A 143,836-nucleotide genomic window follows, 5' to 3' on the forward strand; every position below is an offset into this window, starting at 1 on the left:
CATGTAGTCTAAGATAGTGACCTAGATAGAGTTCCCGGGTTGCCACACGACGTATTTCAGGCGGAAATCTCGCAGTTTGGCCGCAGCGAAAAACCGTGATATGTCAGCCGGGAAAGTGCTGCTTGAAAACCTGCTGCACTTAGCCACAGGTTTTAGAGCAGCTTGGCTGCATGCTTTTTCGTTGTGGACCACGCTCCCTTTAGAGGAGAGTGTGGCCGCAACGGAAAAAAAAAATGGACATGCTGCGGCCGGCGAATCTGCGCTGCAACGCCGGCTTCTGACGCGACGGATTTGCCGTCCCGTGTGGACGAGATTTCTGAGAAATCTTGTCTACATGGCTAGCTAATCCTGGGATTAGCGGCCACAGGCGTATTTGCCGCGGCAAAATACTAGACAGAATTTCCCTGGCAAATCCGCCCTGTGAACCCAGCCTAAATTGGTCCACTATCTTAGTGAAGGTACATTTAGTGCCTAGAAAATATCCTAAATCTTTGGCTGCATTCCCACGAGCGTATATCGGCTCGGTTTTCACGTGCAGGGAGGGAGAGGATGGAAGAGCCAGGAGCAGGAACTGAGCTCCCGCCCCCTCTCTGCCTCCTCTCCACCTCCTCTCCGCCCCTCTGCACTATTTGCAATGAAAGGAGCCAGGATGGGGGTGGGGCTAAGTTCTGAGAATTAGCCCCACCCCCGTTCCGCCTCTCCCCATTGCAAATAGTGCAATGGGGAGAGGCGGTTAATATGATCTGCTGGATGTCCAGTTTATACTCGCTCCCCTCTGCTGTGATGAGGGTCAATGGTCTTTTGTCCTCTGTGATCTTGATTTCTAACGGCATGCATCAGAGTTGCCCGCTATCGCCTTTAGTACTTATCCTTATTCTCTGCCGGCTATGATCCAATCCAGATATTTTAATGGGTTTGTTTACATGCACGTTTTTTTTTCTATGCATTTCGGGAGCGCAACAAAACTGCCGCAGTATGCTCTATTTTCTTGCACATTTGCGCACAAAAAGTCACCATAGAAGTCAATGGGGGAGGGGTAGTGCGCAAAATATGCTCGATGTGTGAAACACTGCGTAAAAAAAACATCTGGAACTTATTAGACTAATTAGCCATTTCAATCAGAGTGTATTTAAGGCACATGCTTTGTGGGCGGAAAAAGTGCAGCAAAATACACCGATGTGCGCACAAAAAGTTCATTCTGCAAATATGCTATACTTATGCGCGCTCATGAGAATGTGACCCAACATCCAGGACCTGTAGGACCACAATGTAGCCCGCTGTGTTCTTGCCCTGAACTATGTGCTGCTCCACATGAGGAACCTTCCAGAAGCTTGCACAATAGAGGTTAGTGGATACAAATCTGCTGAGTAATAGGGAGGAAGCAATAAGACAGCAAGAAGAGCAAAGATGATCCCAGAGGCGGCAGAGCAGCCAGGGGGCGTGGCTTCGCGCGGGGGCGTGGCTAGCTCCTACAAAGTCCGCGGCTCTTCCAGGAGTCCCCGCAGCAGTACTGAGCTCCAGCACCATGCCAGAGGTGGCGCTCTACCTTGACCTGGCATCCCCGCCCTGCCGCGCTGTCTACTTCTTCGCCAAGGCCAGCAAGATCCCCTTCAAAAACAATGTAGTACAGCTACTTAAAGGTCAGTTTGGTGGGGAATGGACTCCTGAATAAGAGGAGGGGCAGGGGGGTCCTGTGTCCGGAGTAAGAATACCCCCGCACAGCTGTCGTGTAAGGAGGCAGCTGACAGCTCTAACGAGCAGATTGCAGCATATACTCGCTGCTGCGCTAGTTTTTTTTTGTTAGTGAATGATGGTATTTTGTGTCTGTGCACAATACTGGGTGTATTGGGGCAGCCAGATGGGTGGGGGAATCACCCCTGTCCTGATGGCTATTAACCCTTTCCAATCTGACTTCCCTGCCACCCGCACGATCCCCTGCTCTTATTTATTTTGGGTGAGAAAGTGTGTTGTGGATTCCTTGGAATTACTCAATAGAAACACAAAAATGATGTTATTAGTACTTCTTCTAACCACCTTTTAAAAAAAACAAAATTCCTTAATATGTATATTCCACCATGCAGGAGATATGACATCGGCCCGCCCTCCTGCATCCTGTAATATAAGAAGAGAACTCCGAGGCCGCCCCCTCCTGCATGGTGTTAGAAACGCGTCGGGCCTCGCTTGACATGGAAGCTATGCAGGGAAATCTCAGTGTAAGGCCGCCTGCAGATGGGCGGAAATTCCGCGGCGGGATTTTCCGCAGAATTTCCACCCTTGGAAGCTGCCATAGGATTGCGTTAGCAAGCGCAATCCTAGGCAGACGGCTGCGCGCGGCAGCTCTATTTCTGTGCAGGGCTCGCCGCCGGCTCTGGTCTGTGCATGCGCCGGCTGCCCGGCAAGCCGACACATCAAACAGCCGGAGCCGCGGGCGCAGGTGAGTACGCGCCGCTCTCTGCAGGCGCTCGGGTCGGGTCCCGCGGCGAGAATCCTCGCAGCCTTAGGCCTCCTGCAGACGGGCAAAAATTCTGCGCTGGGAATTTCCGCCCGTGCCCGCTGCCATAGGATTGCATTACATAATGCAATGTTATGCACACAGCTGCGATTTGTCCGTGTGAAAACACATGCGGAAAACAAATCGCGGCATGTTCTATATCTGTGTGAGTCTCGCAGAGGCCCGCACAGAAATGTCACTAGTGACATGCCGAATCCGCGATGCGCATGTGCCAGCTGAGTGGCAGCCAGGACACAAAGCAAAGCGGAGGAGATGCGGGAGCAGGTGAGCCACACTGGTCACTGCAGGGGCACGGGTCGAATCCCGTTGCGAGAATTCTTGCAGCGCAATCTGACCCGGCCGTCAGCGGCTATAGAGGAGGTCTGACACTGGATTCAAAAGGGTTGAGCCAAAAGAGGTGCCAGTGCGCATGGCTTTATGCAGCATATTACCTCCCTTATACCCCATTTACACTGGCAGATGATCGCTGAAACGATAGTTTAAGTGACAGTTTTGAGCGATCATTTTTGCTTACCTGGTAGTAGCTAATTAGCTACTATACAGCTATGCAGGCGGAGCGGGAACATCACCGTTTTCTCTTGCCGAACCATACAGCTGGTCTGCATGGCAAATAGCTGTAGTGTTCTCTGCGCTTACAGCCCGTGCCCTGCTGTGAATTCATAGCAGGACACAAGCACAGGGCATCTTATCAGGGCAGCCGGCTGATAACAGTCTGTTCCACTGATAACAGCTGATTGCTCAATTCTAGCAAGCTAGAATTCAGCGATCAACGACTCGTGCACGAAAACTGTGCGATGTCCGTGGGTTTAGACAGAACGAGAATCGCTCATAAGATTCTTTTGAGCAATTCTCGTGTCTAAATCAGCCTTTAGGCCTCCTGCACATGGGCAGATTTGCATTGCGAAATCCATAGCATGCTATAGGAATACGCAATTTCCTGCCCACAAGTGGAAATTGATTTTGATTTTCTTTTTCCCGCTTGCGGGGATAAATTTGCAGCATGCTGAGATTTTGTGCAGGATACATGTAGCTGGATTCCATTGAAGTCAATGGAAGCCGTCCGTGCCACGGACATCATTGTAGAGTAGTCGCGGCAGCCACTTCATTGCCATAGCAACGGCACGGCGTTCTCTGTACTGTGCACGTGTGGCGGTGCGTCGGCTGGCATATCGCAGCAGAGAAGAAGACGCCGGGACAGGTAACGCTGGGGTTACCGGCCGGGCATTGGGTCAAACTCCTCTGTGGGAGTCCCACATGTGGAGGCAGCCATAGACCTGTAAAATGGGTCTGCTCAAAATAGTGTGTCTGTGTCTGTCTTAGTCCAGGTAAGAACGGTGCATGTAATAAAATAAAAAAGTGAGTGAACCCAGTTGGTTCTATTCTGTGAGAGGGGGATTCTTCCATGTGCAAATGCAGTTATGTGAAGAACAGTTAAGCAGGCAATTGTTCATAAGTGGCTGACTGCCAATGTAGGCCGATCATCATTTGGTTTCTGCACGCAGAATTCTCATTCAGTCGGGGCGTGCCTGTACACTGACCGATAACTGTTCAGAGTCTCGCTGGTATTTGAATGATTGGCCGGTATGAAAGGAACCCGCCACCTGCCCAAAGCATTGTAAACTAAGTTATGGTGCTGTTGGGGGACGTGACCTGGAGCCTGTGGTGTATCTTCTTATACTTTCCCATGGAAGAGCCCACAGGACACTCAGGCCCAATGTCCACAGGCTGGTTTGATTTGCGGTATCAGCGTGGAGATCTGTAAATCAAGCCGCCCAAAGAGATGCATGGTCGTCCGCAAACAAATTAAAACCTGTGGAATTGATTTGCGGACCTCTTTGTCCGAAAAACAAATCGCAGCATGCCCTATTTTTCTGCGGATCCTGCACAGGCAGCTTCCATTGAAGGCAATGGAAGCTGTCCAATCCGCGGACGTGCCGCAAATTAGCGGGAAAGCAGAAGATTAAAATATATATACTGCGCAGTGCAGCAAACCCGCTGCCAGGGAAATCGGTTAAGCAGAGCTGACTGGCCGTGGGCAGTGTTGGATTCCATGCAGGATTCACTGCATGGAATCCGGGCGTGTCGTGTACATGAGGACTTTGTCAGATTTTTGGCTGTCGTGTGGACTTGATAGGTTACCATAAGGTCTGCCAAGAAGCAGGTGAGCATGAAATATATCTCTTCTGGCTTCCTGTCAAGGTTACGGGTTCCTTTTTAGTGTGTTGGCACATCTTGTATGGATATACCCAGTATAACAGCGACTCTCAGTAAGGTCTCTCTCACACAGGCGTTGGCAGAAACGCAGTGTTTATCAATGCTGCATTTACTGTGGTTTCAGCAGCGCGTTCATGCATTTTTTACAACGTTTTGGCTGCGTTTTCAGCACAGCTGAAAACGCAGCCAAGGATGCTGGAAAAAAAAATCAATACTCACCTAGGTGGCGCTGTCCGGGTCCCTGCCGCTGCTCTGCGGAGCTCCCGGCACTTGTCATGTCCAACAAGACATTTACTGCTAGTGATGGGGATTGAAATCCCTGCCTCCAGCAAGAGATTGCTCTGATTGGCTGAGCCCGCTGAGTGTCAGCGGGCTCAGCCAATCGCAGCCTGCTCTGGATGCACCAATCACAGCCATCCATTGAATGGCTGTGATTGGTGCATCGAGCGCCGACTCTGGCGGAGCCGGCGCTCCTGAATCAATCAGTGCAATCTCTCACTGAGAGGCGGGGATTTCAATCCCTGTCACCAACAATAAATGCTTTATCGGCTTGACAAGTGTCCGCAGTCGGCCCAGAACTGCGGAGAATAGCTGGAAAGTATTCCTTTTTTTTTTTGGTAGTACAGTTTGTGTTTAGTGCTGACAAAAACGTGATACCCAGTTGTGCCACGTTTTCGGCAGCGCTGAAACCACTGCCCATTCATTTCAATGGGCGCTGCAGGGCTGAAAACTGCCAAAAATAGAACATGCATCGCTGTCAAAGCGCAGCATTGAAGACTCTGCATTGTGACGCTTGTGTGAACAGCCCCATTGAACTGAATGGGAGCGTTTTGCAGCGTTTCGTGCAGCGCTGGAAAAGCAGCACTAAACGCTATACAAAAACGTCTGTGTGAGGGAGGCCTTACACTGTTTGTGACCCTTAAATAGAACCTATGAGCTCTTCTAGTAAGTAGTGCTTTTTCCTCGTATATAACAATTCTGGTGCATCTGCTATAACTTCCCATCAGTGCCCCCCAACCCATGGCTCAAGAGCCAAATGTGGCTTTCCACTGCTGCAGTGGGCCTCGCCATAGAAGCCCTGAGTTTATGGTTGACTTGCTGTAATATAATGTTACACCAACACATTGTCACATCAAACTGAAATATTTATCTGCAAACAGACTTCAGAACTTTGTGGTTTAATGTTAACGGATTTGACTTGAATGTGGATCCCAGTCATCAAAGGTGAATGTGAGGCGAGACGACAGGCCTTTAAGACTTCCCTGTTCCTTTACTAATGGAAGGTGGCCCCAAGAAGCAACTTGTACACTACAATGTTCTCCTTACATATAGGTCTGTAGTAAAGGATAGCTGGGAACAAGATTTGGGCACAATAAATCTGGAGGGTTTCTAAGTGTATTCAAAGTCTCTCTCCTTGCTACATGGAGTGTATGATATGTATATACAATATATTTCATAGGGTCCACTTCACTACAAGATAGTTTGCTTAGATCTCCTCAAGGTATAGACCGCTTGCTTAAGGCCGCCTGCAGACGAGCGGGTCGGATCCGGCAGCGAGAATTCTCGCCGCGCGATCCGACCCGAGCGCCTGCAAGGACGAGCGCGTACTCACCCGCGCCTGGCGGCCCCGGCTCTTTCATGTGCCGGCTGCCGCGCAGCCGGCGCATGCGCAGACCGGAGCCGGTGGCCAGGTGAGTGCGTGCCCCGCAGAAAATTAAGACATGCCGCGGTTTGTTTGCCGCGCGAGATTTCGCGCGGCCAAACCGCGGTCGTCTGCATAGGAGTGCCTATTTTAATGCACTCCTATGCAAACTTTCAGCGGCGGAAATCCCGCGGCGGGATTTCCGCCCGTGTGCAGGCGGCCTAAGTGTGGAAAAACCTCCTTTGGCGTTCGCCAGGATTCTGAGCCTAGGTCATTCCACTTCTATATGGCCTCATGGAAACTCCCATACCTTTGGACCCCGGATGCTGCCTAATGGGAACGTTTAATGTCGCATTTAAATCGGGAAATGGATTCCCTGGAAACACTCTAAGTGCTACACATTTGCTCCGTGACTGATGCGCTTTTGTGCCGCATTGGTGCACGTTACTGTATCTTTCAGGCTTACAGGGCTAGTTCACATAGATGTGAGACACCCCTGCTGTGCTTTAAAAGGCTTATTTAGCCCAATGAGGTCCAGCTGATTATTTTTGTTTTTCTTCCAGAATCGGTCACATATTCTGTGTGTATTTGTGCATCTTCTATGGGAACATTTGGTGCACCAAAAGAAGCGTGCTGCGTTTTATTTTTTGCGTGTATGAAATGGGTGCGCCAAAAAGAGAAATGGGACAGAAACCACTGAAATCAATGGGTTCTATTCTCTGCGTTTTGCATGCATTTGTGTGAAGGAACTCTAAATGTCTTTAAACTTTATAAGTAACTGATTCACCTGCATGGAGGGATTCCTAACAAACTTCCCAATATGGCCAACATGCTGGATTCTGGCAGAACTATCAGCACTATATAAATGCGTACCATGTGTCACGTCTGTATGAGGGTATTCTTCTCTCATTCTTTAGGCTGCATGTGACCAGCCATAGCAAGTCTTGCCATATTAACTCCATGTGCCCTCTGGCGTCTTTGATTTGTACTACGTTTTATGATTCAATTTGCACTTTCACATACTGGGACTCTGTCTAACTGATACGCTGCATAGCTTCCTACATAACGTCGCTATCTGTATTACCCATTTGGACATTTCCCTTGTTTTGTCACCTTCCACCATTTAGTGTTTGATTCATTTTGTTTATATTACGGTTTTAGTGTCTTTCTATATATTATCAAACATTGTAGTTCTTTAGACTCCCAAATTTTATTTCCTTTTTCTTGCACACGGTGACCCTTCAGGGTGGTATTTCTGGTAACATTCATGATTGCAGATACTATTTTTCTCCTTTCTTTAGGAGAACACTTAACTGAAGAGTTTGGCAAGGTAAATCCATCTCGTAAGGTACCAGCTCTCAAGGATGGAGACTTCACAATGGGGGAGAGGTAAAGGATCTAATACTCTGAAGGCAATAGGGCCCACTACTTCAGATAGGATTTTTCAACGGAATGACTATTCAAAAAATTGTATGAACAAAGATGAACGCTTTTAGTTCAGTTTAGGCCAGTTTCACACTGGTGACAAAATTGTTTTGTTCTGGGTTTTTTTCTTGCGATGCTACAGCACCCCCCTCCAGCTGTCTGGATAACCCTGTCGGCTGAGTGATTCCCAGCGTGGGTGCTGCAGCACACTGACTGGGAATCACTGCTGTAGACTGTAATGATGCCCTTGAAAGTGATGTTTTATGTGTGCCCTTTTAACCCATTTAGGACCAGGCACTATAAATTATGGCTCCTGGGCTTAAAGCTCAGCCATATGTAAAATTACAGCGGGGCTTTAAACCTCGGGCATGCGTTCCCGTGCCGCATTGCCCGAGCTGTCAAACTCTTGCTCAGATACACTATAGCCATGGGAATGATCGGGAATAGAGATGAGCGAACGTGTCCGTAACGGACACATCCGCACCCGGACACCGGCTTTAGCGAACACTGGAGTGTTCGCGCGTAAGTGTCCGGGTGCCGCCGGGGGGCGGGGAGATGCGCGGCGGCGCGGGCGGCAGTAGCGGGGAACAGGGGGGAGCCCTCTCTCTCTCCCTCTCCCCCCCGCTCCCCGCCGCACCCCCCCGCGCTGCCACGGCGGCCCCCGAACTTTTTCGCCCGAACACCGAGGTGTTCGCAAAGTTCGGTGTTCGGGCGAAAAAGGGGCGGGGCCGAACGTGTTCGCTCATCTCTAATCGGGAACAATCTTGTTTACAGCTTTAGGGATTATTAAGACAACCGTATATCGGCCGGGTATTCACGACGGCCGATATACGATGCCCCTCTCTGCCTCCTCTCCGCCCCTAGGCACTATTTGCAATGGGAGGGGTGGGTCAGGGGTGGAGCTAAGTCACAGAACTTGGCTCCACCCCTGCCCTGCCTCCTCTCATTGCAAATGGGGCGGAGAGGGGGCAGGAGCTCACTGCACTGCTCCCGGCTCTTCCAGCCCTCTCTCCCCTGCAGAGAGGGACGCCGTATATCGGCCAGCGTGGATACCTAACCGATATACGGTCGTCTGAATAAGCCCTTGGAGTTATGTTATATAATTTTATATACATATATTAGTTTAGTGTGCTGCAGTAGATTTACAAGTTAGGGCATCACATTATTTTCTATCTAGGGTCGGTGTACATTTTCGTACGTTGTGGTGTTATACGTTATATATAGTTTAGTGTGCTACACCTTATTTACAGGTTGCATTATACGTTCGGGCATCACGTTATTTTCTATCTAGGGTTAGTGTTATAGATAGTCAATTTGCCACAGCACTCACAACACCTTAACTTGAAAGGAAGGATGATCTCAAATGTAAGGTGCACGCTCTCCACACTGACCCACCCAATGGTTTGTGATCTTTTTTAATTGTTTAATGACACATTGTTTGTGATTGGTGAAGGTGGAACTATGGGTACTATTTATGTCAGTAGTTTGTATACGGCACTTAGGACTTGACAAAGACCCTTGTGCTTAGGGTTGAAACGTTGTATGGGCACAATAAAGACATCGCTTTAGCTTAATTCCCTGGAGTGCTGCTCTTCTCTATTTCGTTTAGGGTTAGTGTTATACAGTTAGGGCCAGAAATATTTGGACAGTGACACAAGTTTTGTTATTTTAGCTGTTTACAAAAACATGTTCAGAAATACAATTTTATATATAATATGGGCTGAAAGTGCACACTCCCAGCTGCAATATGAGAGTTTCCACATCCAAATCGGAGAAGGGGTTTAGGAATCATACCTCTGTAATGCATAGCCTCCTCTTTTTCAAGGGACCAAAAGTAATTGGACAATGGAATCTAAGGGCTGCAATTAACTCAGAAGGCGTCTCCCTCGTTAACCTGTAATCAATTAAGTAGTTAAAAGGTCTGGGGTTGATTCCAGGTGTGTGGGTTTGCATTTGGAAGCTGTTGCTGTGACCAGACAACATGCGGTCAAAAGAACTCTCAATTGAGGTGAAGCAGAACATCCTGAGGCTGAAAAAAAAGAAAAAATCCATCAGAGAGATAGCAGACATGCTTGGAGTAGCAAAATCAACAGTCGGGTACATTCTGAGAAAAAAGGAATTCACTGGTGAGCTTGGGAACTCAAAAAGGCCTGGGCGTCCACGGAAGACAACGGTGGTGGATGATCGCCGCATACTTTCTTTGGTGAAGAAGAACCCGTTCACAACATCAACTGAAGTCCAGAACACTCTCAGGGAAGTAGGTGTATCTGTCTCTAAGTCAACAGTAAAGAGAAGACTCCATGAAAGTAAATACAAAGGGTTCACATCTAGATGCAAACCATTCATCAATTCCAAAAATAGACAGGCCAGAGTTAAATTTGCCAAACACCTCGAAGCCAGCCCAGTTCTGGAAAAGTATTCTATGGACAGATGAGACAAAGATCAACCTGTACCAGAATGATGGGAAGAAAAAAGTTTGGAGAAGAAAGGGAACGGCACATGATCCAAGGCACACCACATCCTCTGTAAAACATGGTGGAGGCAACGTGATGGCATGGGCATGCATGGCTTTCAATGGCACTGGGTCACTTGTATATTCAAAATAGGAAAAAACTCACTTCATGCGCTCTGTCAAACTGTGTCAGAATATAGAAATCTTACTTGTTGAGGGGTGCCTGGACTCCTGGCACCCCCAATATCCAAGGAAGCAGAAAGAAAGATTCCAGTGGAGCAGGAGTATTCTTCATATATCGGTTTATTACATAAAAAAACAAGTGGATTGGCGCTGCAACGCGTTTCGGCTTCTGTCAAGCCTTGCTTGAAACCCAGCATGTCCATGGGTTCCAGACTTAAGGCAGTGATTGCCTCCAAAGGATTCGCAACAAAATATTGAACCAAAAAATATTTTGTTTGGGTTATGTTTATTTGTCCAATTACTTTTGAGCTCCTAAAATGTGGAGTGTTTGTAAAGAAATGTGTCCAATTCCTACATTTTCTAGCAAATATTTTTGCTCAACCCTTTAAATTAAACGTTACAATCTGCACTTGAATTCTGTTGTAGAGGCTTCATTTCAAATCCAATGCGGTGGCATGCAGAGCCCAACTCGCGAAAATTGTGTTACTGTCCAAATATTTTTGGCCCTAACTGTATATATTGAATATATCTACGTTATGGCACCACATTATTATCTATCTATTTCATAAGTTCTGTGGGACATTATTAGTTTGGGTTTTTTTTTCTCGGCCCTCTTTTATAAAATGGCCAGAAGGCTATACAGTTTGGAGGAGGCAATTGAAATGCTCTGCTTTGACTCAGATTGAAAAACTGAGACATGCTTTTTCAGACATGGCTTTCCTTGTGAGTGACAGCGACGGTGCTTCTGACTCTTGTAGGGCTGCCAGCACAGACGTACAAGGAGAATTAGCAGGGCCCTGTAGCACTGCAGCACAAGAAATACCGGTTCCTCCCATTGAAGTCGCCAGTCTTCTGTGGACACCCACCACATTATTTACCCCCCCCCCCCCCCCCCCAATAGCTGACTTCACCGCCACCCCAGGAATAAACATGGATGTCACAAATTTCTCCTTCAATAATAATTTTTCAGTTTTTATAAGTGAACTGATGGACATAGTCTACAAAACCAATCTGTATGCTAGACCGCATATTGCTCAGCATCCCTCTTCTATGCACGCCAAAAGTTGAAAACCCACAACCCTGTACGAGTTTAAAAAATTCTTGGGGCTCACTTTAATATAGGGATTGTCAAAAAGCCCACAATTAAATCTTACTGAGCATCTAGTACCACGCATGCCAACCGTCTTTGCTGCGGTGATGCCCAGACACCACTATGAAGAAATAAGATTTCTTCAATTCAATGATAATCTGCAAGCCCTTCGTAGAACAGATCCAGACTTTAATCATTTATTTTAAATTCGGCCATTTATCACATATTTAAGTGAGATAAATGAGTCCCTGATGAGTTTTAAGGGGAGACTTCGTTTCAAGCAATATTTACCAAATAAAAGGGCACGTGAACGTGAGACAGGGTATACTACGGTTTTACAAATTTAGGAGGGTAGGAACAGTAAAATGAGCCCTCAACGGTGTCGCTATTAGTGTATCTTGATGCCACCGGAAGCTAGGGGTTTGACAGGAGTAACGCCCCTGTCACACCCCTAATTTCTGATTGGGTCTAGAACCTAAGGTCCTGAAAGGATCTACCAGCCGGGGACGCTAGGAGATTTGCAGGGGAGCCTAAGCAGGACCAATGGTGCAGGAGGAGTGGGACCCATGTGCCGCAATGACAGCGCTCCTGCCTGCTTTGGCCGCAGGTGGGGCCTGAAGAGGAAGCCTACAGTCCTGGACTTCAGCAGGGACACCTGTCACAGCGCTGATGTGTGCTTGGCCTGCTGGGGGAGCGGAAGTGCCTTGCTTCTTTCAAGTGCTGCCGGAGTGGGACCCGGGGACAGCAGCGCCAATGACACGACAAGCTCTTCCACATACTGTGGGCGCAGGGGAAGCGGCAGCTCAAGAGTACTGTTGGCGGTGCTGGGTGCGCGGGAGCAGGGCACAGCAGCTGGGACGCCAGTCACACCGCTCTTGGATGGGTCGGACACGGGGAGCGGACGCGGGACTACACAGTGCCGAGGAGGGGTTGTCAGCTGTGAGCCATAGGCAAACCAGCCACCGCCAATTTGTGGCAGGGATGAAGGGTTAGGGTGAGGGCTACATATAACAGCCTTATATTATAACAGTAAGGCTAACTGTTACACTTGCCCTTAGACTAACCCTCCATTCCCTGTCAGAAATCACTGCAGCTGCGGCATGAGTTTAGTGGGCTGCCAGGACCTGCAGCCCATGGAGTTCTGCAGCCAATCAGCTACAGGGGGCGTCACTCCCTGTCAATCTTGACTCCACCAGTTCTTCCTGGTGGCGTCAAGATACACTAATACCTATGATGTCCCCCTAATCTGGTTGTAAGTGGGAGCTAATCCAGCCCTTCCTTCACAAAGGACATCACCTCTACACGGACAATTGTTATACAAGTGTGCCTTTGTTCAAACTCCTGCACACATCAAACACCGGATCACGTGGGACAATCCGGAAAAATAAAAAGGGCTTTCCACAGAGGCTGGTGGGAAAACAAATTCCGAAGGGAACATCCGGCTCTTTTGAAAGTGCCGAACTGCTGGCAGTCAAATCTAGGGACCGAAAAGATGTTTGTCCTCAGTACAGTCCATACACATGCCACAGAGGCCGTCAGCGAGAGAGGTTCTGCATCCGACACGCAAAAGCCGGTGTGCATACGAAATTACAATAAATTCCTAGGGGGCGTTGATTTAGCAGACCAGGTATTGCAGCTATACTTGGTTAAACGGAAAGCTAGATCCTGGTATAAAAAAAGTGGCCGTATACCTCATTCAAGTGGCGGTCCATAATAGTTTTGTCCTGTACCAAAAAAGAGGAGGCAGAGATTCATATCTTGATTATCAGTGGAATGTAATTGCACACTTCCTGTTTCAAACTGAAGACCCCCGACTTTGTCATGAATCTGAAGATGTCCGAAGACTAACAGAAAGACATTTTATTTGCTGAGTGCCCATCATAGCCAATAAGACAAACCCACAGAAAAGATGCAGAGTATGTAGCAAACACGGGAGACGCAGTGATTCTCGCTACTATTGCCCTAAGTGTCCCACAAAACCTGGCCTATGCATCTACCCATGTTTTGAGACATACCACACTCTCCCACATTATTAAAAAAAAATCATTTTTATACAATTCACATGAATCCCATATTTTCTTTAATTCACATAGTATTATAAAATCACCCCAGTAACAGTGTGAAATTGATGCACTTTCTTCTAGGCCCTGATACTTTATTAGTTTTTGTTCCAGGCCCTGATACTTTTTGATAAACAAGATCACAAGGCATGAACAAAAATGATTGTGTGGCATATCTTAAATGTTACAAATTTAATTTTTTTCCCATAATCTAAACTTTCTAAATTTTCAGTATTACCCATAGATGAATGCATTAAGGGGTCTACTTCTCCTGCTACTCCTTTCATATTGTGCCCTGCCATATGTCCACACATTGGATTATGGCCGCAATGGGCGTATTTGTAAATACAGGAGAAACAGGGGTATCAGTTTTGGGGTGACTGTCTCTATTTTCATGTGTGCTGTCTGAAAAAAAATTTCTTTAAAATGACATATTTGTCAAAAAAAAAATTCAAAATTGTAATTTTTTTCCAACTGCTTTGCATAAAATGACTCAAACAGTGGAATCAAAATGCTCACTATTCCCCTGGATTAATGCATTAGGTTGTCTAGTTTTCAAAATGGGGTCATTAGCTGGGGTTTCTCTTGTTTTAGTAGCGCAGTGCCTCTACGAGTGCAATGGAGCCTAAAGCATTCACCAAAAAAATTTGTGTTCTGAATGCTCCCAAGGGCTCCTCTCATTTTGGGCCCTGCCATGTGTCCCCACATAGGATTATGACTAGAGATGAGCGAGCATACTCGCTAAGGGCAATTACTGGAGCGAGCATTGTCCTTAGCGAGTAACTGCCCACTCGGAGGAAAAGGTTCGGGTGCCGGCGTGGGTGAGCGCTGAGTTGTGGGAGTGAGCGGGGGGGGGGGGAGAGAGAGATCTCCCCTCCGTTCCTCCCCGCTCTCGCCCGCCGCCCTCCCGCCGACACCCGAATCTTTTCTTCCGAACGGGCAGGTACTCTCTAAGGACAATGGTTGCTCGAGCAATTGTCCATAGCGAGTATGCTCGCTCATCTCTAATTATGACCACAATGGGCATATTTCTGAGCACTGGAGAAACGGGGGTATCAGTTTTGTGGTGTATTTCTCATGTTTTCATGTGCTCTGCGCACAGTTCTAGTTTGTCCTTCAGATGCTGGCTTACGTTTAAAATGAGCGGTTATCATTCATTTACATTTGTTTCAACTCTAATTGTTCTGTTTAAACGCAGCATAATGGTGCCCTCAATTGGTATAGATGCCCCCTTGGTAGTAGTGACCACACTCAGTATAGATGCACACTTAACAATGGTGCCCCTTTAAGGCCACCTGCACACGGGCGGATTTTTGCTGTGAAATTGCGGTGGGCATCCACACTGTGGATCTGCAGCAAATACTATTCATAGCACGCTATTGAAAAACACTGTTTTTCCTGCACATCTGCAGAAACCAATTGCGGCCCATTGTCAATGGACACTGCGGACAGGTCGCAGATTCCACATCACCTAGTGACTGCAGGAACAAAAATTGAAGAGAGGGTGGAAAAACCAACCTGTACTGTGCATGTCCGACAGCAAACTGCCGGGTCCATCTGCAGTACAAATGGAGAAGTACAGATGGTCCCCGACTTGCGAACAGGTTCCGTTCCAGGAGCCTGTTCACAAGTCCATTTTGTTCGCAAGTCGAACAAATGGTTGTATGGAGCAGGATCGCGGGTGGAACCCGCTCCATACAACGTCGGGTGCCGGCTGTTCTTACAGCGGGCACCCGGCGGCAGCAGTTCCGACGAGCCGCGTCGCTCGTCTGAACTGTTAACACTTTAAATACCGCTCTGACAGCCTGCACCCAACGTTCAGGGGGCCCGTACAGCGTCCCATGATGAGATCGCGGGACGCTGTGTGCTTGCTAGGCAGCCGGGGACCTCCTGAAAGGCCCCAGGGCTGCCTATGCAGAGTGCCCATCAAGCACACAGCTTGATATGCGCTCTGCATAGACAGCCCTAGGGCCTCTCAGGAGGTCCCCGGCTGCCTAGCAACCGCGATCTGACCGGACAGGCTTCTATCAGGCTTGATAGAAGCTTGTCCGGTCCCTGCACAGTATGATGTAATGCCATAGCATTACATCATACTGTGCAGGACAGATAGTTCGTATCTTGCGAAATTCGTAACTCGAATGTTCGCAAGTCAGGGACTATCTGTATGTGGCACAGAGTGTTAAGACAGCAGGCATGCAGTCTTAAGCTCTTGCTCATGACCTGAAGGTTGTGGGTTCATTCACCGTGTGGTTCGGGTAGCTGACTCAAGGTCGATTTAAGCCTTCCATCCTTTTAAGGTCTGTAAAATGAGTACCCAGCTTGCTGTTGGGGATGGGGTAATAAATAAAATTACTTGAAAATGCTGCAGAATAATATGGCACTATACAAAAAACATCAAAATTAATTTTATTTATATCTAATTATAATATTGCTTAGCCCCTTCCCATGTCAAGTGGAGATCAGCCTCCGCCTCTTTAGTATATGTAGCGAAGGAGATCCCTGCAGCGGCCCACGTGATGCATTGACATCATAGTGCTGGAGACCCATTCCAGTGTTCTCATTGGCACTTGACCCCAGACGATCCAATGCACTGGGCTAAAGAGTCAAGGCTTAAGCTCCGAATGTCTGTTGCTGGGATCACCCCTGACATAAACATGTTGAAATTCCACAATGAATCTTACTTGGGGGCAGGAAAAAAACATAGAAATACATACAAGTGGGTGAGATTAGTTTTCTAGTCTCATCCTTCCGGCTTGCTTCTTATTCTATGTGTAAATATATAATTTAACTACTTTTTTTTCCCCAGCAATGCAATCATCCTTTATCTTGTTAGAAAGTTTAAGACCCCTGATCATTGGTACCCATCAGACCTCCAGAAACGGGCGTGTGTAGATGAGTACCTTGCTTGGCACCTCACTAATACTCGTCCAGGTACTTACAAGCTGTTTTGGATCAAGGTAAACCTGTCTATTAAAATTTGATGTGCCTGTCACATGTGTTTGTGTTTTCCTGTCCCTTAACTACTCTAATATCTTTCTTTTTCTCTAGGCCATGACTCCATATGTCACTGGACATGAGGTAACCCCTGAGAGGCTAAATGCTGCTCTGTGTGAGTTTAAGACCATTTCGACAGCCATACAAGATGTATTTCTGCAGGACAAACCATTCCTTGTTGGCGATGAGGTCTCTATTGCTGACGTGGTAGCTATGGCCGATATCGGACAGGTGAGCAAATACTGATCAACCATGATATTAAAGCCACTAATGGGTGACATGAATGACATTATCTTGTGACCACTGCATCCGTCAAGGGGTTGGATTTATTGGGCAGGAACTGACCATCACTACTTGGAGTTGGGTTGAAAGAAAAACTAAAGGTCTAAGTAACATTGACAAGGACTAGATAACTGGGTGTCAGCACATCTCCAAAACGGCTGGTCATTTTTGTATCCGGTGCTTAGTTCCTACCAAAACTAATCTTTGGAAGGACAACTGGCAAGGGTCATGGCCCCTCAGGCATTCGTGATGTGCTTGTGGTGCAAAGGCTAGCTGGTCTGCTCTCAGAAGAGCTACTGTAGCACAGACCTTTGAAAGGAAAGCTATTGCTGGCAATAATGGACATCAGAATATATTGCATAGCTTGCTGTTGATTGGGCTATGTAGCCACAGACTGACACCTGGCCACCAGCCAAAATGGACAGTGGAAGGTGGCCTAATCTGATTCTTGTTTTCCTCATGTCGATGGCTGGGTGAACGCCTGTCACTTTCCTGTAGATGAAATAATACCAAGATACACTATGGGAAGTAGGCAAGCTGGCCAGTCATGTGACTCGCTGGGCAATGTTCTGCTGGCATTCATTTGGATCTTACTTTGACTCATTCCACCTACCTAAACACTGTTGCAGACCAAGTACACCTCTTCAGGCAGTGTTGCTGCCAACTGACGGGGCCCTCTTTCAGCAGTGTGATGCAGAAAATTGATCGAGAATAGTTTGTGGATCATAGAAAGTGCTACAAAGTGTTGACTTGGGCCTGATGTCGACAAACGGATTTTGGCTGCGGAATCCGGAGCTGGCGTTCTGCTCTGGATTCCACAGCAATAAGCATCCATAGCTTGCTATGATAAAACAACCCTCCATGCCCACAAACTGCTTCCATTGAAGTCAATGGAAGCCGTCTGATCCGTCAATTGCGAACAGGCCGTGGGAATTTAGGAGTATGAAGAGAGAAAAAAGCCCTACTGCTTTGGCCGGCGCTTCCACACACATCCGTAGTACAGAAAAAAAACCTGAACAGGTAAGCCGGGTCCTTGGCTGCGAGCAGGGTCAGATTCCGCTGCATAGAGGAGGAGGAGGGATGATGTAATTCATTCATCATGGCAGCCTGAATGGCTGCCTGTGGCATGTCTTGATGGGTTGCCTGTGGGAACGCAGGACTGTGGTATTATGAGTTATCAAATAATCGCACTTTCAAGTTCCCAATAAAGACTAAAAACGTAGCTTTAATAAAGGTTAATTTTTCCCAGTTGTCTCATCAAAAAAAAAAAAATTGGTATCTCTGCATCTGCAAAAATCCAGATTGAAATATCACATTATTAATCCCATCAGAAAAAATATACATGCAATGCCAGGACTGCATTTTTTGGTCACCACATATCAAAAGTAAAAAGCATATGTACCCCAAAATGGTATTTTCAAAAGTACATGTCACAAAATACGTCTTCACACAACCTGACAGTTTTGGGGGTAATGTTGAAAAAGGAAATCTTTGCTTTAAAAAAAGTAATCAATAAACTGCGTCATATTACATAAGCTATAGATTTGGTATTGCAATCTTACTAACCCACAGAATAAGGAACACATCAGTTTTACTGCCTCGTGAGCGTTATAAAAGCAAACGCTCACCAAAAAAAGTGCACTTAAATTTTTCACTTTATTCATCTCTTTCCACTTTATAAATTTCCCCCATCCCTTCATTAAAAAAAGACTAAGGGCTGCAGTGGGAGGGTTTTAGCTGATCAGAGTTAAGCCTCTTGATATACAGTAAGTGATGATTACTTAGTGCAGAGCTGGGCACCAAAACACATACTGCTCTTTAATGTTCTGCCATAATCTCACAACTTGGTTTTTCAGACATGTATATCTGGCCTTGATGTCTTTGAGGACTATCCTAAGTTGGCAGCTTGGAGGCAAAGAGTGAAGGAGGCAGTTGGAGTAGAGCTATTCAAAGAAGCACAGGAGGCATTAACGAATTTAAAGGAGACGCAGAAAGAACTTCCTCCAGAGATGAAGGAGAAGTTTAAGGCCAAACTGGATGATTTCAATCGCTGATAAGTCGTTACAAGCTACTTTCCAATCTGATGAGAGAAATGCTTTGTGTAATAAATGTGCCATAAATATCAGTGTGATCTCAGTACATGCTGATATTGCAGAAGTGACCAGCATGTATTAATAAAAAGTTTTTAAACAATGTGTAGGCTTTCTTGTTGGGGGTTTTCCTTCTTTCTTATCTGTCATGTTGTGATCCCTGTGAGTTGGACCTGTTCTCTACCACAACTGCCCATGACTATCTTATTGCAGTTTTGACTGCAACATTTGTATTAGGCAGGATAGACATGAGCGTATATCCGCTGCTGTTTTCACGGCCGGCCGATATACCCTACCATCTGATGCATGGATTTCAATGCATCAGATCACACAGGCGTATTTCTGCGACGTAAAAGCTCCTGGGCGTCCAATATAGCGCTGGGCGCTATGGGAGCCAATGACAGCGTCCAGAGAAGGGAGGTGGGAGGGAGTTTAGCAGGATGACTGCTAAACTTCCTCTCTCCTCCCTTCTCGCTGTTTGCAATGGGAGGAGTTAGAGCTAATCTCCACCCCTCCCATTGCTGGCTGTGGACAAGGGGAGGGGTGGGAGCTTTGCAGAGAGCCAGCGAGGGGAAGGGGAAGACACCTTAGCAGCAGCATCGGCCCCATCGAAAGCAATGGGAGAAGATCGCAATCCTCTGCCGCTACTGTGACAGCAGGGGAGTCCTCTCATCACTGCCGCTACTGTCAGTGTTCAGTGATGAGGGGCCTCCCAGGTGGAGCACGTACCAAGATCTATCAGTAGTGCGCAAGAAAACCACATTGGGGTGACCAGTCTAGGTGGATGTCCATGTAACAGTCTGTGGGTGCCTCTGCCTGTTTAATAAGACTTGGGGCTCCTTCACACAGAGTATTTACTTGTGCAATATGTAGAGCATAGAACATGTCAGTTTTAATGGGTTTATTCACATTTCCCTTCGTGCTCGCATATTTTTGTGTGCAGTTGCACCCCAAATGTGCCCATAGAGGTCTATGGAGATGTGCAAGTAAATTCACATGCATGAAAACAGCACGATTTCACAAGAAAAACACATGGCACTCATCAGGCTACATACATTTAAATCAGGGAGCGCCTGCCACGCGCAAATGAACATGCCCTGTGAGTGCAAAAAAAACTAACATCACATGCGTGAAAACCTCACAAATGGGAATGGAACCACTGAACATCATTGGTTTCATAATTCTGCATCTTCACTCACACTGTGTGAAAATTGTACCTTTTTTTTCTTTTCTTATTATAATATCTATATCTCGCAAGTGTGAAGGCACCCTTAGGGTTCACGCAGATGGGTTTACATCAACTGCAGTTGTCATGAGCTAACACATCTCCCTGCCAGATTCCCATCTCCGCTCTTATACGCCCCCTCACCCGCCGCGCTCACACATTTCCCCGACTGACGGCCGTGTCAGCTTCTGTCCCCTCACCGCTGCAGCAGTTGGCCCCACTGTCCCTTTCCTCGCTGGGCCCCACTCCGTCCACCGCAGGCACTGCTGCTGCCACCAACCCTGCTTTCACAGTCCATGGTACCGCTGGCAAAGCCCCCTCTCATGGTTCACGTCCCCCCTCTGCCACAGCAGCCGGCTCTGCTTTCACTGGCATCGCCTGGCTCCCTTCTGCTGTGTGCAGGAGCATGGAGCCGTTACGGAAACACTGACTGGGGCGGACGGAGCATGGAGCCGCTGCCGAGAGACTAAGACACTGACAGGGAAGGATGGCCATACCTGACGTGCTCTCTCTGGGAAGCAAGGACACCCACAGCCTGTTTGTGTCATAGTGTGTACGGGTAGTGTTCCGGCAGCGGCAGGCAATCCACATCTAGGGGCGTGACCTGTCACTAACCCCAGCCAATCCATGTCTCCACCCATAGTTCTGGTGGATACATATTGCACCAGTACCCACATGTAATATGCAAGACACCCTAAGGACTCTCTCCCACAGACCTATGTTCCCACGTGGCAGATTTGTCATCTCTTCGATTGAAGGAGTGAAATCTGCTCTGAATCCATGCCAAACTGTGCAGGTCTTGATTTCCTGCAGGCAGACTTTCCACCAAGTGGGAACATACCTCTTTGTAGTATTATACATATGCTGTTTTAATGGGTAGAGAAGAAAAAGACACTGAGTGGCGCGACCTCTTTTAGAAAATTGTGCACATGCTTGGGTATTTAGAAGAAAGTGTTGGCTTTATTTTGAAAAAAACAGCTGGAACGCACAGCGTTTCGAGGCAAAATACGCCTCACTTTCAGTCACTCTGGATATACACTATATTAAATGTACATGAATGAAAGAAATGTGTATAATTGTTTGAAAAGAAATGGAAGTACAAGATTTGCTATAAAAAAAAAAGGAAAAACAAAATACAAAATTTTATGTAAAAAAACAAAATTGTAGTGAACATATATTTACAGTATAAACAATCCAAGGAGGAAACGATTATATCTCATAGTATCAAAAAATAAGATATATGGATCTACTACCTACTGTCTGTCGCACAAATTTCACCTGTGTAAGTACAAATATTGGAAATCCAGAAAATGTGACCTGTTTGGACGTACTTGAGGATTGAAGTTGAGAAAAATTGGTTCACATCTCATTAATTACTGTCTTCATACTTTGAACAAGCTGTATTAAAGGCCTTAATCCTGGGTATGTCTAGGGGTAATAAAAATGACTTTACTTTTAGTTGTTTTTCGGCAGCCAGGCTGGTCATATCTTGGAGTTGGAAAGCCTCTCCGGTGCCTTTTAGCTAAAAGCAAATTAGGATGAATATTGGTGAATGACAGATTAGCCATTATCGTAAATGACTCTAAAAGTAAGGGTGAAGTCACACGAACGTATATCGGCTCGGCGTAAAAACCGAGCTGATATACGTTGTCCTCGTGTGCAGGGGGGGGGGGGGGGGGGGATGGAAGAGCCAGGAGCAGGAACTGAGCTCCCGGTCCCTCTCTGCCTCCTCTCCGCCCCTCTGCACTATTTGTATGGAAACCCTGGATATCTTATCTGGAAGGTTCATCCTAAATCAGCATGTCCTCCCTCCCAGTGTATGGTTTCAAGCTCATACCCCTATCCCTTTTTCTTGTCTATCATGAAATATCTTAAAAGGGTTGTTAGGGTGACTAACTCGTTTTGTTTCTCTAAAATCAAGAAACGGTAAGTTTTTTTTTTTAAACTCGTTTTATTGAACAGCATGTATTTTACATTACATGAATAAGCAGTTTCTCAAACAGTGTGTATTTACATACACTAACAAGTGATTAAACTTTACATACAACAGAGAATTCTTTGGTAACAGTGTTCAGTACTCAAGTGTGTTACATTTCTTCTACAATTACTCAGCCTTTCTCAGTATATACATCTGCAATATTCATATCTTTATTGCTCATTTTACCTGCCAAGTCTGGGTGTATTCTGTCTTAATAAATTTTGGAACATTTCTTGCGTGAAGTTTGTGTTTGTTGTCCCGCACCAAATCCCCCACACCTTGTCGAACTTTTCAGGGTGTTTCCTGTTTTTGTATACTATTTTCTCGTATGGTAGGATGGTATTGATAATACTCTGCCATTTTGTAGCTGTCGGAGGGCGCCTGTCCATCCATCTCAGCGCTATGACTTTGCGGGCATAAAATAATGCTTTAGTGAGGAATATTTTATCATAATGTTGCCATTGCTCCTCATCTATGATCCCTAGCAGACACATTGCTGGATCCAGCGGTACTGGTATTCCCATCAGTTGGGTCAGGAACTCTGTGACCTCTTCCCAATACGTGTATACCCTTGGACATCCCCATATTAGGTGGTTGAAGTTTGCGCTTGTAGCGCTGCATCGGTGGCACTGACTGGACACTAATCTGTTCATTTTATGGAGTCTAGTTGGTGTTAGATAACATTGATGTAAGATATATAACTGGGTCAGTTTATTGTTCGCGGCTGGCGAGACCCTGGTGTAGGTGGCCATTGCGGTCTCCCAGTCCTCATCAGTCAGTGTTGGGATAAGTTCCCTCCATTTCTCCATTACCACCATTTGTGTACCAGGAATCTTAGAGTGTAACAAGTGTGTATATAGCTTTGAGATTAAGCCCCTAGGGCCCTGTGTGCGCAGTATGCCTATTAATGGATATGTGGAGAAGGGTCTTCTGGGTTCTGGGAATTGCGCAGTCAATGCATGTCTGAGTTGCAGATATCTAAAAAATCCTGTTCTAGGTACCTGGTATATCTGCTGCAATTGCTCAAAGGAGACTAGTGTTCCGTCAATGTATAGGTGTTCCAATGTGGTGATTCCCAGATTTAGCCAAAATTGTCTGTCTGGGAGGTTCAACAAATGCGGCAGCGCTCTATTGTTCCATAAGGGGGTTTCCAGGGGGGTGTCTTCCTGCCCCGTCAGTTTCCTACATGTCCTCCACACACTTACCGCGAGCCTGTGAATGGGTAGCATTGGTTTCGTCAACAGCCCTGGTTTTTCCAAAATGATCCAAAGGGATGCCTCCGAGAGGAAGTACATCAAGTGGTGCTCGGAGTTCGGGAGAGGGGCACCCGACAACCAGTGACGTATATATCGGATCTGTCCTGCCAGGTAGTATATTTTGAAGTCCGGCAGCGCCATCCCCGCTAGCTCTTTAGGCCTCTGTAGAGTTTCCATACGGAGCTTGGCTCTAGCCTTTCCCCACACGAACGATGTTATTAATGAGTTGGTGGTTTTAAAGAATTTTTGTGGTACAGTTATTTCTGCATGTTCTAGCCGGTATAGGTATTTGGGGAGAATTATCATTTTAATAAGATTTATTCTCCCTGCCACAGATAGTGGCAGGGAGCTCCAAGCTTTTAATTTTAGTTGCAGGGTTGTTATTAGGGGTGCAATGTTTAGATTAAAACTTTGAGTGTGGTCCCTGGTAATGTAGACTCCCAGGTATTTGAATTGGGGGACAATTTGCAGGTTATGGTATACCTCTCCCACCCCCCAGTCCTCCTCTCTCAGCGGCATAAGGGTAGACTTCTGCCAGTTGATACGCAGGCCCGAGAAATTCCCGAATTCGTCTATCTGGGAGACGGCCAGGGGCAGGGTGTTTTGGGGTTCCGACATATAGAGTATTATATCGTCCGCATACAATCCTATTTTGTCTTCTCTGGGGCCGATCTGAATCCCCCTGTATAGTGCGTGTTGCCGAATTTTTAGTGCTAGGGGTTCTATAACGATCGCGAATAGAAGGGGGGAGAGTGGGCAACCCTGCCGGGTTCCCCTGTGAAGTGGGAAGGAGGTGGAGACCAAGCCGTTTGCCACTACTCTCGCTGTCGGTGCAGTATATAAGATGGAGACCCACCTGATGAACGGCTCCCCGAACCCAAATTTCCGCAGAACTTCCATCAAATATGGCCACTCCACTGAGTCAAATGCCTTGGCGGCATCCAATGAGGCCAGGGCCCATCCTTTTCTCCACCTCCGTCCCACCTGCGTAATTACCTGCGTTCTTCTGATATTATCGGACGTAGACATTCCCGGAATAAATCCGGATTGGTCCGGGTGTACAATATCCTTGATTGCTTGGTTCAGCCTGAGAGCCAATACCTTGGCGAGGATTTTATAATCTGTATTTAAGAGGGAGATAGGTCTGTACGACCCACACTCCTCCGGGTTCTTTTCAGGTTTTAGTATGAGGACTATGTTAGCCTCTAACATCGACTCTGGAAGGCGTCCTTTCTCAAATATATCCTCATATAATGAGAGTAGTTGTGGTGTTACTTCCTCTCTGTACTGGAGATAAACTTCCACTGGTATGCCATCTGTGTCCGGAGTCTTATTTTTTGCCATGCCCTCCATTGCCTCCTGTATATCTTCCATTGTAATAGGGCCATCTAGTAGGGATCTATGTGCTTCTTGTATTATTGGAAATGCTATGCTGGTTAGGTAGTTCTCTAGCTCTGCTGGGGTATAGTTAATCTGGGACTGGTATAGATCTTGGTAGAATTGTTGAAACCTTCCTAGTATATCTTGGGGGTCTGTGAGTACTGTGTCCTCAGTTGATTTGACCCTTAGTATAGCCGGGGAAGTAGTCTCTTGTCGAGCCATATATGCTAGCAGTTTACTAGACTGGTTACCTAGCTCGAAAAAGGACTGGCGGGTGAAAAACAGCCTCCTCTGAGCCTTCTCTTTTAGATGCATCAAATACTCTCTACCTACCTGTAGCCATTTATCTCTTTTATCGTTTGAGGGATGGGCTATAAATTCTTCTAGTTGTTGGCATTGTTGCGCTAACTGTTCCTCCTCTTTAGCTGCGGTTCTTTTAATGAAAGTGATTGAGGACTTAAAGCATCCTCTAAGGTATGGCTTAAAGGCTTCCCATACCAGCATCCTATCCCGGCTCTCCTCGTGCGCCTCGTAGTATATCTGAATTTGGTCTATTATTCGGTCATTTGGGCCAAGCAGTGAGAGCCAGAACGGGTGTATCCGCTGATTCCTAATTGCAGGGGGGCCTGGTTTTTTGAGGACCATGCAGAGCGGTGAGTGGTCTGAGACCGCTCTTGGGAGAAATTCTATGGACTCTATTTTTGTAAATAACAGGGGGGATCCAAATATATAATCTATGCGGCTCAGTGCATGATTATGGGCTGCATGGCAAGAAAACTCCTGTTGGTGGGGGTGAAATATTTGCCACAAATCCAGCCATCCCGCCACTGAGATCACAGAGGCCAGTCGGGTCGGGCCCCCGTCTCCCGCCCCCCGAGCACTCCCCCCGAATCTGTCCAGGTGTGGGTCCATGACCATATTCATATCCCCCATACATATAGTCGTTACATCCGGTGTGAATGAGGCAAATTGTATGCCTTCTGCCAGCAGGGCTGTTGACGTTGTTGGTGGGTTATAGTAACATAGGAGTACATATGGTTCATTGTTTATTTTGGCTCTTACAAAGATGTACCTACCCTCTGAGTCTCTTTTTAACTGTTCTACCTCCCATCTGATGGATCTCTCTATCAATAGAGACACCCCCCTGGAATACGATGTATGATGTGAGTGTGCTGACCACTGAACCCATGGCTTTAGCAGGCATTTAGAGGTTTCGGGCGTGAGGTGGGTCTCCTGCAGGCACAACACATGCGGTCGCCAGGAGCGTATTAAGGAGTTTATTATGACTCGCTTCCTGGGGGATCCCATGCCTCTGACGTTCCAGGACACAAAAGTTATCTCAGCCATTGGCGAAGATGGTTTAATTGGGTCCGGATGAGATTGTTTATGTCGTTCTGACCGCTGGGAGACCCCCCACCACGCCCCGCCACATCTCTCCCATCCGCCATGCAATCACACTTCAGTACATTTATAGGAAAAACATTGAACATCTGATGCATATACTCTGTAAACATTATGGTAGCGTACTACCGACTTACAACTCTTACAACAACTTATAACTGAACAGGTTTTGAATACTGATTATATCTTCGTTGCTTTAGTATTCGTGGCTAACTTTAACTCGGGGTAACCAACTTAGCATAGCTCTATCGTCGCTATACTTGTGGTTCTGTTTGGTTATTGGTACAGTGATGTGAACCGACCATGCCTTATTATGTTTTAGTTAGGTGGACTCCCTTCCGGAGAGGCGGGAGGGAACAAGAGAGTCTGGGGGGAGGGGGGAGGGGGAGGGGAGAATGGGGGGGAGGGGGGGGAAGAGAGAAGAAAAAAAAAAAGGGGGGGGGGGAGGAGGGGAGGGGGGGAGGCGAGCATGGGGCAGCTATTGCCAGGGGCACTCCGGGGGGGAGGGGGTGCCTCCCCCCCCCAGGCCAACAGCCCGCAGCACAATTAGGCGGCCCTGTTGGGCCCTTTGTATGTGGTATGAAAGTCCCGTCATCTAGAGGAGGGTAAAAATAATGGTTAGGGTTTGATATACATTACAGTCTCTCTGGCCGTCGTCTGGCGATCAACCATTCTTCTGCCTCGGATGGTGAAGAGAAGAATCGGGTGCGGTCTCCGTCAATCACTCGCAGCCGCGCTGGATACATCATAGAATACGGAAGCTGCAGATCTCTGAGTTGCCTTTTAATATTGAAGAACGAGGCCCTTTGCTTCTGGAGGTCCGCCGAGAAGTCCGGAAAGATGGAGATTGTGGCATTATCATGGCGTAGGGGTCCTCCCTTTCTGGCAGCTTGCAGGATGTTATCCCTGTCACGGGAGTTGAGTAGCTTTGCCAGTAGCGGTCTGGGCGGGGCACCGGGTATGGGTGGCTTCATTGGCACGCGGTGCGCCCGTTCGATGACAAAGACCTGCGATAGTTCTGCATTAGGGAGAAGTTCACGGAGCCATTTCTCTAAGAATTCTTCCGGTCTCTGTCCCTCGGTTCTTTCTGGCAGGCCGACTATGCGCAAATTATTGCGTCGTGAACGGTTTTCGAGGTCGTCCGCTTTCTGTCTCCAGTAGTCGGCCTTCTGCGTAAGATCTCTTATTGCGGCTGACATTGGGGGGACAGTGTCGTCCAGCGTAGATATTCTATCTTCCGTAGCTGTGACTCTTTCTCTTAAGTTTTGAAGGTCTTGCCTGAGGAGACTGACATCCATCTTAACTTCATCAATTTTACTGGTGAGAGTAGTCGTGGATGTCTGGATTGCTGTCAGCAGCTGGTCGGACAGTTGTTGTAAGGTTTGGACTGTCCCTTCTGTTGGGTTTGGATTAGCGTTCTTTGTCGGAGGGGTTGAGCCCCCCGGGGCCGGCTGCGCGGAGTCGGAGCTTGCATCTCTGCGATTTTCGTTTCTGGCAAATGCCTTTAATTTATCAGCTGTAGCGTTCTGCCTGGTAGGCCCCATGCTGCTTTGTCAGAGGTATTTAGCGGTGTATTCAGTTGCTGCCTGTATTTTATAGTGCTGGATTTACCCGTATACTCGGTGCAGAGCTTACGCACGTGACGTCTGCTTTGTTCTCTGTTATCAGCAATAGTGATCTCTTGCAGGCCTTACGCCCTTGGTTTGGGGGTGCTCTGGGGTTGTTTCTTTGGTCTTTTCTCTGGGTATTATGGGGGGGGGGGTCCCACTCTCTAGGGGCTTGTTTATATAAGGTATAATAACTGCTGCTCCTTTTCTCCCCCTTCCCCCCTGGCACACTTAACTGGTTATTGCTGCTGGCGTTGCTTGTCTCCTTCAGGTAGGGGACCTCTGTGTGGTCTTTTCTCCTGGCCCCTCGCTGCCAGGCTCGCCTGCCCAGTCCACCAGGTACTGGCTTTGTCAGCCGCGGTAGTGTAGAGCTGTTCCTAATGTTGTATTTGCCGGCACTCTGGCTGTTTCGCCCGGCGCCCGCTCCCCTCTTTGTATCAGTAGAGGCTCGCCGGGCCTGGGTTATTGCTGGCTGAGTCTGCCCCGCAAGATGGTGGTGGTAGCTGCGGCACCTCGTGGTCTCCTTCCGGATCCCTGCTGCCGGGGGACACTTTATAAATGCCTCAATGCCCCGCGGCGCCTCCGGTCACCCCCGCCCCTCGCCCTCCGCTATGCGGCCTCCCTATGCGGCCTTCCGCTGTTAGGCCCGTCTGCCCCGTCCTCAGGATGGCGGCCGTGTCAGCCGCGGCGCTGCGAGTCCGCCGCCCGCGTCGCTATGGCTGCCGGCGCCACAGACACCTCACCCAGCGCTCGACTTTTCTCCTCTCTGTATCGGCAGGGGGGGCGACAGGCTCGAGGAGTCGCTCACCGATCAAGGATCCTCCCCGCAAGATGGCGGCCGCAGCTTCCCGCGCTCACCCTCAGGATCTTCAGACTGCGGTGTCGGGTAGGTGTCACAGCGCTTCGCAGTCCCGCCGGTGGTTCAGGCACTCCGCTCCTCACCCTCCGCTGTGTGCAGCTCCTGGTCCAGAGCCCGCCGGTCGGCTGGTGACACACGCTCCGCACCGGCGGCGCTCCCCGCTCCACAGGCTCGCCGCTAGCTCCGGTTTTGCTGCCCCCCGCTCGCCAGGGGTAAGTGCCTCGGGGTCCAGTCTCTTCCCCCTCTCCTCCGGTGATGTTCTGTCAGGGTTGGGAGTCCTCAGGATTATTCAAGGATTAATGGTGGTCAGTTTAGGCAGGAGCCCCTCTTACATGCGGCCGGTCAGGTCGGCTGCTTGGCCACGCCCCCCAGAAACGGTAAGTTTTAATTGGATTTTGTCACCAAGATTTTTTTTCCGAATTGAAACCAGATACAATCACATTCTATCTGTCTTATTTTCTGATTGTAGATTTTTTTTTAATTGTACGTATATTCATGACTATGGGGGCTGCCATCTTGCCTTTACAGCTGCCTCATAGTAGGAGACAATGGACAGAAGATGTTCATTGAATTCTATGGAGGAGTATTTTAGGCCTTTTCTGTGACCTTTGCAGATGTAATTGTGCAGGCAGGGATAGGAGGTCAGTTGTGGCCACATAATGACAGTCGTGGATCCTTTGTTTTCTGTTTAGAGTCATTACCTTTCGTTGTAATCTTGCCTGTAATGATGTGATGTCTTCTGAGAAGTGATTTCAGAACAGGATGTCTCAAGACCGGTGAACAGAATCAAACTTGCAAGCCCTCAGGATTTTCTAAAAGGAAAGAGTGACATGAAATTGGAAAACAAACCCCAAATATTTAAAACTTAAAGTTTTAATGGATTGTGCCATTCTATAATGGAAATGATATTTAAACATACAGTAGAAGTAAAGATTTGTATACGTAATACCTCCATATACTTAATATGGCATTTTTTATACTCGTGAATGCCAAAATGTAGTGCAGAATTAAATAGTGACGTTTGAATGTGTGCTGAAATCTGAAAGTTGTCAGCTTACTAAGAAAGTTACATTGTTAGTAGAGATGAGCGAGCGTACTCGGCCACGCCCCTTTTTCGCCCGAGTACCGCGATTTTCGAGTACTTCCGTACTCGGGCGAAAAGATTCGGGGGGCGCCGTGGGTGAGTGGGGGGTTGCAGCGGGGAGTGGGGGGGGAGAGGGAGAGAGAGGGCTCCCCCCTGTTCCCCGCTGCTACCCCCCGCGCCGCCACGCCTCCCCCCGGCGCCCCCCTAATCTTTTCACCCAAGCACTGAAGTACTCGAAAATCGCGGTGCTCGATCGAGTAATTACTCAAAACGAGTACATTCGCTCATCTCTAATTGTTAGTAGAATTTTTTCTGTTTTGGAAATTTTTCTGAATCTAGTAAGATTCAGGAATCAGGATTTAAGATTCTCTCACGCTAGGATAGGGTGCCCCCCCTCTCCCGTTTACATAAGATGTTCCTGTCGGTCTCTCCTCTGTGTTGGAGATGTTGATCCGAACAAGGGACTCTTTTGCAATATTTTTTGGGACTATCCTGCGCTGGCGAGATTTTAAAAGGAGGTTTGGCGAATTACCTCTAAATTTGCACAATATTCCCTACCTAAAACACCGACTTTCTTTCTCCTACATCACAGCAAGATTCCTTTATCAGTGTACAAAAAATCAGTGGTGCGCCACCTAGTTGGCGCAGTGGGATCCTGCATTCCGAGACTCTAGCGGCTGCCCCGCCCATGGTAGCGATATGGCTCAACACTATACAGTGGATAATGGAGATGGAGGACCTTACGGCGTCACTCAGACTATCAAGAAAAGTTCAGGAAGACAAGGTTCCACTGGATTGAGTTCCAGAACTCGGTGGAATACCGGGCACTATTAAATCCCAATCAGCTGAAGTCATAAAGCTACCCACCCCCACCCCCCTCCTTTTTTCTTTCTTCAGTTTTTTTCTTCCTAATTTTCCCCATTGTGTCTTGTCCTAAGTCTTAGATTTAGCCCGTTACAGGGCAAGGCTGTTTTGTTCACAGGTTAATTCTGGTTTTCCAAGGATTTGAAGATGGTGTTGAATGACTAACCCAGTTCTCAAAAGTATCATATGTATTAAGTTAGCTATCATTATATGATTTCAGAGTTTTTGGGCGTAGCCAAACATTAAGCTAGGGATTTAATTATGTCGGGAGCTGAGTAGGAGATTAGTTTTTTCTATGGTTGTTTCAAATTGATCCTCAGGAATTGGACTTTGATTTTACTGTAAAGCTGTATGCAAATATTTCTGGATCACAAATGTTGTTAATGTCTAGAGATGAGCGAGCACCAAAATGCTCGGGTGCTCGTTACTCGGGACGAAATTATCGCGATGCTCGAGGGTTCGTTTCGAATAACGAACCCCATTGAAGTCAATGGGCGACCCGAGCATTTTTGTATTTCGCCGATGCTCGCTAAGGTTTTCATGTGTGAAAATCTGGGCAATTCAAGAAAGTGATGGGAACGACACAGCAACGGATAGGGCAGGCGAGGGGCTACATGTTGGGCTGCATCTCAAGTTCACAGGTCCCACTATTAAGCCACAATAGCGGCAAGAGTGGGCCCCCCCCCTCCCAAAAACTTTTACTTCTGAAAAGCCCTCATTAGCAATGCATACCTTAGCTAAGCACCACACTACCTCCAACAAAGCACAATCACTGCCTGGATGACACTCCACTGCCACTTCTCCTGGCTTACATGCTGCCCAACCGCCCCCCCTCCCCCCCACAGCGCACACCAAAGTGTCCCTGCGCAGCCTTCAGCTGCCCTCATGCCACGCCACACTCATGTCTATTTAGAAGTGCGTCTGCCATGAGGAGGAACCGCAGGCACACACTGCAGAGGGTTGGCACGGCTAGGCAGCGACCCTCTTTAAAAGGGGCGGGGCGATAGCCCACAATGCTGTACAGAAGCAATGAGAAATAGAATCCTGTGCCACCGCCATCAGGAGCTGCACACGTGGGCATAGCAATGGGGAACCTATGTGCCACACACTATTCATTCTGTCAAGGTGTCTGCATGCCCCAGTCAGACCGGGCTTTTTAATTCATAGACACAGGCAGGTACAACTCCCTATTGTGAAGTCCCTGTGGACCGACAGCATGGGTGGCACCCTGGAACCCACCGGCGGTACATAAAAATATCCCATTGCAGTGCCCATCACAGCTGAGGTAGTAATGTCATGTTTAATGCAGGTGGGCTTCGGCCCACACTGCATGCCCCAGTCAGACTGGGGTTCTTTACAAGTGGACAGATGTAGTAACAACTCGCTGTGGACCCATAGCATGGGTGGGTGCCAGGAAGCCACCGGCGGTACATAAATATATCCCATTGCATTGCCCAACACAGCTGAGGTAGTAATATCGTGCTTAATGCAGGTGGGCTTCGGCCCACACTGCATGCCCCAGTCTGACTGGGGTTCTTTACAAGTGGAAACAGATGCATTTATAATTCCCTGTGGACCCACAGCATGGGTGGGTGCCAGGAAGCCACCGGCGGTACATAGAAATATCCTATTGCATTGCCCAACACAGCGGATGTAACGTCAGCTGTAATGCAGGTGGGCTAAAAATTCATTTGATTACACTGTAGGCGAGGGCCCACAAAAATTGCTGTATCAACAGTACTAATGTACATCCAAAAAATTGGCCATGGCCAACCAAGAGGGCAGGTGAAACCCATTAATCGCTTTGGTTAATGTGGCTTAAGTGGTAACTAGGCCTGGAGGCAGCCCAGTTTTACGAAAAATTGGTTCAAGTTAAAGTTTCAACGCTTTTAAGAGCATTGAAACATATAAAAATTGTTTAGAAAAATTATGAGTGAGCCTTGTGGCCCTAAGAAAAATTGCCCGTTCAGCGTGATTACGTGAGGTTTCAGGAGGAGGAGCAGGAGGAGGAGGAGGAATATTAGACACAGATTGATGAAGCAGAAATGTCCCCGTTTTGGATGGTGAGAGAGAACGTAGCTTCCATCCGCGGGTGCAGCCTACGTATTGCTTACGTATCGCTGCTGTCTGCTGGTGGAGAAGAGAAGTCTGGGGAAATCCAGGCTTTGTTCATCTTGATGAGTGTAAGCCTGTCGGCACTGTCGGTTGACAGGTGGGTACGCTTATCCGTGATGATTCCCCCAGCCACACTAAACACACTCTCTGACAAGACGCTAGCCGCAGGACAAGCAAGCACCTCCAGGGCATACAGCGCGAGTTCAGGCCACGTGTCCAGCTTCGACACCCAGTAGTTGTAGGGGGCAGAGGCGTCACGGAGGACGGTCGTGCGATCGGCTACGTACTCCCTCACCATCCTTTTACAGTGCTCCCGCCGACTCAGCCGTGACTGGGGAGCGGTGACACAGTCTTGCTGGGGAGCCATAAAGCTGGCAAAGGCCTTGGAGAATGTTCCCCTGCCTGCGCTGTACATGCTGCCTGATCTCTGCGCCTCCCCTGCTACCTGGCCCTCGGAACTGCGCCTTCTGCCACTAGCGCTGTCGGATGGGAAGTTTACCATCAGTTTGTCCACCAGCGCCCTGTGGTATAGCATCATTCTCGAACCCCTTTCCTCTTCGGGAATGAGAGTGCAAAGGCTCTCCTTATACCGTGGATCGAGCAGTGTGTACACCCAGTAATCCGTAGTGGCCAGAATGCGTGTAACGCGAGGGCCACGAGAAAGGCATCCTAACATGAAGTCAGCCATGTGTGCAAGGGTACCTGTACGCAACACATGGCTGTCTTCACTAGGAAGATCACTTTCAGGATCCTCCTCCTCCTCCTCTTCCTCCTCCTCAGGCCATACACGCTGAAAGGATGACAGCCCAGCAGCATGTGTACCCTCACCAGTGGGCCAAGCTGTCTCTTCCCCCTCCTCCTCATCCTCCTCATGCTCCTCCTCCTCCTCCTCAACGCGCTGAGATATAGACAGGCGGGTGCTCTGACTATCCAGCGACATACTGTCTTCCCCCGACTCTGTTTCCGAGCGCAAAGCGTCTGCCTTTATGCTTTGCAGGGAACTTCTCAAGATGCATAGCAGAGGAATGGTGACGCTAATGATTGCAGCATCGCCGCTCACCACCTGGGTAGACTCCTCAAATTTTCCAAGGACCTGGCAGATGGCTGCCAACCAGGGCCACTCTTCTGTAAATAATTGAGGAGGCTGACTCCCACTGCGCCGCGCAAGTTGGAGTTGGTATTCCACTATAGCTCTACGCTGCTCATAGAGTCTGGCCAACATGTGGAGCGTAGAGTTCCACTGTGTGGGCACGTCGCACAGCAGTCGGTGCACTGGCAGATTAAACCTATGTTGCAGTGTCCGCAGGGTGGCAGCGTGCGTGTGGGATTTGCGGAAATGTGCACAGAACTGGCGCACCTTTCCGAGCAGGTATGACAAGTGGGGGTAGCTTTTCAGAAAGCGCTGAACCACCAAATTAAAGACATGGGCCAGGCATGGCACGTGCGTGAGGCTGCCGAGCTGCAGAGCCGCCACCAGCTTACGGCCGTTGTCACACACGACCATGCCCGGTTGGAGGCTCAGCGGCGCAAGCCAGTGGTCGGTCTGCTCTGTCAGACCCTGCAGCAGTTCGTGGGCCGTGTACCTCTTCTCTCCTAAGCTGAGTAGTTTCAGCACGGCCTGCTGACGCTTGCCCACCGCTGTGCTGCCACGCCGCGTGACACCGACTGCTGGCGACGTGCTGCTGACACATCTTGATTGCGAGACAGAGGTTGCGTTGGAGGAGGAGGAGGAAGGTGCTTTAGTGGAGGAAGCATACACCGCCGCAGATACCACCACCGAGCTGTGGCCCGCAATTCTGGGGGTGGGTAGGACGTGAGCGGTCCCAGGCTCTGACTCTGTCCCAGCCTCCACTAAATTCACCCAATGTGCCGTCAGGGAGATATAGTGGCCCTGCCCGCCTGTGCTTGTCCACGTGTCCGTTGTTAAGTGGACCTTGGCAGTAACCGCGTTGGTGAGGGCGCGTACAATGTTGCGGGAGACGTGGTCGTGCAGGGCTGGGACGGCACATCGGGAAAAGTAGTGGCGACTGGGAACCGAGTAGCGCGGGGCAGCCGCCGCCATCATGCTTTTGAAAGCCTCCGTTTCCACAAGCCTATACGGCAGCATCTCTAGGCTGATCAATTTTGCAATGTGCACGTTTAACGCTTGAGCGTGCGGGTGCGTGGCGTCGTACTTGCGCTTGCGCTCAAACTGTGGCACTAGCGACGTCTGGACGCTGCGCTGAGAGACATTGCTGGATGGGGCCGAGGACAGCGGAGGTGAGGGTGTGGGTCTAGGCCAGGAGACGGTAGTGCCTGTGTCCTCAGAGGGGGGTTGGATCTCAGTGGCAGGTTGGGGCACAGGGGGAGAAGCAGTGGTGCAAACCGGAGGCGGTGAACGGGCATCGTCCCACCTTGTGGGGTGCTTGGCCATCATATGCCTGCGCATGCTGTTGGTGGTGCCTCCCCAGCTGATCTTGGCGCGACAAAGGTTGCACACCACTGTTCGTCGGTCGTTAGGCGTCTCTGTGAAAAACTGCCACACCGTAGAGCACCTTGAGCTGTGCAGGGTGGCATGGCACGAGGGGGCGCTTTGGGAAACAGTTGGTGGATTATTCGGTCTGGCCCTGCCTCTACCCCTGGCCACCGCACTGGCTCGGCCTGTGCCCACACCCTCACTTGGCCCTCCGCGTCCTCGGCCGCCTCCACATCCTCTAGGCCTACCCCTACCCCTCAGCATGCTGTATTACCAGTGATTTGATTTCCCAGGCAGGAAAGAAATTGGCGCAAGGCTGCACTCAACCGTAGCTGGTTGCGTCTGATTTTTTTACGTTCTCCACGCAGCACACACGTACCCAGAGCCCTTAGGACTGACACAGGCAGGGCAAATATACTTTCTTCCCTTTTGTTTAAAAGGATAGGCCCACTGCGTCTATTCACTGAATAATAAGTTTAATAACTGTGTTGCGGCCCTGCAAAACTGTCACAGAACTTTACTGTTGCAGATTTACTAACTGTGGCAGAGCAGGTATTTCCCAGGCAGGAAAGAAATTGGCGCAAGGCTGCACTCAACCGTAGCTGGTTGCGTCTGATTTTTTTACGTTCTCCACGCAGCACACACGTACCCAGAGCCCTTAGGACTGACACAGGCAGGGCAAATATACTTTCTTCCCTTTTGTTTAAAAGGATAGGCCCACTGCGTCTATTCACTGAATAATAAGTTTAATAACTGTGTTGCGGCCCTGCAAAACTGTCACAGAACTTTACTGTTGCAGAGTTACTAACTGTGGCAGAGCAGGTATTTCCCAGGCAGGAAAGAAATTGGCGCAAGGCTGCACTCAACCGTAGCTGGTTGCGTCTGATTTTTTTACGTTCTCCACGCAGCACACACGTACCCAGAGCCCTTAGGACTGACACAGGCAGGGCAAATATACTTTCTTCCCTTTTGTTTAAAAGGATAGGCCCACTGCGTCTATTCACTGAATAATAAGTTTAATAACTGTGTTGCGGCCCTGCAAAACTGTCACAGAACTTTACTGTTGCAGAGTTACTAACTGTGGCAGAGCAGGTATTTCCCAGGCAGGAAAGATATTGGCGCAAGGCTGCACTCAACCGTAGCTGGTTGCGTCTGATTTTTTTACGTTCTCCACGCAGCACACACGTACCCAGAGCCCTTAGGACTGACACAGGCAGGGCAAATAGAATTTTTTCCCTGCTTTTTACAAGGAACACCCACACTGCGTGTATTCAATGAATAATGTATGTCTTCTGGCCCTGCCTACACAATTCTATCCCTGTAGTATTAATGCCGGGTGCAATGGTCTGCACAGCCGGTTTTGAGAAGAAAAAAAAAATATGCAACACTGCTAACAGCAGCCTGGACAGTACTGCACACGGATAGATGTGGCCCTAGAAAGGACCGTTGGGGTTCTTGAAGCCTACACTAACTCCTAACACTCTCCCTGCCTAACCCCCACTTCTGTCCCTATTGCAGGGCGCAATGCTCTGCAGATCCAATTTTGGAAAAAAAAATAAAAAATACTGTGCTAACACAGTACTGCACACTAGTAGATGTGGCCCTAAGAAGGACCGTTGGGGTTCTTGAAGCCTACACTAACTACTAACGCTCTCCCTACAGCAGCTCCAGCACGATAGTACTTTCCCTCAGCTAACTCACAAGGCATGTGTGGCGAGCCGCGGGAGGGGCCGATTTTTATACTCGGGTGACATCTGATCTTTCCAGCCACTCACAGCAGGGGGGTGGTATAGGGCTTGAACGTCGCAGGGGGAAGTTGTAATGCCTTCCCTGTCTTTCAATTGGCCAGAAAAGCGCGCTAACGTCTCAGAGAGGAAACTGAAAGTAACCGGAACACCGCGTGGTACTCGTTACCAGTAACGAGCATCCCGAACACCCTAATATTCGCACGAATATCAAGCTCGGACGAGTACGTTCGCTCATCTCTATTAATGTCTTAAAACTTGAAAATGACAAATAAAGAATTGAAAAAAAAATTGAAAATCTAGACCATAAGCGGAGAGCACCTGAGCGCATGTACACCCAATATGGAACATAGTACCCTAATTGGCGCAACCCGTGAAACAGGAGGCCAAGTAATCATATGGGAGTAATTGTTTTTCAGGATGCAGTGGAATTTCCTGTCGTCCACAAAAAACTCAGCTCCAAAATCCGCTTGTCTATTGTGAATTGAAAATGAGAGAATTCTGCTGGCATTTCCATATCAAAATTCACATTCAGATAGATATGTGGATCGTCTTGTGGAACAATTTGCATGTGAAAGATCCCTTACTAAGTGCACAAGGCCCATACAATGACATATGGACTCCATAGAACTCTTTGTTATGACTAGAGATGAGCGAACGTACTCGTCCGAGCTTGATACTCGTTCGAGTATTAGCGTGTTCGAGATGCTCGTTACTCGTAACGAGTACCACGCGATGTTCGGGTTACTTTCACTTTCCTCTCTGAGACGTTAGCGCGCTTTTCTGGCCAATTGAAAGACAGGGAAGGCATTACAACTTCCCCCTGCGACGTTCAAGGCCTATACCACCCCCCTGCAGTGAGTGGCTGGGGAGATCAGGTGTCACCCGAGTATATAAATCGGCCCCTCCCGCGGCTCGCCTCAGATGCGTTGTGAGATAGCTGAGGGACAGTGGTATCGTGTTGGAGCTGCTGTAGGGAGAGTGTTAGGAGTTAGTGTAGGCTAAAAGAACCCCAACGGTCCTTCTTAGGGCCACATCTAACCGTGTGCAGTAGTGTGGAGGCTGCTTTTAGCAGTGTTGCACGTTTTTTTTTTTTCTTGGTATATCGGCCGTGCAGAGCATTGCGCCCTGCAGTAATAGTCCAGGGACAGAAGTGTGGAGGCAGGGAGAGTGTTAGGAGTTAGTGTAGGCTTCAAGAACCCCAACGGTCCTTCTTAGGGCCACATCTAACCGTGTGCAGTACTGTGGAGGCTGCTTTTAGCAGTGTTGCACTTTTTTTTTTTTTTGGTATATCGGCCGTGCAGAGCATTGCGCCCTGCAGTAATACTCCAGGGATAGAATTGTGCAGGCAGGGCCAGAAGACATATATTATAGATTGAATATACGCAGTGGTCCTTTTGAAAAAAATATTTGAAAAAAATCTATTTGGCCTGCCTGTCACTCTGCTCAGTGTTCTGGGTCCGTGTCTGCTGGGGGTAGTAGTTCTCCAAATAAATACGCAGCCAGCTAAGTGTTACAGCAGGCTTGCGCCAAATTATTTCCTGGCTCTGAAATCACCGGTCTGTTGCAGTTAATAACAGTGCAACACTGCAGTTCCGTCACACAGTCCAGGGACAGAATTGTGTAGGCAGGGACAGAAGACATATATTATAGATTGAATATACGCAGTGGTCCTTTTGAAAAAAATATTTGGAAAAAATCTATTTGGCTTGCCTGTCACTCTGCTCAGTGTTCTGGGTCCGTGTCTGCTGGGGGTAGTATTTCTCCAAATAAATACGCAGCCAGCTAAGTGTTACAGCAGGCTTGCGCCAAATTATTTCCTGGCATTCCGTAAGCGAACTCAGCCTCCAACCACAAGCCAATAAGCGGCACATTTAATTACAGTGTTGTGTTTCTGCATTCCTGGTAATACAGCATGCTGAGGGGTAGGGGTAGGCCTAGAGGACGTGGGCGCGGCCGAGGACGCGGAGGCCCTAGTCCGGGTGTGGGCACAGGCCGAGCTCCTGATCCAGGTGTATCGCAGCCGACTGCTGCGGGATTAGGAGAGAGGCACGTTTCTGGCGTCCCCACATTCATAGCACATTTAATGGGTCCACGCGGTAGACCTTTATTAGAAAATGAGCAGTGTGAGCAGGTCCTGTCGTGGATGGCAGAAAGTGCTTCCAGCAACCTATCGTCCACCCAGAGTTCTGCGCCGTCCACTGCTGCAACTCAGAATCCTCTGGCTGCTGCTCCTCCTTCCTCCCAGCCTCCTCACTCCATGAAAATGAGACATTCTGAGGAGCGGGCAGACTCCCAGGAACTGTTCTCGGGCCCCTGCTCAGATTGGGCAGCAGTGGTTCCTCTCCCACCAGAGGAGTTTATCGTGACTGATGCCCAACCATTGGAAAGTTCCCGGGGTCCGGGGGATGAGGCTGGGGACTTCCGGCAACTGTCTCAAGACCTTTCAGTGGGTGAGGAGGCCGATGACGATGAGACACAGTTGTCTATCAGTGAGGTAGTAGTAAGGGCATTAAGTCCGAGGGAGGAGCGCACCGAGGATTCTGAGGAAGAGCAGCAGGACAATGAGGTGACTGACCCCACCTGGTTTGCTACGCCTACTGAGGACAGGTCTTCAGAGGGGGAGGCAAGGGCAGCAGCAGGGCAGGTTGCAAGAGGCAGTGCGGTGGCCAGGGGTAGAGGCAGGGCCAGACCGAATAATCCACCAACTGTTTCCCAAAGCGCCCCCTCGCGCCATGCCACCCTGCAGAGGCCGAGGTGCTCAAAGGTCTGGCAGTTTTTCACTGAGAGTGCAGACGACCAACGAACAGTGGTGTGCAACCTTTGTCGTGCCAAGATCAGCCGGGGAGCCACCACCACCAGCCTCACCACCACCAGCATGCGCAGACATATGATGGCCAAGCACCCCACAAGGTGGGACGAAGGCCGTTCACCGCCTCCGGTTTGCACCGCTGCCTCTCCCCCTGTGCCCCAACCTGCCACTGAGATCCAACGCCGCTCTGAGGACACAGGCACTACCGTCTCCTGGCCTGCACCCACACCCTCACCTCCGCTGTCCTCGGCCCCATCCAGCAATGTCTGTCAGCGCAGCGTCCAGCCGTCGCTAGCGCAAGTGTTTGAGCGCAAGCGCAAGTACGCCGCCACGCACCCGCACGCTCAAGCGTTAAACGTGCACATAGCCAAATTTATCAGCCTGGAGATGCTGCCGTATAGGGTTGTGGAAACGGAGTCCTTCAAAAGTATGATGGTGGCGGCGGCCCCGCGCTACTCAGTTCCCAGTCGCCACTACTTTTCCCGATGTGCCGTCCCAGCCCTGCACGACCACGTCTCCCGCAACATTGTACGCGCCCTCACCAACGCGGTTACTGCCAAGGTCCACTTAACAACGGACACGTGGACAAGCACAGGCGGGCAGGGCCACTATATCTCCCTGACGGCACATTGGGTGAATTTAGTGGAGGCTGGGACAGAGTCAGAGCCTGGGACCGCTCACGTCCTACCCACCCCCAGAATTGCGGGCCACAGCTCGGTGGTGGTATCTGCGGCGGTGTATGCTTCCTCCACTAAACCACCCTCCTCCTCCTCCTCCAACGCAACCTCTGTCTCGCAATCAAGATGTGTCAGCAGCAGCACGTCGGCAGCAGTCGGTGTCGCGCGTCGTGGCAGCACAGCGGTGGGCAAGCGTCAGCAGGCCGTGCTGAAACTACTCAGCTTAGGAGATAGGAGGCACACGGCCCACGAACTGCTGCAGGGTCTGACAGAGCAGACCGACCGCTGGCTTGCGCCGCTGAGCCTCCAACCGGGCATGGTCGTGTGTGACAACGGCCGTAACCTGGTGGCGGCTCTGCAGCTCGGCAGCCTCACGCACGTGCCATGCCTGGCCCACGTCTTTAATTTGGTGGTTCAGCGCTTTCTGAAAAGCTACCCACGCTTGTCAGACCTGCTCGTAAAGGTGCGCCGGCTCTGCGCACATTTCCGCAAGTCCCACACGGACGCTGCCACCCTGCGCACCCTGCAACATCGGTTTAATCTGCCAGTGCACCGACTGCTGTGCGACGTGCCCACACGGTGGAACTCTACGCTCCACATGTTGGCCAGGCTCTATGAGCAGCGTAGAGCTATAGTGGAATACCAACTCCAACATGGGCGGCGCAGTGGGAGTCAGCCTCCTCAATTATTTTCAGAAGAGTGGGCCTGGTTGGCAGACATCTGCCAGGTCCTTCGAAACTTTGAGGAGTCTACCCAGGTGGTGAGCGGCGATGCTGCAATCATTAGCGTCACCATTCCTCTTTTATGCCTCTTGAGAAGTTCCCTGCAAAGCATAAAGGCAGACGCTTTGCACTCGGAAACAGAGTCGGGGGAAGACAGTATGTCGCTGGATAGTCAGAGCACCCTCCTGTCTATATCTCAGCGCGGTGAGGAGGAGGAGGAGGAGGAGGAAGATGAGGAGGAGGGGGAAGACACAGCTTGGCGCACTGGTGAGAGTACACATGCTGCTGGCCTGTCATCCTTTCAGCGTGTATGGCCGGAGGAGGAGGATCCTGAAAGTGATCTTCCTAGTGAGGACAGCCATGTGTTGCGTACAGGTACCCTGGCACACATGGCTGACTTCATGTTAGGATGCCTTTCTCGTGACCCTCGCGTTGCACGCATTCTGGCCTCTACGGATTACTGGGTGTACACACTGCTTGACCCACGGTATAAGGAGAACCTTTCCACTCTCATACCCGAAGAGGAAAGGGGTTCGAGAGTGTTGCTATACCACAGGACCCTGGCGGACAAACTGATGGTAAAATTCCCATACGACAGCGCTAGTGGCCGAAGGCGCAGTTCCGAGGGCCAGGTAGCAGGGGAGGTGCGGAGATCAGGCAGCATGTACAGCACAGGCAGGCCAACACTCTTTAAGGCCCTTGACAGCTTTATGGCTCCCCAGCAAGACTGTGTCACCGCTCCCCAGTCTCGGCTGAGTCGGCGGGAGCACTGTTAAAGGATGGTGAGGGAGTATGTAGCCGATCGCACGACCGTCCTCCGTCACGCCTCTGCCACCTACAACTACTGGGTGTCGAAGCTGGACACGTGGCCTGAACTTGCGCTGTATGCCCTGGAGGTGCTTGCTTGTCCTGCGGCTAGCGTCTTGTCAGAGAGGGTGTTTAGTGCGGCTGGGGGAATCATCACAGATAAGCGTACCCGCCTGTCAACCGACAGTGCCGACAGGCTAACACTCATCAAGATGAACAAAGCCTGGATTTCCCCAGACTTCTCTTCTCCACCAGCGGACAGCAGCGATACCTAAGCAATAGGTAGGCTGCACCCGCGGATGGAAGCATCGTTCTCTATCACCATCAAAAACGGGGACCTTTTCGCTTCATCAATCTGTGTATAATATTCCTCCTCCTCCTCCTGCTCCTCCTCCTGAAACCTCACATAATCACGCCGAACGGGCAATTTTTCTTAGGCCCACAAGGCTCAGTCATATAATTTTTCTAAACAATTTTTATACGTTTCAATGCTCATTAAAGCGTTGAAACTTTCACCTCCACCAATTTTTATTTTAACTGGGCTGCCTCCTGGCCTAGTTACCAACTAAGCCACATTAACCAAAGCGATTAATGGGTTTCACCTGCCCTCTTGGTTGGCCATGGCCAATTTTTCTGATGTTCATTAGTACTGTTGATACAGCAATTTTTGTGGGCCCTCGTCTACAGTGTAATCAAATTAATTTTTAGCCCACCTGCATTACAGCTGATGTTACATCAGCTGTGTTGGGCAATGCAATGGGATATTTCTATGTACCGCCGGTGGCTTCCTGGCACCCACCCATGCTGTGGGTCCACAGGGAGTTGTAAATGCATCTGTTTCCACTTCTAAAGAACCCCAGTCTGACTGGGGCATGCAGTGTGGGCCGAAGCCCACCTGCATTAAACATGACATTACTACCTCAGCTGTGATGGGCAATGCAATGGGATATTTTTATGTACTGCCGGTGGGTTCCAGGGAGCCACCCATGCTGTGGGTCCACAGGGAGTTGTAAATGCATCTGTTTCCACTTCTAAAGAACCCCAGTCTGACTGGGGCATGCAGTGTGGGCCGAAGCCCACCTGCATTAAACATGACATTACTACCTCAGCTGTGTTGGGCAATGCAATGGGATATATTTATGTACTGCCGGTGGCTTCCTGGCACCCACCCATGCTGTGGGTCAACAGGGAGTTGTAAATGCATCTGTTTCCACTTCTAAAGAACCCCAGTCTGACTGGGGCATGCAGTGTGGGCCGAAGCCCACCTGCATTAAACATGACATTACTACCTCAGCTGTGATGGGCAATGCAATGGGATATTTTTATGTACCGCCGGTGGGTTCCAGGGAGCCACCCATGCTGTGGGTGCACACGGAATTCCCATTGCGGAGTTGTACCTGCCTGTGACTATTTATAAAAAACCGCGGTCTGACTGGGGCATGCAGACACCTTGACAGAATGAATAGTGTGTGGCACATAGGTTCCCCATTGCTATGCCCACGTGTGCAGCTCCAGATGGAGGTGGCACAGGATTGGATTTCTCATTGCTTCTGTACAGCATTGTGGGCTATCGCCCCGCCCCTTTTAAAGAGGGTCGCTGCCTAGCCGTGCCAACCCTTTGCAGTGTGTGCCTGCTTTTCCTCTGGCAGACGCACTTATAAATAGACATGAGGGTGGCGTGGCATGAGGGCAGCTGAAGGCTGGGCAGGGACAGTTTGGTGTGCGCTGTGGACACTGGGTCGTGGGGGGGGATTTGGCAGCATGTAACCCAGGAGAAGTGGCAGCGGAGTGTCATGCAGGCAGTGATTGTGCTTTGTTAGAGGTAGTGTGGTGCTTAGCTAAGGTATGCATTGCTAATGAGGGCTTTTCAGATGTTAAAGTTGTTGGGGGGGGGGCCCACTCTTGCTGCTATTGTGGCTTAATAGTGGGACCTGGGAACTTGAGATGCAGCCCAACATGTAGCCCCTCGCCTGCCCTATCCGTTTCTGTGTCGTTCCCATCACTTTCTTGAATTGCCCCGATTTTCACAAATGAAAACCTTAGCGAGCATCGGCGATATACAAAAATGCTCGAGTCGCCCATTGACTTCAATGGGGTTCGTTACTCGAAACGAACCCTCGAGCATCGCGAAAAATTCGTCTCGAGTAACGAGCACCCGAGCATTTTGGTGCTCGCTCATCTCTAGTTATGACCCTTTTGGCACACCATGACCCACCTTATATTGCATCCATAAGACGCACCATATTCCCCCGTAAAAGCCATGCAGGGAATGAACAACATGGAGTGTACTATGCCACGTTTTTTCTAACAGATTCCATATGAAATGATGAGAAAAAAACTGCCCATGTATAAAACCAAAGTGACACAGAAGTAGGCTATAATAGTAGATCTGCACAATACTGATCTGTAATACACCGGCTCAGGTACTGATGCAAGCCAGATACCTAATATTTTACCAGAAGTTTGTACTATGCAATCCAGCCAACAGTATCTGCTGCATTGAGCATACTAAGGTATCTTACAGAAGGGAGGAGGTAACTATGACCAAACATGGAAGAAATAACCTGTGGAAGCACAATGACTGTAAATATAATCATCATGTTAAGACAAAGCCAACCTGTAAACTGTTGATGAGATGTTTCATCTATGGTGTCGTACTGTCTGCTCAGCCAGTGTATTTACACCTATCATTTGTGATCCTCAGCCGCTGTATCTAAGTATATAATCTGTAATACTTTGTTGCTAATCCCATGATAATTCAGATAGGCTTGGATATACTTTCATATTTGATGTTTTGGTGGTGAGTAAGTGTTGCCAAGCCTATCATGTGTGATAGAGCCTGTCAAGCCGGGGTATCTAAACTGTAATGTGGGTTAATATGCTGCGGATTTATTTATCTAAGTATATAATGTGTGAAACTGACTAGGTGTATCTGAGCGTATCGTGTTTTATTCCGTGGTGGTCAACCAGTGTATCTAAGGCTAGTTTAATTGCTCTCAGTAAAGCCCCATTTACACGAAACGATTATCGCTGAAACGCTGGCTTTTGAGCGATAATCATTGCATGTAAACACTTACATATGTTACTTTTTGGCTGAACGATGATATTTAGGTGAGCTTAAAATCCATTGTTCTGCCAGAGAGAAGATAACACAGACCGCATGCTGTGTTCCGCACCAAGCAGCTGATTACATTGTATTCAGCTGATAGCCCGGGCAAAGACAATGCAGCTGAGTGCAAAGTCCAAACCACATGCTGCAAACAGCTGCTGGAGGCTCATCTACACTCAAATGAAGGTATTAAACTGCTAATGGATATCAGTGTCCATTACCAGTTTATGCAAAACGATTGCTAAAACTGTCAATCTTTCAATTGTTTGAAAGATTGTCTTTGCGTGTAAATGAGGCTTAAGAGAAACTAAGTAATCTTGTAGATATGATAACTTTTAATGACTAACAAAAATACATGATGTTATAGCGAGCTTTTGAACTTATGCAGGGTCCTTCCACAGGCATAATGAAACAGATCTAAAGACGTAAAAACATATGCACATGATCTTATTGTCACATTTCAGTCAGCACATAGTTAATTATTTGCCAGCACACCTTGTTTCTGTAGGCTCTGTCCAGACAAGCCAGGGTTAATAGCTCCTGTGCTTTCTAGTCTTGGTTAATTACCCTGCTAGGGTCTGAGAGGTGTGCTGGTGATTGACATGTCTGTCTGCCAATCAGCTTCTCCCGCCTCCCTATAAGCGCCAGCTCTTGCTGCCTAGGAGTTGTTGGTTATTCTCCAGTTATCCCTCAGCAGTCCTGCTGAGTGTCTGGCTCTGGTACTTTGTTCCATTCCGTGTATGTTTTACTTCTGTCCAGCTCCTGTGGAGGTTACCTTGGCTCAATCCAGCTCTGCCTTGGTGCTGTGGCTTTCCTGTCGTTTTGGTTATTCCATCTGCTTAGCCTGTCAGTACTAGAAAGTTGTCCTCTGCATTGGTATGGCAGTTCCTTCCTGATCTGCCACTAGGCAGCATAGGGTCAGTGTTGGCGGCCTGGACCTGTCCACCTTTTGGGCTACCTCCAGGAAGGGACATTTGCGTGGGTGGGAGTCAGGGAGTCCTGCGCTGTGCATACCTGTGCACACTACTAGTACTGTAACACTTATAGGAGAGCACAACCACGGTGTGATTAATTTGCACTTGAAACAAATTCCAGAACAGGATAAGGCTGAATGCCCACGGACAGATTATCGCTGCGGAATTCACGGTTTTCCGCTTGCCAAGAGAATTGTGGCATGTGGCATTTTGTGCTGAAAATTGCACACACGGCTTCCATTACAGTTAATGGAAGCCGTCCGTCCCACGATACTTCCATAGTGAGCACTGCAGAAGTATTACAGGAATCCGCGTCACAGCCCAGCACCGGCGCGTAATGCACTGCATTGCGCATGTGTGCCGGTTTGCCGATCTGGATAAGTGAGTATAGGATCTCTGGGGGCTGCCGGGTCTGAATCCGCTGCGATATTTCGCAGTTGGAATCTAGCCATGGGCATGAGGCCTAAAAGGGCACCGGTTTTGATTTACATTTAGAGTCAATGCTGGGAACACTCCAGATATACACATTGACCGTGTCTATAGAATTATATTACCCTGACGAAGGCCAAAAGAGTGCCCCTTTAGCCTCCCTCTGACTGGTGTATGGCAGAATATAACAAAAACAAGTTATTCCATTCAATGGTGTCCAGTGTTGTATTGTGGAACATTTTGCAAACCTACTACAGTATATAGCCAAGAAACCAGTTCTATAGATTACTTGGATATCGGTACTATTGTGATTAGAAATGACAGAATTATAATATATGCCTCTCTTGAATTGTTCTCCCTGTTCTTGGCAACTAGACGGTCTCCTTTACTAAAGGATGTCATTCACAAGGACCAGATGGGCTTCATGCAGTCCAGGGAGGCATGGGATGAGATCATCAGAGATTCATTTAATTTATCCAGCACTTACAACCAACACGCCCATGTTCTTGTTAATGACTGATGCCGACAAGGAGTTTCATCGTGTTAATTGCCATTTCATGTTTGAAACTCTAGAACATGTGGGTTTAGAGGTTAATATGATCTGCTGGATGTCCAGTTCATACTCACACCCCTCTGCTGTCATGAGGGTCAATGGTCTTTTGTCCTCTCTGATCTTGATTTCTAACGACACGTCAGAGTTGCCCGCTATCGCCTTCAATACTTATCCTTTGCTTTCTCTGCTGGCTATGATCCAATCCAGATATTAAGGGCATATCAACAGGAGCTGTTACATATAATGTGGCTGCTTATGCAGACAACCTGCTTTTTTAATTTGTATCTCCTTGTGTCTCTCTCTCGAATGCATTCGTATGCTGATCCCTCCAATTTTAAAGTCATATGAAAAAGTAAAAAAGATATAAAAAATATATATAAACATTAGAGATGAGCGAACGTACTCGTTTCGAGTAATTACTCGATCGAGCACCGCAATTTTTGAGTACTTCACTACTCCGGGTGAAAAGATTCGGGGGTCGCTGGGGGGCGGCGTGGTGGAAAGGGGGTAGCAGCGGGAAACAGGGGGGAGCTCTCTCTCTTTCCCTCCCCCCCCCCCCACTCCCTTCTGCAACCCCCCGCTCACCCACAGCGCCCTCCGAATCTTTTCACACGAGTAGTAAAGTACTCGAAAATCGCGGTGCTCGGTTGCGAAATCGGCCTTACCGAGTACGTTCGCTCATCTCTAATAAACATGTCACGGAAAAAAACGCAGTAAAAATAATTTCGGTAGCGGAAAAAAAAGGCAGTTAAGCCCCATATGGGTAAAATCCCTAAAAATCCAATCACAGCGGCGCTCAGCCAATGAGACCAGCGCTTTCTGGGGACAGGGATTTTTCAATCCCCTGCCTCCAGAACACAGAATAAGTCTGCCGTGCTGGAGAGAAGAGCTGGCAGGCTCTTCTAGGGGAGTATAATTTTTATTTTTTATTTTTTGCAGCTAGGGCTGATTTTCAGGGAAGGGCTTGTATTTCAACCATTCCCCAACAATCATCGCTGCAGGGGTTGCCTGCAATCCACTGCTTTCAATGGAGATGCAGCAGTGGTTGCCCCGATTGAAAGCAATGGGATAGCATCACGGACTTCTGCCACAGCTGTGATAGCTGTGACAGTTGTGGCAGAGGATACCTTCATTCCCTGTCACAGCTGTGACAGAAGACCGCGATGTACTCCCTATGTTTTCACTGGAGCCAGCACTGCTGCCGCCGACCCCATTGAAAACACTGAGCGATATTGCAGATTTTTTTCTCTGCGCTGCGAGACTTAAGAATAAAAATCGCAAATGAGTATGAAACAATTGAAAATCATTGGTTTCATAATCATCGCTCTTGCAAGAAAAAATATTGCTAGTGGGTAGGCACCCTTAGATGGTCAAAAACAGCGTCCAGAACTGGGAAACTGGAAGGGCGGCAGAGAACAACAACTGCAGGTAATACGTCCCCCTCCTCCGCCTGTCCCAGGACAGAATTTTTTCCCGAAATTGGAGGGTCACTTTATACCAGCAGAACTCTCCTGGTTTTGGTTAAAAAAGAGTGCAAAAACCACACCAAGATAGCACCGTGTAAAGGAGGTCTAGTGGCTCGTTCACATGTGTGGTTTTTGTTTTCTGTTCAGTTTCATCTGAGGAGCAGCCAAATGGGAAAACAATGAAAGGCTAAAATAAAGAGGTTTGCCAAGCGGAGGGTGTGCGGTGTGCTGTAAGGTGCTGCTGGGCTTATAGGGGTCATTCCAGGACAAAGCAGGTATAATTATATAGCAACTAAACAGGAGGTAAGCTGCATGTACCCAATAAAAGATTTCTCTGATTTAGGCCGCCTTCACACGGCCGACAAGGTCACGTTGCTACAAATCGCATGTATGTGAAGCCCGTGCTTTCCTATGGGGTACTTCACACATGTGATGTTTTGTAGCATGCGGAATCCCAACACAAAAACCTTGTGGGTCCGGCGACATGCATGCGATCCGTGAGGTTTTGTAGCCTATGTTTCCCTATGGAGCCTTTCTTTCTGTTGCATCGCATGAAAATGCAATTTTCATGCGGTGCGGTGCGGTGCAACTTTGACAGTAGGAAATCCTACTATCTAAGCCCTAGCTGCAGGGAAAAATAAAAACAGTATACATGACCTTTAGAAGCGCTGTCAGCCCAGCCGCATCTTCCCCCCGGGTTCCCAGCCCTATTTTCCTTCATCTCTTCTGGCTGGTGATTGAAAAATCCCAGCCTCCTGTAAGCGCTGCCTCTGATTGGCTAACGCTTAGCAAATCACAGCCAGTGCTCAAGCGCAGGCTCTGATTGGTCAAGTGTCAGCCAATCACAGCCAGCGCTTCCAAGAGGCAGAGATTTTTCAATCCCCAACCAGAAGAGATGAAGTCCAGGAAGAAGCTGGAGCAGAGAACCGGACAGCGTTTCTAAATTTTTCTTCTGCTGTTAGGGCTTATTTTCAGGGTAGGGCTTATATTTCAAGCTCCTACTCCTCCCCCGAAAATCCTCACATGTGGTTCTACAAAGTCGGGGTATTGCTGTGAGAATACACAGCTATATTGCATGGACCAGCCATGCAATATCGCTGTGACTTTCTCGCAGCGATGCCGTGGCACCCGTGTGAAGGAGGCCATCGGGCCCCTGCCCATGGACAGATATTTGCTGTGGATATTTGAAAGCAATGGGAGAACTCTGTAATCCTCTGCCAGGGCTGTGACAGCCACGACGGGGGATTCCTTCATCCCTGCAGTGAGGTGAGTCTGTTTTCACATGAAAACGCCTCACATCCACGGGTTTCACATGGTGGGGAGCTCAATATCAGACTGTGAATCATGGCCCGATTTCACCCTCGCCAGTGTGAAGGAGCTCTTACGCCAAGAAACATGATCCAATATCGCACTCACCAGCGTGTGTTTTTACGCAGTATGCGAGGTGTTTTTCTGGCAAACCGCCCCATCCCTTCTGTGAAGTAGCGGTCCTCCGGCACGTTAGAGGATTGGCAAGTGTTCCCCATTGTTTTCAATAGGAACCTCACATCGCGCTCCCCTGCAGCTCGCACGGTGTGCGATGTCTTTTACTGTCCCCTTGAAAACAATGGGTGCTGCGTTTTGAGGAACGTGGATACAGCATGTCGCTCGCTCATGTATATTCACGTATGTTTTGTGCGTCACACCAAACTTGCGTGAGATTCTGGGCCGTGTGAAACCAGCCTAAGGCCACATTCATGTGACTGTATTTGGAGGCGTAACATTTGCGTGCACGATACAAAGTGAATAGAATCCATTGATTTCATTGTGTTTATTCACGTGCGCACATTTTCCTACTTATTTCCAGAGCGCAAAAAATACACCACAGTGTGCGCTATTTTCCTGCACATTTGCACACCAAAAATCCCCATAGAAGTCAATGGGGAGGGGGGGGGGATGCGCAAATGTGTGCAAAATATGCTAGGAGATGCGTGAGACACTGCGTAATTGCACAGGAAAAATAACACATCTGGAACTCATTACCCTGGGTTCACACAGGGCGGATTTGCTGCGGTTTGCCGTTGCATATCCGCACTGCGGCAAAACTGCTGTTCTTGCAGTGCAATGCAGCACAAATGAGTTTTGGAAAAAGGATGTTCTCACAGGACGGATTTTTTCCGCAGAGCCGCAGTGCGGAAATGCAACTGCGGCGCGATTTTAAAAGAAGCAGCATGTCCATTCTTCTGTCTTTTCCGCAGCGCTTTTTTGTCCATAGACCTCTAAGGACGGAGCAAAATCCGCTGCAAAATGTAAAAAAGCGCTGCGGAAAAAACGCTTGCGGATTTTTCCGCAGGAAAATCCGCAAGCCAAAATTAACCTTTAAAGCGGTTTTGCCGCAGTAGTTCTTCTGCTGCAAAACCGCAGCAAATCCGCCCTGTGTGAACCCAGCCTTAGGCCTCCTTCCCACGAGCGTGACGGGCTCCGCAGCGTAATATTCCGCTGTGAAGCCCGTCACGGCGCCCCCCAGAGCCCCTATACTTACCTGCGGGAGATAGCGTGAAATCGCTTCCCCGCCCACCGCCGCGCGTCACCGCCCGTCACCGCCCACCGCCCTCGCGTCACCAGCCGTGTCACGTGCACGGCCGGCCGTGTCACGTGACGCGGCCGGACCGCGTCATTTGGCGTCATATGACGCTCGGCGGTGGGCGGGAAAGCGTTTTTTCACGCTATCTCCCGCTGGTTACAGCGGGAGATAGCGTGAATGGACGGCTTCCATTGACTGCAATGGAAGCCGTCAGTGCGTACAGCCCGTCCTCACCCGCAGAAAATAGAGCATGCTGCGGGTGAGGACGGGAGAAATCGCGGTGCGTAATTCCGCGGTGGAATTACGCATCGTGAGCATTGTGCTATTAGGTTCAATAGAACCTAATAGCTGCGGGCAACGCAGCGGATTTTCGCCGCGAATTACGCGGCGGAAATCCGTTCGTGGGAAGGAGGCCTTAGAGTAATAAGCCGTTTCATGTATCTTTTTTTTTTTTGCTGCACATAAATGCCTCACACGCTGAAAAAGTTCATGCTACTCGTGCGCGCAAATACATGTACGCTCGTGTGAATCCGGCCCAACATGCAGGACTTGTAGGACCACAATGTAGCCTGCTGTGTTCTTGCCCTGAACTATGTGCTGCTCCACATGAGGAACCTTCCAGAAGCTTGCACAATAGAGGTTAGTGGATACAAATCTGCTGAGTAATAAGGAGGCAGCAATAAAAGACGGCAAGCGAAGCAAAGGTGACCCGGAGGTGCTGACCAGCCAGAGGGCGTGGCTTCGCTTGGGGGCGGGGCTAGCTCTTACAAAGTTCGCAGGCTCTTCCCGGAGTTCTTGCAGTAATACTGAGCTCCAGCACCATGCCAGAGGTGGCGCTCTACCTGGACCTGCTCTCCCCGCCCTGCCGCGCTGTCTACTTCTTCGCCAAGGCCAGCAAGATCCCCTTCAAAAACAATGTGGTGCAGCTAGGCAAAGGTTAGTCCGGCGGGGGATGGGCTCCAGTATAAGGGGAGGAGGCAGGGGGGTCCTGTGGTCGGAGTATGTCAGCTGGCAGCTCTAACGAGTAGATTGTGACATATACCTGCTCCTGTGCAACTTTTTTTGCTAGTGAATAAGGGTGTTTTGTATCTGTATTTGTGCAGGCAGATGGATGGGGAATCACCCCTGTCCTGATTGGCTATTAACCCTTTCCAATCTGACTTCCCTGCCACCCACACCTCCCCAGCTTTTATTTATTGGGTGGGAAAGCGTACCGTAGATTCCTTGGATTAAGGCTGCCTGTCCATGGGCGAGTTTTCATTGCAAGATCCATGGTGATAAACCGCCCGCAGACCTTGCATGATATGCTAACCATGGAAAGTGTAGCCCAACATCCACAAGCGGAGAATGACTGCAGCTCTCCACTTGTGGGATTGAAATCGTGGCATGCTGCGATTATCTGCGATGAGCGTATATATTCGGCTCATCGCGGAGAGCTGTCAGTGTTTACGTCGACCTAATTGTGCGAGGGCTCGGTACATCCTGTGGTTTCCATTGGTACCATTTTTTGAATACATATGACTTTGATCACTTTTTATTAGATTTTTTTTTTTCCTTTGTCTTGGTAACATGGTGACCCAAAAAAGTGCATTTCTGCTGTTCTTTATTAATTGTTGGATGACTTTCACAGTGTGCAATAAATAATGCATTACTTTGTTATGCGGGACTTTCACGTGTGTGAGCCATGACCCCCAACTGGCTCCCCCCAATCTCACTGGGCTGGTGGGGGATCATACGGGACCCTTGAACATCATTCAAGGTATTTAAATGCCGCTGTCAAATTTGACAGCGGCATTTAAAGGGTTAACAGCTCCAGAAGAGAAGAGAACTTCGAGGACGGCCCCCTCCTGCATGGTGTTAGAAACACGTCGGACCTCGCCTGAAATAGGAGCTATAAACGGAAATCTCAGTGTAAGGCCGGCAGAGCTGGATACCGCATGCAGAATTCGGCTGTGGAATCCGGCTCTGCCAGCAGCGGCGCCCGCCATACCTGCTGTGTTCTCTTTTCATCTGTACTGCGGATGGTCTGTACAGCGAGCCATCGGATGTGCGAAGTACAAATTTATTTATTTAACTCCTGCTTTTCCTGCAGAAACCACGGCCTTTCCGCAATTACACTGCAGAAGGGCCGTGGAGGAAGAATCCATTTCCCATAGCATGCTATGGGTGCTATTTGCTGCAGATCCGCGGTGCGGACGCCCGGAGTGCATTCCACAGCAAATATCCGTTTGTGGGCAGGAGCCTTTAGATGAGGTCTGACACTGGATTGGAAGGGGTTAAGCCAAAAGAGGTGCCAGTGTGCACGGGTTTATGCAGCGTATTGTGCACATTTGCGTACCTCCCATAGACTGCTAAAATAGGTCTGCAAAAAAAAGTAGTGAGTGAAATCAACGTGAGCCGTGCCTGCAGTAACGAGCGCCGGCCACTACACAGATTCAGTGAGAATCCAGGAGTTTAAAAAAAAAAAAAACAACCCTCTACTGCACATATAGTGTCGGTGCGCCGACCGGTACTTCTGCACACATCTGCAGTACAGAAAAAGAAGACCCGGACAGGTGGGCAGGGTTGGATTCTACTGCTGGCTCCCACATGCAGAATCCGACCCGCCCATGGACATGAGGCCTTAGGGCTCATCACCGTAGGTGTATGTGATCTCCCTATCACCTGCCAATGTCAAAACGCTGTGAATATGCATGAAGCTATTTGTTGTTCTGACTCCATAGACTGCAGTGGACAGCTTCAGACATGGGACCTGGTGTGATAAAAACGATGTCTGAACAATCCAATGTGGCCTAGGCCTCACGCACACAAGATGATCTTTTGCTGCGGAATCTGGAGAGGGCGTTCCGCTCAGGATTCCGCAGCAATAACTCACCATAGCATGCTATGGAAACCAATCGCAGCATGTTCATTTTACTGCGGTTCCCGCACGGATTGCGTCTATTGAAGTCAATGGAAGCTGTCCGCAATTAACAGAGCGGACGGGCTGCAGATTCTGCAGGAAAAGGCAGGAATTTAAATAAAAAAAAATAAAAAAAATTTAAAACTAAAATCTGTACTGCACCTGTCCGACGGCGAGCCTCGTGGACCATCCACAGTACAGAGAAGCCGGAAGAAGACTAGTCGATGCGTACGCCAACGGACAAGACCGGTACACAGGGTCACCCACCGCGGTCAGGGCCGGATTCTGCAGGAAGAATCCAGACCTGCTGTGTGCATTCAGCCTTATTCTGTCTTCACTATAAACATGTAATTATTACTTTTTAGTCGTTCGCAGCCCTAAAGGCTCCCTCCCTCCATGCTTTGCACTGCTTCCTTCAGTTGTGTGATATCCATGCCAGTATCCGCTCTGACAGTATCAGCCATCGTGTTCTTTGGCAGCCGGGTCTTTTCCTACTGATCTTGTCCAAGCATTACAGATTTTTCTAGCGACTCTGCTCTCATTACATGGTCAAAATCCATGAGTCTTGAGTCTGGTCATCTTGCCCTCCAGTGATATATCTGCTCTTGTATGATTTAGGACTTTCGCTGTCCAGGGCATACACAGCAGCTCTCGCCAGCACCACAGCCCAAGCACATCAATCCTCTTATCAGCTGTTCTCGTAGTCCAGCTTTCACATCCATACATGGCTATGGGGAATACGGTGGTTTGCACTATCCTATGTTTAGTTGCTATGCCGAGATCCATACTTTTCCAGATTTTGTCCATGTTCAGCATTGCCCTTCGCCTCAATGCTATCCTATGTTTTATCTGGCATAGATTAAAATGTTTTTTTTGTTTTTTTTAAATGAAGTCTCTAACGCATTCCATTGCCTCGTTGGCACTTTTTGAACTTTTTTTTTATTTTTTCCTCCTTCAGTTGTCATAATTGTAGTCTTTAAATTCAAATAGACAGTATATTTATTAACTTATTTATTTTCAGTTTTGGGCTTCCTGCACACGAGCTGGATTTTGCAGCAAATCCAGCCCATAGCATGCTATGGCAAAACGTGATTCCCCCCCCCCCCACAAGCGAAAATCTATTGTGTGGGTTACGCATGTCCAGCTTCCATGGAAGTTGTCTATCCCGTGGCACATGCGCAATGAGCACTGCGGAAGTATCGTGGGATATTCGTCATTGCTGAGTGCCGGTGGGCACATCCGAAGCGCTCCCAGAAGACACCGGGCAGTAAGCAGGGGTCACTGGCCGGGCTCCGGGGTCAAACTCTAAATTGGGGATCTGAGCCACCATTATGCAGGAGGTTTTAATCTTGCATATTAGTTGCTTCAGACCTGCTTCTGTTTCTGCAAGCAGAGTTGTGTCATCCGCGTAACTGAGATTGTTGATGTGTCTGCCACCTATCTTCACCCCGCTATCCAATCGTCTAGGTGCATTTCTCACATGGTCCCTTCTGCATATAGGTTGAACAAGAAGAGTGAGAGGAAGCAACCCTGTCGGATGCCTTTGCCGATCCCAAACCCATCTGTGTCCTCATACTGTGTTCTCACAGTGGCTTCTTGATTGATGTAAAGTGATTTTATTAGCTTGACTAGATGTGCCAATACACCCAGCTCTTGTAGGGCCTGCCATAGCTTGTTAGCTTGATTCATTTTGTTTATATTGCGTTTTTAGCGCTGTCGAATAAGTTGGCGTTATACAAATAAAGATTTATTATTGTCTTTCTATATATAGTCAAACATTGTAATTCTTTAAACTTCAAAATAAAGTGCGTGCGTGTGTGTGTGTGGTGTGTTGTTGTTTTTTTTTTTTTTTTTGCACACGGTGACCCTTCAGGGCTTATTCAGACGACCGAATATCGGCTGCGTTTCACTGAGCTCCCGCCCCCTCTCAGTCCCTTGCCACTATTTGCAATAGGAGGGGCGGGGCTGGGCTAAGTCTTGAAGCTTAGCTCTGCTCCCGTCCCGCCCCTTGTATTGCAAATGGTGACAAGAGGTGGGAGCTCAGGTCCTGCTCCTGGCTCTTCCATCCTTCCTTCAAACCCACCCCACCCCCCTGCAGACAAGGACACCGTATATCGGCTCGGCGTGAAAACCCAGCTGATATACGGTCGTCTGAATAAGCCCTCAGGGTGGTATTTCTGGTAACGTTCATGATTGCAGATAATATTTGTCCTCTCTCTTTAGGAGAACACTTAAGTGAAGAGTTTGGCAAGGTGAATCCACTTCGTAAGGTACCAGCTCTCAAGGATGGAGACTTCACAATGGGGGAAAGGTAAAGGATCTAATGCTCTGATAGGAATGTGTGATCTGAATATGGCCCACTCTACTTCAGGTGGGATTTACCAAACTGACCACTAATGGTGCATTTAGGTGGAATGATTATTCACAAAATCGTCTGAATGAAGGTCAACACTAATAGTTCAGTTTAAACTCAAGCCAACGACTGAACAAGAATCGTGAGGATCCTGTTTGTTTAGTTTAGCCGCCATACAAACCCTGCCAGTTCATGCAGCTTATACACTGATCATTCAGTATTTCACCCATGAATGGTGAACGAGAAGTGAACGATTCTCAACAAGAACGTCACCAGCTTGTTTGCTCCAGCAGTTGATGATCGGGTCCTTCTTGTTATGTCTAATAGGCGCTTAAGCCTAAGGCTGGGATCACACAGGACTATTTTCCTGCAAAATTCTCGCGGATTGGCTGCACTGAAAATCCGTGAGTTTTCCGCTGGAAAACCGCAGCTGCGGGTTTTGGAGCCACTTCGCCGCCTGCATTTCTGCAGCGGGTGTCTCTCCCCATTGAGGAGAGAGGCTACTGCGGGGGTGGGGGGCGCATATGCTGCATCTTTAATTTCTGCACTGATTTTCTGCAACAGATTGGCTGCAGTGCGTGGACAAGATTTTTGCAAGTCTCGTTGACTTTGCTGGCTAATCCCGGGATAAGGAGCCGCATGCAGAATTTCCGTGCGGACAATCCGCATGGAAATGCCACAGCAAATCTGCCCCATGTGAATGCAGCCTAATCGTTGACTCTCCCTGTTCTCTAGAGATCGCTTCTCATTAGTGCATGTGGGATTATGCTGAAGGGCAACACAGAATCCAACACTCACAACAGCAAATGCGCAGCCTGGCCTCCTTCTCTGTAGGTGCCTTTTTAGAAAAAAAAAAAAAAAAAAAATTTCTCTAGTCATTCCTAGACCGCCATAAAGACTGCACTCAGCCATGACTCCTCTCTCCACACTATCCTCAGCCTACTACAACCCAATGAGCCTGTCACTAACTCTCCCATAGTGCTAGTGTCCAAAAGTTATAATGGCGCCACATGCCTCCTGCTGTAGCCTCCAAACTTTGGAACTGCTCTTCTGAATTTGGAACATTGGGATGCATAAATAGTGCAACAATGATTGTAGGCGTACTTAATAAATGCCTTCTCCAATCAGGATAGTGTGGACACAATGTCACATGCTTTATACAGTTACTAAAACAAACTCAAACATGACTAGAAGAAAACAGATTATTGGAGTCTCTTGCCTTAAAGGGCAATATTGCCACCATGTGTATAAAACTGGTATATACCACTGTAAGTGGCTGCAGTACTACTCTATCAAGTAATCAGGTGACATGCCTTAGCCTGAAGTCCTTCACGTTCCCCTCTCTGCTTTCTGGCACAGACCTCCATGATAAGTTGCTTCCAGCCATGACTTGTCTCTGTAATGTTCACAACACGAGATCTCTTTGACTTCTTGCTTTTTCAGTACCCCATCAACATTTTCCCAACTTGTACAAACTCTCCATCCTGCTGCTACCCCCAATTCTGCCCCTGTTAATGTGGCATGATGTCTTCAAATACTATAGCTCAGAAGTGTCATAACTATGATTAACTCAAAAAAAAAAAAAAAAGAAGTTCCCCCCACAGGTGGCATTCTTGAAAACAATGCCAAGCAGATGGGGGCATAATATAAGGCACCAAGGTTCAGGGTGCTATCTTTTGTACCCCACAAGCAATACTGGTCACCCTGATGCCAAATAGGAAGTGTTTTTCTCTTAGAGCTCCCATATAGTAACACCCACCATTGTGGCCCTTATTCTGCCCTGTAGACGAGTTTCCCAGCTTTAAGGCACACCTGGTAAAAAGGATGTTTGACTTGCATAGCAGCCTCTAATGAGCGCAGTATCAGCTGTTTATTACTGTGTTCAGGGGTCCTGCGAGAACACCAAATTCAGCCATAATCTTACATCCTTCACATCCCATTTGATATTGGGGTAAATCACCTATTTTTGATGGAATCTCTCGTCTTATGAAAACCAGGAGATCCCAACAATTTGTCTATATGCTGAAACAAAACCTGACTTCAGTTCCCAATAGAGTCCATAATAGAGCAAGGAAGTGGCAGCAGCAATGGTGGAGTACAAATAAAAGAATCCCCTTACTCTCCATGATATACAGGAGCTGACAGGGAGCCTTCACTTGGATTTAGTAACTGCTCACAATCTTGTGGTGCTGTATTTAAAAAAAAACAACAAAAAAACAAACAAAACCCGTCCTGTCAGCACCTCCTTTATATCAGCTCTCGCTTTTTCTCACCATCATGCCCAAAAGACCTTTTCAAACCATTTCCGCTCAGATTCTCTGAGGCCCCAGTCCCTAATTGGCCTTCGGCCGTACACTTATTTGAACGATAATCGTTTTGTGTAACGCAGCATAATGGTGCCCTCCTTTGGTTGATGCCCTCTTGGTGGTAGTGAGCACACCTAACAATAGTGCCCCCTTCAAGGCCGCCTGCACACAGATTTTTTGCAGAAAAAAAAAATCTTTAAAAAATACATATCAGTGGGTGAGATGAGTCTTCAGGTCTTATACTTCTAACTGCTACAGAAAGTCTTGCATCTTATTCTACGTGTAAATATATACCTTTTTCTTTCCCCAGCAATGCAATCCTCCTTTATCTCATTAGAAAGTTTAAGACCCCTGATCATTGGTACCCATCAGACATCCAGAAACGGGCGCGTGTGGATGAGTACCTTGCTTGGCACGTCACAACTGCTCGTCCGGGTACTTCCAAGCTGTTTTGGCTCAAGGTAAACCTGACTATTAAAGTGGGATGTGCTTTTCTCCCCCTCCCCCATCAATATCCAGAGAAAGCATTCATACTTGGTTTGTAGGGGTGAGGTGTTTTTGTCTAGTGTCCTGGAACTACTAAGAAGCATAAGGAGGGGTGGGAGGGTCAAGACTAATGTATGCTGCATTTGACCAGGATAAAGCCACTAAAAACCAAAACTCTAATGGAGGAGACTTATTGTCTTAAAGGGGATGTTCTAAGTTAAGGGAAACCCTGTCACCTGGTCCCCATGGTATGAAACAAATCAGCAGTTCTCCCTTGTTCATCCGCCACTTGCTCTAGCCTCCGCTGTCTGTTTACAGACATCTGTGACAGCAGCCAAAGACAGTGCTCAGCCATAATCGCTGATCGCTGTCATTGGCTGCTCCAGCTTGTTGGTAGGCGGGCTCTGCATAAAGAGTGACATCACAGGGAGACCGGAGCTGGTTGCGGACGACTGATGGGGGAGCAGGTAGAGGTGAGTAACTGTTCATTTATTTTATACCCTAGGAATCTGATGATGGGAGGGTGTCAAACTGTGACAACCCCTTTGGCACATGTTCTGTATGGTCTAGTGTTCAACTTACCACGGTGGCAGAAACTTTTTTTTTTTTTCCACATCCAGTCAGACCCTCCTCTACATACCACCTCTTGTTTGCTTTAGTTCACACAAGTATCACTCAACAAAATAATGCTTACCTTTTTAACCTGTATTAGGGCTCCTAGCCACTTTTTTTTTTTTTTAAATACAAATGTCAATGAAACTTTCTAATGTTAAAATCGCAAGTTTGTGCGCTGCGATTTTTAACACTAGAAAGTCCCATTGACATTTGCATTAAAAAAACGCTAGTGGGTAGGAGGAGCCTTTAGTCCTACTGGCAATCTACACCCTCAAGCCACATTTTCATACTTGTGCATTTTAGACATTGTGTCCCATTACACAACCTGTGCACAACATGTACGTCCTCCTTGTCTTTTGGTACAATTTACGATTACACCCTTGCGAAATATGAAAACTGCTATATACTCTGAGCAGACTTGCTAAAGACTTCTGACCAACACTGTTTTAGCCCAAGATTAGGAAAATGCCAATATGGGGGGAGGGGTGTTGATCAGGAAAATATGAATGGTTACATATTGTGATTTTCGTCAAAATATCAGGTTGCTTGTGCAAAAAGTTGCAGTAACACCATGAGGGTTCTAAATCTTTATTTATAGTCTATATTACATAGTTAGATTTGATGAACACATCACTTACAGGGCTCTTGTCAATTAAAAAAAAAATCAATACTTGCTATTCCTCCCCTGTCAGTCTCCTTACTGAATTTTCTCCTCACTAATCTTCTCTAGTCCCCCGGGTCACCTCACCTCCAGTCAGCCGGATCCTTTTCTTGTTATGACACGTCCATTGTCAGCATTCTTCTTCCGGCAGGTCAGTATTAGTTATATTCACTAGTGATGTAACGTTCACTACCTAGCAGGGAGTGCCAAGCTATTGCTGAACTACGCATGCGCGCTGTCTCACCACAAGTGTTCATATTTTATTGCAGAGGGACAGCGTGCATGCACAGGCTTGGCAATAGCTCAGCACTTCCTGCTAGGTTATGAACGCTATATTACTAGTGATGAATCGTTCACTGACCTGCAGGAAGGAGACTGCAGAGAATGGATGCTTCTTCCAGTGACGAAGAAGAATTGGCCAGCTGGAGGTGAGGTGACCCGGGGGAACTACAGGAGACGGGAGAAGATGTGGTGAGGTGACTGCAGGGGAGAAATGGGTAAGTAGTGATTATTCCCCACCCTTCCTAATGACAGAACCCCTCCTAATGTCAGACTCTCAATGTCAAATCTGCAATTTAGTACAAGCAAATGGAGTTTAATAAAACCTTCACTACTGTACAGCATTAAAATATATGGTGTATTTAGACAGGCTGCAGATAGTAGGGCGCTTGTGTTAGAGAAATCCATGCATATGGCAAATCATGACTTAACTATTCTAAAGCATCTCTTCCTTTTTTGCTCTAGGCCATGACTCCATATGTCACTGGGCACGAGGTAACCCCTGAGAAGCTAAATGCTGCTCTGTGTGAGTTTAAGACCATTTCGACAACGATACAAGATGTATTTCTGCAGGACAAACCATTCCTTGTTGGCGATGAGGTCTCTATTGCTGACGTGGTAGCTCTGGCCGATATCGGACAGGTGAGCAAATGCTGATCAACCATGATATTAAAGCCACTAATGGGTGACATGAATAACATTATCTTGTGACAACTGCATCCATCAAGGGGTTGGATTTATTGGGCAGCAAGTGACAATCACTACTTGGAAGTTGGGTTGAAAAAAGAGGTCTAAGTAACCTTGACAAGGACTAGATAACTGGGTGTCAGCACATCTCCAAAATGGCTGGTCATTTTTGTATCCAGTGCTTGCCAGTTTTCCTTCCAAAACTAGTCTTTGGATGGACAACTAGCAAGAGTTATGGGCACCCAAGGCATCCATGATGTGCTTCTGGCGCAAAGGCTAGCTGGTCTGCTCTCAGAAGAGCTACTGTAGTACAGACTTTTGAAAGATGATCTATTGCTGGCAACGATAGACATCAGAACATATTCCATTGCTTGCTGTTGATTTGGGCTATGTAGCAACAGACTGACACCTGGCCACCAGCCAAAATGGCTATAGTGTGCGCATCAGAACTTGGACAGTGGAAAGTAGCCTAATCTGATCTGTTTTCCTCATGTTGATGGCTGGGTGTCACTTTCCTGTGGATGAAATGGTACCAAGATAGCCTACGTCCTATAGTGTATCTGGCCGGTCATGTGACTTGCTAGGCAATGTTTTGTTGGGAATCTTGGGTCCTTGCATTTATTTGGATGTTACTTTGACTCATTCCACCTACTGCAGCGCTCAAGCGGAAGCTGGCCATTGTGAGTGAAACAATGGGGTTTTCAAGGTGGATGTCATAGGTGGCCCTGTGATCTCTCCCCCAACAATGGCAGAACGTGACCCAGCTCTGTCACACGCAGTGCAAAAAGAATAGGACGTTGTAAACTGTAGTGAACAGTCCTATCAGTGTCACGTAACGCCAGTACCTCTTTTCGAGTAAACTGTTTCTATGAGAGCTGCCGGAAAAAGGAGGTGGGAGGGAGTTTAGCAGTAGCTCTGTTAATTCCCTCGTGCCCCCCCCCCCCCCTTGCTGGCAAAGAGGGGGTGAGTGCTAGTGTGCTAGAGTCCCACCCTCTCACCTTGTCAGCAGTTGGAGAGGGGCTGAAGGGCCAAATAAAGACCAACTAAAGGGCTGCAGTGGCAGCGTTTGGGCTGATTAGAGAATCCTTTGGTACAGTAGCTTCTTGAAGATCTCTTGATATACAGTAAGTGACAATTAGTTGGATTATGGCAGAATATTAAAGAGCAGTATGTACATTCCTAAACAGTTTTCTACTCTGACTTTTTGTTTGTTTTTCAGACATTTGTATCTGGACTTGATGTCTTTGAGGACTATCCTAAGTTGGCAGCTTGGAAGCAAAGGGTGAAGGAGGCAGTTGGAGTAGAGCTATGCAAAGAAGCACACGAGGGAATAGCTAATTTTAGGGAGACTCATAAACAAATTCCTCCAGAGATGAAGGAGAAGTTTCAGGCCAGATTAGAATATTTCAGTCGCTGATAAGTCATTCCAAAAGTTACAAGCTACTTTCCAATCTCAAAAAAATGCTTTGTGTAATAAATGTGCCATAACATCAGTGTGATATTGCAGAAGTGACTAGCATTTATTAATAAAATTTTAAAAAGTAAAAAGTGTGTAGGCTCTCGTGTTTGGGGTTTTCCTCCCTTATCAGTCATGTTGTGAGCACCTGTGAATTGGACTTGTTCTATGCCACAACTGTCCAAGACTATCTTATTGCTGCTTTGACTGCAGCATCTCTAGTGCAGAGACCAGGTGGAGCATGTGCCAAGATCTGCCAGTAGTGTCAAGAAAACCACATTGTGGTGACCAGTCTAGATGGATGTCCATGTGACAGTCTGTGCGTGCCTCTGCCTGTTTAATAAACATTTGGCGCTCCTTCACACAGTATCTGCATGTGCAATATGCAAAGAATAGAAGCCATTGACTTCAATAGGTTCATTCACATGTACAGGGAAATACAGCAAGCTCTACTTTTGTGCATAGTTGCACCCACATGTCTCCATAGAAGTCTATGGGGGGGAGGGGGGGTGCAAGTAAAGCACAAGGCATAAGCATGATGCACAATTTCACGAGAAAAGCATGTGGAACTCATTCAGCTAAATACATTTAACTCAGGGAGTGCCTGCCACGTGCAAATGAACATGCCCTGTGAGTGCAAGAAATACGCTGATATGCACGCAAATGAATTGCGCAGAGATGCGCATATGCTCATGTGAAGGAGCCCATAGGATGCATAAGACTTAAACTGCAAGGGGTGTAAACTAAAGCAATTGACTGCAAGTGAATGTAGCCCCTATGCCTCATGTCCATGGGTGGTCGGATGCAGGAGCCAAACCTGACCATGGCCGAGGACCCTGCGTACCTGTCCAGGTGTGGAGTTCTTCAAACTGCTGCCTTGCCGTGGAATCCGCGGCCCATATGCAGTGTCAATTGGGGATGGGGTGCGGATTGTCTGGCTTCCATTGACTTCAATGGAAGCCGTCCACACTAAAATGGAGCATGCTGCCTTTTTTTTTTTTTTTTTTTTAACTCCTGTATTTGGAATCTGGAAAACAAATCTGCTTGTGTGAATCAGAGTGTGAACGCCCATTGGTCCCTATGGGCAGCTTGAACTGCGGATCTTCCGCAGTTTAAATCTGCCTTTCAACATGAAGCCTTGAGCTATGCTTGAATTCTAAATTTCTGAAAAAACATGTCTTTATTGGCAGATTAAATTCTGCTGTGAATTTCTAACATACTAGAGATGGAATTCTGCAATTAGTCTGCTGAAAAGATGCAAGAAACTCTACAAAATGTTCTGCTGAAACAATCTGCTACTAGACAAAATCCACAACTACACGGCATCCTGTGGAATCATACTTGTGTGACAGCACCTTTTTGGGGAGTATAATGGAAATATTTTCATGTCTTCTGTATTTTGGACCCACACCTGGTTTTGGCTCACAAAAAACAGAACATAAACACTGTTGTGTGAAAGCACCCTTAGGCCTCCCTCACATGGGCGAATGTTGCCTATATTTGTCACAATCCCAATGTGTTGCTAAAAGCCCATTGATTTCTATTGGACCATTCATACTTGCCTTTTTCAGATCTGTGAAAAAGACTAAGCATGCATGAAAAGTACACATGTAATATGCAAGACACATGCCCGTGAGCGAGCGTTTAGATTATGTTCCCACACAGTAGGTATCCATCAGGGTCAAAAGAGCTTTGATAGAACAAGAATGTAATTGGTGGTATAAAGATTTGAGTAACGCCAAGATAAAATATGGACGAGTCTGTCCAATGAAAGGTGTAATTGGGTTTTAAGATTCCAGAGGGGGAAGGGCTACGTTAAGAGCAACTGATTTGTTGGTGTTTATGGTGAGTCCAGAGATTCATGCAAAGCTAGATAAAAATTGTGGGAGGTTGGGAAGAGAGATGTGGGGCTGGATAATGAAGAGAAGTATGTTGTCAGCAAATAAGTTTATTTTTGTGGTAGATACCACCAACTTTTATGCCTTTATGTGAGTTATGTACTAACATAGTCAGAGGTTCAAAGGCCAGTACGAATAGGCTGATGGAGGACACCCCTGTATCGTACCTCACTCAGTGGGGAAGGATGACGAGGAATAGCCAGCATACTGAACCATGGTATTGGCTTATAGTTGAGATGGCCAGTGCAAAAAGTGGTGACCACAGCCCCATTTTTGAATAACTAAACAGTCTTGGGCTATGGAATGAAAAGCTTTAATATGAAGTGATAAGGGGCCATGCAGTCCACTGTCAGCCATCATATGAGCCAAATGTGTAGCCCTACATAAGCTATTCCCCACCTGGCAGCCCAGTACAAAGCCATACTGATCTATGTGAATCGGATGAGGCAAGAAGATGCATGCACACTTCTAAAAGATAAAGCCCTGGAGCCGGACGGGGTTTTAAATGAGTATTCTCAAACCTTTCAGTCTCTCTTGGGGCCTTTGTTTTAAGGCTCATTTAGATGGGACAAATGATGTCCGACTCTCGTCTTCCGCAAGTACCCACTCACGTGCTTTTGCACAGGAGTGCGTAGCATTGCTTAACAGGGGGGCGGCTGGAGGAGATTTCTCTCCTTGTGCTTCCCTGCCCCTCTCCATTCACTTAACATAGCGGCCATTCAGTACTGAATGATCATTGTTCAGGATTTTATGCTGCTTACCATGAACCTTCGGACGCTTGCTCTGTTTGTGACATTGGATGTGGAGAAGGCGTTTAATGGGATCCATTGAGGATATGCATTTGCAGTACTGCAGAAATTTTGGTTTTGGAGGTAATATACCAAGAGCAAGTCAAGCTCTTTACTCCACAGCTTCTGCCAAGGGACTAGTAAATAGGACCCTATCTAGCTCTTTCACCTGTCCAATGGCACCACCAAGGAAACCCCCTTTCGTCCATATTGTTTATATTAATGGAACCTGTTACGTCTTACACAACCACGAACAGGCGAATTCGGACAGAACCACAGAACTGCGAAACAAACTTCATCCACGCCAACAGGCGAATTCAAACACAGAACTGAGAAACAGACGACATACTTGCGGACAGACATAAACCAATGAGTGACAAGCACTCAAGACACACACCTGCATTAACAGTCAGATGGAATAACTATAGGATGTACAAGGTTTTCGCATTTTGGCCAAGATACTTAAGCCCGCGAGCCCACTTCACGGGTCCTCGTCTCGCGGGTCCCTACTCTAACGAGACAACTTCCACATGAAACCTGTCTGCATGTGGGGCAATCGTTCTGACAAGGATGGCCCTGCACTGGAACCAAGGCACCTACCTAGACCTAGATGACAAACAAAACACAGCAGGACTGAACACAGCTCACACCAGTGCATACAACACTGTATACCATGCACCCTGAACAGGACTGTTCACTCCACACGTCTAGCACATGCACCGAAACATAGGAACATCACACTGTTCAGACTGAACACACAGAGGAAAGCCTAGCAGCCTCTAGCAGAGGAGCTGGTACATATGAGCAGCAGACTGGTGGTGATTGGCTGGCTGCAGAAATTCACACCCAGCCAGCTCAATCAACCCCCACCTATGTCGCTATGCTGCGTGAAACCCATGTAGAACAACAGATCCCAGCAGCACACTCTAACAGTACCTCGACCTTAAAAAGTGGCCTCTGGAGACACAGGTACCCCACACACAGGGGTCTGAGACCCGGGAGACTGGCTGACTGAAGAAATCCACACCTAGCTAGCTCAATTAACCCCCACCTGTGGGTGACTTTGCTGGAACCTAACATAACCTTTTGCAGAAAGCATACGCACAGATACCTATCAACATGTCAGTAATCCCACTCCCTCTTAGACAACAGGAGGTTTTGTTGTATGTTATCAAAATTCAATAAAAACATTTTTTAAAAGTCCTCCGATTGCAGGTATGCTTGGCACAGGCAAGTAACTTTTGAAAGGCACACATCAGTGTATAGAAGGTGTAGGTGGATTAATGTGTGTAAAAGTGCTGGCAGGTTCCTTGTAAACAGCCATGCTGCTAGGGAAGTATCCTTTTAAAGCTACAATATAGTAGTTACATATATTATTGGCAGCCTGTCTCCCCCGGGTGCCAAGTCCTGCCATAGTGCTCTCGTTCATCCACACAACACAACTAAGTAATAAACTTGGTATTAACGCTGTAAAACACTCAGCAGTGTTACAGAAGTTACCCACTGCATTGGAATGGGGAAAATCCTTAGGCTATTACATGCTGCTTTAACCCCTTAAGGACATGGCATATTTCGGGCTTAAGGGCGCAACGATTTTTGGCAGATTTTCATCTCCATTTTTCAAAAGCCATAACGTTTTTATTATTTTTCTGTTATGTGGCCATATAAGGGCTTTGTTTTTTGTGTGGCGAACTAGTTTTTATTGGTGCCAATTTTGGGTACATAGACTATACTGAAAAACTCTTATTAATTATTTTTGCATCAATTGCATCAAAATGCATCAATTCTACCATTTGTATCCCTGTGGGGGACTTACAGCATACCACCGATGGTCGCTATGATAAGTTTTTGCAGGACTTCTCTCCTGCAATGCCTTATCGCTTATTACAGCAATCATAGGCAGTGGTATACAGGACGCCTGTAGGTAATGTCTTGTTACCAGGGCAACCAGCCAGACTCTCTGCAATTACATTGTGAGAGCCCCATAACATCACAGAGGGAACACGCTCCCTCTGTGAACCCTTCCCATTATTATTTATTTAAGCATATAATGTGTGAAACTGACTTGGTGTATCTGAGCATATCCTGTTTTATTCTGTGGTGGTCAACCAGTGTATTTAAGGCTAGTTTAATTGCGCTCAGTAAAGCCCCATTTACACGAAACGATTATCGCTCAAAATTCGTTCAAACGATGGCTTTTGAGCGATAGTCGTTCGTGTGAACGCTTCCATATTGTACTTTTGGGCTGAACGATGATTTTTAGGTGAGCTTAAAATCCATTGTTCTGCTGAAGAGAAGATAACACAGATGACATGCTGTGTTCTGCACTGAGCAGCTGATTACATTGTATTCAGCTGATTGCACTCAGCTGCATTGTCTTTGCCTGGGCTAAGTCCAAACCACATGCTGTGATTTGCCAACAGCGCTGGAGGCTCATTTACACGCAAATAAACGTAGTAAACTGCTACTGGATATTAGTGTCCATTACCAGTTTATGCAAAACGATTGCTAAAACTGTCAATATTTCAATTGTTTGAAAGATTGTCTTTGCGTGTAAATGGGCCTTAAGAGAAACCAAGTGATCTTGTAGATATGACGACTTTTAATGGCTAACAAAAATATGTGATGTTATAGGTAGCTTTTTAACTTATGCAGGGTCCTTCCACAGGCATAATGGAACAGATCTAAAAGCGTTAAAACAAATGCACATGATCTTATAGGAGGACACAAGCAGGGTGTGATTAATTTGCACTTGAAACAAATTCCAGAACAGGATAAGGCTGAATGCCCACGGGCAGATTATCACTGGGGAGAATCGTGGCAAGTTCTATTTTGTGCCGAAAATTGCACGCATGGCTTCCATTACAGTCAATGGAAGCCGTCCGTCCCGCGACGCTTTCACAGTGAGCACTGCAGAAGTGTTACAGAAATCCGCGGCAAAGCCCAACGCTGGCGTCATGCACTCCACTGCTTGCCGACCTAAATACTCGCGATGGATCTGGATAGGCGAATATAGGATCTCTGGGGGTGCTGGGTCTAATTTCGTTTTGATATTTCGCAGTCAGAATCCAACCCAGACATGAGGCCTAAGAGGACACAGTTTCTGATGCACATTTAGAGTCAATGCTGCGAACACTCCAGATATACACATTGAACGTGTCTATAGAATTACATTACCCTGATGGAGGCCAAAAGAGTGCCCCTTTATCCTCCCTCTGGCTGGTGTATGGCAGAATATAGCAAAAGTTATTCCATTCAGTGGTGTCCAGTGTTGTATTGTGGAACATTTTGCAAGCCTACTACAGTATATAGACAAGAAACCAGCCCCATACATTACCTGGATATCGGTACTATTGTGATTGGAAATGACCGAATTATAATACATGCCTCTCTTGAATGTTCACTAAGATCTTGGCAACGAGGCGGTCTCCTTTACTAATAGATGTCATTCACAAGGACCAGATGGGATTGCAGTCCAGGCAGGCATGGGATGAGCTCATCAGAGAGATTCATTTAATTTATGCAGCACTTACAACCAACACGCCCATGTTCTTGTTATCGACTGATGCTATCAAGGAGTTTCATCGTGTTAATTGCCATTTCATGTTTGAAACACTGAAACATGTGGGTTTAGGGGTTAATATGATCTGCTGGATGTCCAGTTTATACTCGCACCCCTCTGCTGTGATGAGGGTCAATGGTCTTTTGTCCTCTCTAATCTTGATTTCTAACGATGTGTCAGAGTTGCCCGCTATCGCCTTCAATACTTATCCTTTGCTTTCTCTGCTGGCTATGATCCAATCCAGATATAAAGCGCATATCAACAGAAGCTGTTACATATAAGGTGGCTGCTTATGTAGACAACTAGAGATGAGCGAGCACCAAAATGCTCGGGTGCTCGTTACTTGGGACAAAATTATCGCGATGCTCGAGGGTTCGTTTCGAGTAACGAACCCCATTGAAGTCAATGGGCGGCCGGAGCATTTTTGTATTTCGCCGATGCTCGCTAAGGTTTTCATGTGTGAAAATCTGGGCAATTCAAGAAAGTGATGGGAACGACACAGAAACGGATAGGGCAGGCGAGGGGCTACATGTTGGGCTGCATCTCAAGTTCACAGGTCCCACTATTAAGCCACAATACCGGCAATAGTGGGCCCCCCCCCCCCAACAACTTTTACTTCTGAAAAGCCCTCATTAGCAATGCACACCTTAGCTAAGCACCACACTACCTCCAACAAAGCACAATCACTGCCTGCATGACACTCCGCTGCCACTTCTCCTGGGTTACATGCTGCCCAACCCCCCCCCCCCCCCCGCACAACCCAGTGTCCACAGCGCACACCAAACTGTCCCTGCCCAGCCTTCAGCTGCCCTCATGCCACACCACCCTCATGTCTATGTATAAGTGCGTCTGCCACAGGAAAAGCAGGCACACACTGCAGAGGGTTGGCATGGCTAGGCAGCGACCCTCTTTAAAAGGGGCGGGGCGATAGCCCACAATGCTGTACAGAAGCAATGAGAAAACCAATCCTGTGCCACCTCCATCTGGAGCTGCACACGTGGGCATAGCAATGGGGAACCTATGTGCCACCCACTATTCATTCTGTCAAGGTGTCTGCACGCCCCAGTCAGACGGCGGTTTTTTATAAATAGTCACAGGCAGGTACAACTACGCAATAGGAATTCCGTGTGCACCCACAGCATGGGTGGCTCCCTGGAACCCACCGGCGGTACATAGAAATATCCCATTGCATTGCCCAACACAGCTGAGGTAGTAATGTCGTGCTTAATGCAGGTGGACTTCGGCCCACACTGCATGCCCCAGTCAGACTGGGGTTCTTTTCAAGTGTACAGATGTAGTAAAAACTCCGTGTGCACCTACAGCATGGGTGGGTGCCAGGAAGCCACCGGCGGTACATAGAAATATCCCATTGCATTGCCCAACACAGCTGAGGTAGTAATGTCGTGCTTAATGCAGGTGGGCTTCGGCCCACACTGCATGCCCCAGTCTGACTGGGGTTCTTTTCAAGTGTACAGATGTAGTAAAAACTCCGTGTGCACCTACAGCATGGGTGGCTCCCTGGAACCCACCGGTGGTACATAGAATTATCCCATTGCATTGCCCAACACAGCTGAGGTAGTAATGTCGTGCTTAATGCAGCTGGGCTAAAAATTTATTTGATTACACTGTAGGCGAGGGCCCACAAAAATTGCTGTATCAACAGTACTAATGTACCTGAAAAAAATTGGCCATGGCCAACCAAGATGGCAGGTGAAACCCATTAATCGCTTTGGTTAATGTGGCTTAAGTGGTAACTAGGCCTGGAGGCAGCCCAGTTTAACGAAAAATTGGTTCAAGTTAAAGTTTCAACGCTTTTAAGAGCATTGAAACATATAAAAATTGTTTAGAAAAATTATATGAGTGAGCCTTGTGGCCCTAAGAAAAATTGCCCGTTCAGCGTGATTACGTGAGGTTTCAGGAGGAGGAGCAGGAGGAGGAGGAGGAATATTAGACACAGATTGATAAAGCAGAAATGTCCCCGTTTTGGATGGTGAGAGAGAACGTAGCTTCCATCCGCGGGTGCAGCCTACGTATTGCTTACGTATCGCTGCTGTCCGCTGGTGGAGAAGAGAAGTCTGGGGAAATCCAGGCTTTGTTCATCTTGATGAGTGTTAGCCTCTCGGCACTGTCGGTTGACAGGCGGGTACGCTTATCTGTGATGATTCCCCCAGCCGCACTAAACACCCTCTCCGACAAGACGCTAGCTGCAGGACAAGCAAGCACCTCCAGGGCATACAGCGCTAGTTCAGGCCACGTGTCCAGCTTCGACACCCAGTAGTTGTAGGGGGCAGAGGCGTCACCGAGGATGGTCGTGCGATCGGCTACGTACTCCCTCACCATCCTTTTACAGTGCTCCCGCCGACTCAGCCTTGACTGGGGAGCGGTGACACAGTCTTGCTGGGGAGCCATAAAGCTGGCCAGGCCCTTAAAGACTGTTGCACTGTCTGGGCTGTACATGCTGCTCGATCTACGCACCTCCCCTGCTACATGGCCCTCGGAACTGCGCCTTCTGCCACTAGCGCTGTCGGATGGGAATTTTACCATCAGCTTGTCCGCCAGGGTCCTGTGGTATAGCAACACTCTCGAACCCCTTTCCTCTTCGGGAATGAGACTGGGAAGGTTCTCCTTATAGCGTGGGTCGAGCAGTGTGTACACCCAGTAATCCGTAGTGGCCAGAATGCGTTGAATGCGAAGGTCACGAGAAAGGCATCCTAACATGAAGTCAGCCATGTGTGCCAGGGTACCTGTACGCAACACATGGCTGTCCGCACTAGGAAGATCACTTTCAGGATCCTCCTCCTCCTCCTCAGGCCATACACGCTGAAATGATGACAGGCAAGCAGCATGGGTACCGTCAGCAGTGGGCCAAGCTGTCTCTTCCCCCTCCTCCTCATCCTCCTCCTCCTCCTCCTGAACGCGCTGAGATATAGACAGGAGGGTGCTCTGACTATCCAGCGACATACTGTCTTCCCCCGGCTCTGTTTCCGAGCGCAAAGCGGCTGCCTTTATGGTTTGCAGGGAACTTCTCAAGATGCATAGCAGAGGAATGGTGACGCTAATGATTGCAGCATCGCCGCTCACCACCTGGGTAGACTGATCAAAGTTTCGAAGGACCTGGCAGATGTCTGCCAACCAGGCCCACTCTTCTGAAAAGAATTGAGGAGGCTGACTCCCACTGCGCCGCCCATGTTGGAGTTGGTATTCCACTATAGCTCTACGCTGCTCATAGAGCCTAGCCAACATGTGGAGCGTAGAGTTCCACCGTGTGGGCACGTCGCACAGCAGTCGGTGCACTGGCAGATTAAAGCGATGTTGCAGGGTGCGCAGGGTGGCAGCGTCCGTGTTGGACTTGCGGAAATGTGCGCAGAGCCGGCGCACCTTTACGAGCAGGTCTGACAAGCGTGGGTAGCTTTTCAGAAAGCGCTGAACCACCAAATTAAAGACGTGGGCCAGGCATGGCACGTGCGTGAGGCTGCCGAGCTGCAGAGCCGCCACCAGGTTACGGCCGTTGTCACACACGACCATGCCCGGTTGGAGGCTCAGCGGCGCAAGCCAACGGTCCGTCTGCTCTGTCAGACCCTGCAGCAATTTGTGGGCCGTGTGCCTCCTATCTCCTAAGCTGAGTAGTTTCAGCACGGCCTGCTGACGCTTGTCCACCGCTGTGCTGCCACGACGCGCGACACCGACTGCTGGCGACGTCCTGCTGCTGCTGACACATCTAGATTGCGAGACAGAGGTTGAGGAGGAGGAGGGTGCTTTAGTGGAAGAAGCATACACCGCCGCAGATACCACCACCGAGCTGGGGCCCGCAATTCTGGGGGTGGGTAGGACGTGAGCGGTCCCAGGCTCTGACTCTGTCCCAGCCTCCACTAAATTCACCCAATGTGCCGTCAGGGAGATGTAGTGGCCCTGGCCGCCTGTGCTTGTCCACGTGTCCGTAGTTAAGTGGACCTTGCCACTAACCGCATTGGTGAGGGCGCGTACAATGTTGCGGGAGACGTGGTCGTGCAGGGCTGGGACGGCACATCGGGAAAAGTAGTGGCAACTGGGAACTGAGTAGTGCGGGGCCGCCGCCGCCGCCATCATAGCTTTGAAGGACTCCGTTTCCACAACCCTATACGGCAGCATCTCAAGGCTGATAAATTTGGCTATGTGGACGGTTAACGATTGAGCGTGCGGGTGCGTGGTGGCGTACTTGCGCTCCAACACTTGCGCTAGCGATGACTGGACTGTGCGGTGCGAGACATTGGTGGATGGGGCCGAGGACAGTGGAGGTGAGGGTGTGGGTGCAGGCCATGAGACGGTTGTGCCTGTGTCCTGAGAGGGAGGTTGGATCTCAGTGGCAGGTTGGGGCACAGGGGGAGAGGCAGCGGTGCAAACCGGAGGTGGTGAACGGCCTTCGTCCCACCTTGTGGGGTGCTTGGCCATCATATGTCTGCGCATGCTGGTGGTGGTGAGGCTGTTGGTGGTGGCTCCCCGGCTGATCTTGGCGCGACAAAGGTTGCACACCACTGTTCGTAGGTCGTCAGGCGTCTCTGTGAAAAACTGCCAGACTTTAGAGCACCTCGGCCTCTGCAGGGTGGCATGGCGCGAGGGTGTGCTTTGGGAAACACTTGGTGGATTATTCGGTCTGGCCCTGCCTCTACCCCTGGCCACCGCACTGCCTCTTGCAACCTGCCCTGCTGATGCCCTTGCCTCCCCCTCTGAAGACCTGTCCTGAGTAGGCGTTGCACACCAGGTGGGGTCAGTCACCTCATCGTCCTGCTGCTCTTCCTCCGAATCCTCTGTGCGCTGCTCCCTTGGACTTACTGCCCTTACTACTACCTCACTGCAAGACAACTGTGTCTCATCGTCATCGTCCTCCTCACCCACAGAAAGTTGTTGAGACAGTTGGCGGAAGTCCCCAGCCTCTTCCCCCGGACCCCAGGAACTTTCGAATGGTTGGGCATCAGTGACGATAAACTCCTCTGGTGGGAGAGGAACCACTGCTGCCCAATCTAAGCAGGGGCCCGAGAACAGTTCCTGGGAGTGTTCCCGCTCCTGAGCAGGTGTCATTGTAGTGGAGTGAGGAGGCTGGGAGGAAGGAGGAGCAGCAGACAGAGGATTCGGATTTGCAGCACTGGACGGCGCAGAACTGTGGGTGGATGATAGCTTGCTCGAAGCACTTTCTGCCATCCAGGACAGGACCTGCTCACACTGCTCATTTTCTAATAAAGGTCTCCCGCGTGGACCCATTAATTGGGCGATGAATGTGGGGACGCCAGAAACGTGCCTCTCTCCTAATCGCGCAGCAGTCGGCTGCGACACACCTGGATCAGGAGCTCGGCCTGTGCCCACACCCTCACTTGGCCCTCCGCGTCCTCGGCCACGTCCACGTCCTCTAGGCTTACCCCTACCCCTCAGCATGCTGTATTACCAGTGATTTGATTTCCCAGGCAGGAAATAAATTGGCGCAAGCCTGCAGGTCAAATATAATGTTTTCGCTTTTTTGCAAAGGGAAGACCCCACTGCGTATATTCAATGAACAAGAAGTTTAATATCTGTGGTGTGGCCCTCAAAAAGTGTCACACAAGTATAGTGTAGCAGAGTTATTAACTCTAGCAGAGCAGGTATTTGCCAGTCAGGAAAGACAATGGCGCTAGGCTGCAGTAAAGCGTAGCTGGTTGCGTCTGATTTTTGTACGTTGTACACGCAGCACACACGTACACGGAGACCTTAGGACTGACACAGGCAGGCCAAATATAATTTCTTTTCCTTTTTAGCTTAGGGAAGACCCCACTGCGTGTATTCAATGAAAAACAAGAAGTTTAATATATCTGTGGTGTGGCCCTCAAAAAGTGTCACACAAGTATAGTGTAGCAGAGTTATTAACTCTAGCAGAGCAGGTATTTGCCAGTCAGGAAAGACAATGGCGCTAGGCTGCAGTAAAGCGTAGCTGGTTGCGTCTGATTTTTGTACGTTCTCCACGCAGCACACACGTACACGGAGACCTTAGGACTGACACAGGCAGGCCAAATATAATTTCCTTTCCTTTTTGGCAAAGGGAAGGACCCACTGCGTATATTCAATGAACAATAACTTTTAGAACTGTAGTGTGGCCCTGAAAAAGTGACACACAACTTTAGTTTAGCAGAGTTATTAACTCTAGCAGAGCAGGTATTTGCCAGTCAGGAAAGACAATGGCGCTAGGCTGCAGTAAAGCGTAGCTGGTTGCGTCTGATTTTTGTACGTTGTACACGCAGCACACACGTACACGGAGACCTTAGGACTGACACAGGCAGGCCAAATATAATTTTTTTCCTTTTTAGCAAAGGGAAGACCCCACTGCGTGTATTCAATGAATAATAAATGTCTTCTGGCCCTGCCTACACAATTCTATCCCTGTAGTATTAATGCCCGGTGCAATGCTTTGCACAGCCGGTTTTGAGAAAAAAAAAAAAATATGCAACACTGCTAACAGCAGCCTGGACAGTACTGCACACGGATAGAGGTGGCCCTAGAAAGGACCGTTGGGGTTCTTGAAGCCTACACTAACTCCTAACACTCTCCCTGCCTAACCCCCACTTCTGTCCCTATTGCAGGGCGCAATGCTCTGCAGATCCAATTTTGGACAAAAAAAAAAAAATACTGTGCTAACACAGTACTGCACACTAGTAGATGTGGCCCTGAGAAGGGCCGTTGGGGTTCTTGAAGCCTACACTGACTCCTAACGCTCTCCCTACAGCAGCACCAGCAGCAGCACTTTCCCTCAGCTAAGTCACAAGGCATGTGTGGCGAGCCGCGGGAGGGGCCGATTTTTATACTCGGGTGACATCTGATCGCCCCAGCCACTCACAGCAGGGGGGTGGTATAGGGCTTGAACGTCACAGGGGGAAGTTGTAATGCCTTCCCTGTCTTTCAATTGGCCAGAAAAGCGCGCTAACGTCTCAGAGAGGAAACTGAAAGTAACCAGAACACCGCGTGGTGCTCGTTGCGAGTAACGAGCATCCCGAACACCCTAATATTCGCACGAATATCAAGCTCGGACGAGTACGTTCGCTCATCTCTATAGACAACCTGTTTTTTTAACATATCTCCTTGTGTCTCTCTCCCGAATGCATTCGTATGCTGATCCCTCCAATTTTAAAGTCATATGAAAAAGATATAAAAAATAGCCCTACATGTCACGGAAAAAAACGCAGTAAAAATAATTTCGGTAGCTGAAAAAAAAACAGTTAAGCCACCACATGGGTAAAATCCCTAAAAATCCAATCCCAGCGGCGCTCAGCTGTCATTCAATTGGCTGAGCGTTCAGCCAATGAGACCAGCGGTTTCTGGGGACAGGGATTTTTCAATCCCCTACCTCCAGAACACAGAATAAGGCTGCCGTGCTGGAGAGAACAGCTGGCCGGCTCTTCTAGGTGAGTATAATTTAAAAAAATTTTTATTTTTGCAGCTAGGGCTGATTTTCACGTAAGGGCTTATATTTCAAGCCCTTCCCCAAAAATCATCGCTGCGGGGATTGCTTGCAATCCACTGCTTTCAATGGGGACGCAGCAGTGCTGGCCCCATTGAAAGCAATGGGAAAGCATCACGGACTTCTGCCACAGCTGTGATAGCTGTCACAGTTGTGGCAGAGGATACCTTCATTCCCTGTCACAGCTGTGGCAGAAGACCGCGATGTACTCCCTATGTTTTCAATGGGGCCAGCACTGCTGCCGCCGACCCCATTGAAAACACTGAGCGATATTGCAGATTTTTTTCTCTGCGCTGCGAGACTTAAGAATAAAAATCACGAATGAGTATGAAACCATTGAAAATCATTGGTTTCATAATCATCGCTCTCGCATCTCAAGAAAAAATATCGCTAGTGGGTAGGCACCCTTAGATGGTCAAAAACGGCGTCCAGAACTGGGAAACTGGAGGTAATAGGTCCCTCTCCTCAGCCTGTCCCAGTACTGGATTTTTTCCCGAAATTGGAGGGTCACTTTATACCAGCAGAACTCTCCTGGTTTTGGTTAAAAAAGAGTGCAAAAACCGCACCAAGATAGCCCCGTGCAAAGGAGGTCTAGTGGCTCGTTCACATGTGTGGTTTTTGTTTTCTGTTCAGTTTCATCTGAGGAACAGCCAAATGGAAAACAATGAAAGGCTAAAATAAAGAGGTTTGCCAAGCGGAGGGTGTGCGGTGTGCTGTAAGGTGCTGCTGGGCTTATAGGGGTCATTCCAGGACAAAGCAGGTATAATTATATAGCAACTAAACAGGAGGTAAGCTGCATGTACCCAATAAAAGATTTATCTCTGATTTAGGCCTCCCTCACACGGCCGACAAGGTCACGATGCTACAAATCGCATGTATGTGAAGCCCATGCTTTCCTATGGATTCCTTTACACATGTGATGTTTTGTAGCATGCGGAATCCCAACCCAAAAACCTTGTGGGTCCGGCGCTATCCCCTCGACCCGTGAGGTTTTGTAGCCCATGTTTCCCTATGGAGCCTTTCTTTCTGTTGCATCGCATCGCACAAAAATGCGATTTTCCTGCGGTGCAATGCAACTTTGACAGTAGGAAATCCTACTATCTAACCCATAGCTGCAGGGAAAAAACAAAAAAAAACAAAACAGTATGCATCACCTTTAGAAGTGCTGTCAGCCCGGCCACATCTTCTCCCCAGCTCCCTGGCACTATTCTCCTTCATCTCTTCTGGCTAGGGATTGAAAAATCCCTGCCTCCTGTAAGCGCTGCCTCTGATTGGCTGACCCTTAGCAAATCACGACCACAGGCTCTGATTGATCAAGTGTCAGCCTATCACAGCCAGCACTTCCAGGAGGCAGAGATTTTTCAATTCCCGGCCAGAAGAGATGAAGAAGGCCAGTGTCGGGGACCCGTGGAGAAGCTGCAGCGGAGCCCCGGACAGCGCTTCTAAATTTTTTTTTCTGCAGTTAGGGCTTATTTTCAGGGTAGAGCTTATATTTCAAGCCTCCATCCCCCTGAAAATCCTCGCATATGGTTCTACAAAGTCGCACGACTTTGTAGCTCTATGAAATCGCGGTATTGCATCAAGAAGGCGCAGCAATATTGCACAGACCAGCAATGCAATATTGCTGTGATTTTCTCGCAGCGATGCCGTGTCGCCCGTGTGAAGGAGGCCATAGAGCCCCTGCCCATTGACGAATATTTGCTGTGGTTATTTAAAAGCAATGGGAGAACTCCGTGATCCTCTGCCGCGGCTGTGACAGCCACGTCTGGAGATTCCTTCATCCCCGCAGTGAGGCAAGGCTGTTTTCACGTGAAAATGCCTCACATCCACGGGTTTCACATCGTGGGTAGCTCAATATCGGGCCGTGAATCATGGCCCGATATTGCCCTCGCCAGTGTGAAGGAGCTCTTAGACCCGTGATGGCGAACCTGTGACACGCGTGTCAGCACTGACACGCAGCCGCTCACCCCGTTAATGAATACCGGCAGGGGCCGTGGCTCCCCTGCTGGTATTCACTAACCAGCACTACTAGCAGCGCTGATCCTGGCGCACACTGTGATGTCAGTGTTCAGCCAGGATCCTCCTCACCCCGTCCCCCGACGTCTCCTACCTGTTGGTTCCACGAGAGCGTCTGGGGGAGGAGGCGTTCTGCAACACACTGACGTCACAGTGTGCGCCGGAGATCATCGCTGCTGGCGGCGCGCCAAGCACAGGAGAAGCGGAGCTTCCACAAGGTAAGTACATGGGTCTCATGGGGGGGCAGTCACCGCTGGGGGGCCGCTGTGGGGGGCAGGTAATGCTGGGGGGCCTCTGTGGGTGGCAGATACTCCTGGGGGGCAGATAATGCGGGGGCCTCTGTGGTGGGCAGATACTGCTGGGGGCCTCTGTGGTGGGCAGATACTGCTGGGGGGCCTCTGTGCGGGGCAGATACTGCTGGGGGGCCTCTGTGGGGGGCAGATAATGCTGGGGGCCTCTGTGGGGGGGCAGATACTGCTGGGGGGGCCTCTGTGCGGGGCAGATAATGCTGGGGGCCTCTGTGGTGGGGCAGATACTGCTGGGGGCCTCTGTGGGGGGGCAGATACTGCTGGGGGGCCTCTGTGCGGGGCAGATACTGCTGGGGGGGCCTCTGTGCGGGGCAGATAATGCTGGGGGCCTCTGTGGGGGGGCAGATACTGCTGGGGGCCTCTGTGGGGGGGCAGATACTGCTGGGGGGCCTCTGTGCGGGGCAGATACTGCTGGGGGCCTCTGTGCAGGGCAGATACTGCTGGGGGCCTCTGTGGGGGGCGGTGTCGCTGCTGGGGGCCGCTGTGGGGGGTGCTGTCGCTGCTGGCGGCCACTGTGGGGGGCGCTGTCGCCGCTGGGGGCTCATCATTACTGAGATAAGTGAGGGGGAGGCTGAGAGAGGCGAGGGCCTGTGCTATGGGTTTTTTCAGGTTTATTAAATACAGTTATGCATTACAATTATACATATTTATTATTTAAACTATAAATATCGCAAATTTATGGATTTTTTCTCGAAGTGACACACCACCCGAGTTATGCTCGGTTTTTTGGCGAATTTTGATGCACCGAGCTCAAAAGGTTGGCTATCACTGTCTTAGACCAAGAAACATGATCCAATATCGCACTCACCTGCGTGTTTTTACGCAGTATGCGAGGTGTTTTTCTGGCAAACCGCCCCATCCCTTCTGTAAAGTAGCGGTCCTCCGGCACATTAGAGGATTGGCAAGTGTTTCCCATTGTTTTCAATAGGAACCTCACATCGCGCTCGCCTGCAGCTCGCACGGTGTGCGATGTCTTTTACTGTCCCCTTGAAAACAATGGGCGCTGCGTTTTGAGGAACGTGGATACAGCATGTCGCTCGCTCATGTATATTCACGTATGTTTTATGCGACACGCTAAGCTTGCGTGAGATTCTGGGCCGTGTGAAACCAGCCTAAGGCCACATTCATGTGAGTGTATTTGGAGGCGTAACATTTGCGTGCAGGATACAAAGTGAATAGAATCCATTGATTTTAATGTGTTTATTCACGTGCGCACATTTTTCTACTTATTTCCAGAGCGCAAAAAAAAAAAACACCGCAGTATGCGCTATTTTCCTGCACATTTGCACACCAAAAATCCCCATAGAAGTCAATGGGGAGGGGGGATGCGCAAATGTGTGCAAAATATGCTAGGAGATGCGTGAAACACTGCGTAATTGTGCAGGAAAAATAACACATCTGGAACTCATTAGACTAATTAGCCGTTTCATGTATCTTTTTTTTTTGCTGCACGTAAATGCCTCACGCACTGAAAAAGTTCATGCTACTCTCATGTGTGCACAAATACATGTACGCTCATATGAATCCGGCCCAACATCCAGGACTTGTAGGACCACAATGTAGCCCGCTGTGTTCTTGCCCTGAACTATGTGCTGCTCCACATGAACCTTCCAGAAGCTTGCACAATAGAGGTTAGTGGACACTGGGCGGCTCACTAATCTGCTGAATAATAAGGAGACAGCAATAACAGCAAGCGGAGCAAAGGTGACCCGGAGTAAGTGCCGACCAGCAGAGGGCGTGGCTTTGAGTGGGGGGTGTGGCCAGCTCCTTCAAAGTTCGCAGCTCTTCTCGGAGTCCCCACAGCAGTACTTAGCTCCAGCACCATGACGGAGGTAGCGCTCTACCTGGACTTGGTCTCCCCGCCGTGCCGCGCTGTCTACTTTTTCGCCAAGGCCAGCAAGATCCCCTTCAAAAACAATGTGGTGCAGCTAGGCAAAGGTCAGTCTGAGGGGGGAGCTGGAGGGGCAGTGGGGGTCCTGTGGTCGGAGTATGTCAGCTGGCAGCTCTAACAACCAGATTGTAAAATATACCTGCTCCTGTGCAACTTTTTTTGCTAGTGAATGATGGTACTTTGTATCTCTATTTGCGCAAGCAGATGGGTGGGTGAATCACCCTTGTCCTGATTTAAATGGCTATTAACCCTTTCCAATCCAATTTCCCTGCCACCCACACGCTCCCCAGCTCTTATTTATTTGGGGTGTGAATACGTACCGTAGATTCTTTGGAATAATGCTGCCTGTCCATGGGCGAGTTTTCATTGCCAGATCCATGGTGATAAACTGCCCGCAGACCTTGCATGACATGCTAACCATGGAAAGTGTAGCCCAACATCCACAAGCGGAGAATGACTGCAGCTCTCCACTTGTGGGATTGAAATCGTGGCATGCTGCGATTATCTGCGATGAGCGTATATATTCGGCTCATCGCGGAGAGCTGTCAGTGTTTACGTCGACCTAATTGTGCGAGGGCTCATTTTGTGCGGTACATCCTGTGGATTCCATTGGTACAATTTTTGAATACATATGACATTTTGATCACTTTTTTATTAGGTCTTTTTAATTTTATTTTCTAGGCAACATGGTGACCCCCCCCCAAAAAAGCGCATTTCTGGCGTTCTTTATTTATTTTTGGACGACCTACACAGTGTGCAATAAATAATGCATTACTTTGATTGGACTTTTACAGACGCAGTTTGTTATTTAGTAATTAGTAGTATTAGTATTATTATTCCCCAGGAGGGACCATAACTAGCGATGCTTTGATCGCTCCTGCAGTATGATGTAATGCTATAGCATTTAGACATTCTGACAGGAAGTCTGTAAAGCCACCCCACAGGGATGGCTTGATGGGCATTCTGCCATGACAGCCCTAGAGCCTTTCAGAAGGACCATAGCTGCCATGACACCCGCCTGGCTCTCCCTATCTCACCGCGGGGGGGGGCTGTACGGGACCCCTGAACATCATTTGGGGGATTTAAATGCCGCTGTCAGGTTTGACATTTAAAGGGTTAACAGCCACAATCGGCCACGTGGCTTGTCGGGGCTGTTGCCCGCGGGTGTCAGCTGTAAGAAATAGCTGATACCCATGATGTATGGAGGGAGATTGCTCCACGATTTCCCTACAGCGGCAGGATGTAAAAACACGATAGGGTGGTCACTAAGGGGTTAAATGAGTTGATATGTATATTCCACCGTGCAGGAGATATCTGACATCGGACCGCTCTTCTGCATCCTGTAATATACAGAAGAGAATTCCGAGGACGGCCCCCTCCTGCATGGTGCTCGAAACGCGTCAGACCTCGTCTGACATGGGATATATGCAGGGAAATCTCAGTGTATGGCCGGCTGCACACGGCAGAGCAGGATTCTGCATGCAGAATTCGGCTGTGGAATCCGGCTCTGCTAGCATCGGCGCCCGCCATACCTGCTGTGTTCTCTTTTCATCTGTACTGCGGCTGGTCTGTACGGCGAGCCCTCGGATGTGTGAAGTATAAATTTATTTATTTTAAAACTCCTGCTTTTCCTGCAGAAACCACGGCCTTTCCACAATTACACTGCAGAAGGGCTGTGGATCGGACGGCTTCATTGGTTTCTGCAAGTGCGGAGGAAGAATCCATTTCCCATAGCTTGCTATGGGCGCTATTTGCTGCAGATCCACGGTGTGGACGCCCGCAGTGCATTCCACAGCAAATATCCGCTTGTGGGCAGGAGCCCTTAGATGAGGTCTGACACTGGATTGGAAGGAGTTAAGCCAAAAGAGGTGCCAGTGTGCACGGATTTATGCAGGGTATTGTGCACATTTGCGTACCTCCCATAGACTGCTAAAATAGGTCTGCAAAAAAAAGTAGTGAGTGAAATCGTGAGCCGTGCCTGCAGTAACGAGCGCCGGCCACTACACAGATTCTGCGGGAAAGCAGGAGTTAAAAAAAAACTCTACTGCGCATATGGTGCCGGTGCGCCGACCGATTGTCCGCAATACAGAAAAAGACCCGGACGGGTGGGCAGGGTTCCTGGCCACAGGCAGGGTCTGATTCCACTGCCGTCTCCCACATGCAGAATCTGACCCGCCCCTTGGACATGAGGCCTTAGGGCTCATCACCGTAGATGTATGGGAATCACCTGCCAACGTCTAAACGCTGTGAATATGCAGGTAGCTATTTGATAAAAACGATGTCTGAATAATCCAATGCAAATCAATGTGGCCTAGGCCTCACGCACACCAGCTGATCTTTTGCTGCTGAATCCGGAGAGGGCGTTCCGCTCAGGATTCCGCAGCAATAACCCACCATAGCATGCTATGGAAAAATGATTGTTCATGCACACGAGCGGAAACCAATCGCAGCATGCTCCATTTTTACTGCGGTTCCCGCACGGATTGCTTCTGTTGAACTCAATGGAAGCCATCCACAATTAACATAGCGGACGGGCTGCAGATTCTGCAGGAAAAAAAATAATTAAAAAATAAACTAAAATCTGTACTGCCCCTGTCCAACTGCGAGGGATGCGGACCATCCACAGTACAGAGAATCGTGTTTTTTGGCGGCCGGGTCTTTTCCCATGGATCTGTCCAAGCATTATAGATTTTTCTAGCGACTCTGCTCGCATTACATGGTTAAAATCCATGAGTCTGAGTCGGTCATCTTACCCTCCAGTGATATATCTGATCTTGTACAATTCAGGACTTTTGCGGTCCAGGGTATACGCAGCAGCTCTCGCCAGCACAACACCTCAAACGTATCAATCCGCCCCAGACACACACCCAGCATGTCCCCTCATCACTGGACACTGTGACAATGATGTGACAGCACTGTCCCAGTGTCCAGTGATGATGGGACATGCCGGGGAGATGAAGAGAACTCCTGCTACAGCTGTCAGAGCAGTAGCAGGAGATTGCACTGCTCTCTCATTGCTTTGAATGGGGTCGGGCGGCTGCTGGCTCCATTCAAAGCAGTGAAGGGACCCGCAGAGGGAGAGGGCTATATTGGGCTGTCGCTTACAGCCCGATATCGCTCTCACCATGTCAGAGTGTGTCTCTCATAATGACGCTGGTCTTCCAGTCATGTGACCAGCATCATAGGGAGCGCGCACGCTGAGGAGAGAGAAAGCAGTGCATCATGGGAACTACCCAGCGGTGCCATGTTTGAAAAATTTTTCAGGCCAGCTTTATAAGGAGAATAAAAAGGTTAGCAGAATATCGTGTTTTATGTGTAATGCTTTAGTGTGTGATGCTTCTACTCTACAAGGCAATAATGGGGGGGGGGGGGGGGGGGATTCAGTTTGGGCTGCGGGACAACCCCTTTAACTGATCTATCTGTATTACCCATTTGGACATTTCCCTTCTTTTGTCACCTTCCACCATTTAGTGCTTGCTTCATTTTGCTTATATTGCGGTTTTAGCGCTGCGGAATAAGTTGGCGCTATACAAATAAAGATTTATTATTAGTGTCTTTCTATATATTGTCAAACATTGTAATTCTTTAGACTTCCAAAAAAAGTTTGTGGGGTTTTTGCTTTTCTTCTCCTTTTTCTTGCACTCGGCGACCCTTCAGGGTGGTATTTCTGGTAACATTCATGATTGCAGATAATATTTGTCCTCTCTCTTTAGGAGAACACTTAAGTGAAGAGTTTGGCAAGGTGAATCCACTTCGTAAGGTACCAGCTCTCAAGGATGGAGACTTCACAATGGGGGAGAGGTAAAGGATCTAATACTCTGAAGGGAATGTGTGATCTGAATATGGCCCACTCTACTTCAGGTGGGATTTACCAAACTGACCACTAATGGTGCATTTAGGTGGAATGATTATTCACAAAATCGTCTGAATGAAGGTGAATGCTAATAGTTCAGTTAAAACTCAAGCCAACGACTGAACAAGAATCGTGAGGTTCTTGTTTGTTTAGTTTAGCCGCCATACAAACCCTGCCAGTTCATGCAGCTTATACACTGATCATTCAGTATTTCACCTAGGAATGCTGAGCGAGAAGTGAACGATTCTCAACAAGAACTGCACAGTCTAAACAGGCTGCAGGAGCTGGTGGGGGCGTCACCTGCTTGTTTGCTCAAGCAGTTGATGATCGGGTACTTCTTGTTATGCCTAATAGGCACTTAACCCTAAGGCTGCCTGCACACAGGCGGAAATCCTGCGGTGGGATTTCCCGCGGGATTTCCGCCGCTCAAAGCCTGCAGACGGCCGCGGTTTGGCCGCGGGAAATATCGTGCGGCAAACAAACCGCGGCATGTCCTATTTCTGTACGGGGCACGCCGAGCCCCGCACAGAAACGTCACTCACCCGGTCGCCGGCTCCTGTCTGCGCATGCGCCGGCAGCCGGCACATAAAAGACCCGGGGCCGCCGGGCGCGGGTGAGTACGTGCTCGTCCCTGCAGGCGCTCGGGTCGCATCCCGCGGCGAGAATCCTCGCCGCCGGATCCGACCCGCTCGTCTGCAGGCGGCCTAAGGCTGGGATCACACAGGACGGATATCCAGTGGAATTCTCGCAGATTGGCCGCACAGAAAATCTGTGAGAATTCCGCTGGAAAAACACAGCTGCGGGTCTTGGAGCGGCTTCACTGCCTGTATTTCCGCTGTACCTATCCCTGCCCCCTATAGAGGAGAGAGGCTACAGCAGGGAAAAAAAGGACATGCTGCATCTAATTTCTGCAACGCATGGCCATTTCCGCATTTTTTTTCCACAACAGATTGGCCGCAGTGCGTGGACGAGATTTTTGCAAAGACTCGTCCACTTTGCTGGCTAATCCCGGGATTAGGAGCCGCATGTGGAATTCCTGTGCGGACAATCTGCACGGAAATTCTGCATCAAAACCGTTCCATGTGAACACAGCCTAATAGTTGACTCTCCCTGTTTGTTAGTACATGTGGGATTATGCTGAAGGGCAACACAGAATCAAATACTTACAATAGCAAATGCGCAGCCTGGCCTCCTTTGTACTCTCTCAGCAGTGGTGCCTCTTGGGGAACCCCTAACAGAACTAGTATACTACCTTTTTTTTTTTTTTTTTTTTCTCTCTAGTCCATCCCAGACCGCCATAAAGACTGCTCTCAGCCATGACTCCTCTCTCCACACTATCCTTAGCCTGCTACAACCCAATGAACCTGTCACTAACTCTCCCATAGTGCTAGTGCCCCAAAGTTATAATGGTGCCACATGCTTCCTGCGGTTGCTCCCAAAACTACAAGATAGTGTAACAATGATTGTAGGTGTACATAATAAATGCCTTCTCCAATCAGGACAGTGTGGACACAATGTCACATGCTTCATACAGTTACTAAAACAAACTCAAACATGACTAGAATGCCAATATTGCCACCATATGTATACAATTGGTATATGCCACTGTAAGTGGCTGCAGTACTACTCTATCAAGTAATCAGGTGACCTGCCTTAGCCTGAAGTCCTTCATGTTCCCCTCTCTGCTTTCTGGCCCAAACCTCCATGATGACTTTCTTCCAGCCGTGACTTGTCTCTATAATGTTCGCGAGATCTCTTGGGGTACAGAAAAAGCGAGGAGCCAATCAACATTTTCCTAATTTATACAAACTCTCCATCCTGCTGCTACCCCCAATTCTGTGCCTGCTTCTGTCCCTGTTAATGTGGCATGATGTCAAATACTATAGCTCAGAAATGTCATAACTATGATTAACACAAAAAAGTTCCCCCACAGGTGGCATCCTTGAAAACAATGCCAAGCAGTAGGGGGCGCAGTAGTAGGCACCAAGGTTCATGGTGCCATCTTTTGTACCCCACAGAGTAATACTGGTTATCTTGATGCCAAATAAAAAGCGTTCCTCTTGGAGCTCCCATATAGTAACACCCACCATTGGGGCCCTTATTTTGCCTTATAGACGAGTTTCCCATCTTTAACCCCTTCCCGCTCCAGGATGTGTATTTACGTCCTGGAGCATCGGATTATGTATGAAGTCAGGTCGTGGGGCTGCCTGAGGTGACTGCCTATCAAGCCATCCCCTATAGCATTACGTCATACTGCAGGAGCGATCAAAGCATCGCATGTTGTAGTCCCCCCAGGGGACTTAAAAGAAAAGTAAAAAAAGATCAATAAAGTTTTATTGATTGTAAAAAAAAAAAAAAAAAAAGGAAGTAATAAAAGTTTAAATCACCCCCCTTTTGCCATATCCATAATTTAAAAATCTAAACCATAAAATAAAAATACATATTTGAAATCGCCGCGTCCGTTAAAGTCCGATCTATCAAAGCAACACATTATTTACCCTGCACAGTGAACTTCGTCCGAAAAAAGGAGAAAAAAAAAAAAGCCACTTTTTCAGTCACCCTGCCTCACAGAAAAAAACACAATAAAAAGCAATCAACAAGTCGTATGTATTCCGAATTGGTACTAATGGAAACTACAGGACATCCCTCAAAAAATGAGCCCTCGCTCAACTACGTTGATGGAAAAATAAAGAAGTTATTGCGCGCAGAAGATGGCGGCAGAAAATACCTGAAAAAAATTAAATGTCTTTGAAAAACAATAGTAGTATAGTAAATAAAACTATACAAGTTTGGTATCGTAGTAATCGTACTGACCCATAGAATAAAGTTATCATGTCATTTTTGTTGCAGTTTGTGCATCGTAGAAACAAGACTTACTTAAAGATGGCAATGTCGTTTTTTTTCACTTTACTTAGAATTTTTTAAAAAGTTTTTCAGTACATTATATGGTACTTTAAATAGCACCACTGAAAACAACTCGTCCCGCAAAAAAACAAGCCCTCATGTAGCGACGTCGATGAATAAATAAAGGAGTTATGATTTTTTTTTAAAGGGGAGAGAAAAAAATTAAAATGGCGGGGGGGGGGGGGGGGAGGGTCCGCGTCATTAAGGGGTTAAGGAACGCCTGGTAAAAAGGGGATGAGGCTGGGGCATGACCTATCTCGATGTATGACTTGTATAGCAGCCTCTAGTGAGCGCAGCACCGCTGACCATTTCTGTTTCAACTGACCAGCGGTGTTACCCTCACTAGAGGGTGCCTGGTGAAGGAGGTGCCAAGAGCACAAACACTTCAGAGGTGAGAGTGTCGTATCTTCTGAAATTCACTGCTAATTTTGAGTCAAAATGAACCCCAATGGTGCATATTTAGATTCTTTGTCTCTTGCAGAAATGCTGTGAATTATGTTGCAGAATTTTCTCCTACTCAGAATCTGCAGCGCTTCCGCTACGCGTGAACCTACCCTGAAGCTGGGTCCACATGGGGCTGTCTTGCTGTGAAATGTCTGCAGCGGATATTCTGCCTCCAAAACCCATTTGGTGCAGAATTTGAAGAGGGTTTTTGTGCAGAATTGAGAAGAGGTGAATTTTGCCGTAGAAATGGCAATAAAATTGACAATGCACAGAATTAAATTCCACATGTCAATTTCCACACTGGTTTTGTGTGGATTTTCTTCTGCAGTTGTAGATGAGCTATTTGAAATCTCATCCCCTTTACTGCTACAGTAAATGCCGTGGAATATCTGTATGGAGGGTCCGCACATAAATTCCATGGCAAATCCACCCTGTGTGTACCAAGTCCAAAGGGGTTTTCCAGGCAGCGCCTGCTGGCATACACCAAGATCTGAGTGGAAGCATTGCTCCGGCCCCTGTGTAGAGGCCGGTACTTGCAAGTGCAGCTCTTGCTGAAATCAATGGGAGCTGTGCTTGTAATTGCAGGTGCAATTTTTGCGCAGGTAATATGCAGTGAATAGAGCCCATTGTTCTATGTGGGTTTGTTCATATGAGCATAGTTTTTGCATGACTGAAATGCGCTTATGCTTATGTGAGCAAGCCCCAGTAGTAATAATGGCCCCCATAATAGTCCCAAGAATGCTGCCCGGCCAGAGGCCAATAGCAGCCCCCCTATTGGCGTCTGGCTGGGCAGCATCACTACAGACTACACTCACCCCACCTGCAGCTCTGGTCCAGTGGCAACCGCTGCGGAGTCTGACCTCTCCCTTCAGTGCAGATGTCAGCAGACACAGACTGCTCTGCGCCATTGGAGCTTCAGGCGGGGTCAGTAGAGGCAGTGCCAGCCGGGATACACCAGGGTTGAAGCAGCAGCGCTGTGTAGTGGCTGGCACTCGTAACCACAAGTGCAGGTCTCGTTGAAATTGATGGGACCACAGGCTGCAATTACAAGCGCAGCTCCCACTGATTTCAATGAGGTGTGTCGGCCCCTACAGAGGTCGGAGCAGTGCTTCCACTCCCGACCCCCTGGTGTATCTGAACAGGAGTTGTCTGGATAACCCTGTCGGCTTAGTGATTCCCAGCACGTTGATTTGAGAATCGCTGCTGTAGACCGTAATGCTGCCCCTTGAAAGTAGTATTTTCCCAGTTGTCTCCACGACAGCACCACTTGAGATAGCCTCCTCCTGGTTGGACAGGAACACACCAAGAGGTTAAAAGCTCCCCCCCCTCTCCCACCTTCCTCAGTGTCTTCCTGTCCTGGAAGGAGGCAGGATCCCTGAGAGGTGCTGGTGGAGGCGCCAGCATGAAGAACTCACCGTGCGGATCGGAGGGCAGTGGGTCAGCCTATCCTCCCTTCCCGACGAGCGGCTCCTGGGACGCCACATGGGGTGGTTCCCCCGGGCCAGGTTCCTTCCACGGTGGCCCATAGGGGGTACAAAGTGGGGGCCTTAGCTCTCCTCCTCCGTCTGCACAGACCTCTTCTCTGGCTGCAAAGGGCCGGGCATGGCGCTCTCTAGTCCCTTTGCCAGAGGGGGGCGGGGCACCGCGTCACATTGCCAGATGTGCGGAGCCGGCAGGGCTTGGCGTGGAGGTGCCAAATTTAAAGATTAAAGGAGCCTGAGAGAAGATCTACAGGACAGGTAAGCCATTGCTATAAGGCAGGCTTGTATTGCTCCAAAGTGACTGCAGCACTGGTTGTTAGAGATGTCCAGTGCTGGAGCACTCATCTGAGTCGTCAGCTACAGCGGGGGCCGTAAGTAGCCCGTGGGGCAAAAAGTTCATGCAAGGTCCATTTGTAGTATGCTGCAATATTGCATCCTTACCCGCATAAAATTTGTTTGTCTGCCAGGGGAATAAAAAAGAGGCCGCCCCCCCACCCCCCACCCCAGAACAAAACTCAAAAAATGCGCAGAGTGCGGAATAAGGCTTACGGCCACGTATGAGAGGCCTCTATGCAAGGCACGCGTAGCCAGGCTGGTTAAAAGAGGAATCAGGGGTTCCTAGAAGATGTCAGAAAGCTGGTCAAGGAGGAAGTGCGGTCAGCTCTGACATCGCCGCAGGAAGGGGCATCCAGGGCTAACGCCAGAAAAGGTCGTATAGCCCAGAAACCTGCAAAAAAGGAGTCCACTGGATTCAGAACCCAGCCACATACATCATGACAGACGCAAGTGCCTGGGGGGGGCGCACGTGGGAGACCAACTTCTACATGGTCCCTGGCCACAGGAGATAAGAGGTCAGTCATCAAACTACAGAGAACTCCAGGCGATTTGGAAGGCCCTCCAACAGCTGGGGGACTCGGTAAACAACACGTAAAAATCCTGTCGCACAATACCACGGCGGTTGCTTACATCTGGCGCCAAGGGGGAACAAGGTCACCAGCCCTACAGGGCATCTCGCAAAAAATCTTCCGCTGGGCAGAGGGCCGAGTCCTCTTAATCTCGGCAACACATCTAAAAGGGTTGCTGAACCAGAGGGCAATTTCCTCAGCAAAAGGCGTATAGACCCAGGAGAGTGGTCTCTATCTGAGGAGGCGTTCAGAGTCCTGACGGACAGGTGGGGACCCCCACAACTAGATCTGTTTGCAACCAAAGAGCACGCCAAGGTGAAGAACTTCTTCTCCCTCAGACCAGGGGACCAGCCAACAGCGGTAGACACCCTGAGTCAGAATTGGGGCAGAAAGCTTGTTTATGCCTTTCCTCCAATACCGTTGATTCCAAGAGTATTGCAATACTTCAGATCCCAAAGATGCACGCTGATTCTAGTGGCCCCCTTCTGGCTGAGGAGGAGCTGGTTCGGTCTTCTAAGAGCATTAAGCATCCAGGACCAAGTCATCTTCCCTGCTCAGGCAGATCTACTGACGCTGGGATCTCTGAGCTACCCGAATATAGACAAACTTCACCTAACAGCATGGATCTTGAAGAATCCACACCGAGAGGAAGAGGGTTCTCTGAGAAAGTAATCCGGACCCTAATGTCGAGTAGGAAGAGAACAACCAACCTTATTTACCAACAAGTCTGGAGGAAGTTTATCTTGTGGAGGCAGGGAAGAGAATCCCGGGGTTCCTTTCCGGACATCCCCCTTAATTCTGGAGTTCTTGCAGGAGGGCCTGGATATGGGCCTCTCCCCAAGCACCTTAAGAGTTCAGGTCGCAGCCCTTAGTACTCTATTCGACACCAAGTTATCAGAGAGCAGGTGGATTAGCAGATTCCTGACAGCAGCAGATAGGTTACGACCCAGGCCCACAAGTATATTTCCGGACTGGAATCTAAATTGAGTCCTGAAAGCTATGTCAGCAGAACCCTTCGACCCGATCGAATCGCTTTCAATAAGAATGCTCACAATCAAGACAGTCTTCCTGGTGGCCATTACCTCAGCAAGACGGGCTAGTGAACTACAGGCCCTCTCTATCTGCCACCCGTTCCTTAAAATCACTGACACAAATTTAGTCTTCAAATCAGACCCAGCCTTTATGCCAAAGGTGGCGTCACCCTTCTACAGAGCTCAGAATGTAGTGATCCCCTTGTTCTTCGATAAACCGAAGGGCGAGAGGGAAAAAGCCCTAAATTGTCTGGATGTCAGGAGAGTGGTCCTGAGTTATATTAACACCACAAGTCACTGGAGACAAGATGACAATTTGTTCGTCCAGTTCTTTGGCCCAAATAAAGTGAACTAAGCGGCAAAAAGCTCCATAGCCAGGTTGATTCGCCTGGCCATTGCAGAACTATATAGGGCCCTAGGAAAAGAAGTCCCCTTTGTTCTTAAAGCCCACTCCACAAGGGCAGTAGCGTCTTCATGGGCTGAGCATAGTTCAGCCTCTGAACAAATATGCAAGGCTGCAGTTAGGAAGAAGCCGCACAATTTTGTTAAACATTATAGGGTAAAGGTGCAGCTGGACGAGGACATGGTGTTTGGACATAAGGTCCTCTCGGCAGCAATCCCACCCTAAAAATTTTTAGTTGGTACGTCCCAAGTGGTGCTGTCGTGGAGACAACTGGGGAAAAAGGTGATTTATACCTACCCGATAATCGGGTTTTCAGGAGTCTCCACGACAGCACCCGTAACCCCACCCCCCCACCCCCCAAAAAAAGAGAATATGTATTTAAAGAAGTACTTGGAAATATGAAATATAATTTCCATGAGGAAAAGTATAGGTTAAAATACCAGTTAGGTAAAGATTTAAAGGGGTTGTCCCGCGCCTAAAGAGAGAATTTTTTTTTTTTTTTTTTGCCCAGTCACCCAGTACCTGTAAAGGAATACTGCTGCCAGGTGTTATTAAAAAAAAAAAAAAATTCCCTTACCTGAATCCCCGTTCAGCAACTTTAAAAAAATCTTCTTTCCAAGATGGCTGCCGCTGGTCTTCTCCCACGATGCACTGCGAGTCTTCTCCCATGGTGCACCGTGGATGTTCTTCTGCTGTCTGTGCTCCACTGCCGATTCCAGCCACCTCATTGGTTGATCGGCACCATGTGACGGGGCAGAGCTACATGATGATGCTGAGAAGGGGGAGGAGCCAGGACGCAGCTCGTGAGCCCGGACCCTCCAGAAGAGGATTCCTCTCTGCGCAAGCGCGACTGTTGCGGCGACCAGAGGAGAAGTTTAGTCGTCGCCATGGAGACGGGGACGCCAGCACCAGGAGGGGGTAAGTATATAACTTCTGTATGGCCAATATTTAATGCACGATGTATATTACAAAGTGCATTAATATGGCCATACAGAAGTGCATAACTGCACTTGCTTCTGCGGGACAACCCCTTTAAGTTAAGCTCCTACCCCCAGCAATTTGTTAAAAACCACTGAGGAAGGTGGTAGAGGGGGGAGCTTTTAACCTCTCTGTGTTCCTGTCCAACCAGGAGGAGGCTATCAAGTGGTGCTGTCGTGGAGATAACCCGATAATCGGGTTGGTATAATCACCTTTTTGTGTGCCCTCTTAAGGTACTAATGTCACCTGTGTGCCTGACTTGGTCTTGGCTCCCTCAAATCAGTAATGGTGCCCCCACAGTTCAGAAGAATACCCCCATCTTGGTATCTGTGCCCTTATTCAGCAGTGTCTCCACTCAGTATTGCGGCCTCTTTAGTGTCTTTACTTAGTAATCCAATGATTCTTGTTTGCCAGAGTGAGCCGGACATCATCACCAGCTTGTTCGCGCTCAGGTGGCGAGACTGAAGATCAGCGCTTAAACTGCCCGATGAAGGCACAAGCTGATGTTTATGCTGGTTGAAACTGAAGAACGAACGAGAATCGTGCGCTTGTTGTTCAGACGTTGGCTTACATTTAAGCTGAACAGTTATCCTTCATTTTCACTCGTTTGTACGATAATCGTTTTGTGTAACACAGCATAATGGTGCCCTCAATTGGTATAGATGCCCCCTTGGTGGTAGTGAGCAAACGTAACAATAGTGCCCCCTTTAAGGGCACCTGCACACAGATGGATTTTTGTGGCGGGCGTCTGCACCACGGATCAGCAGCATGCTATAGAAAAACACCTTTTCCTGCACACTTGTGGAAACTAATTGCGATTTCAAGAAAAATTGCTTTTTTTTTTTTTTTGTGCGGATGCCTTCCATTGAAGTTCCATTTAAACTGAGCGCTTATCATTCACTTTCATGGAATCTTATGCTCTATATTAATATCTAAACATATACCTGAAATGAAAACACAGATGCCAGTATTGATTTGAAAGGCTGTGGCATTTATTTTAAATGGGGTCACTTTTATAAATATTAACTCAAAACCCCAACATGTATAACATGTAGCCTGAGTCTTACCTACTCAAGTCTACACTAATAACCAATCTTTAATCCATCTTTATACCCGCCCACAGGAGGCAGGCAGCATTCCTTCATTTAAACATGCCGTGACAAGCGGGAAGCTAAACAAGAGGGCGGGTGAGAGGAACAATCTTGTGATACTGTATTAAAAAAAACAAAAACCTGAAGCGTCCTGCCAGCACCTCCTTATATCAGCTCTCACTTCCTCTCACCAAACAGCTCCTGTTGTAAGGGCCAGAGCTTCACAGAAGGATCCCTCAGGCTTCTTCCTGCCATTTTCTTCAGACCAATCACCATCCATCCTAGGGCTCCAACGTTCTCCTGGCAACCCCCCCAGCACTTTCCCGCCTGTTCACAGCTGACCCTGTAGTGAACTCAAAGAACATCTGTTAAATACCTACCTAATAAGCCAATACTTTAATAATTAACGCCCAAAAGACCTTTTAAAACCACTTCCGCTCAGATTCCATGAGGCCTCAGTCCTTCATTGGCCTGCGGCCATACATGGAATCTTATGCTCTATATTATCAAACCTATACCTGAAATAAAAACCAGACTCCTGTATGGATTTCAAAAGCCGGATTTATTTTAAACTGGGTTACCATATAAATATTAACTCAAAAACCCAACCTATCTAACACGTAGAACACGAGTCCTTCATACTCAAGTCTACACAAATAATCAATCTTTTAAACCATGTTTATACCTACCCGCAGGAGGCGGGCAGCATTCCCACCAGGCCATGACATAGCAATGAAACACAAGGCTGCTTGGCTCAGGAAGGACTGCCCTTTCTAACATCAGCAAAAGCATCAGCAAGAACCATTTCATCCCTCTGACTCTGTACCAAAAGCCTCAAAAACTGATACATCTAACCCCAAATCATCCGAGTATTAATGATCCGCTGCTCTTGGCTGAGCCCCATGAATAAACGAGTGTCCAAAGATCCACAAAACCGTTCATTAACCACTTAAGGACTTGGCCTATTTTGGGCTTAAGGACACAACAATTTTTGGCGGGTTTTCATCTCCATTTTTCAAAAGCCATAACTTTTTACTTTTGTGTCGACGTGGCCGTATAAGGGCTTGTTTTTTGCGTGGCGAACTGTAGATTTTAGTTTCAAATGGTTTTATTAATTTTTCTCTGAAAAAGCCAAAAATACAATACCTGAAGGTCTGCAAAGCAGACACGGTCGCCATAGGCACGATCGCCATAAGGCAGGCACAATCGCCACCGGCACAATCGCCGTAGGGCAGGCGCAATGGCCTTAAGCCCTGAAGATATGTAGTCAGCCAGACAATCTATGGCTGACATCTTTGGTATCGTTCACATGTGCAGGCTATTAGTATATGCAGTCACTCCTGCCCAATTTGGGCTGGGTTGAGTGGGTGACTGCATATTAGCCTGCCAGGAACAAGCTGCTCCTCCACACATTGTCTGGCTGACTACATATCTTCAGGGCTTAAGGCCATTGCGCCTGCCCTACGGCGATTGTGCCGGTGGCGATTGTGCCTGCCTTATGGCGATCGTGCCTATGGCGACCGTGTCTGCTTTGCAGACCTTCAGGTATTGTATTTTTGGCTTTTTCAGTGAATATGTGTTTTTTTGTTTTTTTTTTCTTTTTCCTCACCTCTGTGATTTTATTAATTTTTCTCAAACTATTACAGTATAGTAACTATAGATATACCCCTCGCAGGAGGATTTCAAGATGAAAAGATTTATAAAACGTAACATAAGAAAGCTTAGTCAAGTATCCAGTCAACAACTTCTGCAAACCATGTAGTGTATTATTGGGTGTAGTTCTGCTGCTATCCATACCTACCATAGGGCTACTTTATATCTCTCTTCTCCCCAACTAATCGCTAAAGGGCCTCTGAGACCTGGAGCTCCTAAGTAGTCAGACCCCGGCTGCCATGTTTTCAAGAACAGCTCCATCCTGTCTTCTCTGATAGCTGAAAGCTTCTTGAACGCCATCATCAGCGAGATTCTAGCTTTGACCGGGCCTATCTGCAATACGGGCGATAACCATTGTGAGGCTATATATACTCTGGTTGCCATACAGATGTTTTGAGCCAGTTTATGCTGTTGGTTGTTGACGCCTAGTTGTTTATCCGCCAGCAAACCTGTCGCTGGGGATCGGTCAAAGAGCTTACCAATCACTGATGAGACTAGGCCAGCAACCTGTCTCCAGAGGGATGTCACCCTCGGACAGGTCCACCAGGTGTGCACAGTAGAGCCTAATTCCGCACAGCTTCGAAAGCAAGACGATGAGCGGGTCTGATTGTATTTGCTAATTATTTCGGGGACCAAGTAGGATCTGTGAAGGATCTTAATTGAGGTCTCCACCATTGTGCAACAATGATGCCAACGAGGGGGAGGGGGAGGGAGAAGGAGAGATTAAGGTCTCTTTCTCATCTAATCATATACGGAAGTTTTCTGTCTAGACGGGGTTGGTTCATAGATGCATATAGACATGAGATGGTCCCCAGTTGAAGGGGGGGGTCCATAGGCATATCCTTTCGAATGTGGTTTTGTTGTGTATAGATGTTGACCTAGGCAGAGATGCTCTAACAAAACTGTAGATCTGGTGAGCCATCGATTGTTGGGGATGTCATATTTCTTAATAATCTGGGGAATGCTAAGGAGCATTTGGAACTGTAGGAATCGGTGTAAATGTGTTATACCCTTGTTCCTTCACCACCGGAAAGCCCCCTGTTGGGTACTAAAAGAGAAATCCTGGTTAGGGATAACGGGTTAAAGGGGCGGGAAATCTGTCATCAAGGAATATTTGAATCTGTTTTTTCTCCAGATATCAAAAAGATGAGCTGTCAATAGGGACAGTAGTCGCAAGGTCGAGACCCTGAAGCCCCTATCCCAAAAGACTGTATGGAGGTCCACTGGGGCTATCATAGAGGCCTCTAGTTCTGCCCAAATTGGTGCTCCCAACCCTGCGAATATTGGGGGAATCTGAGACAATTGGGTCACCGTAAAATATCTTTGAAAGTTAGGTACAGCTAGTCTGCCCACCCGTCTGTGGTAGTACATAACATTTTGCCTGGTTCTTGGTCTCTTTCCCCTCCAGATAAATTGGGAGACTGCCTTTTGGATCTCTTTCAAATCTGCCACCAGAATGTTAATGGGGAGGCATCTGAAAAGAGAGTAGTTGTGGTAGTATTGTCATTTTGATAGCATTTATGCGTCCAATCCAGGACAAGGTGGGCTGGTCCAATTTTCTCAGATCTGCCTTAACAGATTTAAATAATGGGGGATAGCTCCACCTGTATAACGAGGCTAGATCGGGGCTTAGTTCTATACCTAAGTAAGAAAGTGTGAGGGAGTGTGGAACCCAAAATTGAGGTCTATCAGCTTTTTCATCTGGTTGGAGATATTAATATAAAGAGCTTCAGTCTTGTCCATATTGACCATTAAGCCTGACACCTCTGCAAAGGAGTCAAGAGATCTAATCAGGTTGACTAAGGAGGTTAGGGGTCTAGTAAGAGATAGTGGAATATCATCTGCTAAGAAGCTCAGTTTAGATTCCCTTTCCCCACATCTAAGACCCAATATATTTGGATTTTGTCTTATTAGGCAGGCCAGAGGTTCCATCGCAAGTGCGAATAGGGCTGGGGACAGTGGGCAGCCTTGTCTTGTCCCTCTCTGGATAGGAATCGAGTCCTTCTCTGAACTGGGGAGCTTCGGTCTCGCAGACGGACAAGAGTACAGGGATCTCAAGGCTGCCACACCCATCCTATCTAAGACTGCAAATAGATAGTCCCATGACAAGCTATCAAATGTTTTTTCTATGGCAAGTGCTAGGAGGAGCAGTGGGGACTTTTGAGTTTGTGAGATGTGGACTAGGTTCAAAATTTTTCTAACGTTATTTGGGGCTTAACACGTGGGTATAAAACCAACTTGGTCCTTGTGGATCAGGGTGCCGAGGAATTTATTTAGCCGGGTGGCAAGGATGCTAGTGAATATTTTATAGTCAAGGTTTAGGAGAGAGATGGGGCGGTAGTTCTTCGGGGTGGTGTGATCTTTATTGGGTTTAGGAATTACCACTATGAGAGTCAAAGAATTCTTTGGGTATGTGTTTTCCCTATAGGATGTCGTTGTACAGATGGACTAGGGGGTCGGAAAAGGATTCTGCAAATTTTTTATAGTAGAGGGCAGTCAACCCGTCCGGCCCTGGGGCCTTGCCCAGTTTTAGTTTTTTTCATGGTTTCTTCCACCTCCTCTGTCACAACGGGCTGATTTAGATCAAATTGTTGATTAGAGTCTAGCTGAGGTAGGGAAATTCCATCTAAAGGTGCATTCCCATTAACGTATATCGGCTCTGTTTTCACGCCGAGTCGATATACGTTGTCCTCGTATGCAGGGGGGGGGGGGGATGATGGAAGAGCCAGGAGCAGGAACTGAGCTCCCGCCCCCTCTGCCTCCTCTGCGCCCCTCTGCACTATTTTCAATGGGGAGGGGTGGGGTGGGGGCGGGGCTAATTCTAGGAACTTAGCCCTGCCCCGCTCCACCTCCTTTCATTGCAAATACTACAGAGGGGGCGGGAGCTCAGTTCCTGCTCCCCCCCCCCCCCCCACACACACACGAAGGCAACGTATATCGGCTTGGCGTGAAAACCAAGCCGATATACGTTCGTGGGAATGCACCCTAAGAAGGATTGTGGTGCTGATGGGTGTCTTTGTGGCTTATGTTTATAAAGGGAGCTGTAGGACTCCCGGAATGTCTGGGCTATGGTGCGGAGGTTTGATGTGCATGTCCCATTATTGGATTGGATAGAGTAGAGTGTGTTGAGCCTCTCTCTTTGCCTGAGCTAGGCGGCTAGTAGTTTATCAGGTTTATTAGCCAGCCGGTAATAGTGGGCCTTCGTCCACTGGAGGGCTCTCTCAGCTTGGGATGTGTAGAGTAGGTTTAATTGGAGCTTTATGTCTCTTATTTCTTTAATTAAGGCTAGGCTTGGAAGCTGTTGATTAGCTTGCGTCAAGGTGCCTAGCCGTCTCACTAGGTCATTTATTTTTCCAGCTTTCTCTCGCTTAATATGTGACGCAATTTTAATGATCTGTCTCCTCATGAACGCTTTGTGTGCTAGCCAAACCCAGATCGGGTTGTGAATCAGGGGTGACATTAGTAGTTAAATAGGTTTTCAGTTGGTCATTAATTTTAGAGTGAGACACTGGATTTTTAAGGAGAGCTTCGTTAAGTCTCCATCTTCCCGAGTGTGTGCGTGGGAGGTGATCTAGGAGATGGGTCATGACTATATCGTGGTCTGACCAGGCGCATGGGATGTGTCGGGCTTGGACCAACGCCGGTAGGATCGAGGTGGATACTAGGGTCCAGTCTATGCAAGAGTAGGACTTATGGGATGGGGAAAAGAAGGGTGTAACCTCTTCGTGCTCCATGTTTCTCCCTCCACACATCTGCTATTGCGAGATCTGCTAATGCCGTTTTTAATGAGGCTCGCTGCGCTGGGCTTAGTCTATCCGAGCCTGAATGAGAGCGATCTAAGGAGGGGGACTGCACCATGTTAAAATCTCCCATCCAGTAGAAGTGGGAGTCTGGGATATTTCGGAGTTTGTTAGCCACTATAGTAAAAATTTTATGTGGGTTTGTGACAGGGCGTAGGAATAACTATTGTTGTTTTATTGTCATAGAGAGTACCCTGCAGGATAAGAAATCTGCCCTGTGGGTCAGCTTCTATATGGGTGACATTTAGTGGGAGGGCATTATGCACAAGAATGGTGATTCCCTGATGTTTCTTGAAGGCTGTTGAGGAGTATACTTGAGAGTATTGGGGGATGAAAGTTAGCTGGCGCGGAGGTGGAGGAGAAGTGGGTCTCCTGTAGGCATATAATATCTGGTTTGAGTTTCAGGTAATGTGCCAGTGCTTTATGTCGTTTTATAGGTGAATTGAAACCTTTGACGTTATAGGAGAGGATAACTACTATCTTGTTGGTGTTTTTTTTTTTTTTTTTTTTTTAGGTGCTATTGAGAGCTCAAATATATGGTAAACGTCCCCGTAGCTTCTGCCTATTTGGGGCCACGGGGCTCCCGATTTGAGGATTGCTGGTCTCCAGCAGGCTGTTTTCCTAGATAATACTACATAATATGATAGGTATGCACGGTGGTGATTTTCGGGTGTTGCCTTAGATAAAGATATATATGTTTGAAAGAGCTTGTAATTAACAGTAACATAACACTGTATTAGGCTTGTAGGCCCAAGGTGGTCCTGACACCGGGTGCGTCCCCCATATTATGTGGGGTACTCACTAGGTCCGGAGCGGAGTGGACAACAAATACCTCCATTCCATCCTGGAGCTAAATATAAAGGGTTAGAAATTTGATCACATCCACAGGCCTCAAAGATTAACTATATTTAACATTGGCCAAACTATGTATCACGTAAATTCTGAGGGTGGCTAAACAGAACAGTCACGGTACATAGGGCCCTATATGCAAACCTTTGGGCGACTGCCTAGTTTAGTCCCTTGTGAAAAGGAACAGAACATCACAGCTTTTTTGTTTGGAGGGTCAGGGAGACGAGTCTTAAAACCTCTTTAATTGTTTAGAGTCTGCTAACATAACACCCCCCCCCCCATCCCTGATGGTTCAGCGAGGTGCATGTAGGTGTACCGTACAATCTCGTTGAGTGAGGTGCTGTTCTATTGGGAAGGCTGGGCTTGACGCAGGGTTCCAGTTGTTGACCAGGTCCTTGTCGGCCTTTGGGCTCTGGGAGTCGCGACATTCGGTTTGACGAAAGGGATTCTTTCTTCCTCCAGGACAACTGAGGAAGGTCTTCCTTCTTCTAGTGTTCGGAGATTATACGTTCGTTGGTTGATTCTGACGTTCAGTGCAAAGGGGAAATTCCATCTATAGCGGATATTCGCTCTTTGTAGCACCTGGGTAAGAGAATTTGTTAGCGCAATTTTCGCTATTCGATATACTGTGGGTGCCATATTAGATAGGAATAAAGTATAGGCCTGGAGAGCCTTTCAAAGACCACACGTCTTACATCATGTGTGCCAAAAAGCTTCTAACCTTTATTTAGGCGGGTAAAAGTTTAAATAAGGTTTCAACACAGGAAGTTAGGTAATTTAGGATACAGTTACATTATTTTGTGTGCTGATAGGTTATTCTCATAGGGAGGTATTTGTGAGGTAGGTGTGAGATCATTCACCCAGGAGGAGCTTTCCTTGAGCATGCTCTATTCATTCTTGACTTATGGTCCGAAGGAAATACTTCCTGTTTCTCTTTGTGTGCCAGCCATTTCCTGTCCTTTTACACACATTCCTAGATAAGTTCTCTGCTGGTTAGAACCAGTTTGACCAGTTTATGGACACAAAGCACTGCTCCTTCAATTCTTGTGGAGGTGGAGGGGCGATGTTCCCTTCCCCCAGAGGATTAGATTAGAGACACAATATAGCATCTTCACAGCTGATAAAAATATAGACAAAATGGCAAACCTCTCAGCCATCTACCACAGTCTCAGGCTCCTTCTTTTAGCCTGATTGGGGCGATATCCGCATAGATCTGGACAGTTGGCGATACCCCTGGGAGTACTGTTAGATTTCTTGCGGCTGCTAGTATCTGGTCGCGCATCTCGTCATAGTGGAGTTTGAGGACGATGTCCCTTGGTAGATCTGGGTTGTTCCGTCTACTCAAGGCCCGATGGATACGGATGATGCGTAGACTTTCTTGAGATACTTGTGGTAGCAGGGCAGAAAATAAGTTAGTTGCTGCTTCACAGAGGTTGCTGATTGCCTCTGGCATACCTCTGATTTGGATATTTGCTCGTCTACTTCTGTTTTTCCAGGTCTTCACTTTTCCAGAGCTTTTACACGCTCAGAGACCTCATCGCCCTTGGCTCGTTTCTGTTCTAGGGCTTCCACTATGTCATCTGTCTTATGTTTCAGATCAGCGGTGCGCTGCCCCAGGACATAATTCTGGCTGTTAATGTCGCGAAGCATGGACTGTAGTTCTGCTTTTAAAAGGTGTTGTATACGTACGAAGAGTGCCATATCAGAGGCAGTGAGTGAAGAATCTTCTGGTGTTGGTCTCCCAGTGGTGGTGATGTTGCTTCATCCATATTCGGAGCCTGTGTCTGTGGTCTTTCTAGTTCGGAGTTGGTGGGTTGAGCATTTGAAAAAAGTTCTGGAAGCGTGCTCTGGGAAGTAAAAGCTCGTGACTTGTTCTGCTTTTTAATTCTCTTTGGCATAGTGGTGTGGTATCGACTCGGATCCCATCAAAATGACCAGGACGGGATGGAGCATAGGTCACAGATGAGAAAAAAACATTGTGACCGTGTATGTGCCCCTCTGGCTTGGCGGGGGTTCTTAGTGGATCTGCAGCATAGGTTTAGATGTTAAACGTTGCAGTGGACGGGTAATTCATGGAATTCCGCCACTTGCGTTTTTTTTCACTTATTTGTATAAGTTGGGACAGAGTACGTTATCAGCACTGGCCACTAGGTGGCATCAAAAGCTTAAACACAAAAGTGGGTTGTGGATACAGTGCTAGTGTTTGCCACTAGGTGTCAGCAGCACTCTCGGGGAAACGTGGAGAGACTTGCAGTTCTCAGTTTCACCATTAGGTGGCGACCGTGGCCTCAGGGAAGAGCAGAGCGTGGCTCCTGACAGTCCTTTCAACCTGCAGTGGGGAGCAGCTCAGCTACTGATCAGGTCTGTTTAAGTTCTTTCTCCCCCCCCCCCCCCCCCCTTTCCTCCTGCTTCACTTCTATGGGCCTGGGTAGGGGGACATGAAGGGGCTTCTGTTCACACCTTTTCTAGTAGGGTGGCAAGTCACTGCCGCTGTACCCACCGCTGTCGCCCCGTCCTCCGCTGCGTTGTCAGAGCCCGCTGTATGTCCTGAGGGTCCTTCAGTCCTCAGCCACTGGTCTGGTTGCGAACTGTAGTTTTTGATGGTGCCATTTTTGGGTGCATAGACTATATTGTAAAAGTTTTATAATTATTTTTTTTTATGATAAGAGGGGGAGAAAACATCAATTTTGCCATAGGTTTTTTTTTTTTTTTTTTTGTACAGTGTTAATCATGCAGCATAAATGATACAATACGTGTTATCTGCGGGCCAGTACAGTTACAACGATACCAAAATTCTTAGATATATTAATTTTTTTTTTAGGTTTTTCCACTTTTCTGCAATAAACCTTTTTTTTTTTTTTCTAAATCCCTGCATTCAAAGTCCTGTAACTTTTTTTAATTTTTTTCTATGTGCGGAGCTCTGTGAGGGCTTATTTTTTGCGAGACAAGCTGTAGGTTTTATTGGTACCATTTTGGGGAAGGTACGGCTTTCTTGATCACTTTTATAGCATCTTTTTGGGAGGCAAAATGCTAAAAATTAGCATTTTGGCTCTGTTTTTTAGAGTTTGTTTTTTTTTTTTTTTACGCTTTTTGCTGTACAAATCAAAAAGCATGTTCAACTTTTTGTACACGTCGTTACAGACGCGTCAATACCAAATATGTGCCATTGTAACTTATTTTTTTACTTTTTTTTTTTTATGCTAATATGAGAAGCACAAAGTTTTTTTTTTTTTTTTTGTTTGTTTTTACCTTTTTGGTTTTTGTACCTTTTTTTTATTTTTTTTTATTTTTTTATTTGCACCAGTTGTGTCCCTCTGAGGGACCTAAAGCACAGCACTGATTATCGTTGTGATAAGGCATGGCAGGACTTCTGCTAAACTCCCTCCCTCTGTAATTACCCCCCCCCCCCACCTGTGCAGGCTTACCAGTCTTCCTCCCCTTTCATTCTGTGCAATGGGAGGGCGTGGGATGGGGGTGGAGCTAAGCACCAGTCCACCCCGCCTCTTATTGATGCCATGGACAAGGGGCGGGATGGAGGTGGAGCTAAATGCCTGCCCGGAGGAGGCGGGGTGGAGCAGCACTTGACTCCGCCTCGCCCATTGCACAGAACGAAGGGGGAAGAAGACAGGTAAGTCTGCAATGAGGAGGAAGGGGAAATGGGAGATGGCCTGGTGAAGTTGGCACATTTGCGCCGGCCTCACCAAGTCATATGAACAGGCGCACAAACGTTTGAGTTGTGTGCCCGTTCACCCAATCTTTCACTTACAACGTAGCGTATATCGGACGGCTGTAAAAACGGCCAGACGATATGCGCTCGTGAAAGAAGCGTCAGTGTGCCTCAGGAAAACTTTATGCCATTCTCATGCTCAGACGCATCGGTGAATAAGAGGCGAGCAAATCACTTTGAACTGCGCCAAAAACACTCAGCATCTCAACGCTCCAAAATACGCTGATAAAAATGCACACTGAAGCAACATCACTTCATAACCTGAGCTACAAATCAAACACTGACACTAGCTTGTTTAATAAGCTAAACGTAATAGCAGACCCTAGAGCCTTGGAAAAAGCAACCGCTTTGTATTCTCGGAACCATAGTCTAATTTGCTGAAAAGAATTAATTGGTGACACCCCCTAGCCATTTCTGAAAAATGATATCCATGCCATTCATTTCATGATAGACTTATTAGGCAAACCTGCTTTAAATCTAGGAAGTAAACAGAAACCTTCCCATCCTGCGAATGCTTATCCTTATCCTTTTCGAGCTTACACCATGGTGCAGACGGCCAGTGACAATTCCTGAATACCCCGTAATCTTGCTTACAAGAAAAAGAACAAATAAACCGTAAATAACTTTAATTTGGATGCTAAAAACCTAAATCCACTTGTGAAGCGGAACTACCATTAAACTCTAGCAAAACTGCATCCATCTGAGCAGATCATGCTTCTGAATTGACAGTCAACATACTCACTGCGAAGGTAAAGACCTCTTGTGACTCAAAACCTTCTGAAAAGAAATTTAAAAAATACCAATCAATGGTGCAACTAGCAATTATAATGCCCAAGAATTCTAATCTGATGCTTGGGAAAAATGTTTCTCATGACCCAGTAGGATACCCCAGAAATTCCATCATTTAACAAACCTTTTAAGTTCCTTACAATTGGCTTTATCAGGAGGACCAACAAATAAAAAAATCATCCAAATAATGTTCCCCCCAGGATAAAACCAGCACAATATGAACACTCGTCGGTACCTACAATTCCCCATTTGCAATGATTCCCATTAACTGCAAAGCGCATCCCTTTTCGCATCCCAGAAAATGAGGTGCCCCGAGGATGCACCCTAAGAGCCACTTAATTATACTGAGCTAAAACCAAATTCAGCCATAATCTTACATCCTTCACATCCCATTTTATATTGGGGTAAATCACCTATTTTTGATGGAATCTCTCGTCTTATGAAAACCAGGAGATCACAACAATTTGTCTATATGCTGAAACAAAACCTGACATAGAAGTCGAGGATCGTCCAAAAAATACATTAGCAAAAACACAAAGCCTGTAACCAATTACTAAAAGATCTGTTTCTTAGGTAATTATTATCCTTTTATTAGCTTTTTACTGAAGGCAACAATGATAAAGCAAGTAACTATAGAACAAATCCGATTAACCCCAGCAGCATTCCAAACCACTGGCTGCTCCAACTCTGCAGCACTCAGAGGTACCGCCAACAGTTACCTCAGAAATGCCACCAACTTTCTCTCAAGCAGAGCTCCGAGTTACCAACTGCAGTGAGTTACCACCAGTTACTAATCCTCTCCCAAATAGTGAGAGACCTCAGAAATCCACCCAGATCAAATCAGATATATAATCTCATACGGAGTAGAATTAGCCCTAGATAATAATATAATAATAATAATAATAATAATCTTTATTTGTGTAGCGCCAACTTATTCCGCAGCGCTTTCAGGCATGGATAAATGCAAAACCATACAACAATTGCAACAATTACAATGTGAGATACATTGGGTTAGACACAAATGGGTTGGGGGTGGTACAGGAGTTGCAGGGGTTGGGGAACACAGGCAATAGGAAATTTTATGTACAGATCATTTATCAGAAGGCAAACAGGGTGGAGCACCATAGGGAGGGGCGAGGGACTAGGTCAGGAGATTTGTTATGCCTCCCTGAAGAGGTGCGTTTTTAAGGCACGTCTGAAATTTCGTGCATCGGGAATTGTCCGGATGCCTTGGGGTAGAGCATTCCAGAGGATGGGTGCTGCTCTGGTGAAGTCCTGTAGGCGAGCATGAGAGGTTCGTATTACAGGGGTGTTTAGTCTGAGTGTGTTAGCGGATCAGAGTGAGCGCGCTGGGTGGTGTACTGACAGTAGGGAGGCGATGTATGGTGGCGCAGCGCCATGCAGAGCTTTGTGAGTGAGGTAGAGGAGTTTAAATTTAGTTCTGCAGTGGATGGGCAGCCAATGCAGCGACTGGCATAATGCAGAGGCGTCTGAATAACGATTGGATAGAAAAAGGAGTCTAGCTGCTGCATTTAGTATGGATTGGAGTGGAGCGAGTCTAGTGCGAGGGAGGCCAATGAGTGGCGAGTTGCAGTAGTCAAGCTGGGAGTGGCTGGAGGGCAACCACGAGTGTCTTTAGCGTGTCCGTGGTTAGGAACGGACGTATTTTAGCAATATTTCTGAGCTGCATGTGGCATGTTTGGGTGAGAGATTGGATATGGGGGTCAAAGGAGAGGTCAGAGTCCAGTGTGACCCCAAGGCATCGGGCATGCCGTCTGGGGGTTATGATGGTGCCAGACACTGGAATGGAGATGTTGAGGTGAGGTCGGTTAGAAGGTGGAAAGACAAGGAGGTCAGTTTTAGAGAGGTTTAGTTTGAGAAAAAGGGAGGACATTGTCCGCTGTCTCTAACACTGACAGTCGGTGATATTTTGGAGGAATGGTCCAGAGATCTCACGAGAGGAGGTGTATAGTTGGGTGTCATCAGCGTAGAAATGGTATTGGAGGCCAAATTTGTGGATGGTTTGTCCAATTGGGGCAATATAGATAGAGAAAAGAAGGGGACCAAGGACCGAGCCCTGGGGTACCCCGACAGCGAGAGGAAGTGGAGCAGAGATAGAACCAGCAAAGGAAACGCTGAAAGAGCGGTCAGAGAGGTAGGAAGAGAACCAGGAGAGAGCAGTATCCTTTAGACCAATAGAGTGGAGCATAGTGAGGAGATTATGGTCGACAGTGTCAAATGCAGCAGACAGGTCAAGGAGGATTAGTAGGGAGTAATCACCTCTCGACTTTGCAGTCATCAGGTCATTTGTTACTTTTGTAAGGGCAGTTTCGGTCAAGTGTAGAGAGCGGAAACCAGACTGGAGGGGGTCGAGGAGCGAGTTGTCAGTGAAAGCGAGTAAGGCGGGAGTAGACCAGACATTCCAGTAATTTGGAGATAAAGGGGAGGTTTGAGACGGGTCGGTAGTTGGCAGCATTAGTCGGGTCCAGGGTTGGTTTTTTAAGCAGAGGGGATATAATAGAGTGTTTGAATGAGGAGGGAAAAGTGACAGAGGTTAGGGAGAGGTTGCGGATTGTAGTGAGGTGAGTAATGAGAGCTGGGGAAAGGGAGCGGAGGAGGTGAGAGGGGAGAGGGTCGCTAGCGCAGGTGGTGGGGCGGGCAGCGGAAAGGAGCCTGGAGACTTCTTCCTCTGTCGTTGGTTCTAGCATAGTGAGTAGGTGCTGGGTGCAGTGCTGATGAAACTGGGATCAGGGCTAACCATGGAGCTTTCAGAGATTTCTTCTTGAATGTGGTCGTTTTTGTTTTTTTTTTTGAAATAGGCAGCTAGTTCTCCAGCAGTCAGGTCTGTCGGAGGGGCCTGTTCCTTGGGGCTGAGGAGGGAGTGAAAGGTCTCAAAGAGTTGTTTGGGGTTGTGGGATAGTGAGGAGACAAGGAAGGTGAAATAAACTTGTTTGGCATGGTGAAGGGCTAGGTTATACGTTTTAAGCATGAATTTGAAGTGGAGGAAGTCTGCCGGCAGCTTTGACTTTCTCCACAGCCGCTCGGCGCACCTAGAGCACCGCCGCATGAAGTGTGTTTGGGACGTGAGCCAGGGTTGCCGTGGTCTGCGTTTGACGGCTCGCGTAGATGCTCCAGTCTACTAACAACCACTCCATTTTTATACCCACAGCGGCAGGCAGCAAGCCATTTTCGCAGTTCCGCACTCCCTATTAATAAAACACATCTGTTAAGACATAAATTCCCCATCTTCCCTGAACCAGCCCTTAGCTGAATAAGCCTAGGAAGGGTTAACACTGACACATTTACAACTGACCAATCTACCTAAACTAGTATACAGGATAAATCCTTCTATACACCGGTGCCAGTAACCAGGTATACCACCTGGCTACCGGGGGTCTCGCCATCTTGTAGAGCTCCACCTGTACCCTGCACCTCTCTCAGTGCTGGACTTTGTGTTGGCATCTGGTGGGCACTGTTCTTGCTGCCCGGTCTCAGTCGCCTCCATGCAGATAAAGGTAAAGGGTGTCTCACTCCTTCCGTGTTCTCTTCGCTGGCGGTTTTCTACCGACAAATCCTCCTCAGATACAAACGTTCACACAATGTCCTCTGCCTGTTCAACTCTCCTCCTGGCCTGCACTTCTGACAAGTCCTAAAACTGAAGTGCCGGGGATTACAGACATCTGTGAAGTTATTCCTCACTGTCCACTTCATCCGACTCTGACTATCAGCCACCTCAGAAGGTCCTCCATCTTCACAAAGGATCTGAGGCTGTTATTGTGAGAGGAAAGCTAGTGAGGGAGATGCAGCCGCAACACTAGTAGCTCTTCATGAACTGGAGGAGGTGGTTTGCAGAGCAAAGCCACCCAGCAGGAACCATGAGCCTTCAGTTCCCAGTAGAGTCTATAAAAGAGCAAGGAAGTGGCAGCAGCAATGGTGGAGTACAAATAAAAGAATCCCCTTATTCTCCGTGATATACAGGTCTTGTGAGAGGAGCTGACAGGAACAGGGAGTCTTCACTTGGATTCAGTAACTGCTCACAATCTTGTGGTGCTGTATTAAAAAAAAAAACCTAGCTCACCATCCTGCCAGCACCTCCTTATATCAGCTCTCGCTTCCTCTCACCAATGGTTCCCACCAATCGGCTTCTGTTGGTAGGGCCGGAGCTTCACAGAAGGATCCCTCAGGCATATATCTAGATTCATCAGCACTTCAGCACTATTCAGCAAATCCAGCAACCTGATTTGTTCTGATTGACAATTCCAGCAACCTGATTGGTGAATAGTGCTGATGAATATAGATATATGCATCCCTCAGGCTTCTTCCCACCATTTTCCTCAGACCAATCACCATCCATCCTAGGGCTCCAATGTTTCCCTGGGAACCCCCAGCACCTTCCAGCCTGCTCACAGCTGACCCTGTAGTGAACTCAAAGAACACCTATTAAATACCTACCTAATAAGCCAATACTTAGTTTTGTGTAACACAGCATAATGGTGCCCTCAATTGGTATAGATGCCTCCTTGGTAGTAGTGACCACAATTAACAATAGTGCCCCCTTTAAGTCCTCCTGCACACAGACAGATATTTGTTGAGGAAACTCTTTAGTGCTGTAGTGAAGGAGATCCCTGCAGTGGCCCACGTGATGCAATGACATCCTAGTGCTGGAGACCCATTCCAGTGTTCTCATTGGCACTTGGCACCAGATGATCCAATGCACGGGGCTAAAGATTCGGGGCTTAACCTCTGAATACCTGTTGCAATTCCACAATTAATTTTACTTGGGGGCAGAAAAAAAATCTATTATACATACAAGTCAGTGAGATTAGTTTTCAAGTCTCGGCCTTCCGGCTTGTACTTCTAACTGCTACAGAAAGTCTTGCGTCTTATTACATGTATAAATATATAATTTAACTACTTTCTTTCCCCAGCAATGCAATCCTCCTTTATCTCATTAGAAAGTTTAAGACCCCTGATCATTGGTACCCATCAGACATCCAGAAACGGGCGCGTGTAGATGAGTACCTTGCTTGGCACGTCACAAATGCTCGTCCAGGTACTTCCAAGCTGTTTTGGCTCAAGGTAAATATGTCTATTAAAACAAGATGTGCTTCCCACCCCCATGCAACAGTGTAAATGAAGTCTCGTATTCCATCAATATCCAGAAAAGGCATTCATACTTGGTTTGTAGGGGTGGGGTGTTTTTGTCCAGTGTCCTGGATCTACTGAGAAGGTTAATGAGAGGGGAAGCCAAGACTAATGTATGCTGCAACTGACCGGGATAAAGCCCCTAAAAACCAAAACTCTGTTGGAGGAGACTTATTGTCTTAAAGGGGATGTCTTAAGTTAATGGAAACCTCTATCACCTCGTCCCCATGGTATAACACAAATCGGCAGTTCTCCCTTGTTCATCCACCACAAGCTCTAGCCTCCGCAGTCTGTTTAGACATCTGTGACAGCAGCCAATGACTGTGTTCAGCCACAATCATTCATCGCTGTCATTGGCTGCTCCAGCTTGTTGGTAGGCGGGCTCGGCATGCAGAGTGACGTCACAGGGAGTGCCAAGCTATTGCCGAACTGTGCGTGGGTGCTGTCTCTCTGCGAGTGTTCATATGCTGTTGCAGAGAGACAGCATGCATGCATAGTCTCTGCAATAGCTCGGCACTCCCTGCTAGGCTGTGAATGCTACACTACTAATGATGTAGTGTACACTGATCTGTAGGATGGAGACTACAGAGAATGGATGCTTCGGCACTGGAAGAAGAATCGGCTGGAGGTGAGGTGACCCGAGGGAACTGCAGGAGACGGGAGAAAATGCAATAAGGAGACTGCAGGGGGAGGAATAGGTAAGTTTGTTTTTTTTGTTTTGTTTTTTTCTTCTCTTCCTCCTAATGACAGAACCCTTTTTAATATCAGAATCTCAATTTCAAATCTGTAAAGTTTTTAGTACAAGCAAATAGAGTTTTAATAAAACATTCACTACTGTACAGCATTAAAATATATGGTGTATTAAGACAGGCTGCAGATAGTAGGGCACTTGTGTTAGAAAAATCCATGCATATGGCAAATCCATCACTTAACTATTCTAAGGTATCTTTCTTTTTGCTCTAGGGCATGACTCCATATGTCACTGGGCACGAGGTAACCCCTGAGAAGCTAAATGCTGCTCTGTGTGAGTTTAAGACCATTTCGACAACGATACAAGATGTATTTCTGCAGGACAAACCATTCCTTGTTGGCGATGAGGTCTCTATTGCTGACGTGGTAGCTCTGGCCGATATCGGACAGGTGAGCAAATGCTGATCAACCATGATATTAAAACCACTAATGGGTGACATGAATAACATTATCTTGTGACGACTGCATCCGTCAAGGGGTTGGATTTATTGGGCAGGAAGTGACCATCACTACTTGGAAGTTGGGTTGGGGAAAAAAAGGTCTAACTAACTTTGACAAGGACTAGATAACTAGGTGTCAGCACATCTCCAAAATGGCTGGCCATTTTTGTATCCAGTTCCTACCAAAACTAGTCTTTGGAAGGACAACTGGCAAAAGTCATGGGCACCCAAGGCATCCATGATTTGCTTGTGGCGCAAAGGTTAGCTGGTCTGCTCTCAGAAGAGCTACTGTAGCACAGACTTTTGAAAGGAAAGCTATTGCTGGTAATGATAGACATCAGAGCATATTGCATAGCTTGTTGTTGATTGGGCTATGTAGCCACAGACTGACACCTGGCCACCAGCCAAAATGGCTATAGTGTGAGCGTCAGAATGTGGACAGTGGAAGGTGGCCTAATCTGATCCTTGTTTTCCTCATGTGGATGAAATGGTACCAAGATACACTATGGGAAGTAGGCAAGCTGGCCAGTCATGTGACTTGCTGGGCAATGTTGGGCTCTTGAATTTACTTGGATGTTACTATGACTCATTCCACCTACTGCAGCGCCCAAGCGGAAGCCGGACGTTGTGGGTGAGACTACGGGGTTCTCAAGGTGGTTGTCACAGGTGACTCTGTGATCTCTCCCCAACAATGGCGGAATGTGACCCAGCTCTGTTGCACACAGTGCAAAAAGAACAGGCAGATGTAAACTATAGTGAACAGTCCTATCAGTGTTGTCACGTAACGCCAGTACTTCTTTTCAAGTAAACTGTTATGGGAGCTGCTGGAAAAGGGAGGGAGTTTAGCAGCAGCTTTGGTACAGTAGCTTCTCTAAAATCTCTTGATATACAGTAAGTGACAACCACTGTATATACTCGAGTATAAGCCTAGTTTTTCAGCACATTTTTTTTTATGCTGAAAAAGTCCCCCTCGGCTTATACTCAAGTCAGGCAAAGCTTAAAAAAACCTCCATACTCCTCTCCCAGCCGGCGTCTGTGTCTTTGGCAGTCGTGCGGCAGGCTGCTTGAATTCTCCCTGCTGTCATCCCCCGCCATCCTCTTTGCTCGGCTCTGTCATCCCCTGCCGTCAGCGCTGTGTAAGTAAGAGCTGTGATTGGCTTGAGCGTCAGCCAATCACAGCTGGCGCTCGATCATTCACAGCCAATCAAGCTGCTTTAGAATTCTCCCCACTGTCATCCCCCTGCTCGTCTTTTAAATACACAGCCGTCAGTGCTGTGTAAGTAAGCGCGGTGATTGGATCGAGCGCCAGCTGTGATTGACTGGCGCTCAATCCAATCACAGCGCTTACTTACACAGCACTGACAGAGCCAAGCAGAGAGGACAGCGGGGGATGACAGCAGGGAGAATTCAAGCAGCTTGTCACACAGACGCCGACTGGGAGGTGAGTATGAAGGGTTTTTTAAACCTAGTATATACTCAAGTATAGCTAGGCTTATACTCGAGTCAATAAGTTTTCTCAGTTTTTTGTGGTGAAACTTATTGTCTCGGCTTATACTCGGGTCGGCTAATGCTCGAGTGTATACACGGTACTTGGATTATGGTAGAGCATTAAAGAGCAGTATGGACATTACTAAACCGTTTTCTACTCCAACTTTGTTTGTTTTTCAGACATTTGTATCAGGGCTTGATGTCTTTGAGGACTATCCTAAGTTGGCAGCTTGGAAGCAAAGGGTGAAGGAGGCAGTTGGAGTAGAGCTCTGCAAAGAAGCACACGAGGGAGTAGCTAATTTCAGGAAGACTGATAAACAAGTTCCTCCAGAGATGAAGGAGAGGTTTAAGGCCATCCTAGAATATTTCAGTCGCTGATAAGTCATTCCAAAATTTACAAGCTACTTTCCAATCTCTTGTGAAAAATGCTTTGTATTATAAATATGCCATAACCATCAGTGTGATCTCAATACATGCTGATATCGCAGAAGTGACCAGCATTTATTAATAAAATTTAAAAATGTAATAAGTGTGTAGCCTCTTATGTTTGGGGTTTTCCTCCTTTCTTATCTCTCATGTTGTGAGCACCTGTGAGCAGGACCTGTTCTCTACCACAACTGTCCAAGACTATCTTATTGCTGCTTTGACTGCAGCATCTCTAGTGCAGAGACCAGGTGGAGCACGTGCCAAGATCTCCCAATAGTGTGCAAGAAAATCACATTGTGGTGACCAGTCTAAATGGATGTCCATGTGACAGTCTGTGGGTGCCTCTGCCTGTTTAATAAATACTTGGCGCTCCTTCACACAGTATCTGCATGTGCAATAGAAACATTCACATGTACAGGGAAATACAGCAAGCTACACTTTTGTGCATAGTTGCACCCCAAATGTCTCCATAGAAGTCTATGGGGGGGGGGGGGTGCAAGTAAATGCACAAGGCATAAGCCTGACAACTGCACAATTTCACAAGAAAAACATATGGAACTCATTAGGCTAAATACATTTAACTCAGGGAGTGCCTGCCACATGCAAATGAACATGCCCTGTGAGTGCAAGAAATACGTTGATATGCACGCAAAAGACTTGTTCACAGTGCAAATGCGTCACGCGGAGTTGCACATATGCTCATGTGAAGGAGCCCATAGGATGCATAAGACTTAAACTGCAAGGGATGTAATCTAAAGCAATTGACTACAAGTACCCCTAGGCCTCATGTCCATGGGTGGTCTCATGCCGGAGCCAAACTTGACCATGGCCGAGGACCCTGCGTACCTGTCCGGGTGTGGAGTACTTCAAACTCCTGCTTTGCCGTGGAATCCGCGGCCCAATTGCAGTGTCAATTGGGGACGGGGTGCGGATCGCCTGGAAGCCGTCCGCACCAAAATGGAGCATGCTGCAATTTTTGTCTTCTGCATTTGGAATCCAGAAAACAAATCCTCTTGTGTAAATCCAAGTGTGAACGCCCATGGCTCCCTATCTTCCGGATTGAATTGCGGATCTTCCGCAATTCACATCTGCCTGTGGACATAAGGGCTTTGAGCTATGTTCATATACAGTGGATTTTCTGTGCGGCTCTTCTGCAGAGAAGATCCACAGCCTTTACAGGAGCAGTAAAGGGGATGAGATTTCTTTAAATCATATCCACACGCTGCAGAGCAAATCTGTACGAAACTTGAGTGGAAATCAACATTGCATGGTTTTTTTTTCGGAATGTCCACTGTGGACATTCTGCAACAAATCATCCTGTGTGGACATGGTTTAAGGCCACTTTCACACAGGCAAAACTCTCGCTGTGTGTTGTGCATAAATCTTGCCAGACTATGACTCCATTCTCTTCAATAGAATCATAGGACATGCAGTGTGTATGTATAGTCACGTTCCTAAGACCGCATCGCCCATTGATTTTGATAGGACCTTTTAATGCATGGCTATCGCATTAAAATCAATGGGGAAACTTCCAATCCTTTAGCGCGTGTGAGGATCTGAATTTCACGGATGCAAGGTGGTTTTGCATGACAAATCACCTCTCGGGTAAAAGGCAAGTTCACGAGCACAATATTGGGCAAAGTTTACCAGTTTCACACAGGATGGAATAGGTCTGTGCTGACAATTTCTGTAAAGTTATCCCCATGGGGCTTGAATTCCACATCTGTCAAAATCCATGTGCCTTTATTGGCAGATTAAAATCTGCTGTGAATTTCTAACATACCAGAGATGGAATTCTGCAATTAGTCTGCTAAAAAGATGCAAGAAACTCTACAAAATGTTCTGCAGAAACAATCTGTATAATGGCTCCTACACACTTGCGATTGTGTTTTTTGTTAACGTGATTGTCAATGGGACTTTCTATTGTAAAAAAAACGCAACGCACGCAACTGCGTTTTTTGGTGCATTGCGTTTTTAACATTAGAAAGTTCCATTGACAATCACGTTAACAAAAAACTCAGTCGCAAGTGTGTGGGAGCCCTTAGACAAAAAACACAACTGCACAGCAGCCTGTGAAATAATTATACCTGTATGATAGCACCATTGGGGCGCTTTCAGATGCCAGTTATGTTCAGTGCTTTTTTTTTTTTTGTGAGCCAAAACCAGGAATGGAGAGAAGGTATAAGGGCTCCCACACTTGCGTTTGCGTTTTTAGTCAACGCGATTGTCAATGGGACCTTCTAATGTTAAAAACGCAACACAGTGCAACTTGCGTTTTTGTTGTGTTGCGTTTTTAACATTAGAAAGTCCCATTGACAAACGCAAGTGTGTGGGAGCCCTAATAGAAAGATTTGCATGTCTTCTGTATTTTGGACCCACTCTTGGTTTTGGGCTACAAAAAAACAGAACATAAAAACTGTTGCGTGAAAGCGCCCTTAGGGCTCACTCACATGGGTGTATGGTGCCTACGTTTTTCATAAGCCTAATGTGTTGCTAAAAGCCCATTGATTTCTATTGGGCCACTCCTCATACCTACCTTTTTCACATGTGCAGAAAAAGACTAAGCATGTATGAAAAATACACATGTAATATGCAGCACACATGCCTGTGAATGAGCCTTTAGATTATGTTTCCAAATAGCAGGTATCCATCCGTAATGTGGGTTAGAGTAACATCAAGGTAAAATAAGGACGACTCTGTCCAAGGAAAGGTGTAATTTGCTTTTAAGATTCCACATGGGGGAGGGATGTGTTAAGAGATTCTGATTTGTGGGTGTTTACGGTGGGGCCAGAGATTTATGCAAAGCTAGATGAAAATTGTTGAAGTTTGTGAAGAGAGATGTGGGGCTGGATAATGAAGAGAAGAATGTTGTCAGCAAATAGGTTTATTTTTGTGGTGGATACCACCAACTTTTATGCCTTATGTGAGTTATGTACTAACAGTCAGGTTCAAAGGCCAGTACGAATAGGCTGATGGAGGACACCCCTGTATCATCCCTCGCTCAGTGGGAAAGGATGATGAGGAATAGCCAGCATACCGAACCATGGTGGAAGGTTTTGGCTTATAATTGAGATGGCCAGTGCACAAAGTGTTGACCAAAGCCCCATTTTTGAAGAACTAAACACCATAGTCTCGTGCTATGGAATCAGTAGCTTTAATATGAAGTGATAAGAAGGGACCATTCAGTCAACTTTCAGCCATCATATGGGCCAAAAGTGTAGCCCTACATAAGCTATTACCCACTTGACAGCCCAGTGTAAAGCCATACTGATCTTTGTGAATCAGATGAGGCAAGAAGGTGTTTAAGTGGCATGCAAGAATTGTCAGAATTATTTATATCTGTATTTAAGAAGTAAATCTAATGATAGTTAACTGGGTTTTTGAGATGGATGTTTCACTTAAAATCCAGCTTTCCCTGCCTTAGAATAACAAATAGGTTTATACTCTTCACTCCTGCTGTGCTGCATGGTGCACTGTGTTACAGGCTTCTTGACTGTGAGCTCTGTCATAGGCTGCAGTGCTTGTGACGTTCTGTAAACCTGGCGGGACTGCTGCAGCCTGTACCCATAAACAGCGGGAGCAGGATCAAGCAGCTGAAGTTTTGAAATGCATGCACACGTCTAAAAAAGATAAAGCCCTGGAGCCGGACGGGTTTTCAAATGAATATTATCCAGCATTCCAGTCCCTCATGGGGCCCTATATGTTTTAAGGCCCATTTAGATGGGGAAAATTTCGGGCAAAGAGCACAAGAGCGCGTATTGTTGCTTCATAGCAGGGCGACTGAAGGAGATTTCACTCCTCACTCTCCCCTGCCCCTCTCCATTCACCTAACATAGCGGCCGTTCAGTACTGAACAGCTGATGTTTACATTGAATGATCATCGGTCAGGATTTTATGCAGCTTAACAGGAAACTTTGGACGCTTTCTCTGCTCCTGACACTGGATAGAGAGAAGGCGTTCAACAGGATCCATTGAGGATATGCTTTTGCAGTCCTGCAGAAATTTGGTTTTGAAGGTAATATACCAAGAGCAAGTCAAGCTCATTACTCCACAGCTTCTCCCAAGGTACTAGTAAATGGAACCCTATTCCGCTGTTTCACCTGTCCAATGGCACCCGCCAAGGAAACCCCCTTCACCCATACTGTTTATAATAATAGAACCTGTTACATCGTACACAACCACGAACAAGCACACTCGGTCAGAACTGCAGAACTGTGAAACAGACTTCATACACACCAACAGGCAAACTCAAACTAACTCAAAACTGCGAAACAGACGTCCTACTCGCGAACAGACATAAACCAATGATTGACAAGTACTCAAAACTAGAGTTGAGCGAACGTATTCTGCCGAGCTTGATGCTCATTCGAGTATTAGCGTACTCGATGGTGCTCGTTACTCGAACGAGCATCACGCTGTGTTCGACCCCGCCCCAGTTTTGGCTCCTCCCCGCTGTGATGTACCTGTTTTGGCCCCTCCACGCCGCAGCGCGTGAGTCAATGGCAAATTTTTTAGCTAAGAGAGAGAATACACACGAACCAAGAAAAAAAAAAAAGCTGGGGACCCGGCGTCCCACATACAAAAATGCTCGAGTCTCCCATTGTAGTCAATGGGGTTCATTACTCGAGTACAGCTCTCGAATTTTACGAAAAGCTCCACTCGCATAACGTGGACCCAAACATTTGGGTGCTCGCTCATCTCTACTCAAAACACATACCTGCACATACAGCCAAATGAAATAACTACAGAATCTATGAGGTATTAGTTCAGATTTTGGCCAAGATCCTTAAGGCCACAAGCCCATTTAACGAGTCCTCGTCTTGCAGGTCCCTACTCTAACAAGACAACTTCCACATGAAACCTGTCTGCATGTGGGGCAATTGTTCTGACAAGGACTGCCCTGTGCTGGAACCAAGGGACGAACCTAGACCTAGATGATAAACAAAACACAGCAGGATGCCAGGGATTTGCATACAACACTGCACACCATGCACCCTGAACAAGACTGTTCACACCACACGTCCGACACATGCACCAAAACGTAGAAACATGACACTGAACACACAGAGGAAAGCCTAACAGCCTCTAGAAGAGGAGCTGGTCCATATGAGCAGCAGACTGGTGGTGATTGGCTGCATGCTGGCTCTCCTACTCTCACTGGGGTGGAGGGGGTGGGGGACCGTACGGCACCCCTCAATATCATTCGAGGCTTTTAAAGAGTTAACAGCTCCAGTTGGCTGCGTGGCTTGTCAGGGCTGTTGCCCGCGGGTGTAAGCTGTAAGAAATAGCTGACACCGGTGATGTATGGAAGGAGATTGCGCTGCAATCTCCCTCCATACACATCCTGCCAAGGCAGAATGTAAAAACACGATAGGGGGGGTCACTAAGGGGTTAAATGAGTTGATATGTATATTCCTCCGTGCAGGAGATATCTGACATCGGACCGCTCCTGCATTCTGTAATATACAGAAGAGAACTCTGAGAACGGCCCCCTCCTGCATGGTGTTAGAAACGCGTTGGACCTCGCCTGACATAGGAGCTATGCAGGGAAATCTCAGTGTAAGGCCGGCAAAGCCAGATTTCGCATGCAGAATTCGGCTGTGGAATCCGGCTCTGCCAGCAGCAGTGCCCGCCATACTTGCTGTGTTCTCTTTTCATCTGTACTGCGGATGGTCTGTACGGCGAGCCGTCGGATGTGCGTAGTACTAATTTATTTTATTTTTTTTAAACTCTTGCTTTTCCTGCAGAAACCACGGCCTTTCCACTATTACACTGCAGAAGGGCCGTGGATCCGACAGCTTTCATTGGTCTCTACTGTAGATCCGCGGTGCGGACGCCCGCAGTGCATTCCACTGCAAATATCCGTTTGTGGGCAGGAGCTCTTAGATGAGGTCTGACACTGGATTGGAAGGGGTTAAGCCAAAAGAGGTGCCAGTGTGCACGGGTTTATGCAGCGTATTGTGCACATTTGTGTACCTCCCATAGAATGCTAAAATGGGTCTGCAAAAAAAAAGTAGTGAGTGAAATCGTGAGTCGTGCCTGCAGTAACAAGCGCCGGCCACTACACAGATTCTGCGGAAATACAGGAGTTAAAAAAAAAAAACTCTACTGCGCATATGGTGCCGATGCGCCGACCGACACTTCCACACACATCCGCAGTACAGAAAAAGAAGACCCGGACAGGTGGGCAGGGTTGGATTCCACTGCTGGCTCTTGCATGCAGAATCCGACCAGCCCGTGGACATGAGGCCTTAGGTAGATCGCATACGCCTACGGTGATGAGCCCTATCACCTGCCAACGTCTAAAAGCTGTGAATATGCATAAAGCTATTTGTTGTTCTGACTCCATAGACTGCAGTGGACCGCTTCAGACATGGGACCTGGTGTGATAAAAACGATGTCTGAATAATCCAATGCAAATCAATGTGGCCTAGGCCTCGCGCACATAAGCTGATTGTTTTGCTGCGGAATCTGGAGAGGCTGTTATGCTCCGGATTCCGCAGCAATAACCCACCATAGCATGCTATGGAAACCAATCGCAGCACGTTCATTTTACTGCGGTTCCCGCACGGATTGCGTCTACTGAAGTCAATGGAAGCCGTCCAACCTGTGGACCATCCGCAATTAACATAGCGGACGGGCTGCAGATTCTGCAGGAAAAGGCAGAGAAGTTTAGAAAAAAATTTAAAAACTAACATCTGTGCTGCAATTGTCCGACGGAGAGCCGCGTGGACCATCCACAGTACAGAGAAGCCGGAAGAAGACTAGTCCTTGCGGATGCCAACGGACAAGACCGGTACACAGGGTCACCGACCGCGGTCAGGGCCAGATTCCGCAGGCAGAATCCAGACCTGCCGTGTGCATTCAGCCTTATGCTGTCTTCACTATAAGGGCGCCCACCCACTGGCGTTTTTTTTCACTGCGAAATTCGCAGGTTTTTTTTTTCTGCAGGGGGTCTATGGGACTTGTAATGTAAAAATCGCGATCGCACAAAATCGCGATTTACCGCGATATCGCGATTTTGCGCGATCGCGATTTTAGCTTTGCATGTCCCATAGCCCAAAGACCCCTGCAGAAAAAAAAAAACGCTGCGAATTTCGCAGTAAAAAAACGCTAGTGGGTGGGCACCCTTAACATGTAATTATAACTTTTTAGTCGTTCGCAGCCCTAAAGGCTCCCTCCCTCCATGCTTTGCACTGCTTCCTTCAGTTGTGTGATATCCATGCCAGTATCAGCTCTGACAGTATCGGCCATCGTGTTTTTTGGCAGCCGGGTCTTTTCCCACTGATCTGTCCAAGCATTATAGATTTTTCTAGCGACTCTGCTCGCATTACATGGTCAAAATTAGAGATGAGCGAGCACCAAAATGCTCGGGTGCTCGTTACTCGGAACGAACTTTTTGCGATGCTCGAGGGTTCGTTTCAAATAACGAACCCCATTGAAGTCAATGGGCGACCCGAGCATTTTTGTATTTCGCCGATGCTCGCTAAGGTTTCCTTGTGTGAAAATCTGGGCAATTCAAGAAAGTGATGGGAACGACACAGCAATGGACAGGGCAGGCGAGGGGCTACATGTTGGGCTGCATCTCAAGTTCACAGGTCCCACTATTAAGCCACAATAGCGGCAAGAGTGGCCACCCCCCCTCCCAAAAACTTTTACTTCTGAAAAGCCCTCATTAGCATGGCATACCTTAGCTAAGCACCACACTACCTCCAACAAAGCACAATCACTGCCTGCATGACACTCCACTGCCACTTACATGCTGCCCAACCGCCCCCCCTCCCCCCCACAGCGCACACCAAAGTGTCCCTGCGCAGCCTTCAGCTGCCCTCATGCCACGCCACACTCATGTCTATTTAGAAGTGCGTCTGCCATGAGGAGGAACCGCAGGCACACACTGCAGAGGGTTGGCACGGCTAGGCAGCGACCCTCTTTAAAAGGGGCGGGGCGATAGCCCACAATGCTGTACAGAAGCAATGAGAAATAGAATCCTGTGCCACCGCCATCAGGAGCTGCACACGTGGGCATAGCAATGGGGAACCTATGTGCCACACACTATTCATTCTGTCAAGGTGTCTGAATGCCCCAGTCAGACCGCGGTTTTTAATTCATAGACACAGGCAGGTACAACTCCCTATTGTGAAGTCCCTGTGGACCGACAGCATGGGTGGCTCCCTGGAACCCACCGGCGGAACATAAAAATATCCCATTGCATTGCCCAACACAGCTGAGGTAGTAATGTCGTGCTTAATGCAGGTGGGCTTCGGCCCACACTGCATGCCCCAGTCAGACTGGGGTTCTTTACAAGTGGAAACAGATGCATTTATAATTCCCTGTGGACCCACAGCATGGGTGGGTGCCAGGAAGCCACCGGCGGTACATAGAAATATCCCATTGCATTGCCCAACACAGCTGAGGTAGTAATGTCGTGCTTAATACAGGTGGGCTTCGGCCCACATTGCATGCCCCAGTCAGACTGGGGTTCTTTACAAGTGGACAGATGTAGGTTAAACTCCGTGTGCACCTACAGCATGGGTGGTTCCCTGGAACCCACCGGCGGTACATAAAAATATCCCATTGCATTGCCCAACACAGCGGATGTAACATCAGCTGTAATGCAGGTGGGCTAAAAATTCATTTGATTACACTGTAGGCGAGGGCCCACAAAAATTGCTGTATCAACAGTACTAATGTACATCCAAAAAATTGGCCATGGCCAACCAAGAGGGCAGGTGAAACCCATTAATCGCTTTGGTTAATGTGGCTTAAGTGGTAACTAGGCCTGGAGGCAGCCCAGTTTAACGAAAAATTGGTTCAAGTTAAAGTTTCAACGCTTTTAAGAGCATTGAAACATATTAAAACTGTTTAGAAAAATTATATGAGTGAGCCTTGTGGCCCTAAGAAAAATTGCCCGTTCAGCGTGATTACGTGAGGTTTCAGGAGGAGGAGCAGGAGGAGGAGGAGGAATATTAGACACAGATTGATGAAGCAGAAATGTCCCCGTTTTGGATGGTGAGAGAGAACGTAGCTTCCATCCGCGGGTGCAGCCTACGTATTGCTTACATATCGCTGCTGTCCGCTGGTGGAGAAGAGAAGTCTGGGGAAATCCCGGCTTTGTTCATCTTGATGAGTGTAAGCCTGTCGGCACTGTCGGTTGACAGGTGGGTACGCTTATCCGTGATGATTCCCCCAGCCACACTAAACACACTCTCTGACAAGACGCTAGCCGCAGGACAAGCAAGCACCTCCAGGGCATACAGCACGAGTTCAGGCCACGTGTCCAGCTTCGACACCCAGTAGTTGTAGGGGGCAGAGGCGTCACGGAGGACGATCGTGCGATCGGCTACGTACTCCCTCACCATCCTTTTACAGTGCTCCCTCCGACTCAGCCTTGACTGGGGAGCGGTGACACAGTCTTGCTGGGGAGCCATAATGCTGGCAAAGGCCTTGGAGAATGTTCCCCTGCCTGCGCTGTACATGCTGCCTGATCTCTGCGCCTCCCCTGCTACCTGGCCCTCGGAACTGCGCCTTCTGCCACTAGCGCTGTCGGATGGGAAGTTTAACATCAGTTTGTCCACCAGCGCCCTGTGGTATAGCATCACTCTCGAACCCCTTTCCTCTTCGGGAATCAGAGTGGAAAAGTTCTCCTTATACCGTGGGTCGAGCAATGTGTACACCCAGTAATCTGTAGTGGCCAGAATGCGTGTAACGCGAGGGTCACGAGAAAGGCATCCTAACATGAAGTCCGCCATGTGTGCCAGAGTACCTGTACGCAACACATGGCTGTCCTCACTAGGAAGATCACTTTCAGGATCCTCCTCCTCCTCCTCTTCCTCCTCCTCAGGCCATACACGCTGAAAGGATGACAGCCCAGCAGCATCTGTACCCTCAGCAGTGGGCCAAGCTGTCTCTTCCCCCTCCTCCTCATCCTCCTCATCCTCCTCATGCTCCTCCTCCTCAACGCGCTGAGATATAGACAGGCGGGTGCTCTGACTATCCAGCGACATACTGTCTTCCCCCGGCTCTGTTTCCGAGCGCAAAGTGTCTGCCTTTATGCTTTGCAGGGAACTTCTCAAGATGCATAGCAGAGGAATGGTGACGCTAATGAGTGCAGCATCGCCGCTCACCACCTGGGTAGACTCCTCAAATGTTCCAAGGACCTGACAGATGGCTGCCAACCAGGGCCACTCTTCTGTAAATAATTGAGGAGGCTGACTCCCACTGCGCCGCACAAGTTGAAGTTGGTATTCCACTATAGCTCTACGCTGCTCATAGAGTCTGGCCAACATGTGGAGCGTAGAGTTCCACTGTGTGGGCACGTCGCACAGCAGTCGGTGCACTGGCAGATTAAACCTATGTTGCAGTGTCCGCAGGGTGGCAGCGTGCTTGTGGGATTTGCGGAAATGTGCGCAGAGCTGGCGCACCTTTCCGAGCAGGTATGACAAGTGGGGGTAGCTTTTCAGAAAGCGCTGAACCACCAAATTAAAGACATGGGCCAGGCATGGCACGTGCGTGAGGCTGCCGAGCTGCAGAGCCGCCACCAGCTTACGGCCGTTGTCACACACGACCATGCCCGGTTGGAGGCTCAGCGGCGCAAGCCAGTGGTCGGTCTGCTCTGTCAGACCCTGCAGCAGTTCGTGGGCCGTGTGCCTCTTCTCTCCTAAGCTGAGTAGTTTCAGCACGGCCTGCTGACGCTTGCCCACCGCTGTGCTGCCACGCCGCGTGACACCGACTGCTGGCGACGTACTGCTGACACATCTTGATTGCGAGACAGAGGTTGCGTTGGAGGAGGAGGAGGAGGAAGGTGCTTTAGTGGAGGAAGCATACACCGCCGCAGATACAACCACCGAGCTGTGGCCCGCAATTCTGGGGGTGGGTAGGACGTGAGCGGTCCCAGGCTCTGACTCAGTCCCAGCCTCCACTAAATTCACCCAATGTGCCGTCAGGGAGATATAGTGGCCCTGCCCGCCTGTGCTTGTCCACGTGTCCGTTGTTAAGTGGACCTTGGCAGTAACCGCGTTGGTGAGGGCGCGTACAATGTTGCGGGAGACGTGGTCGTGCAGGCCTGGGACGGCACATCGGGAAAAGTAGTGGCGACTGGGAACCGAGTAGCGCGGGGCAGCCGCCGCCATCATGCTTTTGAAAGCCTCCATTTCCACAAGCCTATACGGCAGCATCTGTAGGCTGATCAATTTTGCAATGTGCACGTTTAACGCTTGAGCGTGCGGGTGCGTGGCGTCGTACTTGCGCTTGCGCTCAAACTGTGGCACTAGCGACGTCTGGACGCTGCGCTGAGAGCCATTGCTGGATGGGGCCGAGGACAGCGGAGGTGATGGTGTGGGTGCAGGCCAGGAGACGGTAGTGCCTGTGTCCTCAGAGGGGGGTTGGATCTCAGTGGCAGGTTGGGGCACAGGGGGAGAGGCAGTGGTGCAAACCGGAGGCGTTGAACGGGCATCGTCCCACCTTGTGGGGTGCTTGGCCATCATATGCCTGCGCATGCTGTTGGTGGTGCCTCCCCAGCTGATCTTGGCACGACAAAGGTTGCACACCACTGTTCGTCGGTCGTCAGGCGTCTCTGTGAAAAACTGCCACACCGTAGAGCACCTTGACCTGTGCAGGGTGGCATGGCGCGAGGGGGCGCTTTGGGAAACAGTTGGTGGATTATTCGGTCTGGCCCTGCCTCTACCCCTGGCCACCGCACTGGCTCGGCCTGTGCCCACACCCTCACTTGGCCCTCCGCGTCCTCGGCCGCGTCCACATCCTCTAGGCCTACCCCTACCCCTTAGCATGCTGTATTACCAGTGATTTGATTTCCCAGGCAGGAAAGAAATTGGCGCAAGGCTGCACTCAACCGTAGCTGGTTGCGTCTGATTTTTGTACGTTGTCCACGCAGCACACACGTACACGGAGACCTTAGGACTGACACAGGCAGGCCAAATATAATTTTTTTCCTTTTTAGCTTAGGGAAGACCCCACTGCGTATATTCAATGAACAAGAAGTTTAATATCTGTGGTGTGGCCCTCAAAAAGTGTCACACAACTATAGTGTAGCAGAGTTATTAACTCTAGCAGAGCAGGTATTTGCCAGTCAGGAAAGACAATGGCGCTAGGCTGCAGTAAAGCGTAGCTGGTTGCGTCTGATTTTTGTACGTTGTACACGCAGCACACACGTACACGCAGACCTTAGGACTGACACAGGCAGGCCAAATATAATTTCTTTTCCTTTTTAGCAAAGGGAAGCACCCACTGCGTATATTCAATGAACAAGAAGTTTAATATCTGTGGTGTGGCCCTCAAAAAGTGTCACACAACTATAGTGTAGCAGAGTTATTAACTCTAGCAGAGCAGGTATTTGCCAGTCAGGAAAGACAATGGCGCTAGGCTGCAGTAAAGCGTAGCTGGTTGCGTCTGATTTTTGTACGTTGTACACGCAGCACACACGTACACGCAGACCTTAGGACTGACACAGGCAGGCCAAATATAATTTCTTTTCCTTTTTAGCAAAGGGAAGCACCCACTGCGTATATTCAATGAACAAGAAGTTTAATATCTGTGGTGTGGCCCTCAAAAAGTGTCACACAACTATAGTGTAGCAGAGTTATTAACTCTAGCAGAGCAGGTATTTGCCAGTCAGGAAAGACAATGGCGCTAGGCTGCAGTAAAGCGTAGCTGGTTGCGTCTGATTTTTGTACGTTGTACACGCAGCACACACGTTCACGCAGACCTTAGGACTGACACAGGCAGGCCAAATATAATTTCTTTTCCTTTTTAGCAAAGGGAAGACCCCACTGCGTGTATTCAATGAATAATAAATGTCTTCTGGCCCTGCCTACACAATTCTATCCCTGTAGTATTAATGCCGGGTGCAATGCTCTGCACAGCCGGTTTTGAGAAAAAAAAAAAAATGCAACACTGCCAACAGCAGCCTGGACAGTACTGCACACGGATAGAAGTGGCCCTAGAAAGGACCGTTGGGGTTCTTGAAGCCTACACTAACTCCTAACACTCTCCCTGCCTAACCCCCACTTCTGTCCCTATTGCTGGGCGCAATGCTCTGCAGATCCAATTTTGGACAAAAAAAAAAAAATTACTGTGCTAACACAGTACTGCACACTAGTAGATGTGGCCCTGAGAAGGGCCGTTGGGGTTCTTGAAGCCTACACTGACTCCTAACGCTCTCCCTACAGCAGCACCAGCAGCAGCACTTTCCCTCAGCTAAGTCACAAGGCATGTGTGGCGAGCCGCGGGAGGGGCCGATTTATATACTCGGGTGACATCTGATCGCCCCAGCCACTCACAGCAGGGGGGTGGTATAGGGCTTGAACGTCACAGGGGGAAGTTGTAATGCCTTCCCTGTCTTTCAATTGGCCAGAAAAGCGCGCAAACGTCTCAGAGAGGAAACTGAAAGTAACCGGAACACCGCGTGGTACTCGTTACGAGTAACGAGCATCCCGAACACCCTAATATTCGCACGAATATCAAGCTCAGACGAGTACGTTCGCTCATCTCTAGTCAAAATCCATGAGACTGAGTCTGGTTATCTTGCCCTCCAGTGATATATCGGGTCTTGTACAATTCAGGACTTTTGCGGTCCAGGGTATACACAGCAGCTCTCGCCAGCACCACAGCCCAAACGCATCAATCCTTCTATCAGCTGTTTTCACAGTTCAGCTTTCACATCCATACACGGCTATGGGGAATATATGGTGGTTTGCACTATCCTGTGTTTAGTTGCTATACAGATATCCCTACTTTTCCAGATTTTGTCCATGTTCAGCATTGCGCTTCGCCCCAATGCTATCCTACGTTTTCTCTGGCATAGATTCAATTTTTTTTTTAAATGAAGTCTCACACGCATTCCATTGCCTCGTTGTCGATTTTTGTAAATTTTTTTTTTTCTTCAGTTGTCATAGACCGCCAGCACACGGGCGAAAATCCCGCGGCGGGATTTCCCGTGGGATTTCCGTCGCTGGAAGCCTGCATAGGATTGCATTAACAAACGCAATCCTATGCAGACGGCCGCGGTTTGGCCGCGCAAAATATCGCGCGGCAAACAAACCGCGGCCTGTCCTATTTCTGTGCGGGGCTCGCAGAAACGTCACTCACCCGGCCGCCGGCTCCGGTCTGCACATGCGCCGGCTCATAGCATGCTATGGCAAAACGTGATTTTTCCCACCCACAAACGAAAATCTATTGTGTGGGTTACGCATTTCCAGCTTCCATGGAAGTCGTCCATCCTGCAGCACATGCGCAATGAGCACTGCGGAAGTATCTTGGGATATTCGTCATTGCTGAGTGCAGGCGCGAACATCCGGAGCGCTCGCAGAAGACACTGGGCAGTAAGCAGGGGTCACTGGCCGGGCTCCAGGCCAAACTCTAAATTGGGGGTCTGACCCCCCCTTATGCAGGAGGTTTTAATCTTGCATATTAGCTGCTTTAGACCTGCTTCTGTTTCTGTAAGTAGAGTTGTGTCATCTGCATAACTGAGATTGTTGATGTGTCTGCCACCTATTTTCACCCCGCTTTCCAATTCATCTAAGTGTATTTTTCACATGATCCCTTCCGAATATAGGTTAAACAAGAAGGGTGAGAGGAAGCAGCCCTGTCGGATGCCTTTGCCGATCCCAAACCCATCTGTGTCCCCAGACTGTGTTCTCACAGTGGCTTCTTGATTGATATAAAGTGATTTTATTAGCTTGTCTAGATGTGCCAATACACCCAGCTCTTGTAGGGTCTGCCATAGCTTGTTAGCTTGATTCATTTTGTTTATATTGCCGTTTTAGTGCTGTGGAATAAGTTGGCACTATACAAATAAAGATTTATTATTAATGTCTTTCTATATTGTCAAACATTGTAATTCTTTAAACTTCCAAATAAAGCTTGTGTTTTGTTTTGTTTTTTTCTTGCACACGGTGACCCTTCAGGGGTTATTTAGACGACCGTATATCGGCTGCGTTTCACTGAGCTCCCACCCCCTCTCAGTCCCTTGTCACTATTTGCAGTAGGAGGGGCGGGGCGGGGCTAAGTCTTGAAGCTTAGCTCTGCCCCTGTCCCGCCCCTTGTATTGCAAATGGTGACAAGAGGTAGGAGCTCAGGTCCTGCTCCTGGCTCTTCCATCCTTCCTTCAAACCCACCCCAACCCCCTGCAGACATGGACACCGTATATCGGCTCAGCGTGAAAACCCAGCTGATATACGGTCGTCTGAATAAGCCCTCAGGGTGGTATTTCTGGTAACATTCATGATTGCAGATAATATTTGTCCTCTTTCCTTAGGAGAACACTTAAGTGAAGAGTTTGGCAAGGTTAATCCAATTCGTAAGGTACCAGCTCTCAAGGATGGAGACTTCACAATGGGGGAGAGGTAAAGGATCTAATGCTCTGAAGGGAATGTGTGATCTGAATATGGCCCACTCTACTTCAGGTGGGATTTTCCAAACTGACCACTAATGGTGCATTTAGACAGAATGATTATTTACAAAATCGTCTGAATGAAGGTCAACGCTAACAGTTCAGTTTAAACTCAAGCCAACGACTGAACAAGAATCGTGAGGATCGTGTTTGTTTAGTTTAGCCGCCATACAAACCCTGCCAGTTCATGCAGTTTATACACTGATCATTCAGTATTTCACCCATGAATGGTGAACGAGAAGTGAACGATTCTTAACAAGAACTGCACAGTCTAAACAGGCTGCAGGAGCTGGTGGGGACGTCACCTGCTTGTTTGCTCAAGCAACTGATGATTGGGTCCTTCTTGTTATGCCTAATAGGCGCTTAAGCCTAAGGCTGGGATCACACGGGACGATTTTCCTGCAAAATTCTCGCAGATTGGCTGCACCGAAAATCCGTGAGTTTTTCGCTGGAAAACCGCAGCTGCGGGTTTTGGAGCCACTTCGCCGCCTGCATTTCTCCAGCGGGTGTCTCTCCTCATTGAGGAGAGAGGCTACTGCGGGGGTGGGGTGGGGGGAGCATATGCTGCATCTTTAATTTCTGCTCCGCACTGATTTTCCGCAACAGATTGGCTGCAGTGCGTGGACAAGATTTTTGCAAGTCTCGTCGACTTTGCTGGCTAATCCCGGGATAAGGAGCCACATGCAGAATTTCCATGCAGATAATCCGCATGGAAATGCCACAGCAAATCTGCCCCATGTGAACACAGCCTAATGGTTGACTCTCTCTGTTCTGTAGAGATCGCTTCTCATTAGTGCATGTGGGATTATGCTGAAGGGTAACACAAAATCCAACACTCACAGCAAATGCGCAGCCTGGCCTCCTTTGTAGGTGCCTTTTTTTAATTTTTTTAATTTTTTTTCTCTAGTCATTCCTAGACTGCCATAAAGACTGCTCTCAGCCATGACTCCTCTCTCCACACTATCCTCAGCCTAGTACAACCCAATGAGCCTGTCACTAATGCTCCCATAGTGCTAGTGTCCAAAAATTATAATGGCGCCACATGCCTCCTGCTGTAGCCTCCAGAATTTGGAACTGCTCTGCTAAATTTGGAACATTGGAATGCATAAATAGTGCAACAATGATTGTAGGCGTACATAATAAATGCCTTCTCCAATCGGGATAGTGTGGACGCAATGTCGCATGCTTTATACAGTTACTAAAACAAACTCAAACATGACTAGAAGAAAACAGATTATTGGAGTCTCTTGCCTTAAAGGGCAATATTGCCACCATGTGTATACAACTGGTATATGCCACTGTAAGTAGCTGCAGTACTACTCTATCAAGTAATCAGGTGACATGCCTTTGCCTGAAGTCCTTCACGTTCCCCTCTCTGCTTTCTGGCCCAGACCTCCATGACAACTTTCTTCCAGCCATGACTTGTCTCTGTAATGTTCACAACACAAGATCTCTTTGGCTTCTTGCTTTTTCAGTACCCCATCAACAATTTCTCAACTTGTACAAACTCTCCATCCTGCTGCTACCCCCAATTCTGTGCCTGTTTCTGCTCCTGTTAATGTGGCATGATGTCTTCAAATACTATAGCTCAGAAATGTCATAACTATGATTAACTTAAAAAAAAGTTCCCCCACAGGTGGCACCCTTGAAAACAATGCCAAGCAGATGGGGGCATAATATAAGGCACCAAGGTTCATGGTGCCATCTTTTGTACCCCACAGTAATACTGGTCACCCTGATGACAAATAGGAAGTGTTTTTCTCTTAGAGCTCCCATATAGTAACACCCACCATTGTGGCCCTTATTCTGCCCTGTAGACGAGTTTCCCAGCTTTAAGGCACACCTGCTAAAAAGGATGTTTGACTTGCATAGCAGCCTCTAATGAGTGCAGTGTCAGCTGTTTATTACTGTGTTCGGGGGTCCTGTACGCCCCCTCCCCGAGGTGCAATTGGGGGAGCCGTGCAGGTGTCATGGTAGCCGGAGGACCCAGGGCTGCCTTAGGTGACTTCCTATCAAGCCATCCCCGTGGGGTGGCTTGATAGGCTGCCTGTCAAACTGCAGTATGACATAATGCTATAGCATTACATCATACTGCAGGAGCGATCAAAGCATCGCATGTTGTAGTCCCCCATGGGGACTTGAAATAAAAGTGGAAAAAACCTAACAAATAAAGTAAAGCTTAAATCGCCCCTTTTGCCATATCTATAATTTGAAAAATCTTAACCATAAAATAAAAATGCATATTTGGTATCGCCGCATCTGTAAAAGTCTCTGATCTATCAAAGTAGCACATTATTAACCTGCATGGTGAACGTCGTCCGAAAAAAGGAGAAAAAATACCTCGCCAGAAATGCACTTTTTCAGTCACCCTGCCTCACAGAAAAAAATGCAATGAAAAGCGATCAACCAGTCGTATGTATTCCAAATTGGTACTAATGGAAACTACAGGACATCCCGCAAAAAATGAGCCCTCGCTCAACTACGTCGATGGAAAAATACAAGTTATTGTGTGCAGAAGATGACTGCATAATAAATAAATAATCGAAAAAAATTAAATGTCTGAAAAAAAGAGTATAGTAAAAAAAAAAAACTACAGCTTTGGTATCGTGGTAATCGTACTGACCCATAGAATAAAGTTATCATGTCGTTTTTGTTGCAGTTTGTGCGCTGCAGAAACAAGACTTACTGAGAGATGGCGGAATGTCGTTTCTTTTTCACTTTACACTACTTAGAATTTTTTAAAAGTTTTTCAGTACACTATATGGTAATTTAGCACCACTGAAGACAACTCATCCTGCAAAAAACAAGCCCTCATGCAGCAAAGTTGATGGATAAAGGAGTTGTGATATTTTTTTTTTTTTAGGGGAGAGGAAAAAACAAAAATGAGGGGGGGGGGGGGGGTGGCCTTGTCATTAAGGGGTTAAAAACCTTCTAACTGCCTGACAATTAGCTTCATCAGGAGAACCAACAAATAAAAAATCATCCAAATAATGCCTTCTTTTTTTTTTTTAATAGTAAATTCTCTATTTCCTGGATGCAAAAAACTTGTACTGGTTTCTGACTAAAACAACAATATAAGGATAAAACCAGCACAATATGAACACTCGTCGGTACCTACAATTCTCCATTTTACAATGATTCCCATTAAATGCAAAGTACACCCCTTTTGCATCCCAGATATTGAGGTGCCCCAAGGATGCACCCTAAAAACCACTTAATTACACTGAGGGAACACCAAATTCAGCCATAATCTTACATCCTTCACATCCCATTTGATATTGGGGTAAATCACCTATTTTTGATGGAATCTCTCGTCTTATGAAAACCAGGAGATCCCAACAAATTGTCTATATGCTGAAACAAAACCTGACTTCAGTTGCCAATAGAGTCCACAAAAGAGCAAGGAAGTGGCAGCAGCAATGGTGGAGTACAAATAAAAGAATCCCCTTATTCTCTATGATATACAGGAGCTGACAGGGAGCCTTCACTTGGATTTAGTAACTGCTCACAATCTTGTGGTGCTGTATTTAAAAAAAAAAAAAGCCCCCCCTGCCCCTTCGGCCGTACACTTATTTGACCAATAATAGTTTTGTGTAAAGCAGCATAATGGTGCCCTCCACTGGTAGATGCCCTCTTGGTGGTAGTGAGCACACCTAACAATAGTGCCCCCTTCACGGCCGCCTGCACACAGATTTTTTGCTGAAGAATCTGTAGCAGGTGTCTGCACCACGGATTGGGATTGGCAGCAAATGCCATCCATATCATGCTATGGAAAACCACTTTTTCCTGCACACTTGTATAAACCAATTGCAATTTTTGCAAGCGAAAGAAAAATGGCAGCATGCGCTTTTTTTTTCTTTTCCGCAGATAGCTTCCATTGAAGTCACTGGAAGCCGTCGAGCCTGTCCGCAATTAACATTGCAGACAGGTTGCGGATTCCACATCGCCTAGCAACAGCACTGGGGGAAAAAAAATCTGACCTGCAAATGTTTGACAGTGAGCCATTGGGTCCATCCGCAGTACAGATGAAAAAGCGAAAATACAGGTGCATGCGGATGCCACAGCTGTCGGGCCCCGATTCCACTGCGGGGCCCCACGTGTGGACTCTGGCTCTGCTGTTTCTAGACAGCCTAACAGTGCCTTTTATTTAAAAAAAAAGTGTGTGTGTGTGTGTGTATAGAATATTGCCTACCCCCCTTCCCATGCCAAATGGAGCTCAGCCTCCGCCTCTTTAGTGCTGTAGTGAAGGAGATCCCTGCAGCGGCCCACGTGATGCAATGACATCATAGTGCTGGAGACCCATTCCAGTGTTCTCATTGGCACTTGGCCCCAGATGATCCGATGCATGGGGCTAAAGATTTGGGGCTTAACCTTTGAATACCTGTTGCTAGCATCACGCCTGATAAACAGAGGGGGGGGGGGGGGCGGAAAAAAACAAATCAATAAAAATACATACCAGTGGGTGAGATTAGTCTTCAGGTCTTGAACTTCTAACTGCTACAGAAAGTCTTGCATCTTATTTAGAGATGAGCTAGCGTACTCGGATAAGCACTACTCGCTCGAGTAATTGGCTTTATCCGAGTATCGCTGTGCTCGGGGCTAAAGATTCGGGTGCCGGCACGGAGCGGGGAGCTGCAGGGGAGAGCGGGGAGGAACGGAGGTAAGATCTTTCTCTCCTTCTCTCCCGCCCACTTTCCCCTGCTCCCCGCTGCGACTCACCTGTCAGCCGCAGCGGCACCCAAATCTTTAGCCCTGAGCACAGCGATACTCGGATAAAGCCAATTACTCGAGCGAGTAGTGCTTATCCGAGTAGGCTCGCTCATCTCTAATCTTATTCTACGTGTAAATATATACCTTTTTCTTTCATCAGCAATGCAATCCTCCTTTATCTCATTAGAAAGTTTAAGACCCCTGATCATTGGTACCCATCAGACATCCAGAAACGGGCGCGTGTGGATGAGTACCTTGCTTGGCACGTCACAAATGCTCGTTCGGGTACTTCCAAGCTGTTTTGGCTCAAGGTAAACATGTCAAAGTGGGATGTGCTTTCCTTCCCCATCAATATCCAGAGAAAGCATTCATACTTGGTTTGTAGGGATGAGGTGTTTTTGTCTAGTGTCCTGGAACTACTAAGAAGCTTAAGGAGGGGTGGGGGGGTCAAGACTAATGTATGCTGCATTTGACCAGGATAAAGCCACTAAAAACCAAAACTCTAATGGAGGAGACTTATTGTCTTAAAGGGGATGTCTTAAGTTAAGGGAAACCCCTGTCAACTGGTCCCCATGGTATGAAACAAATCAGCAGTTCTCCCTTGTTCATCCGCCACTTGCTCTAGCCTACGCTGTCTGTTTACAGACATCTGTGACAGCAGCCAATGACAGTGCTCAGCCATAATCGTTGATCACTGTCATTGGCTGCTCCAGCTTGTTAGGCGGGTTCAGAATGTATACTGTTATTACTCTCTGTCACAATAAAATCCGTTTGAACTAAAATATGAATGGTTACATATTGTGGTGATTTTCATCAAAACATCAGGTTGCTTGTGCAAAAAGTTGCAGTAACACCATGAGGGTTATAGTCTACATGATGGTTAGATTTGATGAAGACATCACTTACAGGGCTCTTGGCAATTAAAAACAAAAATCAATACTTGCTATTCCTCCCTAGGCAGTCTCCTTACTGAATTTTCTCCTCACTAATCTTCTCTAGTCCCCCGGGTCACCTCACCTCCAGTCAGCCGGATCCTCTTCTTGTTATGATGGGTCCATTCTCTGCATTTTTCTTCCGGCAGGTCAGTATAAGTTATGTCACTAGTGATGTAACGTTCACTGCCTAGCAGGGAGTGCCAAGCTATTGCTGAACTACGCATGCGTGCTGTCTCACCACAAGTGTACATATTCCAGTGCAGAGGGACAGCGTGCATGCACAGGCTTGGCAATAGCTCAGCACTCCCTGCTAGGTTATGAACGCTATATTACTAGTGACGTATCGTTCACTGACCAGCAGGAAGGAGACTGCAGAGAATGGATGCTTCGTCACTGGAAGAAGAATCGGCCGGCTGGAGGTGAGGTGACCCGGGGGAACTACAGGAGACAGAAGATGCGGTGAGGAGACTGCAGGGGAGGAATAGGTAAGTAGTGATTATTCCCCACCCTTCCTTATGACAGAACCCCTCTTAATGTCAGAATCTCAATGTCAAATCTGCAGTTTAGTACAAGCAAATGAAGTTTAATAAAACCTTCTCTACTGTACAGCATTAAAAATATATGGTTTATTTAGACAGGCTGCAGATAGTAGGGCACTTGTGTTAGAGAAATCCATGCATAGCAAATTCATCACTTAACTATTCTAAAGCATCTCTTCCTTTTTGCTCTAGGCCATGACTCCATATGTCACTGGGCACGAGGTAACCCCTGAGAAGCTAAATGCTGCTCTGTGTGAGTTTAAGACCATTTCGACAACCATTCAAGATGTATTTCTGCAGGACAAACCATTCCTTGTTGGCGATGAGGTCTCTATTGCTGACGTGGTAGCTCTGGCCGATATCGGACAGGTGAGCAAATGCTGATCAACCATGATATTAAAGCCACTAATGGGTGACCTGAATATCATTATCTTGTGACAACTGCATCCATCAAGGGGTTGGATTTATTGGGCAGGAAGTGACCATCACTACTTGGAAGTTGGGTAGGAAAAAGGGGTCTAAGTATACTTGACAAGGACTAGATAACTGGGTGTCGGCACATCTCCAATTTGGCTGGTCATTTTTGTATCCAGTGCTTGCCAGTTGTCCTTCCAAAACTAGTCTTTGGATGGACAACTAGCAAGAGTCATGGGCACCCAAGGCATCAGTGATGTGCTTGTGGTGCAAAGGCTAGCTGGTCTGCTCTCAGAAGAGCTACTGTAACACAGACTTTTGAAAGGTAAGCTATTGCTGGTAATGATAGACATCAGAGCATATTGCATAGCTTGTTGTTGATTGGGCTATGTAGCCACAGACTGACACCTGCCCACCAGCCAAAATGGCTATAGTGTGAGCGTCAGAACTTGGACAGTGGAAGGTGGCCTAATCTGATCCTTGTTTTCTTCATGTTGATGGCTGGGTGTCACTTTCCTGTGGATGAAATGGTACCAAGATACACAATGGAAAGTAGGCAAGCTGGCCAGTCATGTGACTTGCTAGGCAGTGTTTTGTTGGGAATCTTGGGTCCTTGCATTTATTTGGATGTTACTTTGACTCATTCCACTTACTGCAGCGCCCGAGTGGAAGACGGCCATTGTGGGTGAGACCACAGGGTTTTCAAGGTGGTTGTCACAGGTGACTCTGTGATCTCTCCCCAACAATGGCAGAACGTGACCCAGCGCTGTCACACGCAGCGCAAAAAGAACAGGCAGATGTAAACTATAGTAAATAGTCCTATCAGTGCCATGTAACGCCAGTACCTCTTTTCGAGTAAACTGTTGCTATGGCAGCTGCCAGAAAAAGGAGGTAGGAGGGAGTTTGGCAGCAGCTCTGCTAAACTCTGTCCCCCTTTTTGCCCCTTGCTGGCTAAAGTCCCACTGCCTCCCTTTGTCAGCAGTTGGGGAAGGGCTGACAGGCCAAATAAAAAAAGACCAACTAAAGGGCTGCAGTGGCAGTGTTTGGGCTGATTAGAGAATCCTTTGGTACAGTAGCTTCTCTAAGATCTCTTGATATACAGGAAGTGACAACTACTTTTATTATGGCAGAACAATAAAGAGCAGTATGAACATTACAAAAGTTTTCTACTCCAACTTTTTGTTTGTTTTTCAGACATGTGTATCTGGACTTGATGTCTTTGAGGACTATCCTAAGTTGTCAGCTTGGAAGCAAAGAGTGAAGGAGGCAGTTGGAGTAGAGCTCTGCAAAGAAGCACACGAGGGAGTAGCTAAATTTAGGGAGACTCATAAACAAGTTCCTCCAGAGATGAAAGAGAAGTTTCAGGCCAGATTAGAATATTTCAGTCGCTGATAAGTCATTCCAAAAGTTACAAGCTACTTTCCAATCTCAAAAAAATGCTTTGTGTAATAAATGTGCCATAACCATCAGTGTGATCTCAGTACATGCTGATATTGCAGAAGTGACTAGCGCTTAATAAAATTTTAAAAAGTAATGTGTGTAGGCTCTCATGTTTGGGGTTTTCCTCCTTTCTTATCTGTCATGTTGTGAGCACCTGTGAGTTGGACCTGTTCTATACCACAACTGCCCAAGACTATCTTATTGCTGCTTTGACTGCAGCAGCTCTAGTGCAGAGACCAGGTGGAGCACGTGCCAAGATCCGCCAGTAGTGTGCAAGAAAACCACATTGTGGTGACCAGTCTAGATGGATGTCCATGTGACAGTCTGTGCTGTTCTGGATAATATTTTCCTCCAGCAGGATTCAGAGTATTCTGTAGCTTCCTAATTGTATAGTGTGCACACATAATGAAAGAAACCAGTCACACACAAGTCATCAGCCTTGAATCTCAACCAGCTCTCTCTCGAGTTACAGAGCCTCAGGTTTTTATTGAAACACATGATACCTGCCCTTTATGGGCGTTTAACAGATTACATCAGTAACGTATACATTTTCTTATTCGCTGGGTCATATAGAATTCCCCGCCCCCCCCCCCCCCTTCCCACACCTCTCTCAAGTCCAGTGTGTAAGCCAGTCTTTGTTCTATCAACATGTGGTCAGTTAAAACAGCTCTTTGTTCCAGAAGTTGGAAAGTGGGTGAGGGGCTGGATACTCTTCTTCAGTATTGGAATGTGACTTAACTCTTTAAGAGGCTGCTTGTGGAACTTTGTACCTGGCCAACATTATACCACACACATCTTTCACCATGCCATTGTCCAGCAATTACTATAATGAAATTATGCATCCATTAGCCTCTAAGAGTTAAAGTCACTACAGCTGCGTAATACATCCAGTTTATTACAAATCAATAAACATTTTACGCTAACTAATTATCATGTCTATCACAGTGCGTGCCTCTGCCTGTTTAAGAAATACTTGGGGCTCCTTCACACAGTATCTGTATGTGCAATATGCAAAGAATAGAAGCCATTGATTTCAATAGGTTCATTCACATGTACAGGGAAATACAGCAAGCTCTACTTTTATGCATAGTTGCACCTCAAATGTCTCCATTAGAAGTCTATGGGGGGTGCAAGTAAATGCACAAGGCATAAGCATGAAAACTGCACAACTTCACAAGAAAAACATATGGAACTCATTAGGCTAAATACACTTAACTCTTGAGTGCCTGCCATGTGTAAATGAACATGCCCTGTGAGTGCAAGAAATACGCTGATATGCACGCAAAAGACTTGTTCACAGTGCAAATGCGTCACGCGGAGTTGCACATATGCTCATGTGAAGGAGCCCATAGGATGCATTAGAGTTAGACTGCAAGGGGTGTAATCTAAAGCAATTGACTGAAAGTGAATGTACCCCCTATGCCTCATGTCCATGAGTGGTCGGATGCAGGAGCAAAACCTGACCGTGGTTGAGTACCCTGCGTACCTGCCCGGGCGTGGAGTTCTTCAAACTCCTGGTTTGCAGTGGAATCCGCGGCCCGTCTGCAGTGTCAATTGCAGGCGGGGTGCGGGTCATCTGGCTTCCATTGACTTCAATGGAAGTCCAGAGATTCATGCAAAGCTAGATAAAAGTTGTGGGAGGTTGGGAAGAGAGATTTGGGGCTGGATAATGAAGAGAAGTATGTTGTCAGCAAATAATTAATTTGTGGTGGATACCAGCAACTTATATGCCTTATGTGAGTTATGTACTAACATAGTCAGAGATTCAAAGGCCAGTACGAATAGGCTGATGGATGACACCCCTGTATCATACCTCACTCAGTGGGGAAGGATGACGAGGAATAGCCAGCATACTGAACCATGGTGGAAGGTATTGGTTTATAGTTGAGATGGCCAGTGCAAAAAGTGGTGACCACAGCCCCATTTTTGAATAACTAAACAGTCTTGTGCTATGGAATGAAAAGCTTTAATATGAAGTGATAAGATGGCGCAATGCAGTCCACTGTCAGCTATCATATGGGCCAAATGTGTAGCTTTACATAAGCGATTTCCCCACCTGGCAGCCCAGTACAAAGCCATACTGATCTTTGTGAATCGGATGAGGTAAGAAGATGCATGCACACTTCCAAATATAAAGCCCTGGAGCCAGACAGGTTTTCAAATGAGTATTATCAAACATTTCAGTCTCTCTTGGGGCCTTTGTTTTAAGGCTCATTTAGATGGGACAAATGATGTCCGACTCTCGTCTTCCGCAAGTACCCACTCACATGCTTTTGCACAGGAGTGCGCATCATTGCTTCACAGGGGGGGGGCGGCTGGAGGAGATTTCTCTCCTTGTGCTTCCCTGCCCCTCTCCATTCACTTAACATAGCGGCCGTTCAGTACTGAACGATCATTGTTCAGGATTTTATGCTGCTTACCATGAACATTCGGACGCTTGCTCTGTTCGTGACATTGGATGTGGAGAAGGCGTTCAATGGGATCCATTGAGGATATGTCTTTGCAGTACTGCAGAAATTTGGTTTTAGAGGTAATATACCAAGAGCAAGTCAAGCTCTCTACACCACAGCTTCTGCCAAGGTACTAGTAAATAGGACCCTATCTAGCTCTTTCACCTGTCCAATGGCACCACCAAGGAAACCCTCTTCACCCATACTGTTTATATTAATGGAACCTGTTACGTCTTACACAACCACGAACAGGCGAATTCGGACAGAACCACAGAACTGCGAAACAAACTTCATCCATGCCAACAGGCGAATTCAAACACAGAACTGAGAAACAGACATCATACTTGCGGACAGACATAAACCAATAAGTGACAAGCACTCAAGACACACACCTGCATACACAATCAGATGGAATAACTATAGGATGTACAAGGTTTTCGCATTTTGGCCAAGATACTTAAGCCCGCAAGCCCACTTCACGGGTCTTCGTCTTGCGTGTCCCTAGTCTAACGAGACAACTTCCACATGAAACCTGTCTGCATGTGGGGCAATCGTTCCGACAAGGATGGCCCTGCGCTGGAACCTAGGGATCTACCTAGACCTAGATGACAAACAAAACACAGCAGGACTGAACACAGCTCACACTGCATACCATGCACCCTGAACAGGACTGTTCACACCACACGTCTGGCACATGCACTGAAATGTAGGAACATCACACGGAACACAGAGGAAAGCCTAGCAGCCTCTAACAGAGGAGCTGGTACATATGAGCAGCAGACTGGTGGTGATTGGCTGGCTGCAGAAATTCACACCCAGCCAGCTCAATCAACCCCCACCTATGTCGCAATGCTGCGTGAAACCCATGTAGAACAACAGATCCCAGCAGCACACCCTAACAGTACCTCAACCTTAAAAAGTGGCCTCTGGAGACACAGGTACCCCACACACAGGGGTCTGAGACCCGGGAGACTGGCTGGCTGAAGAAATCCACACCTAGCTAGCTCAATTAACCCCCACCTGTGGGTGACTTTGCTGGAACCTAACAAAACCTTTTGCAGAAAGCATGCGCACAGATACCTACCAACATGTCAGGAATCCCACTCCCTCTTAGACAACAGGAAGTTTTGTTGTATGTTATCAAAATTTAATAAAAACATTTTTAAAAAGTGCTCCAATTGCAGATATGCTTGGCACAGGCAAGTAACTTTTGAAAAGCACACATCAGTGTATAGACGGTGTAGGCGGATTAATGTGTGCAAAAGTGCTGGCAGGTTCCTTCTAAACAGCCATGCTGCTAGGGAAGTATCATTTTAACCCCTTAATGACATGGCCTATTTTGGCGTTGAGGACCAAGCGATTTTTGGTATTTTTCCATCTCCATTTTTCAAAAGCCATAACTTTTTTATTTTTCCGTCGATGCGGCCGTATAAGGGCTTGTTTTTTGCGTGGCGAGCTGTAGTTTTTATTGGTGCCACTTTTGGGTACAAAGACTATATCGTAAAACTTTTTTTTTTTATTATAACAGGGAGAGAAAACGCATCAATTCTGCCATAGATTTTTTTTTTTTTTACAGCATTAATCATGCAGCATAAATGACACACAAAATTTTTTCTGCGGGTCGGTACGGTTACAACGATACCAAAATTCTTATATTTTTTTTAGGCTTTTACACTTTTTTGCAATAAAAATCCTTTTTTTTGGAAATCTTTTTTTTTTCTCTATAGCTGCATTCAAAGTCCTGTAACTTTTTTATTATTCTATGTACGGAGCTCTATAAGGGCTAATTTTTAGCATGACGAGGGCAACCAGCCAGATACATTGCGAGAGCCCGATAACATCACAGACGGAACACGCTCCCTCTGTGAACCCTACCCATTATTATTTATTTAAGCATATAATGTGTGAAACTGACTTGGTGTATCTGAGCATATCCTGTTTTATTCTGTGGTGGCCAACCAGTGTATTTAAGGCTAGTTTAATTGCTCTCAATAAAGCCCCATTTACACGAAACGATTATCGCTCACAATTCGCTCAAACGATGGCTTTTGAGCGATAGTCGTTCATGTGAACGCTTCTATATTTTTCTTTTTGGCTGAACAATGATTTTTAGGTGAGCTTAAAATCCATTGTTCTGCTGGAGAGAAGATAACACAGACCGCATGCTGTGTTCTGCACGGAGCAGCTGATTACATTGTATTCAGCTGATTGCACTCAGCTGCATTGTCTTTGCCCGGGCTAAGTCCAAACCACATGCTGTGATTTGCCAACAGCACTGGAGGCTCATTTACACGCAAATGAAGGTAGTAAACTGCTACTGGATATTAGTGTCCATTACCAGTTTATGCAAAACGATTGCTGAAACTGTCAATATTTCAATTATTTGAAAGATTGTCTTTGCGTGTAAATGGGCCTTAAGAGAAACCAAGTGATCTTGTAGATATGACGACTTTTAATGGCTAACAAAAATACATGATGTTATAGCTAGCTTTTTAACTTATGCAGGGTCCTTCCACAGGCATAATGGAACAGATCTAAAAGCGTTAAAACATATATACATGATCTTATAGGAGGACACAAGCGTGGTGTGATTAATTTGCACTTGAAACAAATTCCAGAACAGGATAAGGCTGAATGCCCACGGACAGATTATCACTGGGGAGAATCGTGGCAAGTTCTATTTTGTGCCGAAAATTGCACCCATGGCTTCCATTACAGTCAATAGAAGCCGTCCGTCCCGCGACACTTTCACTTTCACTTTCAATGAGTATGAAACAATTGAAAATCATTGGTTTCATAATCATCGCTCTCGCATCTCAAGAAAAAATATCGCTAGTGGGTAGGCACCCTTAGATGGTCAAAAACAGCGTCCAGAACTGGGAAACTGGAAGGGCGGCAGAGAACAACAACTGCAGATAATAGGTCCCCCTCCTCCACCTGTCCCAGGACAGAATTTATCCCGAAATTGGAAGGTCACTTTATACCAGCAGAACTCTCCTGGTTTTGGTTAAAAAAGAGTGCAAAAACCACACCAAGATAGCACCGTGCAAAGGAGGTCTAGGGGCTCGTTCACATGTGTGGTTTTTGTTTTCTGTTCAGTTTCATCTGAGGAGCAGCCAAATGGAAAACAATGAAATGCTAAAATAAAGAGGTTTGCCAAGCGGAGGGTGTGCGGTGTGCTGTCAGGTGCTGCTGGGCTTATAGGGGTCATTCCAGGACAAAGCAGGTATAATTATATAGCAACTAAACAGGAGGTAAGCTGCATGTACCCAATAAAAGATTTATCTCTGATTTAGGCCTCCTTCACGCGGCCGACAAGGTCACGATTAGAGATGAGAGAGCACCAAAATGCTCGGGTGCTCGTTACTCGGGACGAAATTTTCACGATGCTCGAGGGTTCGTTTCGAATAACGAACCCCATTGAAGTCAATGGGCGACCCGAGCATTTTTGTATATCGCCGATGCTCGCTAAGGTTTCCATTTGTGAAAATTTGGGCAATTCAAGAAAGTGATGGGAACGACACAGCAACGGATAGGGCAGGCGAGGGGCTACATGTTGGGCTGCATCTCAAGTTCCCAGGTCCCACTATTAAGCCACAATAGCGGCAAGAGTGCCCCCCCCTCCCAACAATTTTTACTTCTGAAAAGCCCTCATTAGCAATGCATACCTTAGCTAAGCGCCACACTACCTCCAACAAAGCACAATCACTTCCTGCATGACACTCCGCTGCCACTTCTCCAGGGTTACATGCTGCCCAACCCCCCCCCCCCCACACACACGACCCAGTGTCCACAGCGCACACCAAAGTGTCCCTGCGCAGCCTTCAGCTGCCCTCATGCTACACCACCCTCATGTCTATTTATAAGTGCGTCTGCCATGAGGAGGAACCGCAGGCACACACTGCAGAGGATTGGCACGGCTAGGCAGCGACCCTCTTTAAAAGGGGCGGGGCGATAGCCCACAATGCTGTACAGAAGCAATGAGAAATATAATCCTGTGCCACCGCCATCAGGAGCTGCACACGTGGGCATAGCAATGGGGAACCTATGTGCCACACACTATTCATTCTGTCAAGGTGTCTGCATGCCCCAGTCAGACCGCGTTTTTTTATAAATAGTCACAGGCAGGTACAACTCCGCAATGGGAATTCCGTGTGCACCCACAGCATAGGTGGCTCCCTGGAACCCACCGGCTGTACATAAATGTATCCCCTTGCAGTGCCCTGGACAGCAGAGCTAACGTCAGATTAAATGCAGGTGGGCTTCGGCCCACACTGCATGCCCCAACCTGACCGGGGTTTTTAATTCATAGACACAGGCAGGTACAACTCCCTATTGTGAAGTCCCTGTGGACCGACAGCATGGGTGGGTGCCAGGAAGCCACCGGCGGTACATAAATATATCCCATTGCATTGCCCATCACAGCTAAGGTAATGTGATGTTTAATGCAGGTGGGCTTCGGCCCACACTGCATGCCCCAGTCAGACTGGGGTTCTTTAGAAGTGGACACATGCAGTTACAACTCCGTGTGGACCGACAGCATGGGTGGGTGCCAGGAAGCCACCGGCGGTACATAAATATATCCCATTGCAGTGCCCAGCACAGCTGAGGTAATGTTATGTTTAATGCAGGTGGTCTTCGGCCCACACTGCATGCCCCAGTCAGACTGGGGTTCTTTAGAAGTGGACACATGCAGTTACAACTCCGTGTGGACCGACAGCATGGATGGCTCCCTGGAACCCACCGGCGGTACATAAATATATCCCATTGCAGTGCCCAGCACAGCTGAGGTAATGTCATGTTTAATGCAGGTGGGCTTCGGCCCACACTGCATGCCCCAGTCAGACTGGGGTTCTTTAGAAGTGGACACATGCAGTTACAACTCCGTGTGGACCGACAGCATGGGTGGGTGCCAGGAAGCCACCGGCGGTATATAAATATATCCCATTGCAGTGCCCAGCACAGCTGAGGTAATGTCATGTTTAATGCAGGTGGGCTTCGGCTCACACTGCATGCCCCAGTCAGACTGGGGTTCTTTAGAAGTTGACACATGCAGTTACAACTCCGTGTGGACCGACAGCATGGGTGGCTCC

The 143,836-nt window shown here is 47.7% G+C and overlaps 4 protein-coding genes across 4 annotated transcripts; all 4 read left to right on the plus strand.

Annotated features, from left to right (window-relative positions):
• Positions 1-1,481: 1,481 nt before the first annotated feature.
• Positions 1,482-19,049, plus strand: LOC136627991 (glutathione S-transferase theta-1-like). Its single transcript, XM_066603550.1, has 5 exons — positions 1,482-1,640; positions 7,670-7,757; positions 16,385-16,535; positions 16,627-16,803; positions 18,711-19,049. The coding sequence occupies exons 1-5, from the start codon at positions 1,526-1,528 to the stop codon at positions 18,906-18,908; spliced, it is 729 nt and encodes a 242-aa protein (XP_066459647.1). The 5' UTR covers positions 1,482-1,525; the 3' UTR covers positions 18,909-19,049.
• A 32,752-nt stretch (positions 19,050-51,801) lies between these two features.
• Positions 51,802-62,862, plus strand: LOC136627992 (glutathione S-transferase theta-1-like). Its single transcript, XM_066603551.1, has 5 exons — positions 51,802-51,961; positions 56,151-56,238; positions 58,897-59,047; positions 61,093-61,269; positions 62,534-62,862. Exons 1-5 carry the CDS (start codon positions 51,847-51,849, stop codon positions 62,729-62,731), a joined length of 729 nt encoding a protein of 242 aa, XP_066459648.1. The 5' UTR covers positions 51,802-51,846; the 3' UTR covers positions 62,732-62,862.
• Positions 62,863-80,579: 17,717 nt separating this feature from the next.
• On the plus strand, positions 80,580-112,949 carry LOC136627993 (glutathione S-transferase theta-1-like). The gene is made up of 5 exons (XM_066603552.1): positions 80,580-80,736; positions 84,403-84,490; positions 109,526-109,676; positions 110,706-110,882; positions 112,601-112,949. Exons 1-5 carry the CDS (start codon positions 80,622-80,624, stop codon positions 112,796-112,798), a joined length of 729 nt encoding a protein of 242 aa, XP_066459649.1. The 5' UTR covers positions 80,580-80,621; the 3' UTR covers positions 112,799-112,949.
• Positions 112,950-128,124: 15,175 nt separating this feature from the next.
• Positions 128,125-136,322, plus strand: LOC136627994 (glutathione S-transferase theta-1-like). Its single transcript, XM_066603553.1, has 4 exons — positions 128,125-128,208; positions 133,126-133,276; positions 134,632-134,808; positions 136,048-136,322. The coding sequence occupies exons 1-4, from the start codon at positions 128,198-128,200 to the stop codon at positions 136,243-136,245; spliced, it is 537 nt and encodes a 178-aa protein (XP_066459650.1). The 5' UTR covers positions 128,125-128,197; the 3' UTR covers positions 136,246-136,322.
• Positions 136,323-143,836: the final 7,514 nt, after the last annotated feature.

Source organism: Eleutherodactylus coqui, chromosome 5, assembly GCF_035609145.1.
Source record: "Eleutherodactylus coqui strain aEleCoq1 chromosome 5, aEleCoq1.hap1, whole genome shotgun sequence".
In the NCBI taxonomy this organism is placed as follows: Eukaryota; Metazoa; Chordata; class Amphibia; order Anura; family Eleutherodactylidae; genus Eleutherodactylus; species Eleutherodactylus coqui.

Bases quoted from the DNA above. Each gene is read 5' to 3' on its own strand.
- LOC136627991 (XM_066603550.1), top strand. From the start codon at position 1,526: ATGCCAGAGGTGGCGCTCTACCTTGACCTGGCATCCCCGCCCTGCCGC. The intron at 1,641-7,669 runs GTCAGTTTGGTG...TCCTTTCTTTAG, and splicing joins TGTAGTACAGCTACTTAAAG to GAGAACACTTAACTGAAGAG. The intron at 16,536-16,626 runs GTAAACCTGTCT...CTTTTTCTCTAG, and splicing joins ACAAGCTGTTTTGGATCAAG to GCCATGACTCCATATGTCAC.
- LOC136627992 (XM_066603551.1), top strand. From the start codon at position 51,847: ATGCCAGAGGTGGCGCTCTACCTGGACCTGCTCTCCCCGCCCTGCCGC. The intron at 56,239-58,896 runs GTAAAGGATCTA...TTCTTTCCCCAG, and splicing joins GACTTCACAATGGGGGAAAG to CAATGCAATCCTCCTTTATC. The intron at 61,270-62,533 runs GTGAGCAAATGC...TTTGTTTTTCAG, and splicing joins CTCTGGCCGATATCGGACAG to ACATTTGTATCTGGACTTGA.
- LOC136627993 (XM_066603552.1), top strand. From the start codon at position 80,622: ATGACGGAGGTAGCGCTCTACCTGGACTTGGTCTCCCCGCCGTGCCGC. The intron at 80,737-84,402 runs GTCAGTCTGAGG...CTCTCTCTTTAG, and splicing joins TGTGGTGCAGCTAGGCAAAG to GAGAACACTTAAGTGAAGAG. The intron at 109,677-110,705 runs GTAAATATGTCT...TTTTTGCTCTAG, and splicing joins CCAAGCTGTTTTGGCTCAAG to GGCATGACTCCATATGTCAC.
- LOC136627994 (XM_066603553.1), top strand. The intron at 133,277-134,631 runs GTAAACATGTCA...TTTTTGCTCTAG, and splicing joins CCAAGCTGTTTTGGCTCAAG to GCCATGACTCCATATGTCAC. The intron at 134,809-136,047 runs GTGAGCAAATGC...TTTGTTTTTCAG, and splicing joins CTCTGGCCGATATCGGACAG to ACATGTGTATCTGGACTTGA.